This window comes from Zingiber officinale, chromosome 4A (genome assembly GCF_018446385.1).
Source record: "Zingiber officinale cultivar Zhangliang chromosome 4A, Zo_v1.1, whole genome shotgun sequence".
Classification (NCBI taxonomy): domain Eukaryota; kingdom Viridiplantae; phylum Streptophyta; class Magnoliopsida; order Zingiberales; family Zingiberaceae; genus Zingiber; species Zingiber officinale.
In genome coordinates, this window is record NC_055992.1 from 4,953,841 (window position 1) to 5,098,019 (window position 144,179).

A 144,179-nucleotide genomic window follows, 5' to 3' on the forward strand; every position below is an offset into this window, starting at 1 on the left:
TTGGACCTCATCAACTTTGATGTATCCAGGTGGAAGTCGCGGATCCCCTTCCTCTATCATTTGGTTTAAAAGTTTCTCTAGGTCGATCTCCTTTTGTGCAGTGCATGCCCACCCCCACTCTGTAGCTAAGTGTAGCATTTCAGTGACAAATGCTGCATCATGGAGACAACCGATCCAAAGAGGGCCCGAGACAACAAGAGATTTGGATACCTGGAGAGCCAACAAATGCTCAGAAGTTTTTTTCATGAAAGGTTAAAGAGACACATCGAACAGACACAGAAATAAAAGCACCGTATCGAGAAACGAAAGCGACATGAGATTAATTTCTTAAGCACAGCAAAGAAAGAGATCAAGCATCCATAGAGGCTTTCTTCTTAATACACTGCAAAATAATGTCAAGCAAGCAGAAGCCTCCATGCAAGATTAAATGTCTGTAATAAAAAATGGAAAATAATTATACACTAACCTGACTGACAAACAAGCCTGATAGCCAACATGTCTGAAAATACCTATATTTTGATTTACAGTTAAATTTAATCCCCACAGGAAATAGTTCAAGCTGAAGCCAAAAATATATTTCACCCAAAATCAGGATTTGGATAGTTACTAATCATCAAATTCTATCAATTAGAAACTGGAGTTATTATTTATTTCAATTTCTATTAGAGAATGCATAAGGCTGTTCATCTTAGGGTTACAGAGGCATGCAAAAAGAATGTATATGTAGAGTTTACTTCAACAGAGATTAGAATGAAAGGTAAACTACTAGCCAAATTTTGATGCCTTTTTGTATGATCATATAATTACCAAACCATTAGTCTGCATACCTGGCCACTTCTACAGGTGCAGGAAATTTGTCCAAGTTCTCCCCAAGAAAAAGTTTGAGAGTTTCCACAATTGTGGCAATAACTTATGAAACCATATTGGCTGCAAACATAGAGTATGCCATAATTTATAATTTATGAATATAATGCATGAATAAATCAAGTATATTTCCATGTGTCACCTATTATCTTGAAGTTGTCCACGATCCACACGTAACATTACTCGGAATACAGGTCCATGATATGAATAATAAGAGAAAAGTGGTGATATGTGATAACCTATAACAGCTGCTTCCCGTAAGACGCCACCTATAAGCATCCGTAAACCGATCTCATTGGAAAATGGCATTGGGCGAACATATGCTCCATATGAAGCTAAAGAACTAGTAGGTAAAATGGAATTACACATCACAATAGATAGATGTCAATGAACCAATCAATTTACCATGAATGAATTGATGAGATATTATATAATTAGCATGGCAAACAAAGTATATTTCTTAACTAGAGAGTTGTGCAAGCACTTTGCCATTATCAAATACTTAGCGTGCATAGTAAGAGAGGGAAAATTCACTAGTAATAATTTTGCACTTGCACTCTCCAACTCCAAGAAGGAAGACAATAAAAACTTATAATGTCTAGATAAATGGCTTCTCAGAACATTTGAAAAACTTAAAAGCGATTACATGTTTAAACAAGCAAAGCAAACTAGTTTATCCATGATATAAAAGAAAATTTCACACGGTGATTACTAATAGGTAGCTCAACTCAACATCATTAAGGCAACAAACTTGGATGAATTGTTTCAACAAAGTAAGCAATTGATATTTCATAGAAGCAGATTAGAACTAGAAGGCATAGAACAACAACATGCTCCTCGGCACTTAGACTGGATATGAAAAAATGTGGAATTGAAAACCTGTGATTAATTTGTGCGCATTGAATCTTATTAGTCTACTGTAATCTTTTACAACTTGTTTTGAAATGTAAAATTTTATGGAATTAGAATTCTCTTTCTAACATTGAATGGCATACCTCTGTCTGACAACAAAATATGTGAATTGAAACATGAGAATTGGGATTAAAATTCCTACAAGTTCTTCTCTGATATTGATTTGAGATTCATTTCCATCAGGAATAAGTTCTAAACAATCTGAGAAATCGATAGGCAGTTAGCAAAAAACAGGAAGGCATGCGAGGAGGTAAATAATATTTTGTTGCTTCAAAATTTATACAACTAATGGGAGTAAGCAAAAGAAAATGTAAAGATGAATTGAACTACTTGGCCACTAATAGCATAGGTCAAGCTTTACCAGTGAGGTCGATGCCCTCCCGAGGAATGCCCATCGGTGGAGGTGATGTACAGCAATCCTCCCTTCCTGACAGTGGCAAGAGCCATCCCCATGAACGAGGAGTCGCTCCCGAAGGAATCAACGTCCACGAAATCGAAGAACTCCCTGCGGAGGTAGTTCTCGGCCAGGACCCTGTTGGCGTCGAGGTGGCTGACGACCCAGCAGCGGCCGCCGCCGGGAGACACGCGGGGGTGGCGGGATAGATTGGAGAGGATGAGGGGCCGGCAGTCCTCGGAGGCGTCGTTGGCCCAGACGAAGTCGGCGCCGGCCTGGGCCAGGTAACGGAGAGAGCGGATGCCGCAGCCGCACATTGCATCGATGACACGGAGGCCACTACCGCTGCAGAGGGACTGGCGGTGAAGGGCGGCGGAGAGGACGCCAAGGTCGCGGCCCACGGCGCTCTCGCTGCGGAAGAAGGAATCGCCGGTCTCGAACTCGACGCCGCGCTCAGTCTGCGAGGCGTTGGCGGGGAACGGAGGCCGACGGGTCGGGTTTCGTATATGGGTAAGGAGGAAGGGAGGGGAGGGAGGAATAGGAAAGAAGTGGGCCGCGACGGCGGCGGCGGCCATGGCAGGGGCGAGGAGAGAGCAGACAGAGCAGCAGTGTAAATTTTGGGATAACGAATCGCGTGACTAACGTGGTTGAGTCGAGCCCGAGACCAGTGTTAATGAAACAAAAATATAACTCTTATATTATTTGTATTGGTGGCCACATTTCATTTTATGGACTATCCATTAGGTCATTCTGATGGGACTTTATATCATTTGTAATAAATAAGATCAATGGCGATGTACCTCATATGATAAAATCTGAATACATGTAGTCATGATCATCGATAGGAAATTTTTATAGAGACAAGCCGATAGCTCTAGATTCAATGTTAAATTGAATCTATCAAGAAAAACCTTAAATTGCTTAATAATTTATCATGAAAATAGATGGTATAATCCAAGGGTAGTTCGTATGGTGGATGCTCAGACATTAGGATTTAGATTTTATAATTGACAGTGATCCGATAATAAGGATGAGGGACCTTCGGTAACGGGGGTTAACGACACGTGGAGGTCAAGGGTCAAGATGGTCAACAACAAGGTCATGCCGAGTGGACTGACGGACCATCCCCGGACATCCGGCTGACCGGGCACCCGACGGCCGGCTCGGGTCTCCCAAGCGACCGAACGAAAGACAACCCAACCATGGGGCAGGTTTCCGATGCTCAAGGTAAAAGAGTCTTTAAGCCGAGCGGTCAGGCCGCTCAGCCTAGCTGCAGGACAGTAATCCGCAATCCCAGCCGAGCATGTGCCGGTCGGACAGGCGGTCGCTCAGCCGAGCTGCAGGACAGTAATCCGCAATGCCAGCCGAGCACGTGAATAGGGCTTCCTGGAGGACATGAGCGCTGAGCGATTGTTCCGTTCGGGAACAGATAAGAGCGCTAGGAGACAAAAAGGTAGAGCTGCCAGACGGGCTAACCCGTGGCGTGGCGGGTCGGCCCGTGGCGGGCTAACCATTTGGCGGGGCGGGGCGGGCCAACCCGCCAACTTGGTGGGTTGTGAAATTTTCAACCCAACCCATTCTAAGGTGGGTTGCAAGTTTGGCGGGCCAACCCGCGGGCCCATCAAAAAATTTTAAAAAAAAATAAAAAATATTTCATATTTTCAACATTTTACTTCGAAAAAGTTTTCTACAATTAAATGTATACATAAATATATATTTTAAATATAAATGAACACAAACGAGTACTTATGTTGAAAAGTTCTATTTTTATTTCAAAATTATAACAAAGAAAGATAATAAATCGACCTAAAACTTAGCTTCCATGTGTTTTTCAACCCGCGGGCCGACCCGCGCGGGTCGCGGGCCTAGGCAGGTCGGCCCACGATGGACTTGGGTTGATAAAATTCCAACCCAACCCGCTTAAATTGTTGGACAGGGCGGGCCAACCCGACGGGCCCAACCTAAATTCACGGCTCTACAAAAAGGACAGCTGATAGCTTCGTCCTCGAGACACCTCCCGCTGACAAACAGCATGGTCGGCGGCCGGAGCGGACAGAATATCGTATGGTAGAAACTTCCACCGTCACATCCGGGATATGCTCGGACGATTGCGGAATGGCGTCAGACGTATTTTTCTGATACAACCCAACTGAGGTATGTTTGGGGAAACGTGCATGCATCGAAAAGCATGTCGCGCCTCCCCGGGGTCCTATATAAGGACCCTCAGACTTCGACGGAGGTATGCAATCTTGATCACTATAGCCACAGTAACGTTACTTTGCTTCTTTGTTGCCTGACTTGAGCGTCGGAGAGTCGTCGTCGGAAAACCCCTCCCGGCTTGGTTTCTTTGTAGGTTCGCCAGAGTTCCACCTCAACACTGAAGGATAGCGGAGAGCGCTACGTCCCTAACGTCCGTCGACTCAGAGGTTGGACAGGAATATTGAATTGTTTCTACGCTCCTTATGTATAGTCCATTGATTCTCATATCAACGATATGACGAGTCAGTAGCAACGATAGGTTCGGAGAAGAGGAGAAAAGAAGAATGAAGAGATAGGGGAATAGAAGAAGAGATGGTGAACTTAGTAGGACATCAAAGATGGAGAAATAGATGAAGACATAGACATTGGCTAATAATAATAAGAGCATCCATAACTCATTTTCATTATAATATATATCATCTCATCAAAAAGTATGAGATTTATTATCACATAATAACATATCTTTTTCACTCACGCTCCTTTTAACACTCATTATTATCGTATTAATGCATTCAATTATCTTAAAATTATATCATATTAAATAAATACATTTTAAATATATTTTAAAATATTATAACTATTATAATTATTTTTAATAATAATCATACTTTTTAAAAAAAAATATTTTTACTATTTTTTTAAAAAATAATATTATTTTTTTAAAAAATATATTTATTAAATAAAATAGAACAAGTCGTTAACTAGCTGCAAATTTTTTGATTTTTTTATTTAATTCAAATTAAATAAAAAATAAATTATAAATAAAATAATATAAAATACCAGCCCAAACCATTTGGAAAAAAAGTTAGTACAAAAATCAAATTATTATCGTTTTAAAAAATAAATAATATTATTATTAAAAAATGCATTCATGTTTTATTATTTACCTATTTTATTCCATTTTTTATTTTAAATTTTATAATTTTTTAAAATAATTAAAATAATAATAATAATAATAATGATACACTCATGGGTGGTCCAAGGCCACTCGATGCCATCTTTAAGGTGTTTAATATTTTGAACGTGTTCCCCTTCGCAATAGTATTAATATTAAAGGAGTGTTATAACACCCTCATTAATAGAAGTATTATGGATGTTCTAATATTTTTTAATAGTTAGTGTATGAAGTGTTGTGGATGGATTAATGAGAATGAATGTATTTATCTTTTGTCATCATTATAGATGATTTAATGAAAACAATACTAGAGGATAAATGTACATGACGTTTTATTTATTAAAAAGTAACCATGATTTTAAAAAAACCATTTTTTAAATAAATTTTATTAAAAAAATAATTTTCTTTATATTAACTACAAAATTCATCCATCTAAACCCTATTTAGCCATAGCTCTTATAGTATCATTTGTTTTCCTATAAATTAAATATTATTTCATCACATAGATTGATTCTTTATTTACCAATATATATTATCGTTCTTCTTTTAGATACTTCTGCCTTTATTTTTTTTAGAGTCTTTATTTGTTCCAAACCCTTTTTCTACGCTTTGAATCTTATAAAAAAAACTAAAATAACTTCTAACTCTCCTCATCCATATATTTTTTATAAAAATAAAAAAACATCCTTTTTATTAGAATTCACTTAATTTCTATCAAAACAATATTGTATGGTAGGTACAATATGAACACTCTAATTTTCATCTAACATTATATTATAACAACATTTTATAATCACGGTTGATCCGACGGTTAGAATAGGGGACCCCCATTTTGAGGGGTCAACGTCATATAAAAATCAAAGGGCTAGGTGGCCGACCGGAGAAGGGCGGATCGGTCGGCCGACCGGAGAAGGATGGGCCGACCTTCCGGCCGGTCGACCGGTGAATAACCAATGGTAAAATGCGCCCCGACAGGGGTCGGGGTTCCGGCGCTCGATTGAACAGTAACGAAGGGCCGAGCGGAAGTCATGCTCGGCCGTAGACATAAAGTAACATACTGCTAGCAGTCCCCACATAGCACCTTACCGAGGATCTCCCCAGCATACCGATGCATATGGAGGGCCGGACATGATGTGAATGCCGGCCGGCCGGACGTGAGATGAATGCCGGCTGGCCAGACGTGAGATGAATGCCGGCTGGCTGGACGGGAGATGAGTGTCGGCCGGCCGGACGGGAGATAAGTGCCGGTCGGGCGGACAGAAGATGAGTGTCGGCCGGCCGGACACCCCGGTATGGAGTAGGGAGAGAAGGACAAGGAACATCTTATGACAGCTGTCTAGTCCTATGACTAGGCCATACTCCAAATCTGGCGGCAAGGTGTTCTGCTATCCCATCGAAGATGTGCCTGGACTGTAGCAGTATGGTGTCAGGTAAGCTTTTTGACAAACAAATACCGAGGTATGGGCTAAGGACACGTATTTGCCTCGGTAGGTGTGCGTGAGCTCTTTCACCGCTCTATATAAGGAGCCTTATACTTCGCCGGAGGTACGCGTTCTACAACTTTGGGAGCCACTTCTTCACTGTTAGCTTGCCTGACTTGAGCGTCGGAGGGTCGCCGCCGGGAACCCCTTCCCGGCCCGACTTCTTTGCAGGATCGCCGGAAGTTCGCACCAGCATTCAAAGACCCACGTCAGCAACCGGAGAGCGCCACGTGCCCAGCGTCCATTGATTCAGCTTTCGGACAGGATCAATTTGGCGCCGTCTATGGGAACGCTCCTGCATCCGAACGGAAACAATGGACGAGGCTGGACGACAACACACAGTGACGCTTTCCACGGAGGAACTTGACGCTCTGATCGAGTTGAGGGCAGCTAAGCTTGTGGAACAAAAACAGAAGGCACCAGCCGAGCGGCCTGAGCAGCAAGCCACATCAGCATCAGGTGGTCGAGTGGAAGCACCACAGGCCACAGTTCCATTCCATCGAGCTCTATTCCGCACTCCTGAAGCCGCAGCAACTAATCAAGATCGGGGATCATCTTCGGATGAAATGCCAAGATGAGATAGCAGAAAAGGGAAAGCCCCCCGAGCGGACGCATCGTCCGAGCGGATCAATCGCCAATTTTCAGAGGCTATTCTACGACACCCTCTGCCCAAGCACTATGTGCCTCCGACGATCGGCGAGTACAATGGAACCAGCGACCGGGATGATCATTTGGATAAATTTGATAACACTGCAACCCTGCATCAATACACAGATGGGGTGAAGTGTCGAGTTTTCCTCACCACCCTCTCCGGATCGGCTCAACGGTGGTTTCGGAGGTTGCCGGACGGATCTATCACAAGCTTCAAAGACTTCCGTACGGCCTTCCTCCACCACTTCGCAAGCAGTCGGCGCTATCAAAAAATCAGTGTTAGTCTGTTTGCCATCAAACAGGAAGCCCGCAAATCGCTCCGAGCTTACATTCAGCGGTTCAACAAAGTGGCCATGGACATTCCAACGGCCACCTCGGAGACCATGATGAATGCCTTCACACAAGGCCTCGTGGATGGGGATTTCTTCCGATCACTCATTCGGAAGTCGCCCCAAGACTACGACCACATGCTACACCAGGCCAACGAATACATCAACGTGGAGGAAGCGCAAGCGGCCTGGAAAAAAGAAACTCCAGCCGAGCGGGCTCCTCCTGCCGAACGGAAGCCGCACGCTGCTCATCAGCCACCTAGAGGACCAAGGGTCGAAGCAATCCGCTCTCCCCATGCTAGGTCCCACGTACAAGAGGTAGCTGCCGCGCAGCCCAAGCCAAAGAAGAGATGGACCCTAATGTTCTGCTCCTTCCACCGAACGGACACACATAACACCAGGGATTGTCGTAGTCTTCCTCTAATCGCCCACCCCGTTCCCAGAGGCGGCGGTCGACGGTCGCCATCAGCCGACAGGCGACAGAGGCATCGTGAAGCCGATCGGACGGTAGCTGACAGACGACAACAACAGACTCCCGAGCGGCATCGCTCTCCGAGGCGGGAGAATCTCCGGATGTCTAGGGAACGGCCCCGACCGACCGCTCGGGAAGAAGAAAATAGAAGTAATACTTCCCGAGGCGATATCAACATCATAGCTGGTGGTCCGACCGGAGGAGATTCCAACCGAGCACGGAAGGCGAGCGTCCGGCAGCTCCAGATCCATGCAGTCGGATGCAGCCAAGAGCGGGCGAGTGGACCCGAAATCAGTTTCGGGCCCGGGGACTTGGAAGGAGTTGAAGTGCCCCACGACGACGCTCTGCTCATCAAAGCGATAATAGCCAACTACACTATTCACCGCGTTTTTATTGACACAGGAAACTCGGTCAACATCATATTCAAAAAGGCGTTCGATCAACTGTAAATCGACCGCGCCGAGCTGCTGCCCATGACAACCCCCCTTTACGGGGTTACGGGCAATGAAGTTCAGCCGGTCGGACAGATTCGGCTGACCATATTGATGGGAGAGGAGCCGCTCAGAAGGACGCGTACAGCAAACTTCGTGGTGGTCGACTCTCCCTCATCATACAACGTCATTTTGGGACGACCGGCGCTCAGCGAGTTCAGAGCGACCGTCTCCACCTTCCATCAGAAGATCAAATTCTCCGTCGAGGACAAAGTGGGAGAAGTACGGGGAGATCAACTAGCAGCTCGGCGATGCTACGTCGAGATGGTCCGAGCAGAAGCCAATTCCGCTCGAAAGTCGCCACGGATCGAGGTGAACGCTATAACTGAAAAGCCTCCCTCTCTAGTTTATGAAGAAAAAGAGGAAGTGCAGATTCACCCAACCCGAGCAGAGGCCACGACGTTCGTTGCGTCCGACCTGGGGGCAGGCCAGAAACAGGAAGTGATCAAATGCCTCCGGAGAAACTGTGATGTCTTCGTCTGGTCAACGCACGAGCTGCCCGGAATTTCGCCGAGCATAGCGCAGCACGAGCTACATGTCCGACCGGACGCTCGGCCGGTGAAGCAGAGTAAAAGGGATTTCAGCGCCGAATAGAATGTCATCATCCGGGCGGAAGTTGAGAAGCTTTTGGAGGCCGGCCATGTACGCGAGGTTCAGTTCCCGAGCTGGCTGGCAAACGTAGTATTAGTCTCCAAGCCGGGCAACAAGTGGAGAGTGTGCATAGATTTTCGGGATCTCAACAAAGCTTGCCCGAAAGACTTTTATCCTCTGCCGCGGATCGATCAGCTGGTGGACTCCACCGCAGGCTGCGAGCTGATATGTATGCTCGACGCTTACCAAGGCTATCATCAGGTGCCGCTCGCCCGTGAAGATCAAGAAAAAGTCAGCTTCGTTACAGCCGACGACACCTATTGCTATAATGTGATGCCGTTCGGATTGAAGAACGCGGGAGCCACATATCAGCGGCTGATGAACAAAGTGTTCAAGGAGCAGATCGGGCGAAATCTGGAAGTATACGTGGACGATATCCTTATCAAGTCCGCCCGAGCGGCCGATCTCTTCGAAGACATGGAGAAAACTTTCCGAACGCTACGGAAACATGGAGTCAAGCTAAACCCCCAGAAGTGTCTGTTCGAAGCAAAAGGAGGACGTTTCTTGGGTTACATAGTGACCGAGCGGGGTATCGAAGCAAATCCCAGCAAGGTGAAAGCTCTACAAGATATGCCGCCTCCAAGAAATCTTAGGGAAGTGCAACGTTTGACCGGTCGGATAACTGCTCTGTCCAGGTTCATCTCCAAGACCGCCGACCGGAGCCTGCCCTTTTTCAAAATATTGCGCAAGGCCACTAAATTTCACTGGGACGAAGAATGCGATCGGGCGTTCGAAGAACTGAAGGCATATCTGAATTCTCTGCCTGTGTTAGCCAAGCCAGCCATAGGTGAGCCCCTTTGTATCTATTTATCTTTAAATGAGCAAGCAGTCGACTCGACATTAATGAGGGCGAGCGGAGAAGAGCCTGTATATTTTCTGAGCAATATTTTAAAAGATGCTGAATCTCGCTACACTGGGCTCGAAAAGTTAGCCTTCGCTCTGGTCCTTGCCACTCGGCACCTTCGTCCATACTTCCTAGCGCATACCATCATTGTCAAAACTAATAGCCCACTCGGACGAGTATTATTGAATCCAGAAGTGTCCGGACGGCTTATTAAGTGGACAACGGAGTTGAGTGAATTCGACATTCAATATCAACCCCGCTCGGCAATCAAAGCGCAGTCCTTAGCAGATTTTGTAACTGAGGTGCAGAATTCAGAGCCGGAAGCTATGTGGAAAATATTTGTGGACGGATCATCCACTCGGCTCGGAAGCGGGATTGGATTACTGCTGCTCTCTCCCCAAGAAGAAAAGATGCACTTATCCGTCCGGCTGGATTATAGAGCTACAAACAATGAAGCTGAGTATGAAGCCCTCATAGTCGGCCTGCAGGCAGCTCGGCATGTGGGAGCCGAACGGGTGACTATACATTCAGATTCTCAGTTGGCTGCTCAGCAGCTCTCTGGTACTTTTGAAATTAACAACGCTCAGCTCAAACTCTATGCTGAAGCCTTTGAGAAGCTCAGAGCCAATTTCAGAGAGGTCATCATCCAAAAGATACCCCGAGCGGAAAATCAAGCGGCCGATGAGTTAGCCAAACTTGCAAGTGCAATAACGCCGTTCGTCACCCAGTCGCCAATCGAACAAGTATCTTTGGTGGTGCACGTCGACCGGATGGAAGCCCTCACATTCCCAAGTGATTGGAGGACACCCATTATGGAATTTCTCCGCTCGGGAGCTACGCCATCCGATCACCATGAAGCCCAACTTCTCAGGAGAAGGACTGGTCGGTTCACACTTATTGGAGATCAACTCTACAAGAAGGCTTTCTCCCGCCCGCTGTTGAAATGCGTGAGCTCGGAAGACGCGGCGTACATCCTCCAAGAAGTGCACCAAGGATCATGCGGAGGACATCCGGGCGGGCGATCACTGGCTAAAAAGATACTGCTGGCCGGATACTTCTGGCCAACCCTGCAAACAGACGCCGCTCAGACCGTCGCGACGTGCCTTTCTTGCCAGAAGTATCATAATTTCTCACACCGACCGGCAGAAGAAATGAAAGCAGCCACTGTGTCCTGTCCCTTCGACCAATGGGGAATGGATATTGTGGGTCCATTCCCTATGGCGACCGGGCAGCGGAAATTTTTACTAGTGGCAGTCGATTATTTTTCCAAATGGGTGGAGGCCGAGCCGCTAGCCAAGATCACCGAGCAGATGGTCAAGAAGTTTATCTGGCAGAACATCATCTGTCGGTTCGGCATCCCCCGTCGACTTATTTCCGACAACGAGCGGCAGTTCACAGGAAAATTGCTTGAAGATTGGTGCAAAAACTACGGTATCGAACAACACTTCACGTCCATGGCATATCCCCAAAGCAACGGTCAAGCCGAAGTAGCCAATCGGGAAATTCTTCGCATTTTGCGGGCTCGGCTCTATTAGGACCGAAAAGTAGCTAGAGGGGGGGGGGGGGGGAATAGCTCTTCGCGTGCTCGTTGCTCGGCGTTGCTTGTTTCTTCAAGGATGCGCAGCGGAAATACAAAGAAACAAATACAAACACGCTAACACTTGGATTTTACTTGGTATCCACCTCCAAGGGAGATGACTAATCCAAGGATCCACACAACGCACGCACCCTCCACTAATGAAACTCTCCTTTATGGTAACTACCAAGGGCGGAGAAGCCCTACAAGACTCAATACAAGAAGAAGAAAGGGTAGTAAAGAAATACAAGCTTACAAGCTTACAATGAGTGCACAAACCCTAACCCTAGTTTCTTCTTCTTGCTTTGATCCGCCTCTTGACTTGGAAGAGCCTCCAAGATCCTTCAAGAACTGGCGATCTCGAGCTTGAGAAGAGTTGTGGAGGAGCTGGTGAAGATCTGAAATGAATCTATGAAGTGATACCGAAGACAACGCTCGCCTGCGGCTCAAATACGACGCAACGGTTGGATCCCAATCGATTGGATTGCTCCCAATCAATCGGGGAGGCTTTGGATCGATCCACGGATCGATCCAGAGCGCCTCTGTGCTCTGGAAAAACGCCTGGATCGATCCACGGATCGATCCAGCGCTTATCGCGCGAAGCAGCAGCGTCCCAATCGATTCACTGATCGATTGGGACCTCTGGATCGATCCACTGATCGATCCAGAGGCTTTCTGTTCGCTGGTAAAGGTCTAGATCGATCCACTGATCGATCCATAGCCTGGATCGATCCACTGATCGATCCAGAGCTTGGTTTTTGCCCAAAACCAAGTCCCAAACCTCCCAAACCAACATCCGGTCAAACTTAACCTGTTGGTACGTCATGCCTAGCATCTAGTCACTCCCTTGACCTGCTAGGACTCCCTCACCAAGTGTCCAGTCAATCCCTTTGACCCACTTGGACTTTTCTTTCATGCCAAGTATCCGGTCACTCTCTTGACCTACTTGGACTTTCACCTAGCTTCACTCACTAGAGTTTTCAATCTGCCTAGCTTCACTCACTAGGTCTTTCACCTGGCTTCACTCACCAGGATTTTCATACTGCCTAGCTTCACTCACTAGGACTTTCACCTGGCTTCACTCACCAGGATTTCCATCTGCCTAGCTTCACTCACTAGGACTTTCACCTGGCTTCACTCACCAGGATTTCCATCCAGTCAGGTATACCTACTTGACTCTTCTTCATTCACACTGATCAGTCCCTGATCAGAATCTCCCCATATGAACAACTGCACCTGCATTGTCCATGTGTCTACATGTATTGTCAAACATCGAAACTATGACCAAGACTCAAGCTTGGTCAAACCAGTCAACCTTGACCTAAGGGATATTGCACCAACAATCTCCCCCTTTTTGATGTTTGACAATACCTTTAAGTTTGGACCATTCTGAGTTAAGCTAATCCCATAGCCTTAACTCCATTCATGCCAAGGTATGATTGTTGGTTCCCTTCATTCTCCCCCTATGACTTCCCCCATAGGTAATGAAGGTCTAACTTAAACCACACATTCTCCCCTATTGGCACACATCAACCCGTGCCTCAATTTTGGGCACTCTTCAACAAATGCCCCATTGTTGAAAACTCTCCCCCTGAAGAGTTGCTTATCGTTGTTCACAACTTCACTCCTTGTGACCAACACGATAATGAAGGTCCCATACCCTTCATTAACCTTAACCCTACATTCTCCCCCATTGTAGGCAAATGCCCATCCTTGAGCAATATCCACTTGAAGCCACTTGAACAATGAGGATATCCACTCCCCATTAAATTTCAAACGCTCAACCTTGAGCATGTTCTTAACGGAAGGTTGACCACCTTCCAAGGTTCATGAAAAATAATTTTCATATCTTTAAAGAGTCCCTCCCCCTAAAGACATGATGGTAACTTCTTTCATTGCACCAACAATGACTTGGAATCCCCAAAACTTTAGGAAACCCAATTTTAGAAGTTTTGAGGTTCAAATATTCAAAATTTGAAACAAACCTCAACCTAAACTTCAACTTAGCCTTCCTTAACCAAACCATCCTTGTTTTCCACACGAAAGCACCCTTTTTATGTATACAAATGTATTTTCAGGGGTCTGGAATGGTTATATTGACTAAACAAGGTTCAAAATGCTGAAAATAAGCTTTCCCAGCCAAAATCAGCATCTTCAATCGATTGGAGTTGGGTTCCAATCGATTGAACCCTGCTGAATCGATCCACTGATCGATTTAGTCTTTTTGGATCGATCGGCTGATCGATCCAGCAAGCTTCTGCTCGCGAGAAATGCCTTTTCAATCGATCGGCTGATCGATTGAGGCACTCCAATCGATCCACTGATCGATTGGAGGCCTGAAATTGCTGAAATTCAATTTCAGCCAATTTCAGAAACCCCTAGAAAATTCTACAAAATTCCAAAAATCGTAAAACTTTGTGTAGACATTATTTAGGGTATAATTTATCATGGAAAAATAGTTTTCTATGAAAATACATCATATTTTTCAAAGATTGACACAAACTTGAGAACTTGTAAAAACTTTAGTGTTTTCTTCAAGTTTGTGTCTAACTATTCAATGGTGATTACTATCAAAAGATAGCCTTCACCAAGGTTTTCCAAAATTATTTTAAAAACATTTTTAAAACCAATATCCCACCATGTTCCTTGGGCTTAATGCACATGACTTGTACATTAGCTTTCCCAATGATGGGAAAACACATAACTATGTGTTTTGATGAACCTAAAACTCAAAAGAATGCACTAAATCAACATGTTGAGTTTTGTTCATCATCCTAACATCTCACTTGTATCTATTGTGGATAAAACACATACAAGTCATCTTATAGGTCTTTGTGAGATGTAAAATTTAGTTTTGCCCTATTCTAGGGATCATGCATATCTATCTAGGCATTTTAGAGATATTAGACATCCACCCAGGATGTCACTTGTTAATAAGTGTTGTTAAATGTCATTTGTCCTTAATTACAAGGAATTAAACTTAATGCATGATTATGCTATGGCATACATCAAAATGAATTAACTTTCAAAGGAAAGATTCCTATAATTACATGATGTATGTATGACATGACATGGTATTTTTGTATTTTCATAATAAGTCATGAATGCACAAATAAAACATGATGTCATGGCATATAATGGGCAACTAAACATGGCAAGATTTTGCATAATTAAAATATACCTAGATTATCTATCTAAATATCCTTAACCCTTAGCTAATCCTAAAGCATAAACCCTAGATTGCCCAATTGCTTCAAAGAAATGCCAAAACCTAAATTGACATTTCTTTCTCTTGATTTGTATATGCCACTTAAAAATTAAGCATATCCTCAAATGTTGGCATATTCCATTTTTCCTCAAGAATAATCACATAAATCAAGGCCCGGATTGCCTTAAATTTCTAAGAGAATACCAAAATCCCAACTTGGTATTTCTCTAGGTTTTCCCAATTTATGTCATTTTAAGATAAAATCAATTTTTCACCATTAGGCACATTTTACTCTTTCAAGGAGTAAATAATAATTCAATTTCATTTTCAAAGGCTAACAAAAACCTTGAAAATGCTCCTTGAGTGTCAATTTTTTCATGATTGGGTTAACTACCCTTTCACTTAGAGTTGGCACTCTCTAACCCATTTATGGGGTAGAGAAAATGCTCCTAGGAACCCAACACCTATTGGTGCTCCTTGGATGCTCTAGGTATTCACTAGGGATAACTTCCCTATATACCTTCCTAGTGACCTTGTTTGGCTTCTTAGAAGCCTTGGTCACCTTTTCTAGGTCAACTCTAGGGATAGCCTCCCTTGTGACCTTGTTGGTGACTTTCTTAGACTTCTTAGAAGTCTTAGTCACTTTGGTTGCAAAGATACTTCTAGGGATATCTTCCCTTGTATCCTTGACTTGACCTCTAGACTTAGGGTTTGTTCCATAACTATATGGAACCCTATGATAACTAGGCACATCCTTTTTAGCTTTGGGTTTGTATCCCAAACCTCTATGGTCATTGGATGGCTTTTGTACCCCTAAACCTAGGTTATGCTCATTTTGCCCTAATAGGATATTTTCCAATCTTTTTAGGGTCTTTTCTAATTTATCAAGTCTTGACCTCAAGACTTGATTTTCCCTTACTAAGTCCTTAGTATTTGATTTTTCATTTGATCCATGAGCATTTTTATTCTTGGGCTTGTATCTATTATCCTTAGTGTTTTTGCCCAAATGTCTATCTACCTTCCTAACCTTAGGTTGGGTAGTCTTGGCATGTAGAGCCACATGCTTTTCCTTAATGCCCTCATGCTTTCTATTCTTATGGTAAATTGTATTAAAATGATAAAAATTTGAACTATCATGCTTTTTACCATAACGTAAAGGGGTAGGCTCAATAAATGTTACCTTCTTCTTTACCTTGGAGGCTCCCCCTTGACTGGTGCCTCCTTGAGCCTTGACCATCTTCTTCCCCTTGGGACACTGACTTCGGTAATGCCCTTTTTGTTGACACAAGAAGCACACAATGTGCTCCTTGCTCTTCTTTGTCCCGGGGGTGGTCTCCTTTGGCTTCTCCTTGCCCTTTCGTGTCACTTGACCCTTCTTCTTGGCCAAGTTGGGACACTTGCTCTTGTAGTGCCCACTTTCCCTACACTCAAAACATATTATATGATTTTTATTTTTAATTGAAACATGTATACCTTCTTGTGTAGGGGTGGCGCTTTCTCCTCCATGTGATGTGGATGTAGAGGCTTCCTCTTGATCCGATAGTGATGCTCCTCCATTTGATTTTTCTTGACTTGTGGAGGTGGAAGCTTCTTCATCCTCTTCTCTTATTGACCCGGATGTAGACGATTCTTCTTGCTCTTGATCCGGTGTCAATGAAGATTGCTCCCCCTCAATCCTAGAGGTGGAGGCTTCATCATCTTGTACATGGAACAAGGAGTATGCTCCCTCCTTGTTCTCTTCATTGCACTCCCTTGAAGATGAAGCTTCTTCTTGGACTTCTTCTTCGGAGGTTGAGCATCTCTCAACCTCGGAGTCCTCCTCTTGATCTCGCTCCAATGAGTCTCCCTCTTTGGATTCCTCTTGATTCGGTACAGTGGAGGGTTCTTCATGGATTGTTGCCAATTTATTCCAAAGCTCCTTGGCATCGTTGAATTCTCCGATTTGAGCCAAAATGTGGCTAGGCAATAAGTTGACCAAAAGCTTGGTCACTTTATCATTTGCCTCGCTCCTTTGAATTTGCTCCAAGCTCCATTTGCTTTTCTTGAGAAGCTTGCCCTTGGAGTTTGTTGGAGCTTTGAAGCCTTCCATTAGAGCAAACCATTGCTCTATCTCCATCATAAGAAAATTTTCGATTCTTGATTTCCAAGAATCGAAGCTTTGTGGATGTGTACGGTGGAGCCACCCTCGTGTCGAATCCGAGCCCATCTCGAAATTCCATTGTAGAAGTTGAGCTTTTGAATTTCTTTGACTTTGACAATTTTGCTTCAACTTCTTCACCCTCTAGCTCTTCTTGTTATGCTTGACCCTTCCGGCGATGATTCCGGTGAAGAGCGGCCTCGCTCTGATACCACTTGTTAGGACCGAAAAGTAGCTAGAGGGGGGGGTGAATAGCTTCGCGTGTGCTCGTCGTTGCTTGTTTCTTCAAGGATGCGCAGCGGAAATACAAAGAAACAAATACAAACACGCTAACACTTGGATTTTACTTGGTATCCACCTCCAAGGGAGATGACTAATCCAAGGATCCATACAACGCACGCACCCTCCACTAATGAAACTCACCTTTATGGTAACTACCAAGGGCGGAGAAGCCCTACAAGACTCAATACAAGAAGAAGAAAGGGTAGTAAAGAAATACAAGCTTACAAGCTTACAATGAGTGCACAAACCCTAACCCTAGTTTCTTCTTCTTGCTTTGATCCGCCTCTTGACTTGGAAGAGCCTCCAAGATCCTTCAAGAACTGGCGATCTCGAGCTTGAGAAGAGTTGTGAAGGAGCTGGTGAAGATCTGAAATGAATCTATGAAGTGATACCGAAGACAACGCTCGCCTGCGGCTCAAATACGACGCAACGGTCGGATCCCAATCGATTGGATTGCTCCCAATCGATCGGGGAGGCTTTGGATCGATCCACGGATCAATCCAGAGCGCCTCTGTGCTCCGGAAAAACGCCTGGATCGATCCACGGATCGATCCAACGCTTATCGCGCGAAGCAGCAGCGTCCCAATCGATCCACTGATCGATTGGGACCTCTGGATCGATCCACTGATCGATCCAGAGGCTTTCTGTTCGCTGGGAAAGGTCTGGATCGATCCACTGATCGATCCATAGCCTGGATCGATCCACTGATCGATCCAGAGCTTGGTTTTTGCCTAAAACCAAGTCCCAAACCTCCTAAACTAACATCCGGTCAAACTTAACCTGTTGGTACGTCATGCCTAGCATCTAGTCACTCCCTTGACCTGCTAGGACTCCCTCACCAAGTGTCCGGTCAATCCCTTTGACCCACTTGGACTTTTCTTTCATGCCAAGTATCCGGTCACTCTCTTGACCTACTTGGACTTTCACCTAGCTTCACTCACTAGGGTTTTCAATCTGCCTAGCTTCACTCACTAGGTCTTTCACCTGGCTTCACTCACCAGGATTTTCATATTGCCTAGCTTCACTCACTAGGACTTTCACCTGGCTTCACTCACCAGGATTTCCATCTGCCTAGCTTCACTCACTAGGACTTTCACCTGGCTTCACTCACCAGGATTTCCATCCAGTCAGGTATACCTACTTGACTCTTCTTCATTCACACTGATCAGTCCCTGATCAGAATCTCCCCATATGAACAACTGCACCTGCATTGTCCATGTGTCTACATGTATTGTCAAACATCGAAACTATGACCAAGACTCAAACTTGGTCAAACCAGTCAACCTTGACCTAAGGGATATTGCACCAACAGGCTCGACCATATAGGGGGTAGCTGGGTGGATGAAGTGTCAGGCGTCTTATGGGTCATCCGAACGACACCGAAGGAAGGAACTGGCATCACACCCTTCCATCTGGTGTATGGCGGTGAAGCGGTTATTCCTGTCGAAGTTGGCGTCGAGTCCGCTCGAATCCAGAATTATGATGATGAGAACACCGAGCGGAGGAACATGGAGCTGGATTTGGTTAAGAAGAAAGAGCCAAGGCGTCCGTCTGGCTGATGGCATATCGTCAAAGAATGAAGCAGAATTATAACCGGCGTGTAATCCCCAGATCATTCCAGGTCGACGATCTTGTCTGGAAGAAAGTGAAGCCGGTCGGCGACGTCGGCAAGCTAGAAGCTCCTTGGACGAGCCCCTTCAAAATCATCGAAAAGCTCCGCTCGGGCGCTTATTATTTGGAGGATGAAGACGGACGGCAACTGGATAGGTCATGGAGCGCAAATCATCTCCAGCTTTATCGAGCTGGGTGAAAGGTGCACTGATGTAACTCATTTTTGTATATATTTTGGGCCGCCTATGTACTTGTAATACAGGAAGCAAAAATGATTAAAGGGCAAATAGCTTCGCCGAACGGCCGCTTCAAAGTTAGCCTTAAAAGGCCGTCGAACTCCGACGTTAAAAATCGAGAGACGAGCCGGCGTCTATAAACCCGCCGAGCGGAAAACCATCGAGCTCCGACGTTAAATATCGAAAGACGAGCCGGCATCTATAAACCCGCAGAGCAGAAGACCGTCGAGCTCCGACGTTAAAAATCGAGAGACGAGCCGGCGTCTATAAACCCGCCGAGCGGAAGACCGTCGAGCTCCGACGTTAAATATCGAGAGACGAGCTGGCGTCTATAAACCCTCCGAGCGGAAGACCGTCGAGCTCCGACGTTAAAAATCAAGAGACGAGCCGGCGTCTATAAACCCGCCGAGTGGAAGACCGTCGAGCTCCGACGTTAAATATCGAGAGACGAGCCGGCGTCTATAAACCCTCCGAGCGAAAGACCGTCGAGCTCCGACATTAAAAATCGAGAGATGAGCCGGCGTCTATAAACCCTCCGAGCGGAAGATCGTCGAGCTCCGACGTTACAAATCGAGAGACGAACCGGCGTCTATAAACCCTCCGAGCGAAAGACTGTCGAGCTCCAACGTTAAAAATCAAGAGACGAGCCGGCGTCTATAAATCTGCCGAGCGGAAGACCGTCGAGCTCCGACGGTAAAAATCGACGTTAAAAGGCGGGCAACTGGAGCCTATAAAGCCGCAGGACGGGTAGCTCTCTGCGTGGTCCTACTCGGCTGTAAAGGCCGACCTCAGATCGGGCATGCCGATGAGGCAAGAATAAAGAAAGCGTGTGGCCGAGCGGCTCCTTTATCAAATGTACTTGGGACGCGAGAAAACTGTGACCGAGACGAAAGTAAAGATGGGACGTTGGTCGAATGAACAAATAACAAAAGGAGACAATTCATTTATGCCGAGCGGCGGACAGACAAAATTTATAATATTCGCCCCGAACGGCAGGCATACAAAAGATTACACACATAGAGAAATTACATAAACCCCTCATTCACTATCATCAAAGTTAAAGAGAGAGTCGGGGATGGAGCCCATCATGGCCGCCAAATCTTCGGGGGGGACGGACAGCTCGGCAGGTATGTGGCCTTTGGTCTTCAGATATTCCACTGCCACTTTGATCGCCTCTTCAAAAGTTAAGGACAGCTTGTCGCTGAACTTTTCGCCAAATTCATCCGAGCGGACGAATGCTTTGCGCGCTTCCGCCGACCAACCGGGCTCCCCATCTTGATATTCTTTAAGAGTGGCTCCGGAAGCGTCAAGGGCCGCCTGAAGATCTTTCAAAGCCCCTTCCGCTTTAACCTGGTCGGCCGAGCGGCCCTCCCGTTCAGTCTTGAGCAAAGCGTCTAATTCCTTCACTCGCTGCTCTAGCCCCGGTTCTCTACCTTCATCATATCCATGTCGTCGATGGCTTGGCGCTTCCGGGTGGTCGCGGTCTTTATCTCCTTGTCTCGCTGCTTGACCAAAGCCTCGAGTCGAGCCACTTCGCTCGACAAGCCGGAGGACTTACCCCGTTCGGCTTCCAGCAGCTTTTTGGCCTTCTCCAGAGCGGCCGTTGACTGTCTGCTATCTCCCGAGGCTTTGAGCTTTTTCAGCTCGTCCTCTAGTTTGGCCAGGCGATTGCTGATTGCAATATGCTCCACCCAATTCTGCAAACGGAAAGGAGCAAGTTAGAAACTAAATCCAAATAACTAACATGGCAAAAAACATACCCCGGTCGCCTGTTGTAGATTGCTGTCGCCTAGCTGACCGGGAGTCATCATTGCAATTCGGAGCCGAGCATCCTCCCAAGCTTTGGCAAGAGGACCCGTGAGGGTGATCTGCTGCTCGGGGACAACTGGCCGATCAGTAGCCGCCATATATTCCTCCGACGGAAGGCGCAAGACAGTTTTTATCAATCTCGGGCCGCTCGGATCGCCTTGGGACAAAGCCGCTTTACCAGACGGCTCACCGCTTGAGGAAGGAAGGTCGCCCAATCGCCTAAGGCGACGCATGGTTCGAGGAGGACTGGTGGGCGGCACCTCAGAGGTAGCCCTAGGAGAGCCGCGCGGCGTGGGGGTACTCTCTATAGAGACCGTCCCGGACAGCACTGGAGCTTCATCGCCCCGCTCGGACTGCGGTTCATCAGATGGAGTTGGTTGAGAGGCTGGCTCTGGCCGTCTGCGTTTCCGAGCTGCCAGGGGAACTTCGTCGGCCGAACGACCCTCTACCTCGACTTGAGTAGAGGGCTCTATATCGCCCGCAGCCTCGCCTAGAGAGGCAGAAGCGTCTACGACTTCGGGGACACTCTGAGTCCCCGGACCAGCTGAGGCCAAGCTCCGCTCGGCGACCTCCCTATTCTTGGCCGCCTCGATCTTAGTGGCTCGTAGTTTCAGCCGCTCGGTAGCCTTTGCGCGCCACATAACTTCGGCTGCAGAAACAAAGAATAAATCAGTTAGAATAAAATAAGGGGGATGATAAGAGAACTTACTCATGCTGCAAGGCAGGTCGGCTGGAATAGTGGACAAGCCGAATATATACATCACTCCCGGAAGGAGCAGCTTGTCGATGTGGTGACGCTGGCCGACCAGCCGATCGGCTGCATGAAGGTAGGTCGGATCGCCCCTAAACTTGCCGAGCTCTGGTTGCGTTGGCATCGCCGTCTGCCATTTGATTCGGAAGGCCGGTGGCTCGGGGAAGCGCATATAGAAAAAATGCTCGTTCCAGTGTTTGTTGGAGGTCGACATATTATCGAAGAGAACAAAACCTATCCTAGATTGGAAAATAAAAGTACCCCACTCAGCTTGCTTAGGGTAGTAGAAGTAGTGGAACACTTTGGGGTCTAATGGGATGTTGTTTAGTTTAAAGAGGACTACCACCCCGCTCAGCAACCTAATGGAGTTCGGAACTAGTTGGCCAAGCGGGATGCGAAAATAATTGCACACTTGTAAGAAAAACTTATGTGGAGGAAAGCGTAGCCCGGCTAAAAATTGATCTCGGAAAAAGAGGACAGTGTTGGGCGACGGCTCATGGGGCCGATCGGCTGGAGTGGCTAATACTATGTGGTGGTCGGCAGGGAGTTCATAGGTCCGAGTGAGGCGCAGCGCGTCCTCCTTGTCAAACCGGCTCTCCATGGTCGTGTACCAAAGACCAGGAGCGCCGCGCGGTCGGTTAGGAAGTACTAGTCATGGTCGAAAGTAAAAAAGAAATGCGAGACGAAAAGGAAAGGGAAATAAAACAAGGAATGAAGGTGGCAGAATGAAAGAGGCAACCGACAGAAAGAAAAGGGAGGAGAAAGCGAGGAGAAGAAAGGCTTACGAGCAAAAGGATGGTCGCAAGGGGCCTCGGGGTCATCGGAGAGTTGAGAAGCGAGGTCGCCGGAGAAGAAAGAGCAGCAGGGCGTCGGGGATCGATAAAGTAGAAATGCGACGGAGAGAAGAGGTAGCGAGATTTATAGCGTTAGCCTCGAACGGCCTCAGTCGTCCGATTCAGGTCGTGAAGAACAAGGCGATCATCCAACCGCTCATTTTAAACGGCGGTTGTCCCATCGGATGTAACGCCACCACCATACGCTGACATAAGCGAGATCGCCACGTGTCAGCAGGACACGGGTCGCATTTAATGAGCGCCCCTTACCGCGCGCATCGCACGTGATTGGCAGCAGGGGAGAGGATTCGGCATGGATTCCAAGGGAATACAAGGCACGGGCAAGACACCGCCAAACGGATGTGCATCCCTAAGCCTGGCCGAGCGGACTAATGCAGCGGCCGTTACTCAGTCTGATCGGCAGTCTGTTGGTTGCTACTCGGAAAACCTATAGGTTCCACTGTACAAAAATTTTGTACAAAGGTATGAACCTTTTCCTAGCTACCATGTGTTCTTTTAAATTAAATTTTGGATCGCCTGCGGAACTTAACACGTTTGATCCAAAACTTAATCTATTTGTTCTTTTAGGTTTTGACTTGGATCTCCTGCGGAACTTAACACGTTCGACCCAAGTCTTCTTAAGTTATTAATTCCATTAAATATTAATTTCCATAATTGGTTCCCAGTACTGACGTGGCGAGGCACATGGCCTTCTTGGATATGGGAGCAACCACCACCGACTAGACAAAACCTTTTATAGAAAGCTAATATTTAATTTCCTAAAATAACTTTAGGTTAACCAAAGAGAACAATCAAATCACAAGGAAAAGAAAAAATAAAAGAACACAATATCGAAAAACATATTCGAAATTCTAGAACGTAAGCCTCTTGTATTTGGTATTATTTCCATAAATAACTAGCATGATGTGGAAATAAAAATTACTAGTTATACCTTGTAGAAAAACCTCTTGATCTTTTACCGTATTCCTCTTCTAACCTCGGACGTTGTGTGGGCAACGATCTACCGAGATGAGAAACCACCAACCACCTTCTTCTCCTCCAAGCAAGGTTCGGCCACAAAGGAAGAACTTCACCAAAGAAGAAAACCAAAATACTAACCAAGCTCCAAGAGATGCTAGCTTCCTCTCCTTCTTCTTCTTCTTCTCCAAGTAGTATCCGGCCACCACAAGAGCTCCAAGGAAGGGAGAGAGGTTTGGCCACCACAAGAGGAAGAGAGGAAGAGGATGGCCGACCACACCAAGAAACAAAAAGGGGAGAGAAAATAATAGAGGTTCTATCTCATGAAGGCACCCTCACCCCTTCTTTTATATTTCTTGGCCTAGGCAAATTAGGAAATTTAATTACAATAAAATTTCCTTAATTTTCCTTGACATGAATTAATTGAGAAAAATAAAATAAAATTTCCCAATCAACTTGTGATGGCCGGCCACAATCAAAAGAGCAATTTAGGAGAGTTTCAATCAACAAATTAAAACTTCCTAATTTGTTTCCGGAAATTTTAAAAAATAAAATTTCTCTTTAAAAATCTCTTCATGGTTAATAAAAGGAAATTTCTATAATTTTAATTTTATTATCATGTGAATAATTTTAAAGAGAAAATAAAATATCTCACCAATCTACAAATAAGGAAAGAGATCTAATCTCTTTCTTTAATCTTTTGTAGATCTTTTATAAGAGAGATATTTTAATTTAAATTCTCTTTAATAAATTATTTCTTCCACATAATAAAAATTAAAATTAAAATTCCTTTTTAATTTAATTTGGCCGCCCCACTAGCTTGGGTTCAACCTAGGCCGGCCCTAGCTTGTTCCCAAGCTAGCTTGGCCGGCCCCTATTGGGTTGGTATATAAGGTGGGTATAGGTGGGTATAGAACTCTATAAATAAGAGGCTACGATAGGGACCGAGAGGAGGAATTGGTTTTGGTCTCCCGATAAAATTAAGCATCCCGTGTTCGCCCCGAACACACAACTTAATTTTATCAATAATAATTCATTCCACTAGAGAACTATTATTGAACTACCGCACCAATCCCAAATTACATTTTGGGCTCCTTCTTATTATGAGTGTGTTAGTCTCCCTGTGTTTAAGATATCGAATGTCCACTAATTAAGTGAGTTACTGACAACTCATTTAATTAATATCTTAGTCCAAGAGTAGTACCACTCAACCTTATCGTCATGTCGGACTAAGTCCACCTGCAGGGTTTAACATGACAATCCTTATGAGCTCCTCTTGAGGACATTATCAACCTAGTATCTCTAGGACACAGTTTCCTTCTATAATCAACAACACACACTATAAGTGATATCATTTCCCAATTTATCGGGCTTATTGATTTATCGAACTAAATCTCACCCATTGATAAATTAAAGAAATAAATATCAAATATATGTGCTTGTTATTATATTAGGATTAAGAGCACACACTTCCATAATAACCGAGGTCTTTGTTTCTTTATAAAGTCAGTATAAAAGAAACGACCTCAAATGGTCCTACTCAATACACTCTGAGTGTACTAGTATAATTATACAGTCAAGATAAACTGATACCTAATTACACTACGACCTTCTAATGGTTTGTTCATTTCCATTTTGGTCGTGAGCTACTATTTATAATTTATAAGGTACTGATAATATCATCTTCTGTATGTGACACCACATACTATATTATCTACAATATAAATTAATTGAACAACTACAACTAAATGTAGAAAATTTGACCAAATGTGATTCTTTATTCATAATGAATGTTTACAAAGCTTAAGCTTTCAGTATACACTCTAACAATCTCCCACTTATACTAATGACTAAGCTGCCATATCTTCTACCATACATCTGATTCCCATTCCCTCCACATGCCGATCGAAAGCTTTCGCCGGAAGGGCCTTAGTGAAAGGATCTGCCAGGTTATCCGCTGATGCAATCTTGGCGATGACAACTTCTCCTCGCTTCACGATATCTCGTATCAGGTGGTACTTGCGCTCTATATGTTTACTTGCCTTATGAGCTCGTGGTTCCTTGGAGTTGAATCGCTATTATCACAATAAATTGTGATGATTTTGGGAAAACCAGAATCACATCTAAGTCCATTAGAAAATTCCTGAGCCATACTGCTGCTGCCTCAGAGGCTTCACATACTCGACTTCCATGGTTGAGTCCGAAACGCTGCTTAACACTCCTCCATGAAATGGCTCCACCTCCTAAAGTAAACACATAGCTTGATGTAGACTTCTGTTATCCCTATCGATTGGAAATCAATCATGTAACCCAGGGAGCGGATCGTCTGCTTGGTAAACTAGCATATAATCTCTAGTCCTTCTCGGTACTTTAATATATGCTTTACCGAATCCAATGTCCTTGTCCAGGTTACTTTGATGTCTGCGTACATGCCCAAAACAGATATCGGTCTCGTACATAGCATTGCATACATTAAGCTTCCTACAACCTAAGGAACCGCTTTCATGTCCTCTATCTCTTTCGGCGTCTTTGGATACATCTCTTTAGATAGAGCTACTCCATGTCTAAAAGGTAAAAACCTTTCTTGGAATCCTGCATGCTAAAGCGAGCAAGGATTGTATCTATATATGAAGCTTGGGATAGACACAACATTCTTTTCTTACGATCCCTTATAACTTTGATCCCAAGAATGTGTGCACAATCTCCTAAGTCCTTCATATCAAATTGTTTGGACAACCATACCCTTACGTCGATAATACCTTGACATTGTTGCCAATTAGCAAAATATCATCTACTATAGTACAAGAAATACCACCACGTTTCCGTTACACTTCTTATATACACAAGACTCATCCGGACTTTGAATAAATCCATATGATGGATTACTTCATTAAACGATGTTCCAAGATCTTGAAGCTTGCTTGATCCATAAATGGACCGATTGAGCTTACACACTAGATGCTCTTTGCCTTTTCAATGAACCCTTGGTTGCTTCATATGGATGTTTTCTTCAAGACTTCCATTAAGGAAAGCATCTTGACATCCATTTGCCAAATCTCATAATCCATATGAGCGAATGGATAAGAGTATCCGGATAGACTTAAGCATGACTACGGTGAAAAGGTTTCCTCATAATCGATTCCCTCTTTCCGAGTATACCCTTTCGCAACAAGCCTAGCTTTGAAAGTTTCTACCTTCCGTCTCCTCTTTTCCTTTTGTAGATCCACTTACATCCAACGGCTTTTACACCATCGGTGGTTCTACAAGCTCCGGACCTTATTAGAGTACATAGACTCTATTTGAATTCATCGCCTTTTGCCAAGATGTTGCATCTATATCTTGGAGTGCTTCATCATATGGCCGGGATCAGTTCATGTTTACCAGGGATCAAATCCAAGACTCTCCCAAAAACATGAATCTTTCAGGTTGCCTTACAACCCTCCCACTACGACGAGGCACTGTCTGTGGTTGTGTATCATGTGTGACACGTGTTGCAGTCTCTTGTGGTACTTCATCTTGTACTGTTGGTACTGAAGTAGACGTGTCCTCTCTAAGTTCTTCTAAAACAACTTTGCTACTAGGCTTGTGATCCATTATATAGTTTTCTTCTAAAAACTGGACATTGGTGCTAACAATGACCTTCTGGTCTTTAGGACTATAAAATAAACCACCTTTCGTTCCTTTGGGATATCCTACAAACACGCGAACTTCTGTACCGGATTCTAACTTATCAGCATCTGGTTTCAGCACATGTGCTGGACTACCCCAAATCCGAATATGTCTTAGACTGGGCTTTCGCCCATTCCACAATTCTATGGGAGTAGAAGAAACTGATTTAGAAGGTACTAAGTTCAGAATGTCCTTCTGTTTCCAGGGCCCCAAAACGAATTTGGTAATTCTGAATAACTCATCATTGATCTAACCATCTCCATAAGAGTCCTATTCCTTCGCTCTGCTGTTGGGGTGTTCCGGTGCAGACAATTGGGATTAAATCCCCTTCGATAAGTAATTCCTAAACTCTCCTAAGAGGTATTCGCCACCACGATCTGACCGTAGTGTCTTGATACTTTTACCTAGTCGTTTCTCCACATCAGCCTTGTATTCTTTGAACTTATCAAAGCACTCGGACTTGCGGCGCATTAGGTAAATGTATCCATATCTTGAATAATCGTCTATGAAAGAGACAAAATATTCAAAACCTCCTCTTGTCTGGACAGACATAGGACCACACAAATCAGAGTGAACCAATTCTAACACTTCTTTGGCTCTATACCCCTTGGCCTTGAATGGCCTCTTGGTCATTTTACCTTCCAAGCAAGATTCACAAGTTGGAAAATTTTCCAACTCAAATTAACTCAAAAGTCCATCGGCTATAAGCCTCTGAATCCTACTTAAGTTAATATGACCAAGCCTTAGATGCCAAAGATATGCTTGGTTCATTTCCGAAGGTTCTTTTCTCTTATTAGAGTTAGAAGATGAGTTATAAATTTCCATGTTTTTCTTTGTGGAAGAAATTGGATTTAAAGTATACAAATTGCCAATTAATGCACCAGAACAGATAATCACTTTATTTCTTTTAATAACTACATCGTTACTGAAAGAAACTGAATATCCATCTAAAAACAGTTTTGAAACTGAAATTAAATTCTTTCTAAAACTGGGTACATAAAGACAATTTCTTAAAATCAAATTTCTATTTCTACTAAAAGATAAGTAGACGTCTCCCACTGCAACAGCTGCCACCTTAGTAGCATTGCCCATGTAGACGGTAATTTCTCCTTCAGATAGTCGTCGGGTTTCCTGGAACCCCTGCAAGGAATTGCAGACATGATCAGTGGCTCCCGTATCTACACACCAGGTGCTGGTAGATAACACCGCTAAACATGTTTCAACAACTAGAGTATGAGATATACCTTTGTTTTGGTTCCTACGAGGACGATCCAGCCTTCCAATGTCACCGCTTACGGATGAAGCACTTGCCCTTGACTTCTTCATTCCGACTTTAAATCCGTACTGAGATTTATTCACTTTCTTTCCTAACCGACTTGTTTCTTCTTCTTCTTTCCTTCGGTTTAGAAGTAGAACCATTTTCAGATAGTGAATTTGAGCATTGTGACGAAATAATCCAGTTCTGTCATTAGTTCCGCTAATGAATAAATCCTCTTATTCATATTATAGTTCCGCTCAAAACTTCTAGGTAGCATTTGGAGGATCATATCGATCTGGGTTTCCCATCAATTTCTCCTCCAAGGATGTATCTCGTTCGGATAAGCCATCATCTTTAGGATATGATCCCTTACAGGAGTACCCTCTTGCATGGTGGTGTCATTATCTTTCTCATGGCTTCTTGCCTAGAAGCCCTATCACGATGACCAAAGAGTTCCTTGAGATTGTTCATAATATCATTGTTGGTAAATCTTGATCTTGATGTTGCAATACATTTGACATTGAGGCCAAAATGTAACACCGCCATCTCATCCGCTTTTACCCATTTCCTATGATATTCAATCTCCTCTTGTAGATTCACAAGAGGTACATCGAGCCTTTGCTCGGTCGATACATATTTATAGCTTTCGTGATAAGAACAATGTCGGGTTTCTTTTCCAATCTATGTAGTTTGGTCCAGTAAGTCTATTCTGTTGAAGTATGATGGACAGTGGATTGAAAGACATCCTAAGAATCACAAATAACTTTTGGTCAGAACTCTAAATTTAGAATAATATTGATTCCTCAAACAATACTATTTTAAATTAACCAAAACCTTATAACACCGTGAATTTTGTATGCCACGTTAGTGTGGACGTATACAAAATCAACATTTGTAAAAGGAGGGTTTTAACCCATTAATTTTATTATCTTGTCAACCTAACTTTTTGACAAATAAAATTAATAGTTGGTATCATTTGGTCACACAAATAATAGCAGTGACTCCGTTGGGGAGGATACTATTAGATGTGTCTAAGTGTATACCATTACTTGACACTAAGTCCATTAATAAGATTATGCCCCTTCCGTTGGGGAAGATCACACGCTCTTAATTAACTTCCTATAGTCATCCAAAAATGGAAGTCTGTTCTAGTGATCCGCAAACAAGCTCATCCGTTATGGAGGAAGGCACTCAGAGCCAACGCGCAAGCTTGTTTGCATCACTTACAAACCAGTAATGGAGACCATGGGATTGATTTAAAAATCCCTCTCCCACTTAGTTATTTATAAATGAGGAATTTTAACTATGCTAGCCTACTTTACTTGTAAACTAACATGCACACACAGCATAATATAAAAGCAATAGAGAAACTAATTTTCAACTATTATGGCTTTTATCTCTAGTTGTCCTCCGTGTGTTATCATCCCAAGCTGCTGCCATATTTGGCCACCGCCACCGGGTCTAGCTATCGCATCCATCTTGCTCCTTGTTCCACTGCGCCTCTGGTCCTTAGAAGGTTCCACGCTTTGCAAGATTCGATCCATGACATAAATAGAATTTTACATTTTGATCCTATATTCCATAAAAGGAATGTACATGTATCTAGATCAAAATAAAATCCTAATAAAACTAAATACGACTCCTGCTGTATTTTAATACAATCATGCACACACATAAAATGCCCTTGACATGTCCAAGGGTCCAATCACATACATAATAACTAAAAGTCATAATAGTTGGATCCTGCATCCACAAAGTTAGCACATCCTACTATTAACCTGCCTAAATTATGTATGACATGTGCATAATTAAACTAAATACCAAATACACAGAGGCAAAACCCTAGCTCTGATACCAATTGTTGGTTGCTACTAGGAAAACCTATAGGTTCCACTGTACAAAGGTCGAACCTTTCCTAGCTACCATGTGTTCTTTTAAATTAAATTTTGGATCGCTTGAACTTAACACGTTTAATCCAAAACTTAATCTATTTGTTCTTTTAGGTTTTAACTTGGATCTCCTGCGGAACTTAACACGTTTGACCCAAGTCTTCTTAAGTTATTAATTCCATTAAATATTAATTTCCATAATTGGTTCCCAGTACTGACGTGGCGAGGCACATGACCTTCTTGGATATGGGAGCAACCACCACTGACTAGACAAAACCTTTTATAGAAAGCTAATATTTAATTTCCTATAATAACTTTAGGTTAACCAAAGAGAACAATCAAATCACAAGGAAAAGAAAAAATAAAAGAACACAATATCGAAAAACATATTCGAAATTCTAGAACGTAAGCCTCTTGTATTTGGTATTATTTCCATAAATAACTAGCATGATGCGGAAATAAAAATTACTAGTTATACCTTGTAGAAAAACCTCTTGATCTTCTACCGTATTCCTCTTCTAACCTAGGACGTTGTGTGGGCAACGATCTACCGAGATGAGAAACCACCAACCACCTTCTTCTCCTCCAAGCAAGGTTCGGCCACAAAGGAAGAACTTCACCAAAGAAGAAAACCAAAATACTAACCAAGCTCCAAGAGATGCTAGCTTCCTCTCCTTCTTCTTCTTCTTCTCCAAGTAGTATCCGGCCACCACAAGAGCTCCAAGGAAGAGAGAGGTTCGGCCACCACAAGAGGAAGAGAGGAAGAGGATGGCCACACCAAGAAACAAAAAGGGAGAGAAAATAATAGAGGTTCTATCTCATGAAGGCACCCTCACCCCTTCTTTTATATTCCTTGGCCTAGGCAAATTAGGAAATTTAATTACAATAAAATTTCCTTAATTTTTCTTGACATGAATTAATTGAGAAAAATAAAATAAAATTTCCCAATCAACTTGTGATGGCCGGCCACAATCAAAAGAGCAATTTAGGAGAGTTTCAATCAACAAATTAAAACTTCCTAATTTGTTTCCGGAAATTTTAAAAAATAAAATTTCTCTTTAAAAATCTCTTCATGGTTAATAAAAGGAAATTTCTATAATTTTAATTTTATTATCATGTGAATAATTTTAAAGAGAAAATAAAATATCTCACCAATCTACAAATAAGGAAAGAGATCTAATCTCTTTCTTTAATCTTTTGTAGATCTTTTATAAGAGAGATATTTTAATTTAAATTCTCTTTAATAAATTATTTCTTCCACATAATAAAAATTAAAATTAAAATTCCTTTTTAATTTAATTTGGCCGGCCCCCACTAGCTTGGGTTCAAGCTAGGCCACCCAATATTCATACCTAGGTCGGCCCTAGCTTGTTCCCAAGCTAGCTTGGCCGGCCCCTATTGGGTGGGTATATAAGGTGGGTATAGGTGGGTATAGAACTCTATAAATAAGAGGCTACGATAGGGACCGAGAGGAGGAATTGGTTTTGGTCTCCCGATAAAATTAAGCATCCCGTGTTCGCCCCGAACACACAACTTAATTTTATCAATGATAATTCATTCCACTAGAGAACTATCATTGAACTACCGCACCAATCCCAAATTACATTTTTGGGCTCCTTCTTATTATGAGTGTGTTAGTCTCCCTGTGTTTAAGATATCGAATGTCCACTAATTAAGTGAGTTACTGACAACTCATTTAATTAATATCTTAGTCCAAGAGTAGTACCACTCAACCTTATCGTCATGTCGGACTAAGTCCACCTGCAGGGTTTAACATGACAATCCTTATGAGCTCCTCTTGAGGACATTATCAACCTAGTATCTCTAGGACACAGTTTCCTTCTATAATCAACAACACACACTATAAGTGATATCATTTCCCAATTTATCGGGCTTGTTGATTTATCGAACTAAATCTCACCCATTGATAAATTAAAGAAATTAATATCAAATATATGTGTTTGTTATTATATTAGGATTAAGAGCACACACTTCCATAATAACCGAGGTCTTTGTTTCTTTATAAAGTCAGTATAAAAGAAACGACCTCAAATGGTCCTACTCAATACACTCTGAGTGTACTAGTGTAATTATACAGTCAAGATAAACTGACACCTAATTACACTACGACCTTCTAATGGTTTGTTCCTTTCCATTTTGGTCGTGAGCTACTGTTTATAATTTATAAGGTACTGATAATATCATCTTCTGTATGTGACACCACATACTATATTATCTACAATATAAATTAATTGAACAACTACAACTAAATGTAGAAAATTTGACCAAATGTGATTCTTTATTCATAATGAATGTTTACAAAGCTTAGGCTTTCAGTATACACTCCAACACAGTCCAGTCAGTCGGACTTCGCCTCCTTCGACTAGACTTGAGGGGGAGGCAAGTGATCCGGCGATTAGAACAGGGGACCCCCATTTTGAGGGGTCAACGCCACGTGGAAGTCAAAGGGACAGGTGGCCGACCGGAGAAGGGCGGACCGGTCGGCCGACCGGAGAAGGATGGGCCGACCTCCCGGCCGGTCGACCGGTGAATAACCAATGGTAAAAGGCGCCCCGACAGGGGTCGGGGTTCCGGCGCTCGATTGAACAGTAACGAAGGGCCGAGCGGAAGTCATGCTCGGCCGTAGACATAAAGTAACATACTGCTAGCAGTCCCCACATAGCACCTTACCGAGGATCTCCCCAGCATACCGATGCATATGGAGGGCCGGACGTGATGTGAATGCCGGCCGGCCGGACGTGAGATGAATGTCGGCTGGCCGGACGGGAGATGAGTGTCGGCCGGCCGGACGGGAGATAAGTGCCGGTCGGTCGGACGGAAGATGAGTGTCGGCCGGCCGGACGCCCCGGCATGGAGTAGGGAGAGAGGGACAAGGAACATCTTATGACAGCTGTCTAGTCCTATGACTAGGCCATACTCCAAATCTAGCGGCAAGGTGTTCTGCTGTCCCATCGAAGACGTGTCTGGACTGTAGCAGTATGGTGTCAGGTAAGCTTTCTGACAAACACATACCGAGGTATGGGCTAAGGACACGTATTTGCCTCGGTAGGTGTGCGTGAGCTCTTTCACCGCTCTATATAAGGAGCCTTATACTTCGCCGGAGGTACGCGTTCTATAACTTTGGGAGCCACTTCTTCACTGTTAGCTTGCCTGACTTGAGCGTCGGAGGGTCGCCGCCGGAACCCATTTCCGGCCCGACTTCTTTGCAGGATCGCCGGAAGTTCGCACCAGCATTCGAAGACCCACGTCAGCAACCGGAGAGCGTCATATGCCCAGCGTCCGTTGATTCAGCTTTCGGACATGATCAACTGTAATATGGACATTTTATTTTTTTATTAACACTAATCAATATTATATTATAGCAACTACTCATCATAACAGTACGTTACAGCATAAACATATTATCTCTGTTAAACAGAGATCAATATTATATTGTGTAATTATAAGATCATAATTATAACTATATTGTAGTAGCTAATTTATAGTTGTTATCATATAAGTAATTTATTTTTTATTAATACTAATTAATATTATATTATATTATATCAAATACAAAATTATAGTTATTATAATTAAGTAGTTATACTAGCTAATGGAATCGCCAATAACAAATTATATTTTAGAAAAATAAAAAAAATGGATGGTTAAAAACATTATTTTAATCAAACCAGTCCGGTCGAAGTCTAGGACCAGGTCTAGCAAAGTCTCTTATGGGCCAATGCTAATTGGTCCCTGATGAACTTGGTTTGGATGGTCCCCAATTATTAATAATAATGTACAATATAAAAAGTCAGGTCGACCTAACTTTCAAATAGAAACTTTAGCCATATTTAGACAAAAATTTTATCAAAGTAGAATTAAGGTATTTCTTCAGCATAACATATAGAAAAAAGTTGAGTTTGTAAAATAATTAGAAAGTCTCTCTCTACTTAAATATTTATTGCAAAATTTCTATAGTATAATATCAGTTTCTTTGAATTTCATTGATAAATGGATTTGATTTTTTTTTTAGAAAAACAATGAGTAATGACCTTTTAATTTGGATATTGCTAAAAAGGGTAAGTACAAGTAGTAATAACAATCTATCTAAACAGATTGTACATAAGTAAAAAACATGTCTCAAGATGTTTAATTAGGTAGGATGTTAGGCACCACTTCCTTTTAAATATTTAAGATAAAAATTAGAGAGTAAACCACGTAAATATAAAATTAAAAATATGATTATGTTTAAAAGAAAAATAAACTTAAGTATGATGAACTAGAAGTCCTAAAAAAGGAAACAACTATATCCTAACATAAAATGCTTATTAAGATTGGATATCTTATAAATTCCAATGTGAATGATGGTGAACTTGAAGTAAGAATATGGTAGCTGAACAACTTAAGCAACAATGAAAGCCACAAGAGATCCCAGATATGGTAGATAGAATTATATTAAAAGGAGTGAACCACCTGCAAATAACAAAAGTATTGATATTTTTAATTGTTGCTAGACATTGTTTGCTGAGTTGGAACATGAGTATAGTATTATTCCCTATGAACACAAAACGAGAATATTTGTGTCTCTTGGAGTGCATGTGTTAGTGAAAGAGTGAGAGGATAAAAGTTTTTGGCACTAAATACTAACCCAAACAATAAGTAGTAATCCGGCTAGCTCCAAAAGGAAAGGGAAATTCAAAAATTACCTCATAGAAGTTTAAAACAATTGAACATAAGTTTTGGATCCTCTAATGTAGCCTACTATATTCAATCTAATACTCGTTTATTGAAATTCCTAACAATCTCAAAATTTAACAAGATAATAATCAAATATATTTAGTTAGTAAAAAATTAAATATAATTTTGATCATAATAATTAAATACTAGGAAGGGAAGGATAAGGAGAAGAAGAGTAATGGTGGAAATAAAAAAGCTCAGGTCTTTAAGTGATGAGTTTTTTTAGATGGGAACATATAAATAAAGATATATAGAAATAAAGGTTAACATAAATAAGAATTTAAAAAAAAAAGGTTTATAATAATATAATTATTGATGGCCTTAAAATTAATAATTATTTATTATAGTAACTATTTATTAAATTTTATTATAAAAATATAAAAAATAAAAATTTTCTAAAAATATATTAAAATAAATTTTACGGATATTTTTAATTTTTTTACTAACTAATATTAATACAAATATTATTGAAATATTAAAAAGAAATCACTAAAAAAATTGAATGATATTTTAAATTAGGAAAGAACCAATCGAGCCGAGCTCGAACTTCTTATTGTTGGACGCAATTTAGTTCGATTACACCTCTAGTTAAAAACTACTAATTAAATCTAACTTTAGTCATAAAATATTATAATTTATCAGTGAAATATAACTTTAATTAGTAAAATAATTGACTGAATAACTTCGATTAGTATAAAAAGTTAAATATTTTCGGTCAAATTAACTTTGTATGCGGAGAGAAAGTTGCATTGTCGGCAAAATAGATTTGATTAGTAAATAATTAAATATTATTGGTTAAATATAACTTTGGTCAGTAAAAAATTTAAATATTATTGTTCAAATTTGATTGTTGACAATAAAAAATTACACTTTACCAATCAAATATACATTTAGTTAATAAAAAATTAAATATAATTTTGATTGATAATAATTAAATATTACAGACTAAATCTAATTTTAGCCAAATAAATTTAGTTATTAATAAAATATTAATGGTCAAATATAACTTTGGCCAATAGAAAATTAAATATTACAATATAAATCATAGTAGAAAATTAAATATTACCGGTCATTTAGAAAACTACATTACCTACCAAATATATTTGATTAGTAAAAAATTAAATATTTCTAATTAAATCTAACTTTAACAATTAAAAATTAAATATTATCCATCAAATCAAATTTTGATGGGTAAACATTTAAATTACTAGCCATTTAACTTTGGCTGGTAAAAAATTAAAATTGTCTGTCAAATTAAATTTTGTCAAGTAATTATATTATTTAGCGGCCAAAATGAATTTAACTGGTAATTTAAATGTCAATTGGCCACAATGAATTTAATTGATAATTTAAAATGTTTATAAGCCAAATTCAATTAGGACAGAAAATTTTTACCGGTAAACCTAACTTTTCCCGTAGTTATAATTAACATGACAAACAAAGTTCATTATCAAATATTTCTCATGCATAATAAGAGAGCGAAACTTCACAAGTATTAATAATTTTGTACTTACACTCTATATCTCTAATAAGGAAGAGGATAAAAACTTATAATGTCTAGATCAATGGCTTCTCAGAACATCTTAAAAGCGATTACATATTTAAACAAGCAAACCAAGCTAGCCTATCCATGATAGAAAAGAAAATTTTACACTGTGATTACTAATAAGTAGCTCAACTCAGCATCATTAAGGCAACAAACTTGGACGAATTATTTCAATTGATATTTCATAAATGCGGATTAGAACTACAAGGCATAGAACAACAACATGCTCCTCGGCACTTAGACTGGATATGAGAAAATATGGAATTGAAAACCTTTGATTAATTTCTGCACATTGAATCTTATTAGTCTACTGTAATCTTTTACAACTTGTTTTGAAATGTAAAATTTTATAGAATCAGAATTCTCTTTCTAACATTGGTGATTGGACGGCATATCTTCGTCTAACAACAAAATATTTGAATTGAAACATGAGAATTGATATTAGAATTCCTAAAAGTTCTTCTCTAATATTGATTTGAGATTCATTTCTATCAGGAATAAGTTCCATACAATCGATAGGCAGCTAGCAAAAACAGAAACACAAGGTAAATAATATTCTGTTGCTTCAAAGTTAATACAACTATAGGGAGTAAGTAAAAAAAAAAATGTAAAGATGAATTAACCTACTTGGCCACTAATAGCATAAGTTAAGCTTTACCAGTGAGGTCGATGCCCTCCTGATGAATACCCATCAGTGGAGGAATCGCTTTGAACGAGGAATCGCTTCAAAAGAAATCAATTCTAATGAAATCATGGCTAATCACACCGGGGATGTAGCTCAGATGGTAGAGCGCTCGCTTAGCATGCGAGAGGTACGGGGATCGATACCCCGCATCTCCAAATTTTTTTAAACAATGAATCGATTCAAAAGAAATCAATATTAATGAAATCATTATTTATCACACCGGGGATGTAGCTCAGATGGTAGAGCGCTCGCTTAGCATGCGAGAGGTACGGGGATCGATACCCCGCATCTCCAAATTTTTTTTAAACAATGAATCGATTCAAAAGAAATCAATTTTAATGAAATCATTGCTTATCACAGCGGGGATGTAGTTCAGATGGTAGAACGCTCGCTTAGCATGCGAGAGGTACGGGGATCGATACCCCGCATCTCCAAAATTTTTTTAAACGATGAATCGATTAGACAAAATCAATTTAAATGAAATCATCAATTATCACATTGGGGATGTAGCTCAGATGGTAGAGCGTTCGCTTAGCATGCGAGAGGTACGGTGATCGATACCCCGCATCTCCAAATTTTTTTAAAAATTTTTCTCGTGTTTCTCCACTGCCGCGCCAGATGGCAAGTTGATCCTTGTTTATAATTATGGGCCGGCCGTTTGGATTAGTCTGGCCCAAATTGCGTGACTGGCATCTCAAAATACACACTAAAAATGAGAAAAATTGAATATTAATCGTCGACAGCAGGGTTCGAACCTGCGCGGGCAAAGCCCAACAGATTTCAAGTCTGTCTCCTTAACCACTCGGACATATCGACAATGACACTTTTTTACAATTAATTTATTATATGGTTTATATTTAGTCCCTATATAATTCATTTTGAAGCAAATTTAAGATTTAACGAAATTGTTTTGTAAATACATAGTAGCGAAAAAATTTCCCTTCTCAAAGTCTATCTTATTCTTATTGTATTCAATACAATAAAATCTTTCTTAAGTGTCCACTGAAATGAGGCTCTGGCAAAGCATAACTAAAAACTAAGGCTGTCTAACATAATTTCCCTATCTTTTTTGTTGTCCAAGAAAACAAAGCCACAAGGACCTTTTACCTCAGGCATGACTCCAAACATCAAATGCACTTGTGTGTTTAGAAGTGACAACATTAAATAACTATCATAATTTCAAGTGGCCTTGCCTTACTACAAAGGAAAGCTTCGTGATGATGAGACAGACCTGTTCCTCATACTAATTAACTGATTAAGTTGTAAACTCCAAGATAAAGTTGTCATTTCCTTTCTATGATTTATGAATGACAGTTAATGTCTGCATGCTTGATTGCTTTCGACTGTAGTTTAGACGGCCTCTTAATATCAAGTAAGCGTCTCTAATCCTCGCATTAATGGAATATTTATCATTATTCATTGAATCAGAGGTGGAGCAATTAATCAAAAGAACACATGCCATGATTAAGTCGATTCTGCAACAGTTACTGCCTTCCCTGCTTCACAATTGTGAGAGTACTGCAGCTCCTTAGTCAGTACCGTGCCCACGTATCATTATGCTCCAGCACAGGAATTATTTTGTCAGTGGCTCACCACCTTCAACCTAATCAATAGGTTTCCGCACGGGGCTCCACCAATTAGCAGATTACATGGTATTTATTCTAACAAATTTTAGGATTAATTTTTAAGTGATACAAAATATTTCATTATTAGTCTTATTTTTTCATGCAAAGTACCGTTACGTTGTGATAAAATATCCTTCGTAATTTATCTGCTTGGATCTTATTTTGGAACCGACCATACTCAACTCAGCATCATTAAGGTAACAAACTTGGATGAATTATTTCAACGAAGTAAGCAATTGATATTTCATAGAAGCGGATTAGAACTACAAAACATAGAACAACAACATGCTCCTCGGCACTTAGACTGGATATGAGAAAATATGGAATTGAAAACCTGTGATTAATTTGTGCACATTGAATCTTATTAGTCTACTGTAATCTTTTACAATATGTTTTGAAATGTAAAAATTTATGGAATTAGAATTCTCTTTCTAACATTGAACGGCATACCTAAATATGTGAATTGAAACATGAGAATTGGGATTAGAATTCCTACAAGTTCTTCTCTAATATTGATTTGAGATTCATTTCCATCAGAATAAGTGCTAAACAATCTGAGAAATCGATAGCCGCGCAGTTAGCAAAAAAAAGGAAGGCATGCGAGGAGGTAAATAATATTTTGTTGCTTCAAAATTTATTCAACTAATGGGAGTTAAGCAAAAGAAAATGTAAAGATGAATTGAACTACTTGGCCGCTAATAGCATAGGTCAAGCTTTACCAGTGAGGTCGATGCCCTCCCGAGGAATGCCCATCGATGGAGGTGATGTACAGTAATCATCCCTTCCTGACAGTGGCAACAACCATCCCCATGAATGAGGAGTCGCTCCCAAAGGAATCAACGTCCACGAAATCGAAGAACTCAGTTCTCGGCCAGGACCCTGTTGGCGTCGAGGTAGCTGACGACCCAGCAGCGGTCGCCGCCGGGAGACACGCGGGGGTGGCGGGATAGATTGGAGAGGATGAGGGGTCCGCAGTCCTCGGAGGAGTCGTTGGCCCAGACGAAGTCGGCGCCGGCCTGGGCTAGGTAACGGATAGCGCGGATGCCGCAGCCGCACATTGCATCGATGACACGGAGGCCACTACCGCTGCAGAGGGACTGGCGGTGAAGGGCGGCGGGGAGGACGCCAAGGTCGCGGCCCACGGCGCTCTCGCTGCGGAAGAAGGAATCGCCGGTCTCGAACTCGACGCCGCGCTCAGTCTGCGAGGCGTTGGCGGGGAATGGAGGCCGACGGGTCGGGTTTCGTATACGGGTATGGAGGAAGGGAGGGGAGGGACGAATAGGAAAGCAGTGGGCCGCGACGGCGGCCATGGCAGGGGAGAGGAGAGAGCAGACAGAGCAGCAGTGTTAATTTTGGTTGGGTCGAACCCGAGACCGGTGTTAATGAAATAAAAATCCACGTGGCAAAACACAAAATCAATTCGACCCGCGAGGCTGATTATAATAATATATCTCTCTTATTCATATTTCTTTTAACAGTCATTATTATGAATTCCATAATACATTCAATTATCTTAAAATTATATCATAATAACTAAATATATTTTGAATATGTTTTAAAATATTAAAAATATTATAATTATTTTTAATAATAATCATACTTTTAAAAAAATAATTTTACTATTTAAAAATAATTTTTAAATTTTTAAATATATTTATTAAATAAAATAGTACAAGTAAGTCTGCAAAATTTTGATTTTCTTATTTTATTCAAATTAAATAAAAAATAAATTATAAATATAATAATATAAAATACAAGCCCAAACTATTTGGGCAAAAAAGTCCGTTATCGTTTTAAAAATAAATAATATTATTATTAAAAAAAATATATTCATGTTTTATTATGTACCTATTTTATTCCAATTTTAATTTTAAACTTTATAAATTTTTAATTAATTAAATAATAATAATAATAATAATACACCCCAGGACCAGGATGACCCACCCGATGCCATCTTGAACATGTTTAATATTTTGAACGAGTTCAAAATGAAAGGGTATTATAACACCATATTAATATTAATATTAAAGGGTTGTTATAATACCTTCATTAATAAGAGCATTGTGGATGTTTTAATGTTTTCTTAGGATGATCTAATGGTTAATGCATGATGTATTATTATCATGAGGTCTGAAGTTTAAATGTCTCCCTTATATGTTAGTCATTATTTCAAAGACCTTCTCTATGATAAATTAGTGGGGATGAACGTATTTATCTTTTGCCATTATTGTCGATAGTAAGGATCCTCTGGTCCGCTTTTAGCGGACCAGACCTTGGTCCACCACATTGATTAGAGGGATTTAATGATTCCCACCTGCTAAACAAGTGAGGATCATTGAATCCTTCTAATCGCTGCCCCTGGTCCAAAAATAAATCAGGGTTTATAGGACCAGAGGATTCTATTCGAGATTAGAGGATCCTGTTAAGAGTTGATAAGTTTTTGTCCGAGTCTTCTGTAGATAAAAGTTTGTCCGGGTTTTTAGTGTTGTCCGAGTTTTTTGATTTAATCGTTTGCTGCGTGGTTGAACGTGGAGTTGAATAGGTTCATTGTAAAAGCCTATATATAGGTTTGTTTGGTTTTTTGATATCAAGTGAAGTTGTTTTTCCATTCTGTTTCTTCGTTCTTCTCCTCCTCTAGAGTAACAGTGGTATCAGAGCTTTGCACGAGGAATCATAACACCGGCACCGGCATCACAAATTGGAGACCAGAGGCGATCGTCAGCGAGCAGACACGAGGAATCATAACACCGGCACTGGGTATCAAAACTTTTAAACAGTTTTTTGCACTTCGACGGTGGTGATTTATTAAATTGCTCCTATTTTGTGTGATAAATTATCTTCTTCAATGGCATTTGAAAATAATTTTGTGCAACCTGCGATTCCACGCTTTGATGGTCACTATGACCATTGGAGCATGCTCATGGAGAATTTTTTAAGGTCCAAAGAATATTGGACGGTTGTGATTTCTGGAGTAGCAGAATCGATAGAAGGTGTTGCGCTAACAGATGCGCAATTGAAAGATCTTAAAGCAAAGAATTATCTTTTCCAAGCTATTGATCGCTCAATCTTGGAAACCATTCTCTGCAAGAATACCGCAAAAGATATCTGGGATTCTATGAAAAAGAAGTACCAAGGTACAACAAGAGCTAAGAGGCAGCAGCTTCAAGCACTTCGTTCAGAGTTTGAAATGCTCCGAATGAAATCAGGAGAATCAGTTGCAGAATATTTTTCAAGAACGATGGCAATCGTCAACAAAATGCGAATCCTTGGCGACAAGACAGAGGATGTTCTCATCATTGAAAAAATTCTTCGATCTATGACACCAAAATTTAATTTTGTTGTCTGCGCCATTGAAGAATTTTTTCAATGATGAGAACATCCTCTGTCTTGTCGCCAAGGATTCGCATTTTGTTGACGATTGGTTCATGAGCAGAAAATCAATCAAAATGAAAAAGAGGAGCAAGCATTGAAGGCTTTATCAGAAAATCACTCTACAAATTATAGAAGTGATAGAGGACGAGGAAGAGGCAGAGGTCGAGGAAGAGGAGGTAGAAATAACAACGATCGTGGAAACCAACAACACAATCAACATCAAGAGAATTATTTTCAAAAAGGAGGGCGTGGAGGTCATTATTCAACGACGAATAGAACAAAGTCAACAGACAAGTCCAATGTTGAATGTTACCGATGTCATAGGTATGGCCATTATAGATCAGAATGTTATACTAATTTGAAAAGGCAAAATGGAGATCAGACTAACTTTGCAGAAGAAGAAGAAGTGTCTCTTTTGATGGTGTGTCATGAGAAAGAAAAAACACAACGACATGTATGGTATTTGGATACAGGCTGCAGCAATCACATGTCTGGAGAAAAAGATACATTTTCTGACTTGGATGAAACCTTTCGCAGTTCTGTCAAATTTGGCGATAACTCTACAATTTCTGTTATGGGAAAGGGAAAGGTAACCATACAAGCAAAAGGAGATACTACCCATACTATCTCTAATGTTCTTTTTGTGCCAGATTTAAAGACTAATTTGCTTAGTGTGGGTCAGCTACAAGAAAAAGGATATGAAATTGCTATTAAAGAAGGAGTTTGTCGCATTCAAGATGCAAAGTTGGGCTTAATTGCGCAAGTTAACATGACAGCTAATCGTATGTTTCCGCTTTATCTTCATACTACATCTCATTCATGTTTTTTAGCAAAATTTGATGATGAAGCATGGTTATGGCACTTTCGCTATGGACATTTAAATTTTAGTGGGTTAAAAACACTAAAACAGAAGAATATGGTAGTCGGTCTCCCTCAAATTACAACTCCTTCTCAAGTTTGTGAAGAATGTGTTGTTAGCAAACAACACCGTAATCAATTCCCACAAGGAAAATCTTGGAGAGCAAAGGCGGCATTGGAGCTTGTGCATTCAGATATTTGCGGGCCAATAACACCACATTATAATGGAGGTAAAAGATATATAATTACCTTTATTGATGATTACAGTCGCAAAATATGGATTTATTTTTTGCAAGAAAACTCCGAAGCTTTTACTGCTTTCAAAAATTATAAAGTACTTGTCGAGAAAGAAATTGGGAACTCGATTAAAGTTTTGCGTACAGATCATGGTGGAGAATATAACTCACATGAATTTGCAAATTTCTGTGAGAATCATGGAATCAGAAAGCAACTTACAGCTGCTTACACACCCCAACAGAATGGTATATGCGAGAGGAAGAATCGCACTATTATGAATATGGTGCGAAGCCTTCTGACGACAAGTGGTGTTCCTAAAAATTTTTGGCCAGAAGCAGTTAATTGGAGCATCCATATACTGAATAGAAGTCCCACATTATCTGTTCAAAATATGACACCAGAGGAAGCTTGGAGTGGAAGAAAACCAACGGTTGATCATTTTCGGGTTTTTAGATGTATCGCTTATGCCCATATTCCAGATGAAAGGAGAAAGAAGCTAGACAGCAAAGGTGAAAAATGTATTTTTCTTGGTATAAGTAATACATCGAAAGCTTATAGATTATATAATCCTTGCACTAAGAAAATCATTATAAGCCGTGATGTTGTTTTTGATGAAAAAGACACTTGGCCATGGAATCAAAATGGCGTTAAAAAAATTATCCCAGCAGATCTTGATGATAATGAGAAAGTACAACAACCTATGGAGGATGAGCACCATGAGGAAGTCTCTCAAAATATTCCTATAACAGATCAAAGTCCAATGGAAGCAGAATCGCAAAGGCCACAACGTGTTCGAAAAAGACCAGCATGGATGTCTAATTACGAGGTGACTGGAATTGATCAAGGTGATGATCCTCTTACACATTTTGCTTTATTTTCAGATTGTGATCCGACAACCTTTGAAAGTGCTGTCAAAGATGCAAAATGGCGTAAGGCGATGGATGATGAAATTGAAGCCATTGAAAGAAACGATACTTGGGAGTTGACTGATCTTCCGAAAGGGCACAAAACCATTGGTGTGAAGTGGGTCTTCAAAACAAAGATAAAAGAAAATGGTGAAGTTGATAAGTATAAGGCGCGTCTGGTAGCTAAGGGATATAAGCAAGAGTATGAGATTGATTATACAGAAGTTTTTGCTCCCGTTGCAAGACATGACACAATCAGATTGGTGATTGCATTAGCGGCACAAAACTCGTGGTCTATTTACCAGTTAGATGTCAAATCGGCATTCTTGCATGGAAACTTGGAGGAACAGGTATTTGTAGAACAACCCCTTGGTTATATTAAGATCGGAAATGAGCATAAAGTATATAGATTAAAGAAAACTCTCTATGGATTAAAACAAGCTCCACGAGCTTGGTATAATCACATTGAGTCTTATTTCTTCAAAGAAGGTTTTCACAAATGTCCATATGAGCACACACTCTTTATTAAAATTGGAGATAAGGGGAAATTGCTCATTGTCTGCCTATATGTAGACGATCTCATATTTACTGGAACTGATGATTTCCTGTTTCAGGAATTTAAGAAATCCATGATGGTTGAATTTGAAATGTCTGATCTTGGAATGATGCATTACTTCCTTGGCATGGAAGTAGTGCAATCAACTACAGGAATCTTTATTTCTCAAAAGAAGTATGTGCAAGAAATTTTGGACATGTTTCAAATGAAAGATTGCAATCTTGTAAGCACTCCAACTGAGTTTGGCTTGAAGCTAAACAAGGATCATGAAGGGAAGAAGGTGGACAGTACAATTTATAAGCAAATTGTTGGCAGTTTGATGTATTTAACTGCGACAAGGCCAGACATAATGTATTCTGTGAGTTTAATAAGTAGATACATGGAGAATCCAACAGAAATACATCTGTTAACTGCCAAGAGAATCCTTCGTTACCTACAAGGAACTAAAGATTTTGGACTATTCTACAAGAAGGGTGAAAAATTGGAGTTGTTCGGATTTACTGACAGCGATTATGCAGGAGATCAAGATGATAGAAAAAGTACTTCAGGCTATGTATTTATGCTGGGCACAGGAGCCGTATCATGGTCTTCTAAGAAGCAACCAATTGTTTCCTTGTCAACTACAGAAGCTGAATTTATTGCTGCAACAGCTTGTGCTTGTCAAGCTATCTGGTTGAGAAAAATTCTTGAAGAGCTTCAGTTCAAACAAGTTGAAGCTACTACAGTTTTTTGTGATAATAATTCAGCAATCAAACTCTCTAAGAATCCTGTGCTACATGGCAGAAGCAAACATATCGATGTGAAGTATTATTTTTTAAGAGATCTCAGCAATGATGGAACAATCAAACTGATTTATTGCCGCAGTGAAGATCAAGTTGTAGATATACAGACCAAGCCTCTCAAAATTGCTACATTTGTGAGGTTACGTGGTCTACTTGGAGTTTGTTCGCGTACTGTTATTATTTTTTCTTAAACTGTTTTCTGCCGACTTCAGTTTAAGGGAGGGTGTTAAGAGTTGATAAGTTTTTGTCCGAGTCTTCTGTAGATCAAAGTTTGTCCGGGTTTTTAGTGTTGTCCGAGTTTTTTGATTTAATCGTTTGTTGCGTGGTTGAACGTGGAGTTGAATAGGTTCATTGTAAAAGCCTATATATAGGTTTGTTTTTTTTTAATATCAAGTGAAGTTGTTTTTCCATTCTGTTTCTTCGTTCTTCTCCTCCTCTAGAGTAACAGATCCTGTCTGCATTATCATTGTAGATACTCTAATGAAAATAATACTAGAGGACAAATGTACATGGCTTAACAATTAGGAGGGGTGTTTTTTTTATTAAAAAAGTAACCATGATTTAAAAAAAAACGTCTTATTTTTTTAAAAAAAAATATTAAAAAAATATTTTACTTTATATTAACTACAAAATTCATCCATCTAAACCCTCTTATAAGATAGTATCATTTGTTCTTCCTATAAATTAAATATTATTTCATTACATAGATTGATTCTTTATTTACCAATATATATTATCGTTCTTCTTTAGATACTTCTGCCTTTATTTTTTTTAGAGTCTTTATTTGTTGCAAACACTTTTTCTACGCTTTCAATCTTATAAAAAAAACTAAAATAACTTCTAACTCTTCTCATCCATATATTTTTTTTACAAAAATAAAAAAGCGTCCTTTTTATTAGAATTCACTTAAGTTTTTATCAAAACAACATTGTTGTAGTAGGTACAATATGAACACTCTCATTTTCATCAACACTATATTATAACAACATTTTATAGTCACTATAATATGGACATTTTATTTTTTATTAACACTAATCAATATTATATTGTAGGCTTGTAGCAGCCCCCAGGACATAGCGCAGATGATGGACGCATGGTATCTCTGGCGTAATGGCCAGGGGTCGATTCTCAGGAACTGACGACTTGAGGTTTACCCCGTCATGCGCCTATGGCCTGTATATCTGTATAAACCTCCCTCCATATCCGTGGGGTCGACACTAGGGAGACCACTAAAATAACGGATCTACTTTTATAGGCTTGTAGCAACAATTCAGCATAACAGTTACAACATAAATTGATTATCTCTATTAAACACTAATTAATATAATATTATATTATAGTAACTATGATTTATAGTTGTTACAAAATAAGTAATTTATTTTTTATTAATACTAATTAATATTATATTATATCAAATATAAAATTATAGTTATTATAATTAAGTAGTTATACTAGCTATGGAATCACCGATAACAAATAATATTTTAGAAAAAAAATTTTTAAAAAATGGATGATTAAAAACATTATTTTAATCAAACCGGTCCGGTCGAAGTCTAGTACCAGATCTAGCAAAATCTCTTATGGGCCAGGCCCGTTGGTCCCTGATGAACTTGGTCTGGATGCTCTCCAATAACAATGTACAATATAAAAAGTTAGGTCGACCTAACTTTCAAATAGAAACTTTAGCCATATTAAAGTAGAATTAGGCATTTCTTCTGCATAGCATATAGAAAAAAATTAAGTTTGTAAAATAATTAGACAAACTCATCACGATGGGAAGAAAGTACAAGTCTCTCTCTACTTAAATATGTATTGCAAAATTTCTACAATATAATATCAGTTCCTTTGAATTTCATTGATAAATGGATTTGTTTTTTTTTAAGAAAAACAATGAGTCAATGACCTTTTAACTTGGATATTGTTACAAAAGTGTAAGTACTAGTAGTAATAATAATCTATCTAAATAGATTGTAGATTGACAAAGTCTAAATAAGTGATGGTAAAATAGAAAACATGTCTCAAGATATTTAATTAGGTAGCATGTTAGGCACCACTTCCTTTTAAATATTTAAGATAAAAATTAGAGAGTAAAACACATAATTATAAAATTAGAAATATGATCTAGTTTAAAAGAAAAATAAACTTAAAGTATGATGAATATTTGTGTCTCTTGGAGTGCATGTGCTAGTGAAAGAGTGAGAGGATAAAAGTTTTTGGCACTAGGAAGTTGAGCATATATATACACACCAAGTCCTAAAAAAGGAAACAACTATATTCTAACAGAAAATGCTTATTAAGATTGGATATCTTATAAATTGCAATGTGAATGATGGTGAACTTGAAGTAAGGATATTGTAGCTGAACAACTCAAGCAAAAGCCAGAAGAGATCTAGATATGGTAGATAGAATTATATTAAAAGGAGTGAAGCACCTGCAAATGACATAAGTATTGATATCTTGAATTGTCGCTAGACATTGTTTACTGAGTTGGAACATGAGTATAGTATTCTTCCCTATGAACTCAAAGCAAGAATATTTGTGTCTCTTGGAGTGCATGTGTTAGTGAAAGACTGAGAGGATAAAAGTTTTTGACACTAAATAATAACCCAAACAATAAGTAGTAATATGGCATGGATGCCTTAGCTCCAAAAGGAAAGGGAAATTCAAAAATTCCCTTATAGAAGTTTAAAACAATTGAACCTGAAGTTTTGGATCCTCTAATTTAGCCTATTATATTCAATCTAATTCTCAGTTTATTAAAATTCCTAACAATCTCAAAATTCAACAAGACAGTAGTCAATATACACAACCAATTGAGCATTAAATTGAAGATGCTTTGTTAAATCATTTTTCTTAAAAACAAAAGATTCTCAAGTTATTAGAAGTTCAATATCATGAATCCTCTTTATATCAAGTTTCATGTCCTTAGGAATGTGTATATCACATAAGTTATTGTGGTTCTGCATCATATGAATTTGATTTCTAATATAACGACTAATTAATTAGTCACTAAAATATAGACCAAATTTAATTCGGTCATTAATTTAGAAATCAAATTTAATTCAATCACTAATTTAGCAATCAAAATTTATTTGATAGCTATTTCCGTCGTTGTTTGAACATTTTCTTATAAAAATGAATGTTGGTATTTAGAAAATAAAAAATGATAATTTAACGGTGAAAAATTCTTTTTTTTGTTATTTAATGAAGGATTTTGTTAATTTTCAGTAAATATCAATCTTTATATATGTGCTAGTGTACAATGATACATCACTTTTTTGAATCATAGTTGCACCACTTTTCTTTAATTTTGAAAATTTTTATAAGTTTTATCACTCTCAATTTATCATTTGATTCTAAATGGTCTCAAATACTCTTCTATTCGTATTAACTTAAGAAATTTGTTTCTCTAACTCAATTTTCTCCAAATTACTATCGGTATCAAAATATTAGATCTAACGGTCACATAAATTTGATCACTAATTAGGGACTAAAATTATCAAAATTAAATTTTAGATCCTATTTAACAACCAAATTTAAATTTTATTGTTAATTTACTTTACTCACAAAATTAAGAAGCGAATTTTGCGAATTTGAAACATGTGATCTTTAATTTAAAGATTTAGTTCAATTTCAATTTTTAATTTAAGAACTGATTTAATATCGGTATCTAAATTAATGACACAATTAAATTGTTTTACTCGTTAAATTATGAGGTAAATTCTTTAAATTGGACATAGGTGTTCTTTAATTTTTCGATTTAATTTTAATTTTGGTGTTTAATCAAAATTTAATTTTAGTTTCAATATTAGCAACCAAAATTAATAGTTGGTCACAAATTAATTACTTAATATTAATATCATTCTATAAAAGTTTGCAACTAAATATATTAATTAGTTGCAAGTCCTAAAGATGCATACAATTTTTTTTCTACATAAATCTAAAGAAATAAAACCAACAATTATATGATATTAATTTTTTCACAAGAAATATATAAGTCTAATAATCTAATCGAGAGGACCAGTAAACATTAATTAAGTTAGACTAATACATATGAACCCAAAGTGATATTTGTTAAAATAGATAACATTAGGAGGAAGAGGAAGGAGAGTAGCGGTGGAAATAAAAGTTTAGGTAGGTTTTTGACGAATTATTTTTGTTGTTGTTGAAAAAGGAAGTATAAATAAAGATAGAAATAAAGGTTAACATAAATAAGAATTTGGAAAAAAAAAGATTATAATAATATAATTATTGATTGGCTTAAAAATTGATTGTTATTTACTATAATAATTATTTATTAAATTTTTATCAATAATCTTATTAAATTTTATTACAAAATTACAAAAAATCAAAAAAAATCAAAAAATATATCAACATAAATTTTACATTATATTTTTAAATTTCTTACTAGCTAATATTAATATAAATATTATTGAAATATTAAAAAGAAATCACTAAAAAAAATTGAATGATATTTTAAATTAGAGAAAAACCAACTGTGCCGAGTTTGAACTTCTTGTTGTTTGACTCAACTTAGTTCGATTACACCTCTAGTTAAAAACTATTAGTTAAACTTAACTTTAATCATAAAACATTATAATTTATCAATCAAATATAATTTTGATTAGTAAAAGTTTAAAATAACTGACGGATCTAACCTTGATTAGTATAAAAAATTAAATATTATCGATCAAATTTAACTTTGGATACGGAGAGCAAGTTGCATTATCGATCAAATATATTTGATTAGTAAATAATTAAATATTATCGATTAAATCTAATTTTGATCAGTAAAAAGTTTAAATATTATTGTTCAAATATAATTTTGACCCATAGAAAATTACATATTAGCAATCAAATATATTCAGCTAGTAAAAAATTTAAATATTACTTGTTAAATCTAACTTCTTTGGTTAATAATAAATTAAAATTTATTGGTAAAATTTAACTTTGATCAATAACAATTAAATATTAGATTAAATCTAATTTTGACTACATAAATTTAGTTATTAAAAAAATAAAATATTATCAAATATAAATTTAACTAATAGAAATTAAAATATTACAGTACAAATCTAACTTTGATCAATAGAAAATTAAATATTATGTCAAAAGACTAGTAAAAAATTATACATTATCATTCAAATAAATTTGAATATAATTTTGACCTGTAGAAAATTACACGTAACCAACTAAACAAATTTGGTTAGTATAAAAATTAAATTTTACTTGCTAAATAGATTTGGCCAAAAATTACTGATTAAATTTAACTACCTTTAATAAAAAAATTAATATTTTTGGCCAAATCTAATTTTGACTTATGGAAAATTGTACATTACCAACCAAATATATTTGGTTAGTAAAAAATTAAATATTTTCAATTAAATCTAATTTTGGTTAGTAAAAAGTTAAATATTATCCACCAAATCAAACTTTGGTAAATCAACATTTAAATTACTAGCCAAATTTAATTTTGATCGATAAAAAATTAAAATTGTCCCAAAATAAATTTTGACTGGTAATTATAATTATTTACCGGCTAAAATGAATTTAATTGATAATTTTAAATGTTTACCAACCAAAATGAATTTAACCGATAATTTTAAATATTTACTTATCAAATTCAATTCAGACAGACAAATTTTACTGATAAACCTAACTTTTCCCGTAATTATAATTAGCATAACAAACAAAGTATATTTCGCAGCTTGAGAGTTGTGTAAGCACTTTGCCATCATAAAATATTTCTCCTGCACAATAAGAGAGGAAAACTTCGCAAGTATTAATAATTTTGCACTTGCACTCTCTAGTGCCAAGAAGGAAGAGGATAAAAACTTGCAATATCTAGATAAATGGCTTCTCAGGCCATCTTAAAAGTGATTATATATTTAAACAATCAAAGCAAGCTAGCCTATCCATGATAGAAAAGAAAATTTTACACGATTACTAATAAGTGTTAGGTCCTTGGCGGTCAATTAAAGGGGATAAATAGTCTTGTAAAAATGAAACACCTTTCTCATTTTTTACAGCAGGATTAGAATAGACAATTACATAAAAGAAATAAAAAAATTGATTAAAAATAAAAGACACAAAATAGTTATTTGGTTTATAATCAAGGGATTGTTAATCCCAGAAAATTGAAAGTTCACTAAAAGTCTCCTTCAGACGAAGAAACCCAGTTAAATCACTCACACAGTAGTAGAATAAATAAAGAAATCAATTACAAGTATTGTTATCTAGCTACTGGGATCAGGGCTATATTTATTGCCCTAATCGGGTCGCCTGAAAGGATTCCAGGCGCCTAGACATGGATAAAATTTTATCCCCATCACATCGAATTGTGTCATGTCGCGTTTCGATAATATTTCTGGTCTTGGCACACGGACCGGCTCGATCCGACCCTTGTTGGGCGAGGCACCCAGGTTATCTGGACTCCCGAACCGTGAGTCAACATTCTGTTGACTTTTCGGTCCGAGCTCTTGCTCCAATTATGCTCACTTGAGTCCGGATTTTCCGTTCTGGTTCCGTTCACTTGAGTGATTTTGTCCATCCGGAATAGGTTTCACCCGAACTCATTTTCCGATCATCTTGAGCAACCTTCCGCTCTGGCTTCTCGTCCTTGGAAACGCCACGCGCTTCCTACTCGTCCGCCATTGTACACTTTCACAGCTCCTTGTCGTCCCTCGGACGTACTGAGCCCGTCGATTCTCTCTCGTACCGTCCTTCTTGCTAGCTGTGTCTTTCGTTCGATTTTCTGTGCTCTTAAATTCCTGTACACTTAGATACAAGAATATCAAAATATAACATGACCTAACTTACTTAATTATCATATTAAAATAATCATGATACAGTGAGTAGCTCAACTCAGCATATTAAGGCAACAAACTTGGATGAATTGTTTCAATTGATATTTCATATATAGACACGGATTAGAACTATAAGGCATAGAATAACAACATGCTCCTGGCGCTTAAACTGGATATGAGAAAATATGGACCGGAAAACTTATGATTAATTTACATTGAATCTTATTAGTCTACTGTAATCTTTTTACTACTTGTTTTGAAATGTAAAATTTTATGGAATTAGAATTCTCTTTCTAACATTAATTGGCTCTGTCTGACAACAAAAGATGTGAATTAAAACATGAGAATTGTGATTAGAATTCCTAATAGTTCTTCTCTAATATTGATTTGAGATTCATTTCCATCGAGAATAAGTTCCATACAATCGATAGGCATCTAGCAAAAAACAAGAAGGCATACGAGAAGGTAAATAATATTCTGTTGCTTCAAAGTTAATACAACTATAGGGAGTAAGCAAAAAAAAGTTGTAAAGATGAATTAAACTACTTGGCCACTAATAGCATAAGTTAAGCTTAACCAGTGAGGTCGATGCCCTCCTGATGAATACAGGCAATCCTTCGCTTATAAAGAAACTAATATTAATAAAATCAATTATTGCTTTATCAGGGGTGTAGCTCAGATGGTAGAGCGCTCGCTTAGCATGCGAGAGATAGGCGGATCGATACCCAGCATCTCCAAAAAAAATTTTTTAAACAATGAATCGATTCGAAAGAAATTAAATTTAATAAAATCATTATTTATCACACCGGGGATGTAGCTCAGATGGTAGAGCGCTCGCTTAGCATGCGAGAGGTACGGGGATCGATACCCCGCATCTCCAAATTTTTTTTAAAATTTTCTCCTGTTTCTCCACTGCCGCGCCAGATGGCAAGTTGATGCTTGTTTATAATTATGGGCCGGCCGTTTGGATTAGTCTGGCCCAAATGGCGTGACTGGCATCTCAAAATACACAATAAAAATGAGAAAAACTGAATATTAATCGTCGACAGCAGGGTTCGAACCTGCGCGGGCAAAGCCCAACAGATTTCAAGTCTGTCTCCTTAACCACTCGGACATATCGAAGAACTCTCTTTCAATTAATTTACTATTTGATTTATATATAGTTCCTATATAATTTATTTTGAAACACGTTTAAGATTTAACGAAATTGTTTTGTAAAATAATAGCGAAAATATTTCCCTTCTCAAAGTCTATCTTATTCTCATTGTATTCAATACAATAAAATCTTTCTTAAGTGTCCACTGAAATGAGGCTCTGGCAAAGCATAACTAAAAACTAATGCTGTCTAACATAATTTCCCTATCTTTTTTGTTGTCCAAGAAAACAAAGTCACAAGGACCTTTTACCTCATACATGATTTTAAGGATGTGTTTGGTTCAAGTTATCATGTATAATCTTGGTTATGTGATTACTAGGTAATTACATAACCAAGGTTATGGAGAATAAAACATAACCAAATGTTGTTTGGTTTAACTTAGGTAATGCAACAAAAACTTGTTTATTTGAAGGCTTTAATGAATACCTTAGTTTAATATTTTACCGTATTACCCTATGTTACGAAATCAATTATACATATTATTATTATTATTATTTATTTTTTATGTTTTTTTATTTTTCTTTTTCTTGTATATTTTTTTTTACTTTTTATGTGTTTTTTTTAATTTTTTTATGTTTTTTTATTTTTTTATTATTTATATTTATATTTTTTTTATTTTTTTACATTTTTTAAATTTTAATTTTTATTTATTTATTTTATTTTAATTTTTTTATTTTAAAATTTTTTAAATTTTTTTATTTTTATAATTTTTAAATTTTAAAATTTTTTTAAAAAAAAAATTAAATTTTTTATTTTTAAAATTTATATATTTTTTAAAATTTTTTATTTTTTTTATTATTTATTTTTAAAAATTTTAAATTTTAAAATTTTTAAACTTTTTAAACATTTTTTTATTTTTAAATATTTTTTTACATTTTTTCTCTTTTTTTTCATGTTTTTACTTATCGAAGAGTATTTTTGGTAAAAAAAATTTGTAACTCCGGAATCAAGAAAAATCTTAGTTTTCTGAGGTTTTCCGATTCCGGGCTGCATGACCCTTTTGCTGACGTGTCGAGAATGGAACATTACTTGGAAATCATCGAATATCTAAACCAAACAAAGTTTTTGTTGATAACCTTGGATGGATAACCAAGATTATCAAGAATAATCCCGAACCAAATGCACCCCAAACATCAAATGCACGTGTGTGTTTAGAAATGACAACATTAAATAACTATCATGATTTCAAGTGGCCTTGCCTTACTACAAAGGAAAGCTTCGTGATGATGAGACAGACCTGTTCCTCATACTAATTAACTGATTAAGTTGTAAACTCCAAGATAAAGTTGTCATTTCCTTTCTATGATTTATGAATGACAGTTAATGTCTGCATGCTTGATTGCTTTCGACTGTAGTTTAGACGGCCTCTTAATATCAAGTAAGCGTCTCTAATCCTCGCATTAATGGAATATTTATCATTATTCATTGAATCAGAGGTGGAGCAATTAATCAAAAGAACACATGCCATGATTAAGTCGATTCTGCAACAGTTACTGCCTTCCCTGCTTCACAATTGTGAGAGTACTGCAGCTCCTTAGTCAGTACCGTGCCCACGTATCATTATGCTCCAGCACAGGAATTATTTTGTCAGTGGCTCACCACCTTCAACCTAATCAATAGGTTTCCGCACGGGGCTCCACCAATTAGCAGATTACATGGTATTTATTCTAACAAATTTTAGGATTAATTTTTAAGTGATACAAAATATTAGTCTGATTTTTTCATACAAAGGACCGTACGTTACGTTATGGTAAAATATCCTCCGTAATTTATCTGCTTGGATCTTATTTTGGAACCGACCATACTCAACTCAGCATCATTATGGTAACAAACTTGGATGAATTATTTCAATGAAGTAAGCAATTGATATTTCATAGAAGCGGATTAGAACTACAAAACATAGAACATCAACATGCTCCTCGTCACTTAGACTGGATATGAGAAAATATGGAATTGAAAACCTGTGATTAATTTGTGCACATTGGATCTTATTAGTCTACTGTAATCTTTTCAATTTGTTTTGAAATGTAAAATTTTATGGAATTAGAATTCTCTTTCTAACATTGAACGGCATACCTAAATATGTGAATTGAAACATGAGAATTGGGATTAGAATTTGATCCTGTCCGAGTGCTGAGTCAACGGACACTGGGGACATGGCACGCTCCGTTGTCTCCGGCTGGTGGTGTAGATCTCCGGCGAACCTGCAAAGAAGCCGAGCCGGGAGGGGTTTCCCGGTGACGGCCCTCTGATGCTCAAGTCAGGCAACGAGAAATGAGAGAGGCAGTGTAACTGTGGCTACAGTGAATATTTGCGCATACCTTCGTCGACGTCTGGGGGTCCTTATATAGGACCCCGGGGAGGCGCGGGCACGCTTCTCGATGCGTGCACGCTTCCCCAAACATACCTTAACGAGCCCATGTCAGAAAAGTACCCCTGACGCCATTCCGCAATCGTCCGAGCATATCCCGGATGTGACGATGGAAGCTTCTGTCGTATGATCCTGTGTACGGCTCGGCCGCCATCTCTGCTGCTTGTCGGCGGCAGACGTCTCGAGGATGATGTTATCCCCTGTCTCCTTTGTCCTCTTGCGTTTCCTGTCTGTTCCAGGACCGAGCGGTTAGGCCGCTCGGCAGCCGTATCACTTCTGCTGCCGGTTGTAGGTATCGGTCCGACCGGGAGGACTCCCGGTCGTATGCTCGGATGAGATTGCTCTTGCCTGTCTTTGTTGCCTTACGCCCTGGCCGAGCGGACTGCCCGCTCGGACCTGAAACCTTATTACCTTGAGCATTGGAAACCCGACCCCTAGTCGGGTTGTCTTTCATTCGGCTCGGGGGATTCCTGGCCGGTCGGCCTGCTTCGTCCGGTCGGTCAGCCTGCTTCGTCCGGTCGGCCGGGTCTCAGGGTTAAATCTCTTGGCCTTTGACCTCCACGTGTCGTTGACCTTCCGCCAACGAGGGTCCCCCGTCCTTACCGCCGGATCACATGCCTCCCCTTCAAGTCTAGTCGAAGGAGGCGCTAAGTCCGACTGACGGGACTGCCGGTCGGCCGGAGTGACACCGCTGTCCCACTTTTTGGAATGTTCCTCCTCACAGCCGTTCGACTTTTTATTGCTGCTGGCTTTGTAACCGTGTCGACGGTCAACGCTAACGCCCTTCGGATCTCCTTGGAATTCGTGCAAATCCTCTCCATTAAGACCGAGTACACGCGTTGCGTGTCGTAATGGCGCTCATTAAATGCGCCCCTGTGACATGGTGCCACGTGGCGCCTCCGCTGGCGACATCGTACGGCTCGGCGACGTGTCCGAGGGGACATCGACGGTTTGAAATGAACGGCCCGATGTGCGTGGGCCTCGGTTCCTGTGACCTGCATCCGACGGTCGAGGCCGATTGGGCCCAACCTTATAAAGCCTTCACCTTCTTCCTCTGCCGCACCCTTGCCTTCGCGTGTCCCGCAGCCTTCTTCGGTGCTTCAGCGTTCCGGCGACTCCGATTTTCGTTCTCCGACGACTCCCCGCCTCCTTCGATCCTCAGCCTCTTTGTAAGGTTCTTCCGCCTTTTTTCCTTTGATTCCTGTGTTTTCTTCGCGATCTTGGTCGCGTTTCGTCCTTTGGTTACTGCTTTGCTCCTCTTCTCGCTTGCGCATTTGCTTTCCCTTTCGATTTCTGCTTCCTCCATTGCTATGGCGATGGCAAGCTCCTCTCAGCCTGTGGACCCGACTCTCGGCCCATGGTATACCACCATGGAGTCACGGTTCGATCGGCGCGATGCCGAGAGCCTGTTTAACGCTTTTGATATCCCTTCCGACTTTGAGCTAATTTTACCTTCACCTTCCGCTCGGCCGCACAGACCGCCGAGCTGCGCATTTTGTCTTTTCCGCGACCAATTTGTAGCCGGTCTGCGGTTTCCCCTCCACCCCTTCATTGTTGAAGTTTATAACTTTTTTGGCATTCCGCTCGCCCAACTGGTTCCCAACACCTTTCGCCTCCTGTGCGGGGTTGTGGTCTTATTTAAGATACACAACATTCCCCTCCGCTCGGAGGGCTTCTATTATTTTTATTACCCCAAGCAGTCCGAGCCGGGCACTTGTCTGTTTCAAGCTCGGCCCGACTTAGTCATTTTTGATAAGTTGCCCTCTTCCAACAAACGCTGAAAGGAGAACTTTTTCTACCTTTGTGTTCCCGGGCGGCTCCCCTTCCGTACGAAATGGCAGGTCGGACCGCCCATCTCTCCCGAGCTGAAGAAATATAAGATCTGACCGAACTATCTCCAAGCAGTGAATCTGCTAGCCGGTCTGAAGCTCGACATCAACAAGCTCCTATCTGAAAGAGTGATGTACATATTTGGTTTGAGTCCGAGCCGGACCCCCTCCCGAGCAGCTTCGGTAAGAACTTCACTTGTACATTTGCCTTGAGTTCTAACTGATTTCCTTCTCTTTTCTTTGCAGCGAATATCGTAATGGAGTCGGTGCTGTTCGGGATTTTGAAAAAGAAAGCGGTCGCGCTCGAAGCGGCAGCGGCCAAGGAAATGGAGCAACTGGGCATTGCTCCGGTCGGCTCTCATGAGGACGAGAGTGAAGCGCAGGCAGGCGAGTCGGCCACTCAGGCTTCGCCTATGGATGCTGCCGGCGGTGCAACTTATGGCAAAGAATCGATCGTTTGGGAGGAAAGCTTCGATCCGGAGGATGAGCTCCCGCTCAACAGGAAAAGACGGAGAGTTGAGAATCCCCTCCGTTCGGCAACCTCCGCAGTGCAAGCGTCCGAGCGGACGGGCACTGCCTCTCCACGCGGCCAAGCACCATCGGTCGAGGCGCTATCTTCCGACCGGACTCCTTCTCAACTGGAGGCGCCTGCGGCCCCCATCGAAGCGGTTCCGGTTGCCTCCCTTCCTCCTGAACCACGCCGAGTCCTCCGCTCGGGCATTTTGTCCACCCTGTCCAGCCCGGCTTCCGATCCTTTGGCGTCCGCTCAGACGACTCCGGGGCAGCGCCGTACTGTTAGGGCTACTCTCCATCTCCCTACTGAGGCTTTCATGGCCGAGTCCGATCGGCCGACGGCCCCCGAGCATATGATCACTATGAAGGGGCCCCTAGCTGAGATGTGGGCGGATGCTCGGGCCCGTGTGGCCATGATACCGCTCGACAAGCTGGCTGACAGCCACATGCAACAGACCACAGGGGTAAGCTTTGTTTCCTTCTTTTTATGTAGTCTTCCCGATCGGCCTTTTAACCTTTCGGTGTACATCAACGGTGGGTGGAAGAGGTTGTTGTTTCCAACCGCCTGGCAATGGTGGAGGACGAGCTTAAGAGGCTGAAGAGTCAGGGCGGCCCGTCATCTTCCCGAGACCCTTCTTATGCCGAGCTACAGAAGGAGCTTGACAAGACCAAGGATCTGTTAGAGGCCGAAAGGATGAAGACGACCGACCAGGCTTACATGTTGGACTAGCTAGACAAAAAGGTCAAATCCTATGACCGCAAGATTGAGTTGGCCACCACTCGGAAGAACACCGCCATCGCTGATCTGAAAAAAAGAATGTAGAAGCCCGAGCTCTGGAGCAGCGTGTGAATGAGCTAGCTGAGCTGCTGGAAGGCGAGCAGAAAGGCCGCTCGGAGGAGGTGACCAAACTCAAGGACGATTTAAAGGCCTTGCAAGAGGCTCTTGATGCTTCTCGCGCTGCCTTCAAAGAGTACCAAGAGGCGGAGCCGGGCCGCATCGCCGCCTTGAGGCAAAACTACATCCGCTCGACGAAGTTTGTGGAGAAGGTGTGCGACCGGCTGGTCATCGCCTTCGAGTTGGCCATCACCGCCACGGCAGATTATCTGAAGACCAAGGGTCAGCTCCCCAAGTCCGTGGTCATCCCTGCGACGGAGCATGCGACGCTTCTTACTACCATCCCAAAGCATATCTTTGACTTCCTTGAATGAAGTATTTGCAGTAATGCTTCCGATCGACGAGTCTTTAATTCTCATGTGGCGTCTGTAACTTTTAAATGCTAATTTTAAATGGATGGCCACTCTTGCTGCGTTAGCCTTTCCTTTTAAGTGTTCCTTTTGACTATGTCGACCGGTCGCTAGACCTTTTTCCCGCAGGTGATTCCTTAACTTCGCTGATCGGTTAAACGACCTCCCACTATGCCTGGGACTTCTATGAGTTTGTCGCTGGAGTGTTTTTATTTACTGCGGTGATCGGCCAGACGACCTTCCACTAGGGATTTCTATGAGCTTCCGGCCAGAGGGTTTATAGTCGCCGGTTCGACTCTAAGATTTAACGTCGCTACTCGACGGTCTTCCGGCCGGAGGCTTTATAGTCGCCGGTCCGACTCTAAGATTTAACGTCGCTACTCGACGGCCTTCAGGCCGGAGGGTTTATAGTCGCCGGTCCGACTCTAAGATTTAACGTCGCTGCTCGACGGTCTTCGGGCCGAGAGTTTATAGTCGCCGGCTCGACTCTAAGATTTAACGTCGCTGCTCGACGGTCTTCCGGCCGGAGGGTTTATAGTCGCTGGTCCGACTCTAAGATTTAACGTCGCTGCTCGACGGTCTTCAAGCCGAGGGGTTTATAGTCGCCGGTCTGACTCTAGAGTTTAACGTCGCCGCTCGACGGTCTTCAAGCTGGGGGGTTTATAGTCGCCGGTTCGAATCTAAGATTTAACGTCGTTGCTCGACGGTCTTCAGGCCGGATTGTTTATAGTCGCTGGTTCGACTCTAAGATTTAACGTCGCTGCTCAACGATCTTCCGGCCGGAGGGTTTATAGTCGCCGGTTCGACTCTAAGATTTAACGTCGCTGCTCGACGGTCTTCAGGCCGGAGGGTTTATAGTCGCCGGTTCGACTCTAAGATTTAACGTCACTGCTCGACGGTCTTCAGGCCGGAGGGTTTATAGTCGCCGGTTCAACTCTAAGATTTAACGTCGCTGTTCGACGGTCTTCCGATCGGAGAGTTTATAGTCGCCGGTTCGACTCTAAGATTTAACGTCGCTGCTCGACGGTCTTTAGACCGGAGGGTTTATAATTGTCGGTTCGACTCTAAGATTTAACGTCGCTGCTCGACGGTCTTCAACAATGAGTTTACAGCTCGGATAATATACGCCCGTCCGAACGGCACGGGGTCTTCGCCATCGAGCCTGTGGCTCAGATAATATACGCCCGGCCGAACGGCACGGAGTCTTCGCCATCGAGCCTGTGGCTCAGATAATATACGCCCGGCCGAACTGCACGGGGTCTTCGCCATCAAGCCTATGGCTCGGATATTATATGCCCGACCGAACGACATGGGGTCTTCGCCGTCGAGCCTATGGCTCGGATATTATACACCCGACCGAACGGCACGGGGTCTTCGCCGTCGATCCTGTGGCTCGGATAAAATATACCCGGCCGAACGGCACGGGGTCTTCGCCATCGAGCCTATGGCTCGGATAATATACGTCCAGCCGAACGACGGGGGGTCTTCGCCATGCTTTCATATAACTACCCGCTGGGCGCACAATGCTCATGCCTTTGCTTTGTTCTTATAACTTTTATTCCTGCAACCAAAGGATACAGCCGAACGGAATATTCATGAAATATATTACACCGGCGCACCTTTCATCCGGCCCGATAGGGTTAGAGGTGGTTTGCACTCCATGGTCTCTCCAGCCGCCGTCCATCCTCATCCTCCAAGTAGTAGGCTCCTGATCGGAGCTTCTCGACGACTTTGAAGGGTCCTGCCCAGGGAGCCTCCAGCTTGCCTACGTCCCCGACCGGCTTCACTTTCTTCCAGACCAAGTCTCCCACCTAGAATGCTCGAGGAATCACGCGGCGGTTGTAGTTCTGCTTCATTCTTTGCCTGTAAGCCATCAGTCGGACGGACGCTTTGGCTCGCTCCTCGTCGATCAAGTCCAATTCTAGTTGCCTCCTCTTGGAATTTGCCTCATCGTAGTTCTGGATCCGGACGGACTCTATGCCGACTTCGACTGGAACGACCGCCTCGCCTCCATACACCAGGTGGAACGGTGTTACTCCCGTTCCCTCCTTAGGGGTCGTGCGGATGCCTCATAGGACTCCCGGCAGTTCGTCCACCCAGCTTTCTCCCATGTGGTCGAGTCGAGCTCGAAGAATTCGGAGGATCTCCCGATTGGCTACTTCGGCTTGACCGTTACTTTGGGGATACACCACAGACATGAAGTGATGCTCAATGTTATATCCCTTGCACCATTTCTCGAGCTGCTTTTCGACGAACTGTCGCCCGTTGTCCGACACGAGCCGACACGGAATGCTGAACCGACAGATGATACGTTGCCAGATGAATTTCTTGACCATCTGCTCGGTTATCTTGGCTAATGGCTCAACCTCCACCCACTTGGAGAAGTAATCGACTGCCACCAATAGGAACTTCCGTTGTCCGGTCGCCATAGGGAAGGGTCCTACGATATCCGTGCCCCACTGGTCGAATGGGCAGGACACTGTGGACGCTTTCATTTCCTCCGTCGGCCTATGAGAACAACTATGGTACCTCTGATAAGAAAGGAATGCTGCGACGGTCCGAGCGGCGTCCTCATGCAGAGTTGGCCAGAAATATCCAGCCAACAAAGAATCTTCCTAGCCAAAGACCGGCCACCCGAATGACCTCCACAAGATCCTTGGTGTACATCCTGGAGAATGTACTCGGCGTCTTCCGAACTGACATACTTCAACAGAGGTCGGGAGAATGCCTTTTTGTAAAGTTGATCTCTGATGAGCGTGAACCAGCCGACTCTCCTCCTCAGTAGCTGGGCTTCCTCCCGATCGGACGGCGTGGCCCCTGAGCGCAAAAACTCCATGATGGTTGTTCTCCAATCGCTCGGGAATGTGAGACCTTCTATCCGATCCACATGCGCTACCAAGGATACTTGCTCGATTGGTTGCTGGATGACGACCGGTAATATTGAGCTTGCTAGCTTGGCTAATTCATCTGCCGCCTGGTTCTCTGTTCGGAGTATCTTCTGAACCACCACCTCGATGAAACTGGTCTTGAGTTTTTCAAAGGCCTCCGCGTACAGCCTGAGTCTTGCATTGTTTATCTCAAAGGTATCCATGAGTTGTTGAGCGGCTAGCTGAGAATCCGAGTGGATCACGACCCGGCTGGCTCCAACATACCGTGCGGCCTGCAGTCCGGCTATGAGGGCTTCGTACTCTGCCTCATTATTTATTGTCCGATAGTCCAGCCGGACGGACAAATGCATCCGCCATCCCTGAGGTGAAAGTAGCAGGATCCCAATTCCGCTTCCTAGCCGAGTGGACGATTCGTCCACAAATACTTTCCATGTAGCTTCGGGATCGGGCTTTTGCACCTCAGTCAGGAAATCTGCCAAGGACTGTGCCTTGATCGCCGAGCGGGGTTGGTATTGTATGTCGAATTCGCTTAGCTCCGTCGTCCACTTGATGAGCCATCCGGATGCTTCAGGGTTTAGGAGTACCCTTCCCAATGGGTTGTTCGTCATCACAATAATGGTGTGCGCCAAAAAGTAAGGGCGCAACCTCCGAGCGGCAAGGACTAAGGCGAAGGCCAACTTTTCGAGACCAGTGTAGCGAGACTCAGCATAATTTTAGATATGGCTTAGAAAGTACACCGGCTGTTCTTCGTCGCTCGGCCTTACTAATGCTGAGCCCACAGCATGCTCAGTTGAAGATAAATAAATGTGGAGTGGCTCACCTACGGCCAGCTTCGCCAACACGGGTAAGGAATTCAGGTAAGTCTTCAGTTCCTCGAATGCCCAATCGCACTCCTCGTCCCATTGAAACTTGGTAGCTTTACGCAGAATATTGAAGAACGGCAGACTCCGGTCGGCGATCTTAGAGATAAACCTTGGCATCGCCGTTATCCGACCGGTGAGACGTTGTACCTCTCGAAGATTTCTGGGAGGCGGCATGTCTTGCAATGTCTTTATCTTGATGGGGTTCGCCTCTATGCCCCGCTCAGTCACGATGTAACCCAGGAAGCGCTCGCCTTTTGCTCCGAACATGCACTTCTGAGGATTAAGCTTGACTCCGTATCTTCTTAATGTTTGGAAGGTCTCCTCCATATCCGCATAGAGATCGGCCGCCCGGAAGGAGTTGATAAGTATGTCATCTACATACACTTCTAAGTTGCGTCCGATCTGCTCCCTGAAGACCTTGTTCATCAGACTCTGGTAGGAGGCTCCTGCATTCTTCAGCCCGAACGACATTACATTGTAGCAGTAGGTGTCGTCCGGCGTGACAAAGCTGACCTTCTCCTGGTCTTCTCGGGCGAGCGACACTTGATGGTAGCCTTGGTATGCATCCAGCATGCATATCAGCTCGCACCCGGCCATGGAGTCCACCAATTGATCGATCCGGGGCAGGGGGTAGAAGTCCTTCGGGCATGCCTTGTTCAAGTCCCGGAAGTCGATGCAGACTCTCCACTTGTTGCCCGGCTTGGAGACCAGAACCACATTTCCGAGCCAACTCGGAAATTGCACTTCCCTTATGTGGCCGGCCTCCAGAAGCTTCTCTACCTCCGCCCGGATAATTACATTTTGCTCAGCGCTGAAGTCCCTCTTCCTTTGCTTCACTGGCCGAGCGTCCGGCCGGACGTGAAGCTCGTGCTGCGCTACGCTTGGCGAGACCCCTGGCAGCTCATGGGTCGACCAAGCGAAGACGTCGCAGTTTCGCTGTAGGCATTTGATCAGCTTTTCCTTCTGCTTCTCCTCCAGGTCGGATGCTATGAAGGTGATGGCCTCCGGTCGGGAAGAGTCAATCTGCACCTCCTCCTTTTCTTCATAAACCAAAGAAGGTGGTTTTTCGGTTATAGTATTTACCTCGACTCGCGGCACTTTCCGAGCGGACTTGGCCTCGGCTCAGACCATCTCCACGTAGCATCTTCGAGCGGTCAGTTGGTCTCCCTGCACCTCCCCTACTTGATCTTCTACCGGGAACTTGATCTTCTGGCAGAAGATAAAGACGACCGCCCGGAACTCGTTGAGAGCCGGTCGCCCCAAGATAACGTTGTACGCAGAAGGAGCATCAACCACAATGAAGCTGGTGGTCCTTGTCCTTCTAAGCGGCTCCTCTCACAACGAGATAGCCAGCCGGACTTGGCCGACCGGCAAGACTTCGTTCCTAGTGAACCCGTAGAGGGGGGTCGTCATTGGCAGTAGTTCAGCTCGGTCGATTTGCAGTTGGTCGAAGGCCATCTTGAATATTATGTTGACCGAGCTGTCTGTGTCAATGAAAATGCGGTGAATAGTTTAGTTAGCTATTACCGCTCGAATGATCAGGGCGTCATCGTGTGGGACTTCGACTCACTCGAGGTCCCTAGGCCCGAAGCTGATCTCGGGTCCGCTCGCCCTCTCCTGGCTACAGCCGACTGCATGTATCCTTAGCTGCCTTGCGTGTGCCTTCCTGGCTCTATTGGAGTCTCCTCCGGTCGGGCCTCCGACAATGATGTTGATCTCGCCTCGAGATGCATTGCCCCTATTTTCCTCCTCTCTAGCGGACGGTCGAGGTCGTTCATGCGATACCCGATGGTGGGCTTCGGGCTGCTGACGATGCTGCCGCTCGGGGGATCTCCTTTCTATCCTTTGAACGGGGCTCCGTTGTTGATGTCGCCGGTCTGGTGAAGGTGATCGACGGCGGTAGCTCCTTGGCGCAGGATGAGCGATGGGGGGAAGGCTCCGACAGTCGCGGGTGTTATGAGTAGCTGATTGATGGAGTGAACAAAACATCGGGGTCCATACCTTCCCCTTGGGCTTGGGCCGATCAGCCGTGACTTGCTGCACGACATGCGGTCGAGTGTGCTGATGAGGACGGGCGGCTTCAGCTTGCGGTCCTCTGGGCGGCTGGTGACTGACGGGCTGCTTCCGCTCGGCGGAAGCTGGTTGGTCATTCAGGGCTTCCTTTCTTCTCGCCGCTTGGGCTTCCTTCACATTGATGTATTCCTTGGCCTTATGCAGCATGTGGTCGTAGTCCCGAAGCGGCTTTCGGATGAGCGAGCGGAAGAAATCACCGTCCACGAGCCCTTGCGTGAACGCATTCACCATTGTTTCCGAGGTGACTGTTGGAATGTCCATGGCCACCTGGTTGAAGCGTTGGATGTAAGCTCGAAGCGACTCCCTCACGCCTTGCTTGATGGTGAACAGATTGACGCTGGCTTTCTGGTGACGCCTGTTGCTCGCAAAATGATGGAGGAACGTCGTTCAGAATTCTTTGAAACTTGTGATAGATCCGTCCGGCAGCCTCCGGAACCACCGATGCGCCGATTCCGAGAGAGTGGTGAGGAACACTCGGCACTGTTGGGTTGCAAGGTTGCAAACATAGTCCCATATTGAAAACACATGGAAAAGATCATGGGTTTATAAGAGAAAGATATCTCCATTGGCATGAGGCCTTTTGGGGAGAGCCCAAGAGCAAAATCATGAGGGCTTAGGCCCAAAGTATACAATATCATGCTATTGTGGAGATATCTAAATTCTTTTCGATCCTACAATTGGTATCAGAGCCCGGACTGCCAGAAGGTTTAACCGCCGACTGTGCACAAGAGCTATGGTCTGATTGAACCATGTGAGTACAATATTGACCTCGAACAAAGAAAGTGGGGGCTCCTATGTTCGGATCAAGAGGACCAGACACCAGGCAGGAAGTCCTAGTTGCGGCTAGGCAAGGAAGTCCTAGTAGGTCGGGTGGACCGAGGGGCAGGAAGTCCTAGTAGGTCGGGTAGACCGAGGGGCAGGAAGACCTGGTGGGTCAAGGATCGGACGTGGGAAGCCCATGGTCCTTTGTTTGAGGGGGGGATTGTTGGGGTTGCAAGGTTGCAAACATAGTCCCATATTGAAAACACATGGAAAAGATCATGGGTTTATAAGAGAAAGATATCTCCATTGGCATGAGGCCTTTTGGGGAGAGCCCAAGAGCAAAACCATGAGGGCTTAGGCCCAAAGTGGACAATATCATGCTATTGTGGAGATATCTAAATTCTTTTCGATCCTACAGGCACTTCACACCATCTGTGTACTGATGCAGAGTGGCAGTGCTGTCGAACTTACCCAGATGGTCGTCTGGGTCGGTTGTCCCGTTGTACTCCCCGATCGCAGGGGGCACATAATGCCTCGGTAGTGGATCACGTAGGATGACATCTGAGAACTGCCGATTGATTCGCTCGGGTAACGCGTCCGTTCGGGGCGCTTTTCCTTTTCAGTCGTCCCGGACGGGTGCTTTGTCTAATGAAGATCCTTTGTCCTGATTAGCTTGCGCGACCTCTGAGGGCGTCTGGAATAGAGCCCGATGAAAAGGTATCGGGGCGGGCGGTGCTCCCATCTGGGTGCCAGTCGGTCCCTTATTTTGTCCCCAGATTGAGAGCTACTCCGGCCGCTCTTTGGGTGCCGCTCAACCCCCCGATGCTGATGTCGCCTGCTGCGCTGCCCGCTCGGCCTGAGCTTTCTGCTACTGCTCCACGATTTTTGCTGCTCGCGCTTGGATGAGTGCTTCGAGCTCCTCGGGAGAGAGCATTACCAGAAGTTGACGTCCAGCTTCTTCTATCTTCTAGGCTCGGATTCAGGTGCGTTCCCACAGATGGCGCCAATTTGATCCTGTCCGAGCGCTGAGTCGACGGACGCTGGGGACGTGACACGCTCCGCTGTCTCCTTCTGGTGGTGTAGATCTCCGGCGAACCTGCAAAGAAGCCGAGCCGGGAGGGGTTTCCATGCGACGGCCCTCCGACGCTCAAGTCAGGCAACGAGAAATGAGAGAGGCAGCGTAACTGTGGCTACAGTGAAGATTTGCGCATACCTTCGTCGACGTTTGGGGGTCCTTATATAGGACCCCGGGAAGGCGCGGGCACGCTTCTTGATGCGTGCACGCTTCCCCAAACATACCTTAACGAGCTCATGTCAGAAAAGTAGCCTTGACGTCATTCCGCAATCGTCCGAGCATATCCCGGATGTGACGGTGGAAGCTTCCGCCGTATGATCCTGTGTACGGCTCGGCCGCCATCTCTGCTGCTTGTTGGCGGCAGACGTCTCGAGGATGATGTTATCTCCTGTCTCCTTTGTCCTCTTGCGTTCCCTGTCTGTTCCAGGGCCGAGCGGTTAGGTCGCTCGGCAGCCGTATCACTTCTGCCGCCGGTTGTAGGTATCGGTCCGACCGGGAGGACTCTCAGTCGTATGCTCGGATGAGATTGCTCCTGTCTGTCTTTGTTGCCTTGCGCCCTAGCCGAACGGACTGTCCGCTCGGACCTGAAACCTTATTACCTTGAGCATCGGAAACCCGACCCCTAGTCGGGTTGTCTTTCATTCGGCTCGGGGGATTCCCGGCCGGTCGGCCTGCTTCGTCCGGTCAGTCGGCCTGCTTCATCCGGTCAGCCAGGTCTCAGGGTTGAATCTCTTGACCTTTGACCTCCACGTGTCATTGACCTTCCGCCAACGAGGATCCCTCGTCCTTACCAACAGATCAGAATTCTTACAAGTTCTTCTCTAATATTGATTTGAGATTCATTTCCATCAGGAATAAATTCTAAACAATCTGTAAAATCGATAGGCAGTTAGCAAAAAACAGGAAGGTATGCGAGGAAGTAAATAATATTTTGTTGCTTCAAAATTTATTCAACTAATAAGAGTAAGCAAAAGAAAATGTAAAGATGAATTGAACTACTTGGCCAATAATAGCATAGGTCAAGCTTTACCAGTGAGGTCGATGCCCTCCTGAGGAATGCCCATCAGTGGAGGTGATGTACAACAATCCTCCCTTCCTAACAGTGGCAACAGCCATCCCCATGAACGAGGAGTTGCTCCCAAAGGAATCAACGTCCACGAAATCGAAGAACTCCCTACGGAGGTAGTTCTCTGCCAGGACCCTATTGGCGTCGAGGTGGCTGACGACCCAGCAGCGGTCGCCACCTGGAGACACGCGGGGGTGGCGGGATAGATTGGAGAGGATGAGGGGCCGGCAGTCCTCGGAGGCGTCGTTGGCCCAGACGAAGTCGGCGCCGGCCTGGGCCAGGTAACGGAGAGTGCGGATGCTGCAGCCGCACATTGCATCGATGACACGGAGGCCACTACCGCTGTAGAGGGACTGTTGGTGAAGGGTGGCGGAGAGGACGCCAAGGTCGCGGCCTAGGGCACTCTCGCTGAGGAAGAAGGAATTGCCGGTCTCGAACTCGACGTCGCGCTCAGTCTGCGAGGCGTTGGCGGGGAACGGAGGCCGACGGGTCGGGTTTCGTATACGGGTATGGAGGAAGGGAGGGGAGGGAGGAATAGGAAAGAAGTGGGCCGCGACAACGGCGGCCATGGCAGGGGAGAGGAGAGAGCAGACAGAGCAACTGTGTAAATTTTGGTTGGGTCGAGCCCGAAATCGGTGTTGATGAAATAAAAATCCACGTGGCAAATGGCGAAATCAGGTCATCACGAAGGAGAAGGAGGTAAATCATGACAACCGATAGGACAAATGGTTGCACAAGATCCGTTTGGGATTTACACCCTGACAATCCTACGATTCGACCCCGCGACCTCATGTGCCAAGCATGTCATTATTTACTATCTCGGATGATCCGTGGGGTCTAATGAAATAAAAATCCAGATACATATAGACCACGGATCTAATGAAATACAATTTCAAATACATGTAGTGGTGGTCGATATGAAATTTTTATAGAGACATATTGATAATTTTATGTTACCCAATCTGATTAATTATTTTTTTTATCATATATGTAGTGAACTCTCCTGGATAAAAAATCTTAGATTGCTTAATACTTTATCATGAAAATAGATGATATAATCTAACGGTAGTTCTATGTAAGAGCATTATCATATACCCTATTAAAAGATTTTACTTTAAAGTTTGGATAAGATAGCTAAAAAATCTTTGCATCAACTACCCTATCCATTCCCTGAATTCTGCATTTATGAATAGTACTTCTCTAAATTTAGGGAATGGATTACATTCCCTAAACATTATAGAGGAGAGAGAAGAAATAGGAAAGCTGATATATAATGTATTGAAAAGTGGATATCCAAATTTAATAAAGTAACTTTTTTATCCTAAATTATGTATTTTGGATAGAGAAGCTGGTGTGAATTATATTTTGTAATTGGCAGGAATATCGAATTGTTTCTACGCTCCTTACGTATGTCCATTGATTCTCTAACGGTAGTTTTTGCCACAATTGATTTTCATATCAACGATATGATGAGTCAGTGGCAACCATAGGTTCAGAGAAGAGGAGACAAGAAGAATGAAGAGGTAGAGGAATAGAAGAAGAGACGATGAACTAACGTTGGAGACGGTGAAGTAAACGAAGATAGAGACATTGGCTAAGAGCATTCATAACTCATTTTCATTATAATACACTTTATCTCATCAAAAAAAGATGAAGTCTCAAATACCCATTATAATAACATATCTTTTTCACTCACATTCCTTTTAACACTCATTATTATGGATTCCACAATACATTCAATTATCTTAAAATTATATCATAATAAATAATATATTTTGAATATATTTAAAATATTTAAAATATTAAATTATTTTTAATAATAATCTTACTTTTAAAAAAAGAATTTTACTATTTAAAAAATATTAATTTTAAATTTTTTTAAATATATTTATTAAATAAAATAGAACAAGTCAGTCGCTGCAAATTTTTTTGATTTTTTTATTTAATTCAAATTAAATAAAAAAATTATAAATAAAATAATATAAAATATAAGCCCAAACTATTTGGGCAAAAAAGTCCGTACAAAAATTAAATTATTATCGTTTTAAAAAATAAATAATATTATTATTAAAAAATATATTCATGTTTTATTATGTACTATTTTATTCCAATTTTAATTTTAAACTTTATATTTTTTTAAAATAATTAAAATAATAATAATAATAATACACTCATGGATAGCCAGGATATTCATAATGGTATTAATATTAAAGGTGTGTTATAATACCTTCATTAATAGGAGCATTGTGAATACTTTAATGTTCTTTTAGGATGATCTAATGATTAACGCATGAGGTATTGTTATCATAAGGTCTGAGATTTAAATGTTTTCCATATATACTAGTCAATATTCTAAAGACCTCCTCTGGGACAAGTTAGTGGGGGCGAATATATTTATCTTTTGTCACTATTGTGGAGAGTAGGGATCCTTTGGTCCGCTTTTAGTGGACCAGATCTTGGTCCACCGCACTGATTAGAGGGATTTAATGATTCTCATCTACTAAACAAGTTGAGACCATTGAATCTCTTTAATCATTGCCCCTAGTTCAAAAATAAATCAAGGTTTATAGGACCAGAGGATCCTATTCAATATTAGAGGATCCTGCTTGTATTGTCATTGTAGATATTCTAATGAAAATAATAATAGAAGATAAATGTACATGGCTTAACAACCAAGAGGGGTGTTTTTTTTAATTAAAATGTAACCAGGATTTTAAAAAAAGCGTCTTATTTTTTTTAAAAAAAATAATTAAAAAAATATTTTACTTGATATTAACTACAAAATTCATCCATCTAAACCCTATTTAGCCATAGCTCTTATAGTATCATTTGTTCTTCCTATAAAATAAATATTATTTCATCACATAGATTGATTCTTGATTTACCAATATATATTATATTTCTTCTTTAGATACTTCTGCCTTTATTTTTTTAGAGTCTTTATTTGTTGCAAACCCTTTTTCTACACTTTGAATCTTATAAAAAAACTAAAATAACTTCAACTCTCCTCACACATATTTTTTTTACAAAAATAAAAAAGCGTCCTTTTTATTAGAATTCACTTAAGTTTTTATCAAAACAACATTGTTATAGTAGTACAATATGAGCACTCTCATTTTCATCAACACTATATTATAACAACATTTTATAGTCACTATAATATGGACATTTTATTTTTTATTAACACTAATCAATATTATACTGTAATAACTATTAATCATAACAACTACCACATAAAAAAAGTATTTCTATTAAACACTGATCAATATTATATTATGTAATTATAGAATCATAGTTGTTATATAATTATAGTGGTTATCTATCATCAATACTGATTAATATTATATTGTAGTAGCTAGGATTTATAGTTGTTACAATATAAGTAATTTATTTTTTATCAATACTAATTAATATTATATTATATCAAATATAAAATTATAGCTATTATAATTAAGTAGTTATACTAGTTATGGAATCGCCCATACCAAATTATATCTTAGAAAAATAAAAAAAAATGGATGGTTAAAAACATTATTTTAATCAAATCAGTCCGGTCGAAGTCTAGGACTAGGTCTAGCAATGTCTCTTATGGGCCAAGGCCCGTTGGTCCTGATGAACTTGGTCTGGATGCTTCCCAATAATAACGTACAATATAAAAAGTCAAGTCGACCTAACTTTCCAATAGAAACTTTAGCCATATTTGACAAAACTTTTATCAAAGTATAATTAGACATTTCTTCTGCATAGCGTTAAGTTTGTAAAATAATTAGACAAACTCATCACGATGGAAAGAAAGTACAAGTCTCTCTCTACTTAAATATTTATTGCAAAATTTCTACAATATAATATCAGTTCCTTTGAATTTCATTGATAAATGAATTTGATTTTTTTTAGAAAAACAATGAGTCAATAACGAGGACCTTTTAACTTGGATATTGTTACAAAAGTGTAAGTACTAGTAGTAATAATAATCTATCTAAATAGATTGTAGATTGACAAAGTCTAAATAAGTGATGGTGAAATAGAAAACATGTCTCAAGATATTTAATTAGGTAGGATGTTAGGCACCACTTCCTTTTAAATATTTAAGATAAAAATTAGAGAGTAAAACACATAATTATAAAATTAGAAATATGATTCAGTTTAAAAGAAAAATAAACTTAAAGTATGATGAATATTTGTGTCTCTTGGAGTGCATGTGCTAGTGAAAGAGTGAGAGGATAAGGGGGCGTTTGGTACGCGCATTTTCCATTTTCATTTTCTGGAAAACGCGCGTTTTCTGAAAAATGGTGTTTGGTTTGCGTTTTCCGCGCGCGTTTTCTAAAAATTTGGCTATCGTTTTCTAGAAAAACAGAGAATGACAAAAAGTCGTTTTCTGTTTTCTAGAAAATGCGCGTTTTCCAGAAAATGAAAATGAAAACGGTGCAAACCAAACGCACCCTAAAAGTTTTTGGCACTAGGAAGTTGAGCATATATATACACACTAAGTCCTAAAAAAGGAAACAAGTATATCCTAACAGAAAATGCTTATTAAGATTGGATATCTTATAAATTCCAATGTGAATGATGGTGAACTTGAAGTAAGGATATGGTAGCTGAATAACTCAAGCAAAAGCCACAAGAGATCCAGATATGGTAGATAGAATTATATTAAAAGGAGTGAAGCACCTGCAAATGACATAAGTATTGATATCTTGAATTGTTGCACTAAATACTAACTCAAACAATAAGTAGTAATATAGTACGAATGCCTTAGCTCCAAAAGGAAAGGGAAATTCAAAAATTCCCTTATAGAAGTTTAAAACAATTGAACCTGGAGTTTTGGATCCTCTAATTTAACCTACTTTATTCAATCTAATTCTCAGTTTATTAAAATTCCTAACAATCTCAAAATTTAACAAGACAGTAATCAATCTACACAGCCAACTGAGCATTAAATTGAAGATGTTTTGTTAAAACACCTTTCTAAAAAACAAAAAATTCTCAAGCTATTAGAAGTTCAATATCATGAATCCTCTTTATATAAGTTTCATGTCCTTAGGAATGTGTATATCACATAAGTTCTTGTGTTTCTGCATCATATGAATTCAATCTCTAATATAATGACTAATTAATTAGTTGCTAAAATATAGACAAAATTTAATTCGGTTGTTAATTTAGAAATCAAATTTAATTCAATCACTAATTTAGTGACCAAAATTAATTCGATAGCTATTTCCGTCCTCGTTTGAACATTTTCTTATAAAAATGAATGTTGACATTTAGAAAATTAAAATAACAATTTAACGTGAAAATTTCTTTCTTTTCTTATTTAATGGAGGATTTTGTTAATCTTCAGCAAATATCAATCTTTATATATGTGGTACTGTACATACATCACTTTTTTGAATCGTAGTTGCACCACTTTTCTTTAATTTTGAAAGTTTTTATAAGTTTGATCACTCTCAATTTATCATTTGATTCTAAATGGTCTCAATTAGTCTTATATTCATATTAACTTAAAGAAATTTGTTTCTCTAACTCAATTTTCTCCAAATTACTATCGGTATCAAAATATTAGATCTAACGATCACATAAATTCAGTCACTAATTAGGAACTAAAATTATCAAAATTAAATTTTATATCCTATTTAGCAACCAAATTTAAATTTTATTCTTAATTTACTCTACTCACAAAATTAAGAAGTGAATTTTGTGAATTTGAAACATGTGATCTTTAATTTAAAGATTTAGTTAATTTCAATTTTTAATTTAAGAACTGATTTAATATTGGTATCTAAATTAATGACACAATTAAATTATTTTACTTGCTAAATTATGAGGTAAATTCTTTAAATTGGACATAGGTGTTCTTTAATTTTACGATTTAATTTTAATTTCGATGTTTACTTAGCGATCAAAATTTAATTTTAGTCTCAATATTAGCAACCAAAATTAATAGTCAGTAACAAATTAATTACTTAATATTAAAATCATTCGCTAAAAGTTTGCAACTAAATATTATAATCAGTCGCCAAAAGTCCTAATGATGCATACAATTTTTTTTTACATGGGGAAGCAAACTTGCGTAGATGGTATTTTTCGGCCATGATTAACTCATAAGGAGGTAAATTGTTTAATTCATATCTAAGAAAAAAATCTAAAGAAAGAAAACCAACAATTATATGATATTATTTTTTTTTCACAAGAAATATAGAGGCCTCTAAGAATAATCTAATCAAGAGGACCAGTAAGCATTAATTAAGTTAGACTAATACATATAGAACCCAAAGTGATATTTGTTAAAATAGTGAATCAAATTGATTACAATATGAAGATAAAAGTTTAATTCTATATATGCTGTAAATCTATTAAATAGGCAACTCACTAATATTGTAAAAAAAACAAAAAACAAAGAGTATAACAAAGTGCAGTAGGGTGACAGATGTAGTGCCAGCTACTATTGGTGTGGATGGAGGTGTGGTTTGAGGATGAATATTTTTTTTTGTTATTGAGAAAGGAAGTATAAAGATAGAAATAAAGGTTAACATAAATAAGAATTTAGAAAAAAAAAGATTATAATAATATAATTATTGGTTGACTTAAAAATTGATTGTTATTTACTATAATAATTATTTATTAAGTTTTATCAATAATCTTATTAAATTTTATTATAAAATTGTAAAAAATAAAAAAAATATATCAAATAAATTTTACATTATATTTTTAAATTTTTTACTAGCTAATATTAATATAAATATTATTGAAATATTAAAAAGAAGTTATTAAAAAAAATTGAATGATATTTTAAATTAGGGGAAAACCAATCGAGTCAAGCTCGAACTTCTTACTTTAACTCAACTTAGTTCGTTCGATTACACCTTAGTTAAAACTACTAGTTAAACTTAACTTTAGTCATAAAACATTATAATTTATCAGTTAAATATAATTTTGATTAGTAAAAAATTAAAATAACTACCGATCAAATTTTGATTAGTATAAAAAATTAAATATTATTAGTCAAATTTAACTTTGGATACGGAAAGCAAGTTGAATTATCGACCTAATATATTTGACTAGTAAATAATTAAATATTATCGGTTAAATCTAATTTTGATTAGTAAAAATTTTAAATATTTTTGTTCAAATTTAATTTTGACCCATAAAAAATTATACATTAACAATCGAATATATTCAGCTAGTAAAAAAAATTTAAATATTACTTGTTAAATCTAATTTCTTTGGTTAATAATAAATTAAATCTTATTGGTAAAATTTAACTTTGATCAAAAACAATTAAATATTAGACTAAATCTAATTTTGACTAAATAAATTTAGTTATTATAAAAATAAAATATTATCGACCAAATATAAATTTAACTAATAGAAAATTAAATATTACAGTACAAATCTAACTTTGATCATATATAGAAAATTAAATATTATCGGTCAAATGACTAGTAAAAAAATTATACATTATCAATCAAATAAATTTGACCAATAAATAATTAAATATTACAACAAAATTTAAATTTAGTCAGTAAAAAATTAAATATTACTTGTATAAAAATTAAATTTTACTTATAAAAATTACGATAAATAAATTTGGCCAGTAAATTACTTATTAAATTTAACTACCTTCAATAAAAAAAATTAAATATTGTTGACCAAATCTAATTTTGACTTATAGAAAATTGTACATTACCAACCAAATATATTTGGTTAATAAAAAATTAAATATTTTCAGTTAAATCTAATTTTAATTAGTAAAAAGTTAATTATTATCTACCAAATCAAACTTGGGTAAATTAACATTCAAATTACTAGCCAAATTTAATTTTAGCCAATAAAAAATTAAAATTGTCTGTCAAAATAAATTTTGACTGATAATTATAATTATTTACGACTAAAATGAATTTAATTGATAATTTTAAATGTTTACGGATCAAAATGAATTTAACTGATAATTCTAAATATTTACGGATCAAATTCAATTCAGACAAAAAAAAAAATACTGATAAATCTAACTTTTCCCGTAGTTATAATTAGCATGACAAACAAAGTATATTTCATAGCTTGAGAGTTGTGTAAGCACTTTGCCATTATAAAATATTTCTCCTGAAGAATAAGAGAGGGAAACTTTACAAGTATTAATAATTTTGCACTTGCACTCTCTAGCTCCAAGAAGGAAGAGGATAAAAACCTGTAATGTCTAGATAAATGGCTTCTCAGTCCATCTTAAAAGTGATTATATATTTAAACAATCAAAGCAAACTAGCCTATCCAAAAGAAATTTTTCACAATGATTACTAATAAGTGTTAGGTCCTTTGACGGTGGTTAAAGAGGATAAATAATCTTGTTGAAATGAAACACTTTTCTCATTTTTTACAGCATGATTAAAATAGATAATTGCATAAAAGAAATAAAAAAATTGATTAAAAAGAAGAGATACAAAATAATTATTTGGTTTATAATCAGGGGATTATTAATCCCAGGAAGTTGGAAGTTCACTAAAAGTCTCCTTCAGGTGGAGAAACCTGTTATAACAGTTAAAGCATTCACACGGTAATAGAATAAATAAAGAAATCAATTACAAGTGTTGTATCTAGCTACTGGGATCATGTCTATATTTATAGTTCTAATCGGGTTACCTGAAAGGGTTCCAGACGCCTAGACATGGATAGAATTTTATTCCCGTCGCATCGGATTGCGCCATGTTGCATTTCGATAATATTTCTGGTCTTGGCGCACGGACCGGGTTAATTCGGCCCTTGCTGGGTGAGGCGCCCAGGTTATCCAGGCACCTGAACCGTGAGTCAACATTCGGTTGACTTTTTGGTCCTTGCTCTTGCTCTAGTTCCGCTCGCTTGAGTCCGGGTCTTCCGCTCCGGCTTTGCTCACTTGAGTGATTTCGTCCATTTGGAATAGGTATCATCCGAACTTATTTTTCGATCTTCTCGAGCAACCTTCTGCTCCGACTTCTTGTCCTGGAAAACACCGCGCGTTTCCTACTCGTTCGCCACTGTACTCTTCCATAGTTCCTTGTCTCTCAGACGCTCTATGCCCGTCGACTCTCTCTCGTACCGTCCTTCTCGCTAGCTGCGTCTTTTACTCGACGTCCTGTGCTCCTAAGTTCTTGTATACTTAGATACAAGGATATCAAAATATAACAAGACCTAACTTACTTAGTTAATCATATTAAAATTACCATGAGGTACTTACAATGAGTAGCTCAACTAAGTATATTATGACAACAAACTTGGATGAATTGTTTAAATTGATATTTCATATATAGATACGGATTAGAACTATAAAACATAGAACAACAACATGCTCTCCGACAGTGGTGGATTCAGAAATTCAAATATAGATGGACGATTTTCCATCGGTGGAATCTCATAATACTAGAAGTTGCACCGCCGATAAAGGGAGCATCCCCCAATTGGAGCCGTCCCTGTTCTCCAGCGCTTAGACTGGATATGAGAAAATATGAACTGGAAAACCTGTGATTAATTTACATTGAATCTTATTAGTCTACTGTAATCTTTTTACAACTTGTTTTGAAATGCAAAATTTTATGGAATTAGAATTCTTTTTCTAACATTAATTGGTGAGGCATATCTCCGTCTGACAACAAAATATGTGAATTAAAACATGAGAATTGGGATTAGAATTCCTAAAAGCTCTTCTCTAATATTGATTTGAGATTCATTTCCATCAGGAATAAGTTCCATACAATTGATAGGCGGCTAGCAAAAACAGAAAGATATACGAGAAGGTAAATAATATTCTGTTGATTCAAAGTTAATACAACTTTAGGGGAGTAAGCAAAAAAAAATTATAAAGATGAATTAAACTACTTGGCCACTAATAGCATAAGTTAAGCTTAACCAGTGAGGTCGATGCCCTCCTGATGAATACCCATCAGTGGAGGTGATGTACACTAATCCTCCCTTCCTGACCGTGGCATCCCTTTGAACGAGGAATCGCTTCGAAAGAAATCAATTCTAATGAAATCATTGCTTATCACACCGGGGTTGTAGCTCAGTTGGTAGAGCGCTCGCTTAGCATGCGAGAGGTACGGGGATCGATACCCCGCATCTCCAAAACTTTTTTTAAACGATGAATCGATTAAAAAGAAATCAATTAAATGAAATCATTACTTATCACACCGGGGATCTAGCTCAGATGGTAGGGCGCTCGCTTAGCATGCGAAGGTAAGGGGATCGGTACCCCGCATCTCCAAAACTTTTTTTAAACGATGAATCGATTAAAAAGAAATCAATTAAATGAAATCATTACTTATCACACCGGGGATCTAGCTCAGATGGTAGGACGCTCGCTTAGCATGCGAAGGTACGGGGATCGATACCCCGCATCTCCAAATTTTTTTTAAAATTTTCTCCACTGCCGCGCCAAATGGCAAGTTGATCCTTGTTTATAATTATGGGCCGGCCGTTTCGATTAGTCTGGCCCAAATGGCGTGACTGGCATCTCAAAATACACAATAAAAATGAGAAAAATATATTAATCGTCGACAGCAGGGTTCGAACCTGCGCGGGCAAAGCCCAACAGATTTCAAGTCTGTCTCCTTAACCACTCGGACATATCGACGATGACACTTTTCTTCATTTAATTTACTATATGTTTTACATTTAGTTCCTATATAATTTATTTTGAAGCAAGTTTAAGATTTAACGAAATTGTTTTGTAAATATATAGTAGCGAAAAAATTTCCCTTCTCAAAGTCTATCTTATTCTTATTGTATTAAGTGTCCACTGAAATGAGGCTCTGGCAAAGTATAACTAAAAACTAAGGCTGTCTAACATAATTTCCCTATCTTTTTTGTTGTCCAAGAAAACAAAGCCACAGGGACCTTTTACCTCAGGCATGACTCCAAACATCAAATGCACATGCACTTGTGTGTTTAAAAGTGACAACATTAAAAACTATCATGATTTCAAGTGGCCTTGCCTTACTACAAAGGAAAGCTTCGTGATGATGAGACAGACCTGTTCCCCATACTAACTGATTAAGTTGTAAACTCCTAGATAAACTTGTCATTTCCCTATTTCCCTTTCACGATTTATGAATGACAGTTAATGTCTGCATGCTTGATTGCTTTCGACTGTAGTTTAGACGACCTCTTAATATCAAGTAAGCGCCTCTAATCCTCGCATTAATGGAATATTTATCATTATTCATTGAATCAGAGGTGGAGCAATTAATCAAAAGAACACATGCCATGATTAAGTGGGTTCTGCAACAGTTACTGCCTTCACTGCTTCACAATTGTAAGAGTACTGCAGCTCCTTAGTCAGTACCGTGCCCACGGATCATTATGCTTCAGCACGCACGGGGCTCCACCAATTAGCACATTACATGGTATCTATTCTAACAAATTTTAGGATTAATTTTTAAGTGATACAAAATATTTCATTATTAGTCTTATTTTTTCATGCAAAGGACCATTACGTTATGATAAAATATATTTCATAATTTATCTACTTATATTTTATCTTGGAACTGATGATACTGAATCACTTGGAGGAAAGATATCAATTTTTACTCCAATATAAATTCCCATAGGATACGGGCAATAGCAGAATGCCCATGTAATATCAATTTTGACAACAATCTAATGTCAAAATTTTAAAATTCTCCATATATAATTATCTTAAATAAGATTTGAATTTTAATAATTAGGGAGTCGGTCTCAAATCTTCCTATGCATTGAAGCAATAAAGATGAATTTAAAGTATGTTATCACTCAAACCATAAGGATGGACTTAATTGGGGGTTATTTTGTACTTTTTGCCCATACAAATTTTAAAGTATTTTTAAAAATAAATTTTAAAATATTGATATTAAAAGTATCTTTTAATTTATTATTATTATTATTATTATTATTATTATTAAAATGTGCCTCTACAATTACAGCACGACTCGTTCTCCGAGTTGAATGTCCCCTCACAGCAGCCCCAGCGGCGTCCGCATATCCATCCGCCTTGTAGTTCGTCGGAGTAGGCTAAGTTAACTAGAGATGATCTCCGGCGGCGCTGGCGGTGGCTCCTTCCTCCTCCAAATCAAGGAAGACGACAAGTTCTGCGCCAGGTTGCTCTCCAAGGAGACCTCCCTCGCCAACTCCTCCTTCCGAGTGTACTACGGCGTGGCGGCCGCCGGATCCGTGCCTTTCCGGTGGGAATCCCGGCCAGGGACGCCCAAGCACACCACCTCCGCCGCCGTCCTCCCTCCGCTCACTCCTCCCCCTTGCTACCACTTCTCCAGTCCCAGGAGCAGGATCAGGTCGGCCAAGAAACCGGCGGGCTCTAAATCCAGCTTCTTGTCCCTCCCCAGGCTCCTCGCTCTCAAGAAGGCCACCGTCGGCGGCGGCCCGGCACCCTCCATGTCCCCTTCCTCCTCCCTGTCGCTGTCCTCCTCCTCCTCCTTCCTCTCATCCTCATCCTCTTACTCGCCGCGCTCCGACCACCACCGACGGCCCTCCGGCGACGACGAGGCAGAGTTCTCCGGCGGAGGGTCCCTCGCCTCGACCCTCTGCTTCGGGATGCGAATTTTCCTGGCGAAGAAGAACGCGCTGGCGCAATCCACCGGCTGATCAAATCATCATACACCTCATCAGCGTCGACCTCGCCTGAGCGATTAATCTTGTGGCACAATCAGTATCGTAAAGCATGAACGAAAGGGCTCTTCTCTTGATAGTTGTATTTGTAAGAGAAAATACTTAATTACTCTCAAATCCAACTGCCAACTACTATATATCAAATATGAATGAAGAGCTTCTTCATATACATAATGCATGTCCGATTCACAGTCTCTTGCTCCATGATCAGCCATTAGTGCTCATCGAGAATGATTATAATTCGAACTGTTTTACGGATGCAACTTCCGGGATGTGGATCTCTGTCTAGAGGAGAAAGGAAAGACGGTCAATATTTTGAATCTTTAATTAGACCGGCAAATTTTCGAAAAGGATGAATCACAATGGAGAGACCTTTTTCAGGTCTCTTTCAAAGAAATCGTGTCAAGTTTTCATATACAGATTGCGATAGGTTGGAGAAATTGCGATAGGAAGGAGAAAAAGAAAAGGCAACAATAAAAAATTTCAAATGTGTGGTTATTGTTCTGACCCAATAGTGTTGATGGCGGCTGATTAGCACACTCTCTGACCATCTTTGATAAGGAGGGTGAGAGGATCTGAAAAGCAGATCAAAGAGTTAGAATGGTATCGAAGGAGTTAAAAGAGTTAGAGTTTCATGAAAACATGAAAACTAGAGCAGGAAAAAAAAAAACAAAAAAAGAGTTTAATGGAGCCAAAAAGAGTTCAGGATCCTCTTACACTCACCTTCTCTAGAGATTATATGGCTGTTAGAAGGGTATCTCCATATCAAACATTACATTCTCCTTCACTATCTCGTATGAGCTAGTGAAATCACCAGATCGCATCTTCACATCAGACTTTGCATTCTCCTTCATCATTCTTCATTCATTGAGTGTCATGTGTTTAAAGGAGAGTATCCAGGAGACCAGATCAAATAACCACTTGACCACCTCTCCATTCATCCGGTGTCATATATTCTAGAATATTCGCAGTTGTTGTCTGCATCTCCTAAGAAAATCAATCTCATCAATGAGTCAGTTACACTGTCTCCTTATCCACACACCTCTCACGTATTTTTAGTGGACCAACGTAAGTTGTAGGGCTGATTTGAGGATGAGGAAAGGAGGTTGATATCGAGTGGCTTGAAGTTGAGGTCAAAGCAGGGAGAATGTCGGGATCTAAGGCTAAGACCAGGATGTTATCTTCAACTGAGGCTACTTGACCAACTCTCCCTTCATCCGGTGCCACGTGTTTCAGAATATCCATAGTCATTGTCCACATCTCTTGAGAAAAACGACTTCATCAATGAGATGGTTACATTGTCTCCTTCTCCACACGCCCCCCACGTATTTTCAGCGGGCCACCATAGGGTGTAGGTCTGATTCGAGGATGAGGAAATGAGGTCAATGTTGGATTGAAGTTGAGGTCAAAGCAGGGAGGATGTTGAGATTTGAGGTCGAGATCTGGACGATGTCGGTGACTGAAGCCAAGCCAGGGGCGATGTTAGTGACTAAAACTACAGCATGGAGGATGTCAAGATCTAAGGCTGAGACCGGAACGATGTTGGAGACTGAGGTCGAGCTAGGGGTGATGTTGACAACTAAGATAGAGACATGGAGGATGTCGAGATCTGAGGCTAAGACATGAAGGATATCGGTGACTGAGATCGAGACTGGGATGATATCAGTGACTGAGGCTGAGCCATGGATGATATCAAGATCTAAGGCTAAGGCAGGAACAAAGTTGGTGGCTGGGGCCAAGTTCGGGATGATGTCGACGGTTGAAGCCAAGACGTAATAGCTAACTTGTCCTTGGTCAAATTCGAATCTTTGGGATGAGTGTATTAAACAGGTTCGATTATACTTGAGTCCCTTCTAGGCTGGGTTTGATACCTTGTGAGTCATGTCTATCTACCTTGACTTTAACTGCCAGCTGTACGACTTTTGATTAAATGGAACACATAAGAGCTGTAAAATTCCACTACATCAGTAATCTTTCAGGTTATTTGGGTGAAAGCCCTCTTTGGATACCAATTAAGTCTGTGACATTATTTTCTAAATGTCAGGAAACTGTCGAAGAAGAATCTGTCAAAAAAAAAACACCAAGAGAGATAGTGATAGAGAGGTGAGTTGTGAGATCATTAATTAGTGCAGTTGGGAAGAGATAGGTGGGCCCAAGCACACTTCTTTGACATAAATGGATTCAGCTTCCAACAATCTGCAAACAGGTGTCTCTCTATCAGGATTGTGTTCATGGATATCATTAATTGCACCTTTTTTTGTAGGGGCTTTACAGTAGGCTTTCCTGGAGGTTCATGAGCTTCAGTTGGGAGGGTTTTGCAAGTGCATACTTGGTTTCATGATGAGTCTTGAAACAACACATGGGACTAGATAGGAACTTTTCAGACACGGCTAGAGTGGAGTTCTTGGCTTCTTGCTGTTTTCACTCTGCTTGAAGCCTTCTTGATGGTCCATGAGTGCTGTGGCTATCATTTTCACTCTGCTTGAAGCCTTCTTGAGGGATGTGAATATGATAAATCATCGTTCAGAATTGTATTCTTTGGATGTGCAAGCAAATAAAACTAAGAAACAAAACTAAAAATCGATCTCCCTAATAATTTCCTAACAATATTTAGAAGATCATAAAAATAAAAGGTAATTAACTAAGACCACCTAAAAATAAAAAATAATCATGAATACAATCCCTACAATAATCAATAAGAATGATGATCTCATCCATTTGAGCAATTAAGAAAGATTCAAGCCCACGAGGTAAATGTAACTATTCTAACTCTCACATTCAAACATGGATGGAAATGGAACTCACTCAATGATACTCACAACACTTCACTGCTATAGGCTTACTCATTTTCTAATTCTCTATCACCATAAATACATAGCATGCATGAATCAAAAGGATTTATTAAGAAATGGAATAGGGTCAAAAGAACTAAGGCTACATTTGGTTGGGTGTAATGTAATCTAACTTGTAATGTAATCAAATTTGTAATGTAATGTAATGTAATCTTGATTACATTACTACGTTTGGTAATGTAATGTATGTAATCTTTGATTACAAAGGTGATTACATTCTTTTGTTTGGTGTCCATTATTTTTTATAAGGAATGTAATTCATATTATTATAAAATGACAAAAATATCCTGTGACCTCTATCGGCGGTCGCCACACCTCTGCCACAATTTGCGGTAGCCATCGGCTACCAACGGCCAGCGATCGGCGGTCGCCGGCGACCGGCGGCGGCCGGCGACCGGCGGCGGCCGACGACCGGCGGCGGCCGGCGACCGGCGGCGGCCGGCGACCGGCGACCGGCGGCGGCCGACGACGAAGGTCGGCTACCGGTGGCGGGCGGCGGTCGACAACAGACTAGGGGTATATTCGGCATTTAAACTTTGGTGAAACAATGACCTCGTAATGTAATCGGATTACATAGCATTTGCTTTGTAATCCAGATTACAAATCTTCACTACCTTTTGTAATCCAGATTACATTACATTACAACTTTTAAATCAAACCAAACAAAATAATCGACTTTGTAATGTAATCTGGATTACATTACAAGGTAGATCACAGGCTACCAAACGCAGCCTAAGTGAAGCAATTAACATGGCTAAGAGAAAATAGATCAAAGAGTAAATGAGAGTATTGGATAAATATACCTGATGAGTTAATCAATTTGATATCTATGGATGAATGTCTCCACATGAACTTTATCATGACTGGAGTTTCAACCTTATACACTCTTTACAAAACACTTCATTGAGTGAGAAATGATGTTCTTCAATGACCTCTAATTTGCTTGTACTTAGATGTCCAACGATCTCTTCCCTACTGTTTGTTATCCCTTTGAAGAATTTTCCTCAACATTTCTTGCTTCAAAATCTCAGAAACTTTGAAACCTTGTACTATATTCTGTCAGCTCTCAATCACAGCAGCAAAGTTGAGACATTAGTGGTTGGTGGGCTATCTAATGCATGTGTCTGATAAGGCTGCACAAACAGGGCAAGCAAAGAGAATCCAAAGATCTCGGGAAACTGTAACATTCGCTGGCACACAACAGACCATGTTGATACAAATTTTCAGATTTCGTTTCTGTAAATTCTGCAAAATTCCAGCAATTCAACAGTTTGTGAACATTCACAACTCCTTTCTCTGAACTCATCATTTTCTGGTTTCGCTCTTGCATAATGCTACTCAGCTTTGTAAGATGCATTCTCATTTGCTTCAGCCTAAACAGAATACCTATGCACCGAATTCAGCTTCTGATAACAGCCTGAATTAGAAAAGTCAGAGTTGCACTTTTTCCAACTCAGTTGCCTGAAGGGAATTATTCCATTGCCATAGCAGTGTGGAGACATTGTCTACATTGGGAAACAGATCTTGCAGCAACTCGGCAGCTGGCAGTCTAATTCTCTAGCTGAAACTCCTTTGAGTCTGCCACATCATTCCAGAAAAGGACTGTTTGAAAACTTTCAACATCTGAATGTGAATCTCTTTGCCCAGAATCTGATTTCTGAATTCAGGTACCAGGGGTTGACATGTTCTTAATCACAGGATCTTGGGAAGAAGAGAACAACTAATTTTTGCAGCTCAACTTCTAGAAATCCAATTCTGATTCAATTCTTAAAGAACTTCAACAATTTGGAAAATCCAGAATTTAACTTCAGAGTTTCAGAATTGAGATTTCAAAGTAGTTTCAGCTTAGGTCCTAAAGGATTCAGCTTGGAAGTGAGTATCATTTAACATTAGAATGATTAAAACTTAAATTCAAAACTATACCAATCAAGAATAGCATAAGGACTTGGCACAAAATCAGATTCTCACTGTTTCCTGCTAATTCAGTTTTCCGAATCCAATAGCAGGATCTCACTTGCAGCTTGTTGCAAGTTGTTGGAAGCTTACTTCTTGCACAAGTACGGGAAGACACTGAATTATGAACTTCTGGTCTGTCCATTGTGTTAGTGTGCTGAATATTTCTGGATTCTGAAATTACTGCACATATGAAGGGACAACTAAACAATCCAACAGCTAATCCCATTCCTGCATTTTCCCAGTTTCAGAAATCATCTTGTCATTTACTGTCTTCATACTAGATTCAAAAAGTCTGATTCAGAATTCAGATTCAAAGAAATCAGGGTTCTTACTTCTTTTTTTTTTCAGATTCAATCCTCATGAATTTCCCAGATTTTCAACCATTGAAACTTGAAAAGGGGAAAATACTATTTGTCAATGAGGAATTAAGGTATTTACTTGCACCATTTACTGATCAGAGGGTTACAAGAAAAATTGGACACACAATTGATACTCTAAATTCAAAACCCCTCCCTGTCCTATTTTTTTTTTCAGCCCAGCAATACAACAATGGAGTAACACTCAATTTGATTCAACTATTCATTAGCTCCCGGAATTTAACAACTATAACAGTCCTCTAAATTCCCAACCACAAAAATTTGCTTCAAAAGTCTGAATTCTTTAAACTATCTTCCCTTTTCTTTTAACCACACATATTGAGCCAATTGGAAGATGCACTCATGCTGCATTGGTAGAGAACTAACTCTAGTCCAATGTAGTCACAATAGCAAAAATAGCTCAGAATTCACATTTTGTCTCTGCAGCTCAAAAATTTCAGATTCAAACTTCTTATTCTGATTTCAAAATGCCACTTCCAATCCATTTTCATTTCATCTCTATTATGTTTTTGTTTTTTTTTATTTTACTACCTGCAACATCACTCAACTCCTTATCATTCCATCTACAAGTGCCAACTTTTACAAGTCCCATCTCTCTTAATTGAGTACTGGAATTTTTCTCAAAGTCAAGAAACCAGAGATTGTGCCAATTGTTTCTTCTTGTGTTCATGGATATGGCAAAAAAAAATTACAAGAGAGAACACCCACCATCAATGAGAATATTAACACCAGTTTCAACACAGTCAATTTCAGAATACAAACTGCACTGGACAGATTCTAAACGACAAATATCAATATCTATGGTCTTGAATGCAATGCAGTTTTTTTATACCAGCATTTTTTTTTCAACTTCTGTTCATTCATCACAGCAGCATTCAAATCCTTACTTCACTTCAACAAGAGCAAGAAAAATCAGGGTGCATAAAAAATTCAGCTCCAAAATTCCACCAATTGAGATCAAAAACAAAGAAACTGAACCAATCTTCATGAACCATTGCCAAATCTTCAAGATTTCTGAACATATGCAAACTCTCTCCCCCACACTTAAAATTTTGTCCATCCCAACTCATCAAGAAATCAGCCAAAACTCTCAATGGAAGTAGGGCAAAGCAAATATGGTAGGAGATAAAAGTGTTGAGTGAGTTATTCAACTAGAATTTAAAACAAAAAAATTTCAAAGGATGGGGAAAGAAATATCTTTTATCATGTTCATGCATGTGTATACTATTGTGATTTCATAAAGAAGCAAAGCAAGTGCATATCACATGAAAAAATAATAATAAAGTATATACTCGAGGTGGTCCTCTCTAGACAATTTTGGCAATCAAACTCAATTAATCAAAATAGAATTCATCACCACGCTAACCAATAGCATGCAAGTAAAATATTCAATCATGTCAAATGATTTAGAACTTAGACGGTCAAATTTAAAGAACTTTTACTATTCTCAAAGTATTACTAAGAATGCATAAGGAGGTACTTATTCCGGTGATAGAGGAAGCTCCGGTGGCAGACGTAAGGTTTTAGAGGAAGTGGTCAGATCGCACGCGTTCCTCTGCTTCGTCTCCAAATTGCGATGCACTGGTGAAGATGATGGAACGTCGGAGCTAGATGGAGTGGATAGGGAAGGAAAATCCCTTAACCCCAAGGTGGTGGATGGAGCTCCGGCGATGATCAGCGGTGGAAGGTGGAAGACCTCACTGATCGCGCGCCTCCTCTGTTTTCTCGCAAATTCCTGTAGCAATTTGACGAACAAAAACAGACCGTAGACGGTGGAAATTAGGTTTTAGCCGGCATCTGATCCAACGGCTTTAATCACTCAGATCAGAATCTAAAGTTTCAGATGTTGATCACAGACTGTGACTTGAATGGATTATATTTTTGACTTACCTCTCTTCATATCTTAAATGGATGGTCCAAATTATTCTAAAATTTAATTTCTCCATTTATATCTAAATTTGAGTTCAATTAGGTAATTAGGTATGATCTAATTTAGATCGTCCTTTATAACTATAAAGAATATATTAGAATATTAATATCATATAAGATAATTTATAATTAAATCTAAAAATAAATATAATATATATATATATATATGGACTTGTGCACGTAGATCCGGATAGAACTCGGGATGTCTGGACTCATTTAGCATTTTTTTATTTTGAGGTATATTATATATATTTAGGATTTAAAATTTTAGGATTTAAGAATTGAATTATAATAAATTTGAGTTAATAAGTTTTTCCCTCTATTATTCATGCTTTCCTCTTAGTTTATAGTATTATAGGTTAAAAATTTTTAGATATTCACGGGATATATTATATTTATTTAGAATTTAATATTTTAAAATTTAGGGGTTGGTTATAGTGAATTTAAGCTAATAAGATTTTCGGATTCAGACTTCTCTTTTGGGTTATAGTGTTCAAGATAAATAATTTTGAGATATGATATAGGCAGCGACTTTTTAACGCGACATACCATCGCGACCCAGTTGGCAGCCTTCGTGGCATCCTCCACTTCAGCACTCTCTCTCCCTCGCGACAAAGACTTCGCGTCAATATTTGCGGCCGAAAATTTTGACGCGCCCTAACTCCATCCTTCGCCTGCAAAACAGCAGAAGTCTCCAACCTCGCCCTAACTCCATCCTTCGCCAGCAAAAGTCTCCAACCTCGCGAAACCCTAACTTCTCCACCCTCTCGTTCTCTCTTTCTTGCCCAACCTCGCGTTCTCCCTTCCGTTCTCCACCCTCGCATTCTCGAAGAGATCTCTCTCGCGAAGCCCTAACTTTTGCTTGCTCCGTCTTCCCTGCAAGCCGAGCAAGCGGACGACTCGCCTTCTCGAAGATTGGAGCGAGAGCAGCAACCTTCGCGTTCTCGGACAAGGAGTGTGAAGCCCTAACTCCTCCAGCCGCAACCAGCCCTAACTTCTTCTTCCCTGGTAAGCTTCTTTAGTGCGTTATCTTTTCTCTTTTCGGATATTGGGCGTCGTCCACTTGCTTGACCTCGCCCGTGACCTCCAGGCCAAGGGGACTACTCCCGAGCCCTAAACTACTTCACTCTGGTAATTCTATTCTTTTCCTGCTATGTGCTCCTTCTGTCCCTTTGGGGAAGCAGAGATTTAGTGGTCAATTTTTAGCATTTACATCACCAAAAGTCACAGGTTAATGGTCAATTTCAATAAGATTTAGTAGGTAAAAATCTTCATGCCCAACACCTAGATTTTGCAAGCATTAAGTCTATCCCTTGAAGTGAAAATCTATAGTCTTGTTGTGTATGACTGATATGATCTATAAAACAGACCATGAAAACGCTAAAATATAGTTTTTTTTCCGTTATATATTTGTTTGAAAATTCTTATTTAAAATTATTCTATGGTTGTTTGAAAGGTAATGATGAAATTAACCTTTAGTAGTCTCTATATAAAATCCTACAGATTCATGATAGTAAATCTTTCATGGTTGCTAGTCTACTACTGGTCTTTATATGTTGTATTTGTTCCTCTTAGTGGTATGAAATGTGACAGTTTAGAGATATTGAACCTTATTTAAATGTTGTAAACTTTAATCTTTGAATGTTATACTTTTTTAATCTAATAATGAAATTTTGATTAGTAGGTTGCTATTTCATGGCATCATCAAGTTATAGCAGCATCAACAATACGAGCTTCCAACCTGTAATGTGTAGGGATTGCGGTCAAAGAACATCGGTGTGCGTTTCTAGATCAACCAAGAATCCTGGAAGATACTATTACAGATGTGCCTAACATGGATGGCAAAAGTGGATGACGACTGATACTAATTTATTTGGCAAAATTGAAAGTGAATATAATGCTTCTCATGAACATAATATGGGAAAAATAGATGTACCGAAATTCATTTGGATAACAGTGATGGTGAACTTGATTCTCTTAGCCGTAATCATGATTGTGTTGTTAGTTCGTCTGATTAGTTAGTATTAAGTAATGTTGGTGTTGTAATGTAATTGGTTAAGTGTTTGTAATTTTAGATGTAAACTTGGTTTATTAGTTTATATGATTTAACACTATTTCGTAAGTGTTTGTAATTTTGGACGTAAACTTGGGTTAATTGAAATGTTTCTAAGTGTTTGATTGAGTGTTTGAATAGAAGCATTGTTTAATTTAAATGTTTATGTGTGTTTGGGTGAGTGTTCAAATATAAACACCGTTTAATTTGAGGTTGTGAGTCCAAAATGTGAAGAAAACAAATACAAACCAATTCAACTTCAGGTTAGATTATCTCGTGTTTCTTAATATCTTGTGTTCTTAATTGGTTCTCTAGAGAAACAAGGTTCTGCATTTTAAAGATACCATTTTTTCACATTGGAAAGGAATTAGATTATCTCTTTATCTGCTATGAAGGTTTAAGCTGGAGTAAACATTCTGGAATAACAGTGAACAGAGTAAACATTGCCCCCATGTAAATCTAAGTAAGATCTAATATCATCAGAATTCTTTTATAGATCACAAAAATTGGTATGTTATCATACAAAATTGTGAACTCTAATAGTAACAAAATTTTCTTATTGATGAGCCCCCTGCACTTGTTTGCCTCTTTACATTCTTTCAAAATCCATAACTTCTACATTCAGATACATTGATACTGCACATGAAAATCTTTGACAGCTTTGAGCGCATTGACAGCCCTGGACCTGGGAACCGCATGAAAATCTTTGACATCTTTGAGCGCCTAATGACCACATACTGTGACATGCAGTTTATTGATGTTGAGACAATGGTTTCGCCAACCATTTTTGCACGCCGTTGCTTATCATATCTGATGAATGATATGCCACAGGAAGCTCTTAACAATGCAATGCAGGCACTAGTTATACGCCTACATGGCCAAGTGCATTGTATCTTCAGGCTGCTACCCTTTTGGCTGTCATGATTAATTGTTTCACCTGCAATTGGAAGGTGCATTAACAAGCCTCTGTACGCTGCAGCCTTATACAGATAGGTAAATTATAGTCTACCAGATTATGGAATAAACCTTAGATATCAATAGAAGAGAATAACTAATAAGTCACCTGCTTGGATACAGAAAAGAAACTGTGAGTCCAATGACCATATAGTTCAGGAAATATATGGAACGGAGTATGGAAATCCAATCAAAATACTATTTATAGATTTGAGATTCCAAGCATTAAAAAAATACTAATATACAAATCAGAGCTCCATCTATATGGAATTATGACTTGCATCTGTGTAGGAAATTCTAAGATCCACCCATTTTTTTTCATGTTTCTGGAAAGAAAATATGAAATTAACATAACTTCAAGGCCTAAATAAGATTTCATTCTCAGCATATAGATCTTCCCCTGTATGGGAACCCCAGCCCGAGTCATTACTAATTCGATGTCCTTTGGCTCGACACCAGCCTCATCGACCTCTTCATCATCCTGTGCAACGGTAGATGGCTCAGGTTTTGATATCATGTGACTCAAGAATGAAGAATGAAGTCACCTTAAAGTTCTCAAGATATCAGAAGAAATAGTAATAATAATTCATTCGACTTACATTCTTGCTCTTCTTTAGTGTTACGCAGTTGACACCAGGTACTGGCTTCATACTGGGCTTCAACATAGCCCTCCGGCTCTTCTTCTCGCTCCTACTTTGTTTTGACCTTCCAGAAGCATCACCTTTTTGCCTTGTATATATTAACTTAGATGTACAGATTAGTAGTTTCCAAGAATATTAATTTCAATATGTCCAGATTGCAGAAGAAACAGTAAATTAACAAACCAGAAGAGTATCATTTTATAGTCTTTCAAAGAAAACAAAACAAAACAAAAAAAGAGCTGCTATTCTAGTATATACAGTCTACAATAGGATCATAGAGAACAGCTCAAGGAATCACAAGTTGTAAATAGCAAGACTAGAAGCAGAGATCATTATATAGAATGGAGGCATCTATAACACATATTAAAGACTGAAATTTGTTATACTTCTACTTCACAGCAGGACCACCACTTCTACTTCATATTACAAAATGAAGAATACAAGCACGACCACCAATTCAACTTCAGATTACAAAATGAAGAAAACAAATACAAAACAACCACCAATAATGTTGAAAAAAAAGTCAGATTTCAACTCCCTGCTAAAATAGGATTACAGTTCTTCCAAAATAGGATTACATGTTCTTCCAAAAGTCACCAGAGATAGCATGATCTATAGAAGCAGGAATTTGATCTATAGGATTCCATGTTTTAAAAATGATAAATAAAATAACATAACCAACATATGAATCAATTTGATATGCAACAGGAGGTCTGATAAAGATGGAACTCACAGCTAGCATTGCGAGCAGGATTAGCAGCTCCTAGTAACTAAAACCTACATTACTTGGATCAGAACCAGCAACTCCCTACAACAATTTCAACCAAGACCACTCAATTAATTTATAGAAATAATTATAAACTAGCTAAACCACCACACAATTAATTTAGGTATATATTATATGCATCACTTACCTTCTTTCGGGCATTTGCAATTGATTTCTTCACAATTTGTTCAATCTTTGATTGTTTCCTCTTTGTGGGTGGACGACCTCGAGATCTTACTTTTAATGGAGAGTGTATCATTTTTGCACTGGATGTAGATACTTTTTCCAGTTGTTCAACCCTTGAATGCCCAAGATCACCTGCAATCAGTTTTTCCTTCGTGTCTTTCAAGATTTCCACTAAAACAGAACAATTGTCGTCATTTTTTGCGCCAAGTTGTTGAACCTCTTGTATTAATGGAGTGAGAATATTATACCGATGTCTTTCTCCATCACAACCATAATCATCATAGATGTTACTGATACTTTGATACCCACGCTTAATATCTTTGCGCCATCGGTCAATAATGTAATTCTTAGGAACCTCAATCACCTTCATTCTTATCAATACTTTGATCACATGCCTACATAAAATTCCCCGAAACTCAAATAGACGACACACACACTTCAATTGGCAATCTAACTCCGTATAATGAACTCTAAAGGAAACTTCTCTTACAGATTCTCCATTTTTTTCCAACATAGTTTCTACTACTTCAAATATTAAAGTTGTCCCATCTTCTTTCAACAAAGAGACATTGCAAAACATCAACCCTCTTATTTTATCTTGGAACAACTTAAATAAGTTGTTAGTGTAGGCATTTTGAAATTGTCTTTCAATATGATGACCAAGAATAACTGGCATGATAGAATTAAAAGAAACAAAATCCAAATGTTTTTCATTCTCAATTTTTTTCTTCAAAGCATTATCATACTGCTTAACAAATTGCTTCAAGGATGTTTTAGAATGGACGTAGTCATCAAAAAATGCATTCATACTTTCACTTCTTTGAGATGTAGACATACCTGCCCAAAACTGATCTTTAACATATACAGGTATCCATGTATTCCGTTCTTTATACAAAGATTTCAACCAATCATTGTTCTCTAAATTAAACTCCTCAATCATTTTCAACCAATTCTCATCACACTCATCAATTGTTAGGGAGTTATAAACAATGTTCTTCAATTGCTTCTTTATCATTTTGTATTGAGCATGACCACCTAATTTTGTTGGAAGTTTCTTCATGATATGCCAAAGACACAGACGATGATGAGAATTCAGAAATACCTCTTTAATTGCAATTGCCATGGCACGACATTGGTCTGTAATTATAGCCTTTGGAGCACGTCCAAGCATACATGTCAACCAAGATTTGAACAACCATATGAAAGTTGTTGAGTCTTCGTTTGATAATAATCCACATCCCAACAAAATTGATTGACCATGATGATTCACCCCGACAAATGGAGCAAATGGCATGTCATAACTATTAGTCAAATAGGTTGTATCAAAAGTTACGACATCAGAAAAGTAATCATATGCAGCTCTACATCTTGCATCTGCCCAAAAAATATTTTTTATTCGAGATTCACCATCTAAATCAAGCACATAAAAAAAGTTTGAGTTCCTACTTTGCATGCGACAAAAATAGTTACTCAAAGTTTCGGCATCTCCATTCCCTAACCTCAACCTTCTAGCTTCTGAAACATAATTTCTACACTTTCTCTCATCAAATGTCAAATTCTTATAGCCTCCAGCCTCAACTACAAAAGATTGAAAACTTTTGCTTAAGGTTATTCCAGCTTGATCATTTAATACCAATTTTCTCTTTGTAGCTGAATCCAATACTTTATTACATCTAAAATGTCGTGACTTTCCAGGGCTTAAGATATGATTATGATCAAGGCATACACTAGTTTTCACAAAGTTCTGATCATTTCGGATAGCAACATTAATCTTAGCTTTGCAATTCGTCTTAGTAGAAGGTCGAGGGTATAAAATATTTTTTGCTTGAGATACTTTCCTACCATTTTTGGCACACCCAATAGAGAAATATTTTTGCTTTCCATCATCTCCATTTCTACCACCTAATTTGCAAATACCAAAACCAACATTCTGAGCATAGGAATTATAAAAGATACGAACTTCTTCTTCAGATGAAAATGTCATTCCAATTTCAGGAAGCTTGACTTCATTTACACTAGATGTAGATGGGTCTTGATCCACATGGTCATTCTTATCATTTATCTCATTTGAATAAATTTTGGCTTCTTCCATTACACTTTCTTCACCTACATTTATTAAAAATCGACCAAAAGAACATATGAATTTTCCATGCCTATACGAACAAATAGGGGAATGACACGAGATTAAACATGACATAAGCTATGATTTAGAATATCATGCTAGATGCTGAGCCAAGATTTATGAAAAAACATGAACTGGAAGCAGAAATCATAGCTCAATATATATATTGGTCTACTATTGTATAGGAGGTTTGAAAATATTTGTATTTTCTATTAAAGAGTACAAAAGACACCAGATTGGGTACAAAAGACAAGTTCTTCAAGAAATATTCAAAAGACACCAGATTGGTTGGTTAAATAGATACCAGATTGGGTACAAAAGACAAGTTCTTCAAGAAATATTCAAATCCCAGCTAAAACTTGAACATTAAAGAAGAAGAAGGAGAAAAATTTGATTACCTTAAAGAGTACCTAAACTCAAAGTCACTGCTCCTTGCTGGTATAACTTGATGTGCTTCGAAGAAGAAGTTAGGGTTGGTTGCGGCTGGAGGAGTTAGGGCTTCACACTCCTTGTCCGAGAACGCGAAGGTTGCTGCTCTCGCTCCAATCTTCGAGAAGGCGAGTCATCCGCTTGCTCGGCTTGCAGGGAAGACGGAGCAAGCAAAAGTTAGGGCTTCGCGAGAGAGATCTCTTCGAGAATGCGAGGGTGGAGAACGGAAGGGAGAACGCGAGGTTGGGCAAGAAAGAGAGAACGAGAGGGTGGAGAAGTTAGGGTTTCGCGAGGTTGGAGACTTCTGCTGGCGAAGGATGGAGTTAGGGCGAGGTTGGAGACTTCTGCTGTTCTGCAGGCGAAGGATGGAGTTAGGGCGCGTCAAAATTTTCGGCCGCAAATATTGACGCGAAGTCTTTGTCGCGAGGGAGAGAGAGTGCTGAAGTGGAGGATGCCACGAAGGCTGCCAACGGGGTCGCGATGGTATGTCGCGTTAAAAAGTCACTGCCTATATCATATCTCAATAATTTTAGATGCTCACGGGATATAATATATATATGTAGATTGTTTTATGAAAATTTTTATTTTTAAAAAATAAAAAAAAATAAAAAATAGAGTCGGGTATCTAGGATCTAGATTAATTCTCGGCATCTCGTTTGATATGTCACAGATAATTTCATACGGAACGTTCTATTGCATATCATTACTTAGATGAGTCAAAATATAGAATCAAAATGGTGGTTATAAAGCCATGTGAACCAAAGATGATATACAACAAACTCAAAATACCATCATAAACATAAACTATTTCATATACTTTAGAACTCTTGATTCCTATTCTAAAGCTTATGATTCAGGCTAAGTAAAAAATATTACATTTTTGGACTGGACTAGAGTCAAAGACAACCCTGCTAAACATCCGCCTCCGTAAAGAAATCGTTTACAATTTCTGTCAATTACAACAATAACAAATGCAAAGTAATGAACAATTTCAAAAATGAACAAAAAAATTCTCTTATTTATTTGTTACTTGCTTTACCTTGATGGCTTTTTCATGCTTTGGAATCTTAATCAACTAATGTCTTATCAAGTGAACGCTAGCTTCTAAGTGAAGCAAACCACCAATGTCTTCTCAAATGATGGACATATCTAAATAAATCAAACTCAACTCAAGTTCGAGTAAGTTCAAACTAAGCTGAAACTTGAATCATCTTAGACTTACTTTATAGAAACGGTTAGGCAAGAGTTGAGTTAGTGGAGCTAGGTAGATGCAATAACATACAAATCAATCTTTTCTCCTTCCACTGATCATAGTCAATGGATCTGGCAGCATTGCCTAAGCCATACAGTTTTTGCTCAAACTTGACGTCCTAGATCACCATTTATTGGTCGAAACTGATCCTCTTTAATTTATTGCGAACTAGAGAGGAGGATGGGACAAGAACAATAATATAAAAGATGGATGGTAAATCACTCTACTCAGTTTGAATATTAGTCATCTATCTGCATTGATTGATCAATGATCCTCTTCCGTGTTGAGGATACTCGTCTTTGATTCATTTTTGGCCATCATTGATTGATCAATGATTAAACTTATTTTCTCTATTTAGATTTAAAAACCATGAAAGAGTCTTGAAAGAAATAATAGCGTTTGTCCTCAAGGCAAATCTCGGCGACAATCATTGTAATCAGGCTGTTGAAAGATCAAAGAAGCATTAACATTTTGCGTGGGTTTAGAGCATTGTTTAATACGCAATTTGTGTAATCGCAAGCCGGAAATCCAACAAAACGGAGGAGTTCGATCGAGCTCGATCACTTCATCACTATCGTATTGTATCGATTGAGTCGTTCCACTGAAAAAACGATGCGTTTACTTGGTAATTTTGTATTAATTGTTTGCCAAATTGATTCGTCAGACTCGCCGATCGCCTGGGCCGGCCACCGCCGAAGCTTTTCCCTCCGGCGGCGCCACCTCCAACACTACCTCCCGCTTGTACTCGTACTTCGCCGCCACTGACACGAAGGCCGCCAGGTTTAGCGCCGACAGGGCCATCAGGAAGGCGTAGTAGTAGTCGAGGTGCGAGCTGTTGAGGTCGTTCCCGATCCAGCTCCGGCCTCCCTCGCGCCTCGTCACACGGTCGACCACGGTCACGAGTAGGCTGTTGAGGAAGTTCCCTGCACCGATGCCGCTGGTGAAGAAGGTGGTGCCTAGGCTCTGCATCCCCTCCGGCGACTGGTCGTAGAAGAACTCCAGCATCCCGATGGCGTTGAACACGTCGCCGATCCCCAGGAGCATGTATTGCGGCAGAAGCCAGAGAATGGACATCGGCACCACCTGCCCCGGGGATAGCACGCCGCGGCGGCGGGCGGCGTCCAGGCGGCGCAGCTCGACGGCGTAGGCCACGAGCGTGACAAGCACGTGGGAGGCGAAGCCGATGCCGACGCGCTGCAGCAGGGAGATGCCCCGGGGGTTGCCGGTGCGCCGGCGCATGAAGGGGACGAAGTAGCGGTCGTAGAGCGGGACGGCGACGAGCATGGAGACGACGATGAAGCTGCTGAGGGAGGCGGCGGGGAGGTGGAATCCTCTGCCGCCGAGGCGGCGGTCCATGGTGATGCCCTGCTTCACGAACAGAGTGTTGACCTGCGCGAAGATGGTGCAGGGGATGAGGGTGGTGAGCCACACCAGCGCCATGCCAAGGACGAGCTTCGTCTCTTGGACTTGCGTCACCGTGCATGGATTCGGCCCTTCTTTAATGGCGGCTCGGTCGAGAAACCTGAAGGAAGGGCTATGACACAGCCTTCGTTTCCCGGCGATCAAGTAATGCTGCGGGTCCAACTCGTGCAGCTCCGCCGGGTCGCCGGGGAGCTTGAGCTGTCGGTTCGCGAAGGCCGTCGCCAGAACCCTCCTCAATTCCCTAGTCGGGCTGGCGTCCTTCACGGCCTTGTGCCGGTAATTGGGCGTGCCCAGGTAGAAGATGAGGAGCGAGACGACGAGGCCGATGGTCGGAATGCCGTACCCAACGCCCCACCCGACGTTCTCCTGCACGTAGACGAGGCCGAGCGTGGCAATGAGGCCGCCGAGGAAGGAGCTGAACATCCACCAGTTGAAGAAGGACGCCTTGAGCTTCTTCTCCCAGGGATCAAAGTCATCAAACTGATCGGCGCCGAACGTCGAGATGTTGGGCTTGGTGCCGCCGGCGCCGACGGCCATGACGTAGAGAGCGGCGTAGAAGTAGGCGATCTGGGCCGCTGACGCCTTCTCGCACACCTCGCCGCTGCAGGTTGGCCGGAGAGACTTGATGGAGACTGCCATGGTCAGCAGAACCATCCCCTGCATCACAAAGACAATCCACCATCATCATCCTCGAGCCATTTTCATCCCAAACTACTCGAAATCAAATAAAATCAACAAATTAGAGGATGAATACTGTCAAAAAGGAATAAAATTTTGCACCTTAATTAGTTTTTTATTCTCACGTATCCAATTGAACATCCATAAAATATACAATTCCTGATCGAAATATTAAAAAGATTCTTCCTCTGTTCTTCTCTCAGAAAAAATGGTCTATCGCAAACGCAATCATCCACATAAAAGAAAACAAACAGTAGATCAAGAAGCAGTGAAACCGACGATCGAGGAGGCGATCTGGATCGCCAATTACCAGGATATAGACGAGGGAGGAGACGGTGAAGGTCCAGAAGCGACCGAAGTAGGTGTCGGCGATGTAAGCTCCGAGGATCGGCGTGAGCCAAACCGACCCCGACCAGTTGTTGACGTTCCTCACCGACGACACAGTGTCCTCGCGCAGCTGCGTGGTGAGGTACACCACCAGGTTGGCGGCCACGCCGTAGAAGGCCATCCTCTCGAACGCCTCGTATCCTGCTTGATTTTCCGACAGTACAGTAGAAATCGAAGTCAAAGCAGAAGGAAGGCAAGCCGGAATTTACCTACGAGGAAGGCGCAGGCTCTCCACCTCCCAGTCCGAGATGCGACCGCAGGCCGGCCATGGAGGTCCACGGACCCATCCCTCGTGTACCCCTTGCCATCCATCGATGGAGGATTTAGGAGAGAGTGATAATATCGATGGAGATTGGCGCTTTAAATAAGCTGTCGATCAAAGTGTTGGCGGTTTGAAATGTATCCACTCGCTAACTTTTGTTGATGGTTTTTTTTTTTTAATTTTTTTATCTCGAGTGGCTTAATCTAGATGGTACGACCGATGACGTAGTACCTCCAAATCAGATGAGAGTCAACAAGGCCGGTTAAAGTGATAGTTAAAGTTAAGTAGAAATCAACCCTTAAAAGTTAGCTCAGTCGATCGTCACGGTTGAAAGTTCATCCAATCGGATTGATAGATCGGTCAAACGTCGATCCACATAATATCAATGAATAGTTAAAGATAAGTCATCATTTGTCAGAGTTAGAACTTCTTTACCATTTGAAGATAGTACCATTAACTAGTTCGATCGAACAATACAATCAATCGAAATTATGATCTGATTGGATAAATTGGATGCCCAATCCGATTGAATTCTTGGGCTAAATAGATAGATCAAATGAGGGACAAGTCTCTGGTAGTACTCTATAAATTCAATTAGTCTGTCCTTGCAAGTGATGATCAATCGGGTCATAGAAGGGACTCGTTTGGCTTATCAGGTAAACATGTGGTAGGCCTCTCAACTCAATGGCATCATTTTCCTTTTTAACATTTTATGTCACGGAAGATAGAGAATATTCTATTTACAAGATGTACACTACAATCTTCCATCTTGTTAATTACAGAATTTGCGGATTTATTTAAAAAAAGTGTCAGAGCATCTTTATGGTCTCTCCTTTTTTTGAAACAGTTTGAGATTCATGTATAAACAATAACACTATAAAAGGGGTCTTCCTCTACAGGCGCGGGTACGTGATACTATACAATTTTATACGCTCATAGCCACTGTTCATATTCGTTATACTGTTCATTGCTCTTGACTCGATCATTGACTTAAGCGTCAGAGTGCCTGTGTCGGGAACCTCTTCCCTGACTCGATTGCTAACGCTCCTTTAACACGCATAATCATTTAAGTCATCTTTTCTAGCAAGGAGTCTTCATTAATTTAGTGATAATATTGATGGAGATTGACACTTTAAATAAGCTATTGATCAAAGTGTTGGTCGTTTGAAATGTATCCACTCACTGCAACTTTTGTGGTGGTATTTTTCTTATCATGGGTGGCTTAATCTAGATGATACGATAGATGACATAGAGCCTCCAAGTCGGATGAGAGTTAAAAAGATCGGTTAACGTGGTAGTCAAAACCAAGGAGGAATCAACCCTAAAGCCACACAATCTATCGTCACGGTTGAGAGTTCGTCTGATCGAACTAATGGGCCAGTCAAACGTCGATCCACATAATACTGATGAATAGTTAAAGATAAGTCATTACTTGTCAGAGCTAGGACTTCTTTGCCACCTGAAGGCGGTTCGATTAACTAGCTCAGTCGAGCAATTCAACTGATCGAAACTACAGTCCGATTAGACAAGTTGGACGCTCGGTTCGATTGAACTCTTTGGCTAAACAGAAAGGCCAAGTGAGGGACGAGTCTTCGACATCACTCTATAAATTCAATAGGTCTGTCCTTGCAAGCGATGGCCAATTAGGTCACAGAAGAGACTCGGTCGGCCTGCCAGGTAAGCATGTGGTAGGCCTGACCCCTCAACTCAACGACCTCATATTACTTTTTAGCATTTTATGCTACGTAGGATAGACACTATGCTATCTATAAGCTGTACACTAAAAGTTTTCACCCTCTTAATTGTAGATATTGAGGGTCCATTTTGAAAAAGATGTCAAAACATTTTAATAATTTGTCCTTTTTTGTAAACGCTGATTCATGCATAAACAATGATACTATAAAAAGAGGTCTTTCTTTACTGGCGCAGGTACATGATGTTACTTAATTTTACACGCTCATAGTCACTATTCATATTCGTTCTACTATTTATTGTCTTGGATCCAATCATTAACTTAAACGTCGGAGTGTCTGTCTCGAAACTTCTTCTTTGGCCCGATTTCCAACACTCTTCTTGACAAGCAAGATCGCTCGAAGTCATTTTTTTCTAGCGAGAAGTTTTTATTTAATCAACATCAGAGAGATTTTCTCCCCTTTCAGACAGGTTCACTAGATATTTAAATTAATCAAACAATTTGTGGACTTGGAGTTTGTTTAGCGAGCAAGAGAACGGAACATATGCGATATTCTCTCCTCTTGAACTCCATTTCTTATTCCCACACTCCGTGCAAGCACGCGTGCCGTGTTGGATCAGATCACTATCATTGCTCACTCCTACCGCAGTCCCTTCCTTCTCCAGTAGCTCTCTCTCAGGTCCACGGCGTATTTATTTCCTTCCTTTTGGAGATTATGTTCTCCAAAAAGACGGAGGCCACCATTTCCTTGGAACAATTGGCGATGGAGGACCATGATACCCTAACCCTACAACGCCCTTTTTGACTCTCACCACTTGCCTACTTACTTCCCAGTCCATAGTGTTAAGTCACTACTCACTACAGAAAAGCTGATGGGCAAACAGTAGCGTCACTTCATCAAGGCTGCATTAGCTGCAGGACAAAGCCTGGCTTTTCGATACTGTATTCTGCCAATGTGTTAAGGCTTCACTGGCATTGCATTGCGTAACCCTGCTTTAATATACCATTGGATCGTAATTCCTTACATCTGATTGATTGGTTTACAGGAATGCGTTTCCATAAGATGTGTTTTGGCCATGAACAAGCAAATGGGGGAGGCTGGTGGCCATGTCAATTCATGGAAGTTGACTTGGACTTCCTTTCTGTCTACTTTTTTTTTTTTTTTTCTATTGGAGTTCTTTGTTGGGCTATCAGTTCCCCGTCAACTCATATCCTCATCCTTTTAGGATCCCTCTTTGCCCTGCTTTTCACAATTCATTATTTATTTATTTCTCGTTACTGAAATGAGGAAACCTCTTTTGTGCCTGTGACAAAGATTCTCCCATTGAGGTTTCGTTGTCTTGATGTTTTAAAGAAACGTTGAGTTAGTGAAAGATATGGATTTTTTAAACATTTTGAACGAACATATATGGAATCCACACAAAGTTTGGTTTGATCATACTTGGCAGCCCGAGAAGAATAGTACATCACAGTTATTTTTTTTATAAATAACTTGCCCTTGTCTCTATATTTTATGAATGTCCATTCTAGAACAATAAATTTTTATACAATAATCATACTCAAACACACCTCTAAGTCAAAATTTTATAAAATAATGATTAGACCTACTATATTATTGATGCAGGATCAACATAGGAATATCTAATCTTAAACAAATTATAATTTTTGACTTGAGACTCAAAATCAGGGTTTACCTGTGCTCACACATGTAGAATTTAAAGATCTATATTTATCATAACCACCAAGCTTTGGGTCCAAAAGATACCTCTTCTCTGGCTTGAGACTATATTATAATTTTTGACTTGAGACTCAAAATCAAGATTTATATATATGTGTTCGCACATAGAATTTAAAGATCTATATTTATTATAGGAGAGAATCCATAGCCACCAAGTTTTGGGTCCAAAAGATACCTTTTAGAACCTTTTCGGAAGATTCAAACACCTTTTTCTATTTTTTTACTAATTTTTATTTTTATGGTATTTAAGGTATTTTCAGTATGTTGAGTATTTATGGTTAGAGTTTGTCTATATAAATGTTATATTTTAGTAATTTCTTCATATTGGGATTTCTGTTATGAATTTTACTTTTTTGGTAATTTTTGTTTCTTTTGTTTTACAGATAGAATTGAGGTCTATATATTAAGATTGTTTTACTTTCTTTGAATTTTAGGTTATATAGTTTATATAGATACATGTTTAACTATTTGATGAATCATTCTTTATTGTTAATAAAAATTATTTTTTTTGGGGTGTAAAATCTCTTTATTTTATACCGTTTCTCTTATCATCTTCTTTTTAAATCTCCATTCTTGTTAGTCTATAGGATAATCATCCTGTCAAATGTCAATTATATAAAGTTGAATATTTAGCTACAACTTGAGCACATGAGCAAAAGATAAAAGTTATAGAAATGATGGTGTTAAGGTGGATGTACTGATATATAAGGATGTACATGATAAGAAATATTTAGACGACAAATAAATATTTCAGTTAGGCGATGTAAAACTATGATAAATATGCACATTAAATGAGAAAAAATATCAAAAAAAATTATTAGTAATAATAAAAAATAATGTAAAATTTATTTAAATTTAAATAATGATATATAGTGTAGAAAATAAAAAGATCAGACCAATAAGTAAGAAAAGACTTAATTATTATTATTTGTAATCATACTCGAACAATAACAAAGAACGAGCACGAGAACTTTGAAATAGATAACCTGCCCTTAGTCATGACGACAAAGCTTTTAGAGTTCGTTTGGTTTAAATTATCATACTGGTAATCACATAATCAAGATTATAGGAAAAAAAATATAATTCTAATCTTATTTGATATCCTCCACAAAAAGTCAAAAATTTGGCGTATTTTGACCAATTCAAGGTGAAAAGAGGGGTTGCTCCCTCAGCAAAACTAGGATAAAGTTGAGCAAAAAGATTCTGATTTAAGATAAATTCATGAGAAAATGATATTTCTTTAGGATCAACTCTAGCATTGAGAAATTAGTTAATCGGTAAAGATACATGGATTTGGTGTCCCGCCCAAGAAAGTTACCCAAGTCCTAATAACCCCGCTAGGTGTTATGATAATGGAACCAAGCCAATTTTGGAACCAATCGGCAAAAAACATTAACGATGCAAAGACCAATGCCCCAATGGCGGTACAATAAACTTGTAATTCATTAGTTATTCTAGATGTTCGCCAAATCTGAAAAAAATCAAAGATTATTTGTATTCCTCGGAAACCCCCACCCATATCACCATTCAATATTTCTTGAGCCACTATTGACCACACTACTTGGGCACTAGGTGCAATGTGAGTAGGATCACTTAGCCATTATGCATAATTTGAAAAACGGGCACAAAAACCTAGGTAATGACATAATCTAATTTACATTTAACATATTATCACTTATTTAATTATATGATTAATTTTTTAGAATAAATCAAATCAAATTAAATTATTATTAATAATTATAATAATATTAATTAATAAGCTAATAATATATATAATAAATAAATAAAATATTGACGTAACAGGGATCGACGACTAGCTTCAGCCCCGATCTCCACGATGCAATGTCACGCAACCCCATGGGACTGGGTGAGATCCATCACACGGAGTGCTTGGCGATGTTGACTATGACGAGATTGCAGCGGCTGTTGGAGGCAAAAAAGGAAGATGCCCTTAGAGGCAGCGAGGAAGTTGAGGTTCTCATCGGGGGCGACGACCATGCTTGGGATGGGGATCTTGAACCACTGGTCGAAGCGTTCATCGAATCCGGACAATATGGAATCCCTAGAGAGTCTCTTCTTATAGATGAAGAGTCATTCGCCGGCATGATCAGAATGCCCCTTTATAGAGGCGGCAGAAGTTGTGAGCAGACATGAGAGAGGCGGGTGCCTTGGAGACGGATTAGACACGGAGAAGCTTCGGGAGGGCGAGGCAGAAGAAGATCTCGTGGAGGAGCTCGGAGGGGAGAAGACAGAGGCCGACGATAGTGACACAGTGATCGGTGCCCCTCATAATTTACACTGCTCACCTCTTGTCTGTTTTGAAGGGTAATTTTGAAAAAAAAAATTTATAATTGTAGAATCGTGAAAAATCTTATTGTGTAAATCTTGCCCAAAAAGTTGATGAGTTCAAATCCTCTGTCTCCAAATTTCTCTATCTCCATGTCCCACTCATCATCCCAGTCCACCACGGGCGGCCTTCGGCTGTCGTCCCGATCAACACTATAACCCTTGGGGAAGGTGAACCCAAGGGGGTTGCCATCGGCACGATCGACGTCGGAATCCGACCAGATCTGAGCAGGGGCTTAGATCAATGGTAGAGAAAAGTTTGCTCAGATCCGGCTGGATTCCGGCGCCGATCATGTCGATGACGACCTCCTTGGGTTCACTTTTTCCAAGTATTATAGTATTGATCGGGGAGGCGGTTGGAGGCCGTCAGTAGTGGACTGAGGCGATGAATGAGACACGAGGACATGAGATTTGATTTGAAAGTTGATGCCATTCCTCATAAGGAACCAAAAAGAACCAAACAAAGTTTAAAAAAAAAATGGCACAACTGTGTACACCAAGTACCAAGTTGATCTAACCCTCCAAGAAAGAAACAACCAAAAAGAAGGGGAAAAAAGCAACAAATCTTTCTCTCTCTCTCTCTTTGTTTTTTTTTTCTTTAAAAAAACAGATGTTTAAATTTTACCCGATTAACTAATTTATGGAATACAATTTATGCAAACATTTAAAAGTTAAGTTCTAAATATGCTTGTCTACTTATTTCTCTCTTGGCCTTTTGCCGCCTAATTGGAGTGGAACATGCACAGGCATGCGTATCTTTCTGTGTTTGACCAAAAGGCAATATCTTTTGTTACGAGCAAGTCTAGATCACTTTGGGAAACTGATAGGGATGGCCATAACCTAACACGGAATAGAGAAAGGTGAGCTTAATTCATTTGGTGAGAGATCTCAGTCAAGAACAAACTTTATTTGCCATAGTGGGCAGAGATTTTGTTTCGTGGGTACTTATCCCAAACCCCTTTTCTAATTCATTTACGTGAGTGACAACTTTTATGTATATCCAGTGACTGAATTATTTTACATTTTTGCATTGTTAGGCGAGTGGGCTATTTGATTTATTTTCTTTTAAAGGCATGGAAGATTTAAATCCTTGATTTTCTACTCTAATGTTATATTAAAGTTGAGTAAGTATTACATTGTTGTTGTGGTTCTCAAATAGATTTTATGTTATTTTTTAAGTTTGTTTGTTTTAAAAATTACTAATTAGCATGAATTGGCAATGATTTAATTTTAAAGAATATAGCTTTCCACTAATTAGTGGACAAATTAATGCTACCTCATCATCTATTTGCCACATCATTATTAACTTGTTAATCTATCTATTAACTACTCGAACTTGCTTCCATTCACACACCATCTAGATTTGGGGAATATATTCATAATTGAGGCACAAAAGACAAAAACTCATCGATCAGTAAAGATATATATATCCATGAGGGTTGCATGTGGTTCTCCTTGCTTAGCCGGCCAAAACATGGAAATTGTCTCAACCTTTTCATGTCTTGAAAACTGATAGCACTGCACGATGGACAGTGAATTACATCACATTTGTTTTGTTTTCTAGAGATTTTCATTGATTTGTTAGGCATCTGATTGCTACATGTCTCGAAGATTCAAAGTTGAGTCGTTTAATACAGGTGGCAGTGGTGGTCTTGCAATGAGTTTAATTTCTCAGCAAATGGAAAGTCATTGATTATGCATTATATATCTTTCAGATGTATTCTTATGCTTTTCATCGATTATATATGCTGATGAACGGAGGATGAGGATGTCACTCTTCTTCCTAGTTGCAGTACTGTCCATCAAGAGCCTCCTAACTGTGAAAGGAATACCAAATTGCACTTAAGTAGTTCATTTCTCAACTCTTGCTCAGAACAGACTCAAAAGGAACACCACTTCTTCCTTTGTTCTTATCGTCCCAAGAATCTCAATTATTTCCTTTGTTTTCAAATATTTCCTTTGTTTTCAGACTGGCTAGAAAGGTATCTTAAAATTTTCTTAATTGTATATGTGTGCATTGGAGGAAGATTTGATTAAAAATGATAAATAAGATAAAATTTATTTAAATGTAGATGATTGATACTGTTTAGAAGCGATGAGGATAGATCGTCAGTGATGTAGCTTATAGATTGACTGGCTCCAAGAATTTCTGAGAAGAGAAGGAAATCGTCAGTAAGTAGGCCAGGAGGTCCCTGACACAATTACTCCGACGATCAAGTCAAAAAATGATGGTGGTGCAAAGCAAAGCAAGCAACAACAAAGAGGAAGAGATGTGTAGGTGTGCGTGCGCGTACATGTGCCAATGGAGAAAGATCCTCTCTTTTATAATGTCCCTCACAATCTCCGCATTAATAAGCTATTATCCTTTAACTAATCAATTTGTCCCATCGTTATGCTTATACCACATCCATCAATAATCACATTGGTACATAGGTGGTGTAAGTATATGTACATAGATACAATCCTTTGACAAACCCACGTGTTATATTAATGGTAATAACTGGACTTTTGGACCAAGACGCCTCTTGGGTTGCTAGCTAGAAGATGAGTTTCTCATGGAGCCCATTTACGAATATGACCTAACTGAGCCGTAGCGATATCCTCAAAGGAAATATAATTTTATGAGCTACCTAGCAAGTCAACATTGATTCTTTTAGCGCCCGTCCAATCTACAAGACCGATCGGGAGAGTGGGAACAGAGAACCGAGTAAATTAGGTTAAGGTCGGGAATGGGGCCCACAAGAAACCTATCTGACAGGCAGGGTCAATCGAGAGGAGGGGGAGCTGAGTCCCGAGTGAGTCCCTCCCGGGCTAGGAATAAAGTATTGGGATATTGAGAGATTGTCTGGTCAGCAGGGCTGATAGGAAAAGTGGGAGTAGAGCCCCCAACAAATTCGGTCCAAGCGGGGAATGGAGAATTGAGGCACTGGGATATTGTCCAATCGATAGGGCCGATTGGGAGAATGAGAATAGAGCCCTGAGCGAATCCGATCTAAGCCGAGAATGGGGTATTGGGGCATTGGGATATTGCCTGATTGTCAGGGCCGATCGAGAGAATGGGAACAGAGCCTCGAGCAAATCTGGTTCAAACTAGGAGTAGGGCCCGCAGAGAGCCTGCCTGATCGGTAAGGCTGATAGGGAAAGAAGGGAGCTGAATCCTGAGCAAACTTGGTCCACATCGGGTGTGGGGTTCACAGAGAACCTATCCTATTAGCTGGGCCAATTGGGCGAGAGGAGTGTTGAACTCTGAGTGAGTACGGTCTATGCCGAGAATGGGGTCCACAAGGAACCTATCCGAACGGCAGGGTCGATCGGGAGTGTGGGGCACTACTAGGCTACGTATTCGGATTTTGACCTTCCATGGACTTTGACCACCACCTATGCAAGTTCATTGACTCCCTTTTCCTTTGGGCCAACCCTTTCCCTATTCACTATATCACAAGCCTCCCTTTCAAGTCTACTCGAAGGAGGTTCATGCTGACTGACTAGACACTATCTTAATTTTGTCTATTAGATCAGAAATTTGATACCATTCACTGACTATTGCCGCCATCTTCTTGCCTCATAAATGCTTTGATAATGGAAAAGGATATGCCTTGCAGGTGTCATAAATGCACAATAAGATGCGGCGATATGCATGAGGGTGTATCATGTTCATGATTCATCTATCACATCCATCATAAATACTAATTCATCTAGTGCTGCCACATGACTCACCCACGTTGCTAGTTATGATAGGCTAGCTAAAGAAACATTTGATTATTTGAATTCTGCTATATCTTTAATCGAACGGTGGTGATTTTTTAGTTTGCTTTTTTGTTCAAGCAATCAGACGGTGAGTTTAGAAAACCCTAAGGGTTTTATAAGTCGTGGCAGCTTAGAGTAAATGCTTATGCGTTCATTTTCTCTGGTTGCTCTCGCTGTCTTTCATCGGATGTTTTTTCTCTGCCCTCATTCTTCCTTTCATTCTCGCTCTCTTCTGTAAGTTCTTAATGTTATTCTCGCTCTCCATATTTCGATTTAATGACCCTTAAAATTCCACTACATATCCCCTCCTGTTGTATACCGCCATGCTCTCAGATATTAACGGTGGGGAGGTGGATCAGATGAAACTAACTTATGACATTTTGATGAACTTTCATATCATTATTCCCAATACCCTCAGTCCTTGGTTTTTTTTACTCTGATTTCCTAGTATTTTCATATCCCGCTTCAACAGTTGGCCCCGAACTCAATTTAACTACTATGTGGGATTGTTATTGTTGGATCCGGTTGGGTTGGCAAGAAGGGGATGAATATAATTGCCTGTAAGAAGAAAACAAAACCCCTTCTCATTCTTTTAACTTGTATTAGTAGTACAATTCTAATTAAGCAACAACAATAGACGAAACAACAACTTAAAATGAAAATGTTGGATCGGAAAGAACGCTAGAGGGAGGAGGGGGGGTGAATAGCGATCGTCGAAAATCGAGAGCAAATTAAATCGAAGTATGCAGCGGAAGAAAAATAAACCAATGCTAATAAACTGAGTTTTACTTGGTTCGGAGCCTTCGGCGACTCCTACTCCAAGGTCCGCACTTGTCAAGTTCTTTCTTTAGGCAATCCACTAACAGCTCATAAAAAGTTTACAGGAGTTAAGCACAAGAATTGGAAATAAAAGTTACCAACAACAACAAAATGGGAAAATCTTGGTTGCCGGTTGTCAAAGGAGCTTCACAGCGTCGCAAGAGTTTTTTGAGAGCACCGAGCAAGAGAGAAACTTGTCGTAATTGTTGTTCTGAAGATCCAGGTTGAAGGCCTTTAAATAGGTCCATTTTGGGCCGTTAGAACCCCTCCAGGCGCCTGAACCACGTGGTTTGGCCAATCGACACGCTCCATGTTATCTTGTAGATGATTTTTCAGTTCAGAGCACCTGGACCAAGTCTGGGCGCCTGGATCACCTGGGCGTCCTTGGCACCTGCTGGGTCAGCCTGCTCAGGATGCTCGGACCAGCTCTGGGCGCCCGGAATCCGGGCGCTCGGATCGCCTGGGCGCCCTCGGCACCTGCTGGGCCAGCCTGCTCCGGGCGCTCGGACCACCTCTGGGCACCCGGAGTCTGGGCACCCAGACCCTTTTCTTCAGCATCTTCTACCTGTAAGAAAAGGTTAGTCCAGACAATCAAAAAATATATTTTATCCTATAAAATAAAGTTAGCACAACATAATAAAATGTGAGTATTAATTAGATCCTATCTCCACGAGACTAGAACGTAGTCAAGATCTCAACTTAGGTTTCTCAAATGGACCTAAGTTGGATCGATGCCCATAGTTTCCTCAATGAGGAATGCGTCCTCACTGGATCTCTCCTCCAGTTGCTTACCTTCACTTATCACTTACAGTCACTTGACTTGTCTTTGACCCGCCAGGTCTTTCCGCCAGTTGTCAGATCCACAGACCTGACTGGATTTCAGCCAGTTGTTAGGTCCCGAGGACCCAACCAGACTTCCTGCCAAATATCAAGCCCCGCAGACTTATCTGGACTTCCCATAGCTATCATGCCCATAGACCTAGTTGGATTTTAACCTAGTGTAAGGTCCCTCAGACCAGTCAACTTCTGCACAATTGGTAGAGTAGCTAGACAAACAATACATCTAACTTTAACTTATTTGTCATACATCAAAACCAGATTATTAGTATAATTTGTACTAATAATTTCTCCCTTTTTGATGTAATGATAACCCGGGTTAAAATTAGAAAATATTACAATAAAGTAATAAAGCATATAATATTTAAAGTGAGTAGATTTTTCTGACCTAACCCATTTTCCTTTCCCTTTGTCATACATTAAAAAAATACATGCATAAAGTATAAATAACTAAGACAATTTGAGAAAAAGAATTTTGTAATCTTAGTTTTTCAAGCAAGCCTCAAATACATATGTTAAGTAATTTTGAAAGAAAATAAGATTTTGAAAAACCAACTACTTAAAAGAATTGCAAAGTGATGATTATAAATAAAAACTTAGTTTTATTTGAGGGAGGAGTAAATATTTTTTAAAAAATTTGCAAGTAAGTTTTCAAAAGTAATAACTTTTCAAAAAATATTTTAAAGTTCTTTTTCAAATTAATTTTCAAAGATTAAATTTCTAAGTAGGACTTTTTAAAGAACTTGGATAGAAAAGTTAAGAAATAATTTAAGGAAAAATTCTCTAAGTAAGATTTTCAAAAGAAGGTATAAAGAGAAATTTCTCAGTATTATTTTTAAAGGAAGTTTAAAGCAAACTACTAAGGAGTTATTTTTAAAAGCATTTTTTAAAGTAAATCTTTGCAAAAACTTCTTTAAGTTTTAAAAAAAATTCAAAATAACTTTGATAAAATAATGTTAAACAAAATTTTCTAAGTAACTATTTCAAAGTGATTTCAAAAAACTTTTCTAAAAGTAATATGCAAAGAAAATTTTCTAATAAAGATTTTTAAGGTAAAAGATAATAAAGAAATTCTTCAAATTAATTTTTCTAATATTTTAAGAATAATTTTTACATAGAATAAATTTTCAAACTATTCTAAAAATATTTTTAGAAGAGATTTTTAAAACATTTGAATGAAGTTTTTCAAAGTAAGTTTGTCATTTTTTTTAAAAAAAAATTATGTTGAAGTTGTCTAAACATTTCTCCCCCTTAATTTGATAACATTTAAGAAAGTAATCATTCAATTTTCAATATGTCTAACCGCTAGTTACTAACTAATTATATAAAGGATAGCAGTGTTCACGTAGTTAGTCAAGTTAAGCAAGATTTGATCTAACTCATTGTTTACTAAGAAGGATTGCTTAGCTTGATCACTTTTTTTTTACTATTTTATGCCCAAACTTATGTGTTGGATCGAGACGCACGTGAGAGGAGGAGGGGGGGGGGGGTGAATCACGTGTTTTTCAAAACTTTTCTATTCGATTTTAAAAACAGAGTAAAATACGCAGCAGAAAGTTAAAAACAAAAGCCAACGTCAGAAGACACAAGTGGTTTACTTGGTTCGGAGCCTTCGACGACTCCTACTCCAAGACCCAGGTCCCACGGACCTATCGACGGATAATCCACTAAAGACCTCTTCCGTACCTCCGAAAGAAGAAATCGAGTACGAAGAAGTTTAGAACAAGTGCAACACACTGCACTTGTCCTTTTGTAGTAATCAAGTATACAAGTAAAAAGTTACCGACAGTTTAGAAATAGAAGTAGGGCCACTCAAGTGTCGATGTCGAACTGTCGGCGGCGATCGAAGGTTCTCAGAATAGTTGTTGGGCGCAGCAGCTGTTGGTTGGTCAGGAGGATCGTACCGATTCCACTGTATAAAAATTTTGTACAAGTGTCGAATCTTTCCTAACAACCTATTGTGTTCTTTAGAAATTAAATTCGGAATCGCAAACAGAACTTAACATTATTGATTCCAAATTTAACCTATCTGTTCTTAGTGGTTTAGACTTGGATCACAAATGATGCTTAACATTATTGATCCAAATCCACCTATGTTACAAATTCAATTAAATATTAATTTCAGAAATTGGCTTCCAAGTTAAACATGGTGAGGCATTAGACCTTCTTAGATATGGGAGTAATCATCACTTCCTAGACAAAGCCTTTCAATGAAATCTAATATTTAATTTCCTTATATAACTCTAGGTTTAACCAAAAGGAATAATCGAATCATAAATTCAAAAAAACAAAATAAAAGAAACACAACTTTGAATATCTAATCCGAAAATCTAGAATCGCTAGCCTCTTGTGTTTGGAATTCATACAAAGAAAACTAGTATAATGCGGAAAACAATTACTAGTTATACCTTTCTTTGTAAGCAATAACCTCTTGATCTTCTACCGTATTCCTCTTCTTATCCCGGACGTTGTGTGGGCAACGATCTACCGAGATGAGAACCACCAAGCCTCCTTTCTTCTAGCAAGATTTAACCACCAACCAATGAGCTCCAAGGGATGCAAGAGCAAAGCCTCCTTTCTCTCCTTCTTCTCCAAGTTAGAACCGGCCACCAAAAACCCCTCTAGTATTGATGTCGCCGGCCACCAAGGAAAAAGAGAAAAGGAGAAGAGCAAGGACTAGAACCGGTCACCACCAAGGAAGAGAGGGAGGAAAATAGAATAGAGTTGTGTAAGGTGAGGCACCTCTACCCCCTCTTTTATATTCCTTGGTCTTGGCAAATAAGGAAAATTTAAATAAAAACTTCCTTATTTTCTTTGCCATGAAAAGAAAATTTTAATTGATTAAAAACAATTTCCTTTTCTTAAATCAAGTGGCCGACCACCTCATAGCTCCAAGCAAGGAAAGTTTAATAACACAAGAATTAAAACTTCCTAATTTGCTTCCGAAATTTTAATAAAAATTTCTCTAATAATTTTTCCCTTCATAGTTGGTTATAAAAGTAAATTTTATAAATTAAAATCTTTCTATTAAAACATGTAGATGATTTCCAAAAAGGAAAGTTTTCTTTAAAACTAAAATCTTCCTTTCAATCTACAAATAAGGAAAGATATCAAATCTTTTCTTAATCTTTTGCATAAACTTATAAAAAGAAATATTTAATTTTAAAACTCTCTTTTTAAATCATGAACATGGTTACAAAAAAGGAAAATTTTATCAAAAATTAAAATCTTTCTTTTAACTACAAATAAGGAAAGATATCAAATCTTTCACTTAATCTTTTATAGAAAGCTATAAAAGGAAAGATTTAAATTTTAAACTCTCTCTTTTAAAACATGATATTCACATAAGAAAAGATTTTAAAATAAAATCCTTTTAATTTGATTAGGGTCGGCCACACCATGCTTGGGCTCCAAGCATTGGCCGACCACCTACTTGGCTTAACATTTTGGTCTTGGCCGGCCCTAGCTTGGGTTCCAAGTTAACTTGGTCGGCCACCTAAGGGTGGGTAGGAAGGTGGGTATAGGTGGGTATAATTCTCTATATACAAGAGACTACGATAGGGACCGAGAGGAGGAATTGGTTTTGGTCTCCTGATGAAATTAAGCTTCCTGTGTTCGCCCCGAACACCCAACTTAATTTCATCAATAATAATTCATACCACTAAAGAATTATTATTGAACTACCGCACCAATCCCAAATTACATTTTGGGCTCCTTCTTATTATGAGTGTGTTAATCTCCCTGTGTTTAAGATGTCAGATATCCACTAATTAATTGAGTTACTGACAACTCATTTTAATTAATATCTTAGTCCAAGAGTAGTACCACTCAACCTTATTGTCGTGTCGGACTAAGTCCACCTGCAGGGTTTAACATGACAATCTTTATGAGCTCCTCTTGGGGACATTATCAACCTAGATTAGTATGACACAATTTCCTTCTATAATCAACAACACACCCTATAAGTTGTTGGTTGCTACTCGGAAAGCCTAGAGGTTCCACTGTACAAAAATTTTGTACAAAGGTCTGAACCTTTTCCTAGCTACCATGTGTTCTTTTAAATTAAATTTTGGATCGCCTGCGAAACTTAACACGTTTGATCCAAAACTTAATCTATTTGTTCTTTTAGGTTTTGACTTGGATCTCCTGCGGAACTTAACACGTTCGACCCAAATCACCTTAAGTTATTAATTCTATTGAATATTAATTTCCATAATTTGTTCCCAGTACTGACGTGGCGAGGCACATGACCTTCTTGGATATGGGAGCAACCACCACCGACTAGACAAAACCTTTTATAGAAATCTAATATTTAATTTCCTAAAATAACTTTAGGTTAACCGAAAAGAACAATCAAATCACAAGGAAAAATAAAACAAAAGAACACAACTTCGAAAAACATATTCGAAACACTAGAATCGTAAGCCTCTTGTATTTGGTATTATTTCCATAAATAACTAGCATGATGCGGAAAGAAAAATTACTAGTTATACCTTCTAGAAAGATCTCTTGATCTTCTACCGTATTCCTCTTCTAACATCGGACGTTGTGTGGGCAACGATCTTCCGAGATGAGAAACCACCAAGCACCTTCTTCTCCTCCTAGCTAGGTTCGGCCAACACAAAGAAGCTTCACCAAGGACGAAGAACAAAACACCAACCAAGCTCCAAGGGATACAAGTTTTCTCTCCTTCTTCTTCTTCTTCTCCGAGTTGTATCCGGCCACCACAAGAGCTCCAAGCCAATAGAGAAGGTCCGGCCACCACCAAGAGGAAGAAAGGAAGAGAGGTTGGCCGACCACAACACCAAGGAAAAGAGGGAGAGAAATAATAGAGGTTGTTCCCCATGAAGGCACCTCTACCCCTTCTTTTATAATCCTTGATCTTGGCAAATAAGGAAAATTTAATAAAAACTTTCTTAATTCTTTTGCCATTGAAAAGGAAAATTTATTTAATTAAAAACAATTTTTCTTTTCAATTTTGCAATGGCCGACCACACAATAAAATCTCCAAGCAAACAAAATTTTAAACACCAATTAAAACTTCCTTATTTGCTTCCGGAAATTTATAAAAATTTCTCAATAATTTTTATCCCTTCATGATTGGTTTATAAAAAGGAAATTTAATAAATTAAAATCTTTCTTTTAAACATGTGGATAAAAAGAAAGTTATCTCTATAAATTAAAATCTCTTTTAATCTACAAATAAGGAAAGATATCAAATCTTTTCTTAATCTTTTGTAGAAACTTATAAAAGAAAATATTTAATTTTAAACTCTCTTTTAAATCATGAACATGATTAAAAAGGAAAGTTTTCTTAAAATTTAAAATCCTCCTTTGATCAACAAATAAGGAAAGATTTCAAATTTTAAACTCTCTTTTAAACATGTAGATGATTTACAAATAAGGAAAGTTTTAACCAAAAATTAAAACCCTATCTGATTGGAAGTCTGAATCCATGTAACCCACAGAGAGCAAATCATCTGCTTGTTATACTAGCATATAATCTCTAGTCCTTCTTAGATACTTTAATATATGCTTTACTGCAGTCTAATGTCCTTGTACAGGGTTACTTGGATATCTGCTAACCATGCCCATGACAAAGCAGATATTCGATCTCGTACACAACATTGCATACATTAGGCTTCCCACAGCCGAAGCATAAGGAACTGCCTTCATGTCCTCTATCTCCTTTGAAGTCTTCGGAAACATCTCTTTAGATAAAGTTATTCTATGCCTAAAAGGTAAGAAACCTTTCTTGGAGTTTTGCATGCTAAAACGAGAAAGGATTGTATCTATATATGAAGCTTGAGATAGGCACAACATCCTTTTCTTGCGATCCCTTATGACTTTGATCCCAAGAATGTGTGCACATTCTCCTAAGTCCTTCATATCGAATTATTTGGACAACCATACCCTTACATCTAATAACACTTTGACATTGTTGCCAATTAACAAAATGTCATCTACATATAGTACAAGAAATACCACTACGTTTTCGTTACACTTCTTATATACACAAGACTCATCTGTACACTGAATAAATCGATTTAACTGGATTACTTTATTAAATCGGATGTGTTAGGACCGATGTGCCTGCCAGAGGGGGGTGAATAGCGGCTCACCCAAATCATTCGCTTCCTACGTTGTTAGCTTGCGCAGCGGAATAATACAAAAATAAACAAGCTAAACAAAATACAAGACAAGAAAGAATGCAAACCAAGCTACACGATCATTTACGTGGTTCGGAGATAAAGCTCCTACTCCACGGCGTGTCCGTAAGGTGGACGATCCCTATTCGTCGGTGGATTACTCCCCGGAAGACCTCCGGCTAGCTCAAACTCCTTGTGGGTGGAGAAACCTCACCACAAACTTACCAAGACCTCTTGGACACAAGGAAAACTCTTGAGCACTTGTAGACTACTAATTAGACCTTAACCAAGTCTAATTTCGTCACCTTGGCCGGCCATACCAAGCTCCTTCTTATAGAGCTTGGAACAAATCAGAACCTGATTTGCCCGTTACCAGTCGACTGGTGCCAGCCCAACGGCTATCTCAACGGCTCTGCTACAGTGCATCAGTCGACTGCTACAGTACTTACTACAGTACGCTACAGTAACGCTACAGTAAACCCTAATTCTAGGATTTTACCTCGAGTACATTCACTCAGCACTCGTTCTCGCCCGACCAACCTAGACCTAGCCTTCTAGCCTCCTCCATCAACCTTGCGTCCCTCGGATGCCTCCCCATCCTTCACGTCTTGCCTTCTGGAGCTTCCATCGGCCTTGTCATTGTTGTCGGGTCTTCCTTTGCCAAGAGGTCGCGCCTCCGGGACTTCATCCATTGCCAAGTCACACTTGGACTTACGTTGCCAAGACTACATGCTTGGACTTACACCGCCAAGACTCATCCTTGGACTTTCCTCCTTTGCTAAGATCACACTTGGACTTACGTTGCCAAGACTACACACTTGGACTTACACCGCCAAGACTCATCCTTGGACTTTCCTCCTTTGCCAAGATCACACTTGGACTTACGTTGCCAAGACTACATGATTGGACTTACACCGCCAAGACTCACCCTTGGACTTTTCTTGTTGTACCTGTATCCTGCACACTCACAATGCATATCAAATACAACAATAAACCTAACTTAAACCTTTGCCCAAACATCAAAACTTAGGGCACCTAGATTGCTCCAACAGGATGTTCCAAGATCTTGAAGCTTGCTTCAGTCCATAAATGGACCGATTGAGCTTGCACACTAGATGCTCTTTGCCTTTTTCAATGAACCCTTCTGGTTGCTTCATATGGATGTTTTCTTCAAGACTTCCGTTAAGGAAAGCTGTCTTGACATCCATCTGTCAAACCTCATAATCGATATGAGTAGCAATGGATAAGAGTATCCGGATAGACTTAAGCATAGCTACCAGTGAAAATGTTTCCTTATAATCGATTCCCTCTTTCTGAGTATACCCTTTCGCAACAAGTCTTGCTTTGAAGGTTTCTACCTTCCCTTCTGTCCCTCTTTTCCTTTTGTAGATCCATTTGCATCCAATGGTTTTTACACCATTTGGTGGTTCTACAAGCTCCCAGACTTTATTAGAATACATAGATTCTATTTCAGAATTCATCGCTCTTTGCCAAGATGCTGCATCTTTATCTTGGAGTGCTTCGTCATATGTCTGGGGATCAGGTTCATGTTTACCCGGAATCAAGTCCGAAGACTCTCCCAAAAACATGAATCTCTCAGGTTACCTCACAACCCTCCCACTACGACGAGACACTGTCTGCGGTTGTGTATCATTTGTGACACGTGTTGTAGTTTCTTGTGGTATTTCATCTTGTACTGTTGGTACTAAAGTAGACGTGTCCTCTTTAATTTCTTCTAGAACAATTTTACTTCTGGGCTTGTGGTCCATTATATAGTTTTCTTCTAAAAACTGGGCATTAGTGCTAACAATGACTTTCTGGTCTTTAGGACTATAAAATAAACCACCTTTCGTTCCTCTAGGATAACCCACAAACACATGAACTTCTGTATGAGATTTCAACTTATCAGCATTTGTTTTCAGCACATGTGCTGGACTACCCCAAATCCGAATATGTCTTAGATTAGGCTTTCGCTCATTCCATAATTCTGTGGGAGTAGAGGGTACTGATTTAGAAGGTATCAAGTTCAGAATGTGCACTGCCGTTTCCAGAGCATATCCCCAAAACGAATTTGGTAATTATGAATAACTCATCTCGATCTAACCATCTCCATAAGAGTCCTATTCCTTCGTTCTGCCACACCATTCTGTTGGGGTGTACCAGGTGTGGACAATTGGGATTAAATCCTAGCCTCTGATAAGTAATTCCTAAACTCTCCTAAGAGGTATTCGCCATCACGATCAGACCATAGTGTCTTGATACTTTTACCATGACGTTTCTCCATAGCAGCCTTATACTCTTGAACTTATCAAAGTACTCAGACTTACGACACATCAAGTAAATGTATCTGTATCTCGAATAATTGTATATGAAAGAGACAAAGTATTCGAAACCACCTCTTGCCTGAATAAACATAGGACCACACAAATTAGAATGAACTAGTTCTAACACATCTTTGGCTCTATACCCCTTGGCCTTAAAAGGTCTCTTGGTCATTTTACCTTCTAAGCAAGATTCACAGGTTGGAAAGTTTTCCACCACTAATGAACCCAAGAGTCCATCAGCTATAAGCCTTTGAATCCTACTTAAGTTAATATGACCAAGCCTTAGATGCCAAAGATATGTTTGGCTCATTTCCGAAGGTTCCTTTCTCTTATTGGAATTAGAAGATGTGTTATTAATTTCCATTTGTTGCTTTGTAGGAGAAATTGGATTTAGAGTATACAAATTGTCAACCAATGCACCAGAACAGATAATTGTTAGAGTGTATACTAAAAGTCTAGCTTTTGTATAAATATTTATTTAGAAATAAAGAATCACAGTGGTCAATATCTACATTTATTTGTTAAATATAATTTGTTCAATTAATTTATATAGTAGACAACATGGTGTGTGGTGTCACACATAGAAGTTCATGTTGTCGGTTCTTTATAAATTATAAACAATTGCTCGCGACTAAGATGGAAAGGAACAAACCGTTGAAGTAGTCGTAGTGTAATTAAGTATTAGTTTATCTTAACTAATAAATTACACTGATACACTCCAAGTGTATTGAGTAGGACTATTTTAGGTAAGTTCTTTTTATGCTGACTTTATAAAAGAACTAGACCTTAGTTATTATGGAAGTGTGTGCTCTTAATCCTAATATAATAACAAGCACATATATTTAATATTTATTTCTTTGACTTATCAAAGGGTGAGGTTTAGCTAGATAAATCAATATGCCTGATAAGTTGGAAAATGATATTACTTATAGTGTGTGTTGTTGATTATAGAAGGAATTTGTGTCCTAGTTATCTAGGTTGAGAATACCCCCAAGAGGAGCTCATAAGGATTGTCATGTTAAACCCTGCAGGTGGACTTAGTCCGACATGACAATGAAGTTGAGTGGTACTACTCTTGGAGCTAGATATTAATTAAGTAAGTTGTCAGTAACTTACTTAATTAGTGGGCATTCGTAATCTTAAATACAGGGAGATTAACACACTCATGATAAGAAGAAGCCCATAATGTAATTTGGGATTGGTGCGGTAGTGCGATAATAACTCTCTAGTGGAATGAGTTATTATCGATGAACTTTAGTTGTGTGTTCGGGGCAAACACGGGATACTCAAGCTCATCGGAAGGCCAAAATCAATTTCTCCTCTAGGTCCCTGTCGTAACCTCATTAAACCCTCAAGTCCATCTAAAGAAAGACACATCTTGGTGTCTAAGAAGGGGGTCGGTCCATTGCTTGGTGACCAAGCAATGGCCGGCCACATCTCCTCTCAAGAGGGCCGACCCTATGCTTGGGGTCCAAGCATAGGAAGGGCCGGCCATAATATTTCAAATAGGAAGGGGTGTTTTGAATTTTTAAAATCTTCTCTTTGTAGAAAACTACAAGTTTTAAAAGAGAGATTTAAAATTTAAAAACTTTCCTTATTTGAATTAGGCCACATGTTTTAAAAGAAAATTTAAAAGTTTTAAAACTTTCTTTTTTTAACCATCCTCATGGTTTTAGAAAAAGGAAGAGAAGTTTTAAAATTTAAAATTTTGTAAACATGTTAAAAAAGGAAATTTTTAGAAGAGAAGTTTTAAAATTTTAAAACATGGTTTTAATTTTTAAAACTTTCTTTTTTAACATCCACTTTAAGAAATTAAAAGAGAGCTTGTAAAATTTTATAAGAGTTTATAAAATTTTTACAAAAGATTTTTTTTCTCTTTCCTTCTGGGTAGCGTTTGGAGAATAATATCGACTTGGGTTTCCCCATCGATTTCACCTCTAAGGATTTGTATTTCATTCAGATAAGTCATCATCTTGAGGATATGATCCCTTACAGGTGTCCCCTCTGACATGGTGGCTGTCTGTTGGTTGCTACTCGGAAAACCTAGAGGTTCCACTGTATAAAAATTTGTACAAAGGTCTGAACCTTTTCCTAGCTACCATGTGTTCTTTTAAATTAAATTTTGGATCGCCTGCGGAACTTAACACGTTTGATCCAAAACTTAATCTATTCGTTCTTTTAGGTTTTGACTTGGGTCTCTTGCGGAACTTAACACGTTCGACCCAAATCACCTTAAGTTATTAATTCTATTAAATATTAATTTCCATAATCGGTTCCCAGTACTGACGTGGCGAGGCACATGACCTTCTTGGATATGGGAGCAACCACCACCGACTAGACAAAACCTTTTATAGAAAGCTAATATTTAATTTCCTAAAATAACTTTAGGTTAACCGAAAAGAACAATCAAATCACAAGGAAAAGAAAAAACAAAAGAACACAACATCGAAAAACATATTCAAAATTCTAGAATCATAAGCCTCTTGTATTTGGTATTTTTCCAAAAATAACTAGTATGATGCGGAAAGAAAAATTACTAGTTATACCTTTTAGAAAGACCTCTTGATCTTCTACCGTATTCCTCTTCTAACCTCGGACGTTGTGTGGGCAACGATCTTCCGAGATGAGAAACCACCAACCACCTTCTTCTCCTCCTAGCTAGGTTCGGCCACAAAGAAGCTTTACCAAGGATGAAGAACAAAACACCAACCAAGCTCCAAGAGATGCAAGCTTTCTCTCCTTCTTCTTCTTCTTCTCCAAGTAGTATCCGGCCTCCACAGGAGCTCCAAGCAATAGAGAGTTTCGGCCACCACAAAGAGGAAGAGGAGAAGAGATGATGGCCGGCCACAACACCAAGGAAAAGAGGGAGAGATAATAATAGAGGTTGTTTCATGAAGGCACCCTCACCCCTTCTTTTATATTCCTTGGCCTAGGCAAATTAGGAAATTTAATTATAATAAAATTTCCTCAATTTCCTTGACATGATTTAATTGAGAAAAATAAAATAAAATTTCCCCAATTGAAATCTTATGGCCGGCCACATCAATGAAAACAAATTGGACAAGTTTCAATCAACAATTAAAACTTCATAATTTGTTTCCGGAAATTTTAAAAAATAAAATTTCTCTTCAAAATCTCTTCATGGTTGATAAAAAGGAAATTTCTATAATTTTAATTTTACAACATGTGAATAATTTTTAAAGAGAAAATAAAATATCTCACCAATCTACAAATAAGGAAAGAGATCTAATCTCTTTCTTTAATCTTTTGTAGATCTTTTACAAGAGAGATATTTTAATTTTAATTCTCTTTAATAAATTATATCTTCCACATAATAAAAATTAAAATTAAAATTCTTTTTTAATTTAATTTGGCCGGCCCCCACTAGCTTGGGTTCAAGCTAGGGCCGGCCACCTAATCTTATACCTAGGCCGGCCCTAGCTTGGTTCCCAAGCTAGCTAGGCCGGCCCCCTATTGGTGGGTATAGAAGGTGGGTATAGGTGGGTATAGTACTCTATAAATAAGAGGCTACGATAGGGACCGAGAGGAGAAATTGGTTTTGGTCTCCCGATAAAATTAAGCATCCCGTGTTCGCCCCGAACACACAACTTAATTTTATCAATAATAATTCATTCCACTAGAGAACTATTATTGAACTACCGCACCAATCCCAAATTACATTTTTGGGCTCCTTCTTATTATGAGTGTGTTAGTCTCCCTGTGTTTAAGATATCGAATGTCCACTAATTAAGTGAGTTACTGACAACTCATTTAATTAATATCTAAGTCCAAGAGTAGTACCACTCAACCTTATCGTCATGTCGGACTAAGTCCACCTGCAGAGTTTAACATGACAATCCTTATGAGCTCCTCTTGGGGACATTATCAACCTAGTATCTCTAGGACACAGTTTCCTTCTATAATCAACAACACACACTATAAGTGATATCATTTCCCAACTTATCGGGCTTATTGATTCATCGAACTAAATCTCACCCACTGATAAATTAAAGAAATAAATATCAAATATATGTTCTTGTTATTATATTAGGATTAAGAGCGCACACTTCCATAATAACCGAGGTCTTTGTTTCTTTATAAAGTCAGTATAAAAGAAACGACCTCAAATGGTCCTACTCAATACACTCTAAGTGTACTAGTGTAATTATACAGTCAAGATAAACTGATACCTAATTACACTACGACCTTCTAATGGTTTGTTCCTTTCCATTTTGGTTGTGAGCTACTGTTTATAATTTATAAGGTACTGATAACAACATCTTCTGCATGTGACACCACATACTATGTTATCTATAGTATAAATTAATTGAACAACTACAACTAAATATAGACAATTTGACCAAATGTGATTCTTTATTCATAATGAATGTTTACAAAGCTTAGGCTTTCAGTATACACTCCAACACTGTCATTAACTTTCTCATTGCCTCTTGCCTAGCAGCCTGACTCTGGTGTCCGAAGAGTTCTTTGAGATTGTTCATCATGTCATAAGCAGTTGGTAAATCCTGATGCTGATGTTGCAGCACATTTGACATTGAAGCCAAAATGTAACACTGCGTCATCTCATCTGCCTTTACCCATTTCTTATGAGCCTTAATCTCCTCTTGACTAGAGTCACTATTAGGCACATTAGGGTAGACATCTAATAGTACAAACTTATAGCCTTCAGCAGTTAGGACAATGCCCAAATTTCTTTTCCAATCTATGTAATTGGGACCAGTAAGTTTGTTTTCTTTCAGTATAATGGCTAGTGAGTTGAAAGACATCCTAAGAATCACAAAACAAACTTTGGTCAAGACTCTAAATTTAAAATAATATTGATTCCTCAAACAATACTATTTAAATTAACCAACACCTCAAATCACCGTGAATTTTGCATGTCACGATAGTGTGGACGTATACAAAAATAAACATTTGTAAGAGGAGGTTTTACCCATTAATTTTATTCTTGTCAACCTAACTTTATGACAAATAAAATTAATAGTTGGTTTTCCTTCGGTCACACAAATAATAGCAGTGACTCCGATGGGGAGGATACTATTAGATGTGCCTAAGTGCATACCATTACTTGACACTTAGTACATTAAATAAGATTGTGCCCCTTTCGATGAGGAAGATCACACGCTCCTAATTAATTTCCTATAGTCATCCAAAATGGAAGATTGATCTAATGATCCACAAACAAACTCATCCGATATGGAGGAAGGCACTCAGAGCCAACACGCAAGTTTGTTTGCATCACTTACAAACCAGTAATGGAGACCGTGGAATTTATTAAAAAATCTCTCTCCCACTTAGTTATTTAAGGTGAGGAATTTTAACCTAGCAAGCACACATCACACACATCACAGTAAATAAAAGCAATAAATATGGGAATTAATTTTCCAATTATTATGGCATTTTTCATCACTGTCCTTCGTGTGCTGCCAGCCCTAGGGTTCATGCTGTCGGGTCCATCAAACTTCCTTTTCCGCTGCGCCTCTGGTCCTCCAATAGTACCACGCATCGCAAGGATACGATCCACGACATAAATAAAATTTTACATATATCGATCCTATATTCCACAAGGGAATGTACATCAAGTCTTGATCAAACATAAATGTAAAATCCTAGGGCTAATACAGCTCCTGTTGTATTAGTTCAATACAATCATGCACACACAATAAAATGTCCTTGACATGTCCAAGGGTCCAATCACACACAATAACCATAAGACATAATAGTTGGAGCCTGTAACCACAAAGTTAGCATATCCTACTATTATCCTGCCTAAATTATGTATGACATGTGTTGGTTGCTACTCGGAAAACCTAGAGGTTCCACTGTACAAAAATTTTGTACAAAGGTCTGAACCTTTTCCTAGCTACCATGTGTTCTTTTAAATTAAATTTTGGATCGCCTGCGGAACTTAACACATTTGATCCAAAACTTAATCTATTCGTTCTTTTAGGTTTTGACTTGGGTCTCCTGCGGAACTTAACACGTTTGACCCAAATCACCTTAAGTTATTAATTCCATTAAATATTAATTTCCATAATTGGTTCCCAGTACTGACGTGGCGAGGCACATGACCTTCTTGGATATGGGAGCAACCACCACCGACTAGACAAAACCTTTTATGGAAAACTAATATTTAATTTCCTAAAATAACTTTAGGTTAACCGAAAAGAACAATCAAATCACAAGGGAAAGAAAAACAAAAGAACACTATATCGAAAACAAATTCGAAACTCTAGAATCGTATGCCTCTTGTATTTAGTATTATTTCCAAAAATAACTAGTATGATGTGGAAACAAAAATTACTAGTTATACCTTTTAGAAAGACCTCTTGATCTTCTACCGTATTCCTCTTCTAACCTCGGACGTTGTGTGGGCAACGATCTTCCGAGATGAGAACCACTAAGCACCTTCTTCTTCCTTACAAGTTTCGGCCATCAAAACTTCTCCTAGGATGAAGAGGTTCGGCCACCACCACCATGCTCCAAGGGATGCTAGAAAAGAGGCTTCTTTTCTCTCCTTCTTCTCCTTCTTAGTTCCGGCCACCAAAGCTATCTCCACCATGATAAGGTTTCGGCCACACAAAGGAGAGGAGAGGAAAGAAAGGGCCGGCCACACCCAAGGAAGAAAAGAGGGAGAAAAATAATAGAGTTGTTCACTTTGAAGCCTCCTCTACCCCCTCTTTTATAATCCTTGGTCTTGGCAAATAAGGAAAATTTAATAAAAACTTCCTTAATTCTTTTGCCATTGAAAAGGAAAATTTATTTAATTAAAATAATTTTCTCTTTTCAAATTATAATGGCCGGCCACTCTTCTCCCCAAAACAAGGAAAGTTTTAATTAAAACAAAAATTAAAACTTCCTAATTTGTTTCTAGAAATTTATAAAAATTTCTCCAATAATTTTAATCCCTTTATGATTGGTTAATAAAAAGAAATTTTATAAATTAAAATCTTTCTTTTAAACATGTGGATAATTTCCAAAAAGAAAAGTTATCTCTAAAAATTAAAATCTCCTTTCAATTTACAAATAAGGAAAGATATTAAATCTTTTCTTAATCTTTTGTAGAAACTAATAAAAGAGATTTTTTAATTTTTAAACTTTCTTTTAAATCATGAATATAATTAAAAGGAAAGTTTTTACCAAAATTAAAATCAACCTTTTAATCTACAAATAAGGAAAGAGATTTTAACTCTTCTCTTAATCTTTTGTAGAATCTTATAAAAGGAAGGATTTAAATTTTTAAACTCTCTTATAAATTATATTATCCACATAAGAAAAAATTTTAAATTTAAAATTTCTTTTTATTTAATAGGGCCGGCCACATGAATTCACCCATGAATATACCCATGGCCGGCCCTAGCTTGGTCTCCAAGCTAGCTTGGTCGGGCCCTATAGGATGGGTAAGAAGGTGGGTATAGGTGGGTATAGTACTCTATAATTAAGAGGCTACGATAGGGACCGAGAGGAGGAATTGGTTTTGGTCTCCCGATAAAATTAAACATCCCGTGCTCGCCCCGAACACACAACTTAATTTTATCAATAATAATTCATTCCACTAGAGAACTATTATTGAACTACCGCACCAATCCCAAATTACATTTTGGGCTCCTTCTTATCATGAGTGTGTTAGTCTCCCTGTGTTTAAGATAACAAATGTCCACTAATTAAGTAAGTTACTGACAACTCACTTAATTAATATCTAGCTCCAAGAGTAGTACCACTCAACTTCATCGTCATGTCAGACTAAGTCCACCTGCAGGGTTTAACATGACAATCCTTATGAGCTCCTCTTGGGGACATTCTCAACCTAGATCACTAGGACACAGTTTCCTTCTATAATCAACAACACACACTATAAGTGATATCATTTCTCAATTTATCGGGCTTATTGATTTATCGAACTAAATCTCACCCATTGATAAATTAAAGAAATAAATATCAAATATATGTGCTTGTTATTATATTAGGATTAAGAGCACACACTTCCATAATAACTGAGGTCTTTGTTCCTTTATAAAGTCAGTATAAAAGGAACGACCTCAAATGGTCCTACTCAATACACTCTAAGTGTACTAGTGTAATTATATAGTTAAGATAAACTAATACCTAATTACACTACGACCTTCCAATGGTTTGTTCCTTTCCATCTTGGTCGTGAGCTACTGTTTATAATTTATAAGGAACCGATAACATGATCTTCTGTATGTGACACCACACACCATGTTATCTACAATATAAATTAATTGAGCAACTACATTTATCATAAATGTAGACATTTGACCAATGTGATTCTTATTTCTAGATAAATGTTTATACCAAAAGCTAGGCTTTTAGTATACACTCTAACAACATGTGCATAATTAAATTGAAAACCAAACACATAGAGGCAAACCCTAGCTCTGATACCAATTGTTGGTTGGTCCTAGGAAGATCGTACCGGTTCCACTGTACAAAAATTTTGTACAAGTGTCTAACCTTTCCTAACAACCTATTGTGTTCTTTAGAAATTAAATTTGGAATCGCAAACGGAACTTAACATTATTGATTCCAAATTTAACCTATCTGTTCTTAGTGGTTTAGACTTGAATCACGAATGATGCTTAACATTATTGATCTAAATCCACCTATGTTACAAATTTAATTAATTATTAATTTCAGAAATCGTCTTCCAGGTTAAACATAGTGAGGCACTAGGCCTTCTTGGATATGAGAGCAACCACCACTTCCTTGACAAAGTCTTTCAATGAAATCTAATATTTAGTTTCCTTATATAACTCTAGGTTTAACCAAAAGGAACAATCGAATCACAAATTCGAAAAAAAAAACAAAAGAAACACAACTTCGAATATATAATCCGAAAATCTAGAATCACTAGTGATCCTGTCCGAACCAGGAGTCAACGGACGCTGGGGATGTGGCACTCCCTGCTGGATCCTCGAGTGCTCCGGCGAACCTGCAACAAAACCGAGCCGGGAGAGGTGTCCCGGCGACGGCCCTCCGACGCTCAAGTCAGGCGAGGAATAACAAAGAGATGGCTTTTGAGATTCAGACCAGCGTACCTCCGGTGAAGAAATGGAGACCTTATATAGACCTCTCGAAGGAGCCTGGGCGCGCCAACGAAAGCAATCACCTGCTTTCGACCATGCCCAGGTATGGGTCTGTCAGAAGGGCATCCATAAGGCCATACCGCCATTGTATCGACCTCTCCACCTACTTTCGACCACGCCCAGGTATGGGTCTGTCAGAAGGGCATCCATAAGGCCATACCGCTACTGTATCGACCTCTCCATGATGTGACGGCAAGACCCTCTATCATGAAATCTTGTGTACGCCATAATCATCAGACATGCCTTTGCTGACATCCCATATCCCGAGCCGAACGAATAGGCCGCTCGGCTAACCTTTGTATCCTCGCCCTTATCCTGGCCGAACGGACCACCCGCTCGGCCCTTCGATTCCAGCCGGGCAGACACCCGCTCGGCCATTCAGTCCTCCCGCCTTGGTGTCGGAAACCCGAGCCTATGGCTGGGTTATCTCTGGCTCCGCTCGGACCTGCTCAACTGCTTGACGCGGCCATTACCCGCTTAGTCAGCCCTCCATACGTCCTCAGGCTGGGACCCTTCAGGAAGTGGGTCCTCCATTCTTACCGCCGGATCACTTGCCTCCCCTTCAAGTCTAGTCGAAGGAGGCAGTGAGTCCGACTGACTGGACTATGTGTCCGAGCGGGCGGTCGTAGCCTTACTGTCGCTTATAATATCCCTTGAGCCGTTCGGCCCTTATGCCAAATTCAGCCGCTCGGCTCTTCGTTTTGGATGTCTTGGCGCTCAATGTGGATGTTTGCTTGTCCAAATCTTCTCAAAAATCATGCAAATCCTTTTCATTAAGTCGAGGCATGCGCGGTATGGGCGCATTAATTGCGCCTGGTGACAGAGCGCCACGTGGCTCTTCTCGCGTGGCGGTGATGATCCGTACGATGGGACGCCGATTGTTTTGAAATGGACGGTTAGATGATGACCTCGTCTCTTGTGACCTGCATCCGACGAATGAGGCTGACCAGCCTCGCTCGCATAAAGCCTTCGTCTTCGCCCTTACGCTGCATTCTCTGTTTCATTGTGCGTCCTCCGTCGAAGGTGCCCGCGGCTGCATCGTTCCGGCTGTCCTAGTTCTTGCCTCTTGGTGGTTTTCGGCTTTCTGGTGATCCTCTCCGTTCATCTTCCCCTAGTAAGCTTCTCCCTTCCTTTCGTTCGGCCTTTCCCTTTCGCGGGGAACTCCTTTCGTCCCCTTGCTTGCGAACTTTTATTTGTCCTCCGTTTCCGAGTTTCTTTCGGCTTCCTTCTTTCTTTTTCTTGGTACTTTAGTCATGGCGAGCACTTCCGTGCCCGCTGTTGATGTTCATGGTCCCTGGTATATGACCATGGAGAGTAAATTTGACGAGGAGAGCGCTCGGCGTCTTGTTCGGACGTATGGGATCCCGGATGACCATGAAATAGTTGTAGCCGACTCGACCGACTGGCCCCATAACCCGCCGATCGGTACCATTTGCTTTTTTTTGGACCAATTCCAGGGCGGCCTTAGATTTCCTACCCATCGTTTTGTTTTGGAAGTTTGTAATTATTTTCGCATCCCGCTCGGCCAACTTGTGCCGAATTCCTTTAGGTTGCTGAGCGGGGTGGTCGTCCTCTTTAAGTTGCACAGTATCCCACTCGACCCCAAAATATTCCACTACTTCTTCTACCCCAAACAATCCGAGTTGGGTACTTTTATTTTCCAAAGTAGGATAGGCTTCAAATTTTTTGAGAATATGCCGACCTCCAACAAGCACTGGAAGGAGTTCTTCTTCTATATACGATTTCCCGAGCGGCCAGCATTCAGAACCAAATGGCAGACCGCTGTGCCGACCCAACCGGAGCTCGGCAAATTCAGAAGCAATCCAGCCTACCTTCATGCGGCAAACTGGTTGTTCGGTCAGCGGTACAAAATCGACCAGTTGCTTCTCAAGGGGGTGTTGTACATTTTTGGATTATCTCCCGTTCGGGCCAATCTTCCCTACCGCATGGGTAAGGACTCTTTACTCACTTCGCCTTTTTTGTCTAACTGATTTTAATTTTTTCTACTGCAGCTGAAGTCATGTGGCGCTCCAAGGCCACTGATCATCTAAAATTGAAAGCCATGGAAATTGAGGCGGCTACCAAAAAAGAACTTGCCGAGCGGGGTCTTATCCCCAGCCGCCCGGCAGATGCAGGCGAGGGGGGGACGCAGTCCGCCCCTGAAATAGAAGTTACCCAATCCGCTTCAACGGAGGTTGAGGCGGATCCTGTTTCCTCTGCTCCAGCCGAGCTAGGAGTCCCCCAGGCCGGGGGTTCACTACTAGAAGTTCGGCGGAAACGTCGAAGGGACTCCAGCCTTCCGCCGACCACAGAGGGCGAACCACAGGCGCCGATCGAGATCGCTTCGCCAGATCGCACGCCGTCGCAGATCAGGGCCCCCGTGGCCTCGCCCATTGCATAGCCCTCTGGCTCTCCTCCACGGACTCGTCGTCGCTTACGGCGGTTGGGCGAGACTTCAACCATAGGGGAGTCCTCGGGCCAGGCGACTGCGACTGGGGAAGTGCCGGCCGGCCACTCGACCATCAAGACTACCCTTCGATTTCCATCGGAGGAATATTTATTGTCTGCCGATCGGCCATCAAGCCCCGTTCATGAAATAACCTTGACGGGTCCGCTCGCCAAACTTTTCGAGGACGCCCAGATTCGGGTGGCCCTCATGACGCCCAAGCAGCTCGGCGATAACCACATGCAGCAGGCCACTCAGGTAGGTTCATTTTTCTTCCTGCGTCATGCTACTGCTTGGTTTCTGATTTTATTATTTCACTTACAGCATTGGGCGGAGCAAATAGCCACTAGCCATCGGCTGGCCGAGCTGGAGGATCTCATGGAAAAACTCCAAGTCTCGGGGGGTCCATCGGCCGAGCGGGAGAAACAAGCCCGCGAGGCCGAACAGAAGAAGGCCGCCGACCTGGCTACAGAGGTGGCTCGACTTGAAGGCTTGGTGAAGAAACGCGACGCAGACGTGAAGCGCGCCAGTAGCCGGAAGAGGCGGGCGATCGCTGATCTGGACAAGATGAAAGTTGAAGTCCGAGCCCTAGATCAGCAGTCTAAGGACCTGGAAGCCCAATTAACTGCCGAACGGGATGGGCGCTCAGCTGAACGCACTAAAGCGGAGGTGGACCAAAAAGTTCTCCAAGATTCACTAATTACCTCCCGAGCGGCACTCAAAAAGTACAAGGTGGGGGAGCCGAGTTGCCTAGCAGCAGCGCGCCAAGAATACCTCCGCTCGGAGCGATTCGGCGAAAAGTTCGGTGGCAACGTCTCCTCAACTTTCGCCGAGGCGGTCAAGGTCACCATGGCGTACTTGAAGAAGGGTGGCCACCTCCCTGCTGACCTGAGCATTCCCTCTTCAGATCTGGCAGCTATGATTGACGATATCCCGGACGCCTTTTTTAATTTTGAGGACCCGGAGTGAGGCGAGTTCTTCCAAGTACTTTCTGTATTTCATCCGTTTTGCGGATGTAAAATTTTTGTACGCGCCGTTCGACATAGTTGTGTTCCCTTGCTTGTATTTTTGTTTGCCCTTCATTGCCCCTTGTCTGTTTGGTGCTTATCCGTAGAGTCAGTTAAGCTCCACGTGTTCCCCCCTAGGCGACCGATCAGGTTAATCAGTTGACTTGTTTTCCTCGAAATCGTTTAGCGCTTGGCTATGCTGTTTGCATTCAGTGAATGCGAAGTATTGGCAAACTGATGGTCGATCGAACTTAATCAATTTAGTACTTGCGAACGCTCGTTATTTGGCGTCCTTAGTTTAGTCCAGTAAGCTCACAGTCGCGGGTTCGACTCTCGATCTTTAACGACGGAGCTCATCGGCGCAGATATTTATAGCCGGTCGGCGCGGCTCTCGATCTTTAACGACGGAGCTCGTCGGGGCGGATATTTATAGCCGGTCGGCGCGGCTCTCGGTCTTTAACGACGGAGCTCGTCGGTGCGGATATTTATAGCCGGTCGGCGCGGCCCTCGATCTTTAACGACGGAGCTCGTCGGCGCGGATATTTATAGCCGGTCGGCGCGGCTCTCGATCTTTAACGACGGAGCTCGTCGGCGCGGATATTTATAGCCGGTCGGCGCGGCTCTCGATCTTTAACGACGGAGCTCGTCGGCGCGGATATTTATAGCCGGTCGGCGCGGCTCTCGATCTTTAACGACGGAGCTCGTCGGCGCGGATATTTATAGCCGGTCGGTGCGGCTCTCGATCTTTAACGACGGAGCTCGTCGGTGCGGATATTTATAGCCGGTCGGCGCGGCTCTCGATCTTTAACGACGGAGCTTGTCGGTCTTCGGCTCGGGGATTTATAGACGCCGGCTCGTCTCCCGGTTTCCCGGCCGGAGGGTTTATAGACGCCGGACCGTCTCTCGATCTTTAACGACGGAGCTCGTTGGCGCGGATATTTATAGCCGGTCGGCGCGGCTCTCGATCTTTAACGACGGAGCTCGTCGGCGCGGATATTTAGTATGGCTTCAGAGAACTGTCGGTGAACCTGCTCGGGCGGTGCGTTCGCTCGGGGAGCTTTGCCCTTCCTATGATCCCGAACGGGAGGCTCATCAGATGAAGATCCTTGCTCCCCGTGAGCGGGCGCGATTTCTGGAGGAGTACGGAAGAGTGCCTGAGGGAACCCTCCTGTTGAAACATATTCCGGGCGGTCTGCTTGCGCCGCCCGGCCTGCTGAAGCCGAGGTTTGCTGTTGCGCTCGCTCAGCCTGTGCTTTCTCCTTTTGCTGCGCCACTATCTTGGCTGCCCTCGCCTCGACTATAGCGTCCAACTCTTCTTGTGAGAGTGCCACGGTATGTATTCTTCCAGCCTCGTCCATTGCCTCTGCTCGGATGCAGGTGCGTTCCCACAGACGGCGCCAAATTGATCCTGTCCGAACCAGGAGTCAACGGACGCTGGGGATGTGGCGCTCCCTGCTGGATCCTCGAGTGCTCCGGCGAACCTGCAACAAAACCGAGCCGGGAGGGGTGTCCCGGCGACGGCCCTCCGACGCTCAAGTCAGGCGAGGAATAACAAAGAGATGGCTTTTGAGATTCAGACCAGCGTACCTCCGGTGAAGAAATGGAGACCTTATATAGACCTCTCGAAGGAGCCTGGGCGCGCCAACGAAAGCAATCACCTGCTTTCGACCATGCCCAGGTATGGGTCTGTCAGAAGGGCATCCATAAGGCCATACCGCCACTGTATCGACCTCTCCACCTGCTTTCGACCACGCCCAGGTATGGGTCTGTCAGAAGGGCATCCATAAGGCCATACCGCTACTGTATCGACCTCTCCATGATGTGACGGTAAGACCCTCTATCATGAAATCTTGTGTACGCCATAATCATCAGACATGTCTTTGCTGACATCCCATATCCCGAGCCGAACGAATAGGCCGCTCGGCTAACCTTTGTATCCTTGCCCTTATCCTGGCCGAACGGACCACCCGCTCGGCCCTTCGATTCCAGCCGGGCAGACACCCGCTCGGCCATTCAGTCCTCCCGCCTTGGCGTCGGAAACCCAAGCCTATGGCTGGGTTATCTCTGGCTCCGCTCGGACCTGCTCAACTGCTTGATGCGGCCATTACCCGCTTAGTCAGCCCTCCATACGTCCTTAGGCTGGGACCCTTCAGGAAGTGGGTCCCCCATTCTTACCGCCGGATCAACTAGCCTGTATTTGGAATTCATACAAAGAAAACTAGTATGATACGGAAAACAATTACTAGTTATACCTTTCTTTGTAAGCAATAACCTCTTGATCTTCTACCATATTCCTCTTCTTATCCCGGACGTTGTGTGGATAACGATCTATCGAGATGAGAACCACCAAGCCTCCTTTCTTATAGCAAGATTCGGCCACCAACCAATGAGCTCCAAGGGATGCAAGAGCAAAGCCTCCTTTCTCTCCTTCTTCTCCAAGCTAGATCCGACCACCAAAAACCCCTCTAGTATTGATGCAGTCGGCCACCAAGGAAAAAGAGAAAAGGAGAAGAGCAAGGACTAGAACCGGCCACCACCAAGGAAGAGAGGGAGGAAAATAGAATAGAGTTGTGTAAGGTGAGGCACCTCTACCCCCTCTTTTATATTCCTTGGTATTGGCAAATAAGGAAATTTTAAATAAAAAATTCCTTATTTTCTTTGCCATGAAAAAGAAAATTTAATTGATTAAAAACAATTTCCTTTTCTTAAATCAAATGGTCGGCCACCTCATAGCTCCAAGCAAGGAAAGTTTTAATAACACAAGAATTAAAACTTCCTAATTTGCTTCCGAAATTTTAATAAAAATTTCTTTAATAATTTTTTCCTTCATGGTTGGTTATAAAAGGAAATTTTATAAATTAAAATCTTTCTATTAAAACATGTAGATGATTTCCAAAAAGAAAAGTTTTCTCTAAAATTAAAATCTTCCTTTCAATCTACAAATAAGGAAAGATATCAAATCTTTTCTTAATCTTTTGTAGAAACTTATAAAAGTAAATATTTAATTTTAAAACTCTCTTTTTAAATCATGAACATAGTTACAAAAAAGGAAAGTTTTATCAAAAATTAAAATCTTCCCTTTAACTACAAATTAGGAAAGATATCAAATCTTTCACTTAATCTTTTGTAGAAAGCTATAAAAGGAAAGATTTAAATTTTAAACTCTCTCTTTTAAAACATGATATCCACACAAGAAAATATTTTAAAATAAAATCCTTTTAATTTGATTAGGGTCGGCCACACCATGCTTGGGCTCCAAGCATTGGCCGGCCACCTACTTGGCTCAACCTTTTGGTCTTGGCCGGCCCTAGCTTGGGTTCCAAGCAAACTTGGCCGGCCACCTAAGGGTGGTAGGAAGGTGGGTATAGGTGAGTATAATTCTCTATATACAAGAGGCTACGATAGGGACCGAGAGGAGAAATTGGTTTTGGTCTCCTGATGAAATTAAGCTTCCTGTGTTCGCCCCGAACACCCAACTTAATTTCATCAATAATAATTCATACCACTAAAGAATTATTATTGAACTACCGCACCAATTCCAAATTATATTTTGGGCTCATTCTTATTATGAGTGTGTTAATCTCCCTATGTTTAAGATATCGGATATCCACTAATTAATTGAGTTACTGACAACTCATTTTAATTAATATCTTAGTCCAAGAGTAGTACCACTCAACCTTATTGTCGTGTCGGACTAAGTCCACCTGCAGGGTTTAACATGACAATCTTTACGAGATCCTCTTGGGGACATTATCAACCTAGATTACTAGGACACAATTTCCTTATATAATCAACAACACACGCTATAAGTAATATCATTTCCTAACTTATCGGGCCTATTGATTTATCAAGTTAAATCTCACCCTTTGATAAGTTAAAGAAATGAATACTAAATATATGTGCTTGTTATTATATTAGGATTAAGAGCACATACTTCCATAATAACTAAGGTCTTGTTCTTTTATTAAGTCAGTATAAAAAGAACTTACCTTAAATGGTCCTGCTCAATACACTCAGAGTGTACTAGTATAATTTTATAGTTAAGATAAACTAATATCAAATTACACTACGACTATTCCAATGGTTTGTTCCTATCCATCTTAGTCGTGAGCTACTGTTTATAATTTATAAAGAATCGATAACTTGATCTTCTGTGTGTGCAACATACACCATGTTATCTACAATATAAATTAATTGAACAACTACACTTAGCATTTAAATGTATATATTTTTGACCAATGTGATTCTTTATTTCAAAATAAATATTTATAAAAGCTAGGCTTTTAGTATACACTCTAACAACAGCTTCACGGCAAAGTCGTAGCAGAAGCTTGGAGTAGTCGAAAATTCAATCGGATGCGTAGTAGCATGTATAGGTGTTGTGTTTGAATGCCTTCTCGAGACAACCTTATAAAAGGCATAGAAGGCGCCTCCAATGAGGCAAGTTCGATCATGAACAGTCCGACACTTATTCAAGACTTCGGCCAAAATTTATCCTACGGAAGGCGCCTTCTATAACCATGGAAGGCGCCTTCCATCAAGTTTGAAAGTACTTTTGGACACTATTCATCCGAAGGCAAAATGTGCTCCTTTGCCCTTCAAATTGATGTTAGTCCAATAAACAAAATAATAATCTATAAGACAAATGTTAGTATAATAATAATGAGCAATAATAATTAGTTTATATCCTTCCAAGACTAGAAACTAGTCAAGGTCTCAACTTAGGAATTCCAAATGGATCTAAACTGGACCGACGCCTACTGTCCCTTCAACCGGGACGCATCCTCACTTGGTCACTCTCCTCCAGTGACTTATGTTAACTTATCTGTTTGCAAGACATCCGATCATCCCGTCGATCTGTCTGGACTTCTTGTCAGCTATCCAGTCAGCCCATTGACCTACCTGTACTTCATACTATCTATCCGATCGACCCATTGACTTAAATGGACTTCGTACTAGCTATCCGATAGGCCCGTTAACCTAGTTGGATTTCCTGCACACTTAATCAAGTAGTTAGATCATAACAAAATCTAACTTGACTTACTTGTCATTCATCAAAACCTGAGTTAGACCGTTAGTGCAAAATTGCATCAACAATCTCTCCCTTTTTGATGCAATGACAACTTGGGTTAAGTTAGGAAAAAAATGCACAAATAGACAAATATGGTTTGAGTTATTCGGATTTAAATTTGGTTTAGAGTTTGCTAACTTAATCAACATAACCCTTAGCCCTCTCCCTTTGACATTCATAAAAAAAAACATAGATATTTAAGAAAGAAAATGTGCTAAGGAAAGTAAACAGAGAAAAATAATTCTCAAGATCACTTGAGGGAGAAAAAAAATTGTACAACCATAAAAACTTTTCAAAATGTAAAAAATATTTTATAACATATGTTAAAATATGTTCAAAGATAGTTTTGAAGTTACTTGGTATTTCGAAATGATAAGAAAAACAACTTTAAAAAATCTCAAAGGAAAAAATTAGTTTTGAAAAGAGATTTTTTAAAAACTTTTTCAAAGTGTTTTCAAGACATCTTGTAAAACAAATTTCAAAATTTTTAAAAATTTTTTAAAGACATCTTTCAAAATAAATTTGAAAATACTGTATATTAGCATTTTCACAAGGCTGATGAAGTTGAAAATACTTTGAAATCTCCTAAATTTAGAAACTTTAAGGTTTTCCAAACAAATTTAAAAAATGCTAAGTTCTCTAAAAAAATTTAAAGGATTGAAAGTTAAAGTTCTCCAAGGCAAAAATTAAAATATTAAGTGCTGCAATATTTAAAATTATTTTAAAGGAAAATTTGAAACAATTTTTAAAATAGTTTTTCAAAACATGTGATAATCTTTTTCAAAAATGGATTTAAAACAAATAAAAGGAATGTTTTCAAAATTAATTGACTTATTAATCCTCCCCCTGAACTTGAGCTTATTTCAAAATGATCTAGTCAGCTATAAATTGTCCTTAACTGTCTAACTGTTAGTTACTAACTAACTATCAAAAGATAGCAGTGTTCACTTGGTTAGTCATGTTAGATCTTTGTATCCAATTAGTGTTTAACTAACATGGATTACTTAAACTAATTGCTATAGATTTGATATTTAACGCTCAGACTTATGTTGATATACTAATATAAGAATCTTAAGTACAGGTAATTTGCCTATGCATCTCACCCCTTTTCTAAGTTTGGCAATCACAAACAAAGTAGCCCTAATGTATTGGTGAGATGCTCAAGTCCTAGATATATAGGAACATGATTTCTATGGATTTGATTTAGGCTAAGGCTAAAATTGATTTTGAAAATTCTACAAATAAGGAAATTTTTAGAAAACTGTATAAAGAATTTTACCCTAAAATTTGGAAAAAAAAAATTTAAATGATTTTTGAAAATGATGGTCCTAGTCTATGAAACACATTCCTAATTTTAACAATTAGACTGAGAAAAAACTAACTGAAAATAGTAAGTCAAGTCATATACAATGCATAATAATGTATGTAACATGATCAGGTCTGATCATCATCATCAGGTGGCGGTAGGGGCCGCCCAGGAGCGTGCAGAGCCTGAAGAATCTGCTCAAATCTTGTGGTTATGTTGTTTCAGAGAGAAGTAAATATAGTGGTCATCTCCCCCTAAAGTGTGTTGAATCCATCCGAGACTAACTGCTGAAGCTGCGCGGAGGACTCCTCAAGATGAGCGAGTCAATCCTCGACAGATAGAGAAGTCGAGGGATGGGTCAAGGTCGGGGGTTGGTCCGAAGTTGGAGCATACCCAAATATCTCCTTAGCCTTAAACTCTGCCCACTCCTCTCCCTTGGCTGGAATAGGTGGAAAGTCATCCTCGGCCTCGACTGGTAAGGCTGGCTGCGGCTCACCTCTCCAGGCTAGAACCCCTTGAGCAGTGATATCTATATGTACTAGGGCTAGCTAACGCTGACCAAACTCATCATATGCACTAAGGGAACTAGACGTACCTTGGGTCATATCTACTCCTATGGTCAAAAATATGTATGTCAAGATGTGACAATAGGACATATGAACCTGATGTCTAGTGATGAGACTGGATGCATGTATGATATTATGAAACATATGCAATGCAATGTCAATATCTAGACACTGACAAAGGGCATACAAAAAGGAGTGGGAAGGTCACATCATCGCAACGTCGTGAGATGTGATCGGTATAATGCATGTGGTCAGGACTCGATATAGGATATAGTCCTGGACCCTAAGGGAGAGTGACCTAAAGTCAGTCACTGTAGGTAGTCCCTCCTCAAAAAAAAAAATATATATATATATAGATAGTATCTAATATAATATGGGAGTAGGGCTCGCCAAATGGTAGATCCCTACTAGGATAACATAAAAATATGCATGCAGATCTCCTAAGTCCTAAACCATCATATAATAAGGTGGGAGAAAAGTGAAAATCCTTTCCATCAACTTTGGTGGAGTAGGTCAGGTCATCTATTTTTTCTAAGTTGTTATAGAATTGAGCACACAAATCGAGATTTACTGCATGACTGCAGTAAACCAATTTATCTAACTGGTAGTACTCAACAATCTGTGTGATAGGAGCACAATATTGAGAAAAAAAGGTTCTACTTAGGTATCTAGATTTTAGGGCAACATATGTATGTTGTAAGAAGGACAACCTAAGCTGCTCAGTAGAGAATCTAGCATTAGTAGATGGAGTATTGCTAGGCCTAGGGGTAACATGTCATCTTTTCCTAACTTTATACACACATATAGGCATAAATAAATAAGAAAAATACATATAAACTAAGTATTGAAGATACATATTGAGGGAAGGTATACCTAGGAGGCATTTTTGAGATTTAAGGCTGAAATTATTGAAAAATCCGGGCTGGAAGGCGCCTTATCGCGGCTGAAATTGTGAGTAGAGATCGTCTCTGTTCGCTGGAAAAATACTGCTCGAAGGCGCCTTTAAGCTTCATGGAAGGTGTCTTCCATCGGTTATGGAGGGCGCCTTCAAACGGCTGAAGGCGCCTTCCACCGCTTAGGCGGGATTTTTCCCGCCTCTCCTGAGGGTGCCTTCCACCGATGTTGAAGGCACCTTCGGGAGGCGCCTTCTAGTTTTTTTTTAATGTTTAATTTTAAATTTTAGTTTTAATTAATTTTTAAATTTTAAGTTATTTTTTTAATTTTTAAAATTTAAGTTAAATTTTTAATTTTAAAATTTTAGGTTAAATTTTTAAATTTTAAGTTAAAATTTTAAATTTTAAGTTTAATTTTTAAATTTTATTTTAAAATCCTTAGTTATCTCCACCGATCTATGTTTTCAATTAGGGAATCCTATAATTTTGTGAGATGAGTTAAGTTTAATTTCAGGGTTTGATTTAATTTTGTGCTAGATTCAGGTTTAGCTTTGGGTTCAACAAACATGCATTATTTGGATAAACTTCTAGGTTATGGTGAGTCACTTGGACATCATTAGAGTAGTCATGCCGTCAAGGTTTTCTAAATAGTCTCATCCACTGAACTTAGTACAAAACTTTGGTCTAACTACAGGCTTTTGTAAGGCTAAATGCCTTTACGCTCGGTCGGGCTTTGCCTGATCGAGCGCGTGCAAGCACATGGGTGCTCACTCGGCCTTCACTCGGCTGGTAATATACTACGAGCTTCTATAAGGCTAAGTACCTTTATGCTCGGCCGGACTTTGCTTGACCGAGCGTGTGTAGGCACATTGATGTTCGCTCGGCCTTCGCTCGACCGATAATATACTACGAGCTTCTCTAAGGCTAAGTCCCTTTACGCTTGGTCATACTTTACCTAACCGAGCGCGTGCAAGCATATGGAGGCTCATTCGGCCTTCGCTCGGCCGGTAATATATAACGAGCTTCTATAAGGCTAAGTGCCTTTATGCTCAGTCGGGCTTTACCTGACCGAACGCGTGCAAGCACCTTGGTGCTCGCTCGACCTTCGCTCGGCCGATAATATACTACGAGCTTCTGTAAGGCTAAATGCATTTACGCTCGGCCGGGCTTTGCCTGGCCGAGTGTGTGCAAGCACATGGGTGCTCGCTCGACCTTCACTCGGCTGGTAACATACTACAGGCTTTTGTAAGGCTAAATGTCTTTACGCTCGATCGGGCTTTGCCTAACTGAGTGCGTGCAGGTACCTTGGTGTTTTTTCGTTCTTCGCTCGGCCGGTAATATATTACGAACTTCTTATAAGGCTAAGTACATTTACACTCCGTCGGGCTTTGCCTGACCGAGCGCCCACAAAAAAGTCTCTTACTTAGTCATTCATTATCTTATTAATTATATATTCGCCCAGCTATATACTTCTTCCATCCTTCTCAATCCTAACTCCTTTTTCATTCGACAGGCCGACCTATCATAACCTGTATCAAGGTCCATTTTAGATCCCTAAATTATGACCTTGACTTGATCTTGATCTTAGACTAACAGACTCTAATTAATAGTACTTATTTTATTATTATGCTAACTTCATTTTACAGGGTATACTTTATTTTTGGACTAACACATTTTGTAGAATGAAAGAAGCAAAAATGGATAAAAAAGTCTCGGGTGAACAGTACTCGAGACACTTTCTGTGCAAGTGGAGGCGCCTCGAAAGCTTTGGTTAAAGTCCCCCACTAGAAGGGCACAAAGATGCCTCCCATGTGGATGGAGGCGCCTTGAAACTTGGTGCTGGTGGTGCCTCGAAGAGCTTTGAGGGTGCCTTCGTTCAGATGTTGTTCGACCTTTAAAGATAACTTCTAAAAGCCAACTTTCAAGTTTTCGGCTGGTCCGAATTCGTCCACCTACTATGCTGTGATGTTGTTATGCTTGACTGCTACTGAGAAGTCATCCAATACTGAGTTCGATATGATTTTCTTCAAAGTGTTGGATAATAAAATTATTTTTAATTATTTAATTAATGTAATGAGAAAAATGTAGATTGTTACACTTGTTCTTTTGTTATTACTGTAATCGATGCACTCTTCCTATAGTTCTAGAAGAGGATTTAGTGGATTGCCCATCGATAGGTTCGAGGGTCCTGGGCTTTGGAATAGGAGTCACCGAAGACTTCGAACTAAGTAACTCCTCATGTATTTATTTTTTGATTTTTTGCTTTATCTAATTCCGCTGCACTTTGATTTCAAATTTAAAAAGATAAGTTTTAAAAATCACGTGATTCACCCTCCCCCTTTCACATGCGAAATGATCCTACAGGTGGTTATTAATCCAAGGTAGTTGAAAGGTCCACTAAAAAATCTCCTTCGTGCAGACGGAGCAGCCTTTTACAAACTTTAAAAACTCAAAAACTAACTAGGAATTAAATATAGTGATTGATGAATAATTACTAGTTCTAGGGAGCTTTAATATCCTCCTGGAAAAAATTACCATTGTGCTAACATGACTTGGAGACACCTCTAGCAGCATCCAAGACACGTCCAAGTAGATAAAATTTTATCCATGCAGCAATAGTCAATCAATGACTCTTCCATGTTAGAGGCGCCTTCAATGTGATTGGAGGCGCCTTAGGACTATTCATCTAAGGTGCCTCAGACACATTGGAGGCTCCTCAGGCCCCGAATGTTGAAGCTCGAGGCGCCTCGAGCACTGTTCATCCAAATGGTCAATTGTCGTATTGACAATTCTTTTCTTCGTGCTCACTTGGGTGATGCTCCAGCTGTTCGAAATTGAGCTCACCCAAACCCAACTACGGTCTTCTCCTCGAGCAAGTTTCTTCTCCGGCTTTTCATCCTTCAAACACTTCGCGTGCGTCCTTCTTGTCCATCTGTGTACTCTATCGTAATTTTTCATCTCTTAGATGCACCAACCCCGTCGACTTGTTTCCCATGCCACCCTTCTCACTTGTCACGTCTTCAGCTAGACTTTTTGTGTTCCTAAGTTCCTGGACACATAGACATAAAATATCAAAATAACACAGGACCTAATTTAACTCTATTAATCACATCAAAATCAATTTGGAGTACTTACACCACATAGCATTTTCGTGCCACTAGCAGGTCTCCTCTTACTTCTCCTACTTGACCTTCTATCGGAAACTTTATTTTTTTGATAGAAGGTGGAAATCGTCATTCGGAATTCATGTAGTGTGGGTCTTCCTAAGATAAAATTGTAGGATGAAGGGACATTTACTACAATGAAAGTACTTCGTCGAGTCCTCATGAGTAGCTCAGATCCCAAGGAAATGACCAACCTGATTTATCTGAACGGATGTACCTCGTTGCCTATAAATTCATACAAGGTAGTAGTCATAGGTAGAACCTCAACTTGGTCTATTTGCATTTTGTTAAAGGCTGCCTTAAAGATAATATTGATGGAACTTCCCGTATCTATAAAAATGCATGTTACTTCGGAATTTGTAATAATGACTTTGATGATCAAAGCGTCATCATGAGAAAGCTCCAATCCTTCAAGATCCTGAGGCCCGAAGCTAATTTGTGGACCCTTTGATTGCTCTTGGTTGAAGCCAACCACATGAATTTTTAGTCGTCTTCCATGAGTTTTTTGTGCTCTGTTAGAGTCTCCATCAATGGATCCTCCTTAAATCATACCCACTCTTCTCACTACTGCATTACTTTAATTTTCCTTCTTTCTAGTCGGCGTGGACGTCCTTCCTTTATACAAGACAGAAGGATTATCAGTGGGTGGAAGTATGCTAGTTGGCCGGCTAGCTACACTGGGGCATTATGTTGGCGGCCTAAGCAATTGCAAAGCAATTTGGGGAGGTGGTGTTGGGGCATTGATACCGGCTAGAGGAGGGTAAATAAATGATCACCCACTTTGTTCGCTTTCCTGTACTTATTAGCACAGCGGAAATATACACAAACAAATATTAAAGCTAACCCTCGAGATAAAAAGAAAGAAAACAAACCCTAACATGTTTGTTTACGTGGTTTGGAGATAATGTTCCTATTCTATGATTGTTCGTAAGATGGACGATCTCTCAATCTGTTAGTGGATTAGTCCCAAAAATTTAGCTACCTCAATCCTCCTTATCGATGGAGAAAACTCACCACAAACTCTTATCAAGAACTCTTGGATTGATCTAAAATTTAGAGACTCTATTAAGGGTTAACTACATTTAATTTTGTCACCAAAGCCAGCCAATTCGAGTTCCATTATATAGATCTTGGGAGGAAAGACCTAAGCTATGTTTCCACCACCAGTCGACTGCCATACTTACCAGTCAATTGACCTCTATGGAATTCAGCCGTTACAAATTAATGACTCAATTCCAGTTGACTGCTCACCATGGATCAGTCGACTATTCTTCATTGGTTGAGCGAACAGAAGCATTCTATTTACTCCCAGTCGACTGGTAACCCTAGAACCATAAACCATGGAATTCGATTTCGTATTTACTGGTTCTCAACCACTAGTCGACTGAGACATATATAACTCGATTGGTGAACCCTAACTTAGGGTTTTACCTCCGAGTACAATCACTCATGCACTCGTCTTCACTCATACAACATTGACCTTGCCTTCTAGCTTCCTCTATCAGTCTTGTGTCCCTCGAATGCTTTCCCATCCTTCATGCCTTGCCTTCACGAGCTTCCTTCGGTCTTGTTTTTGTTGTTGGGTCATCCTTTGCCAAGAGACTCATTACCTCTAAGTCTTCATCCTT

At 39.9% G+C, this 144,179-nt stretch overlaps 4 protein-coding genes, 8 non-coding genes and 1 pseudogene across 13 annotated transcripts in view; 6 read left to right on the forward strand and 7 right to left on the reverse strand.

Annotated features, from left to right (window-relative positions):
- LOC121969352 (tRNA (guanine(26)-N(2)/guanine(27)-N(2))-dimethyltransferase-like) overlaps positions 1-2,830 on the reverse strand; it is a 4,022-nt gene extending 1,192 nt beyond the window's left edge. Inside the window, exons 1-5 of one of the 2 annotated variants that reach the window (XR_006108551.1) lie at positions 2,138-2,825; positions 1,007-1,133; positions 828-927; positions 292-509; positions 7-210 (exon numbers count right to left, since the gene is read on the reverse strand). Coding sequence is in view for 1 of the 2 variants with exons in the window: in XM_042519401.1 (XP_042375335.1) it covers positions 7-210; positions 828-927; positions 1,007-1,207; positions 2,138-2,745 (1,113 nt within the window). In the remaining variant the exon portion in view is untranslated. Of the gene's footprint in view, positions 1-6; positions 211-291; positions 510-827; positions 928-1,006; positions 1,208-2,137 lie in introns of both variants that reach the window. The other variant, XM_042519401.1, reaches the window with a different exon arrangement.
- Positions 2,831-37,530: 34,700 nt separating this feature from the next.
- Positions 37,531-37,603, forward strand: TRNAA-AGC. The gene has a single exon. It is a non-coding gene; the product is annotated as a tRNA-Ala (tRNA).
- A 66-nt stretch (positions 37,604-37,669) lies between these two features.
- Positions 37,670-37,742, forward strand: TRNAA-AGC. The gene has a single exon. It is a non-coding gene; the product is annotated as a tRNA-Ala (tRNA).
- A 67-nt stretch (positions 37,743-37,809) lies between these two features.
- TRNAA-AGC lies at positions 37,810-37,882 on the forward strand. The gene has a single exon. It is a non-coding gene; the product is annotated as a tRNA-Ala (tRNA).
- Positions 37,883-38,182: 300 nt separating this feature from the next.
- Positions 38,183-38,264, reverse strand: TRNAS-UGA. Its single transcript has one exon. It is a non-coding gene; the product is annotated as a tRNA-Ser (tRNA).
- A 15,132-nt stretch (positions 38,265-53,396) lies between these two features.
- Positions 53,397-53,469, forward strand: TRNAA-AGC. Its single transcript has one exon. It is a non-coding gene; the product is annotated as a tRNA-Ala (tRNA).
- Positions 53,470-53,629: 160 nt separating this feature from the next.
- Positions 53,630-53,711, reverse strand: TRNAS-UGA. The gene has a single exon. It is a non-coding gene; the product is annotated as a tRNA-Ser (tRNA).
- Positions 53,712-68,390: 14,679 nt separating this feature from the next.
- LOC121969125 (tRNA (guanine(26)-N(2))-dimethyltransferase-like) lies at positions 68,391-68,999 on the reverse strand. The gene has a single exon (XM_042519046.1). It carries the CDS (start codon positions 68,997-68,999, stop codon positions 68,391-68,393), a length of 609 nt encoding a protein of 202 aa, XP_042374980.1.
- A 9,444-nt stretch (positions 69,000-78,443) lies between these two features.
- Positions 78,444-78,516, forward strand: TRNAA-AGC. Its single transcript has one exon. It is a non-coding gene; the product is annotated as a tRNA-Ala (tRNA).
- Positions 78,517-78,942: 426 nt separating this feature from the next.
- TRNAS-UGA lies at positions 78,943-79,024 on the reverse strand. Its single transcript has one exon. It is a non-coding gene; the product is annotated as a tRNA-Ser (tRNA).
- Positions 79,025-80,454: 1,430 nt separating this feature from the next.
- Positions 80,455-81,027, forward strand: LOC121969126. Its single transcript, XM_042519047.1, has one exon. The coding sequence runs from the start codon at positions 80,455-80,457 to the stop codon at positions 81,025-81,027; it is 573 nt and encodes a 190-aa protein (XP_042374981.1).
- Positions 81,028-97,170: 16,143 nt separating this feature from the next.
- LOC121969354 (protein NRT1/ PTR FAMILY 5.1-like) lies at positions 97,171-99,426 on the reverse strand. The gene is made up of 3 exons (XM_042519403.1): positions 99,265-99,426; positions 98,979-99,196; positions 97,171-98,647 (listed from the first exon to the last, which is right to left on the reverse strand). The coding sequence occupies exons 1-3, from the start codon at positions 99,365-99,367 to the stop codon at positions 97,229-97,231; spliced, it is 1,740 nt and encodes a 579-aa protein (XP_042375337.1). The 5' UTR covers positions 99,368-99,426; the 3' UTR covers positions 97,171-97,228.
- Positions 99,427-103,777: 4,351 nt separating this feature from the next.
- On the reverse strand, positions 103,778-104,607 carry LOC121969127 (annotated as a pseudogene).
- Positions 104,608-144,179: the final 39,572 nt, after the last annotated feature.

What these genes read in the sequence shown, in the direction of transcription:
- LOC121969125 (XM_042519046.1), bottom strand. Translation starts at nt 68,999, where the DNA reads ATGGCCGCCGTTGTCGCGGCCCACTTCTTTCCTATTCCTCCCTCCCCT.
- LOC121969354 (XM_042519403.1), bottom strand. Translation starts at nt 99,367, where the DNA reads ATGGATGGCAAGGGGTACACGAGGGATGGGTCCGTGGACCTCCATGGC. An exon ending in AGCCTGCGCCTTCCTCGTAG is followed by an intron (nt 99,197 to 99,264) that starts GTAAATTCCGGC and finishes AAAATCAAGCAG; the next exon opens with GATACGAGGCGTTCGAGAGG. An exon ending in CCTCCCTCGTCTATATCCTG is followed by an intron (nt 98,648 to 98,978) that starts GTAATTGGCGAT and finishes TTTGTGATGCAG; the next exon opens with GGGATGGTTCTGCTGACCAT.
- LOC121969126 (XM_042519047.1), top strand. Translation starts at nt 80,455, where the DNA reads ATGATCTCCGGCGGCGCTGGCGGTGGCTCCTTCCTCCTCCAAATCAAG.